This window comes from Microcaecilia unicolor, chromosome 10 (genome assembly GCF_901765095.1).
Source record: "Microcaecilia unicolor chromosome 10, aMicUni1.1, whole genome shotgun sequence".
Classification (NCBI taxonomy): Eukaryota; Metazoa; Chordata; class Amphibia; order Gymnophiona; family Siphonopidae; genus Microcaecilia; species Microcaecilia unicolor.
The window spans coordinates 216,110,089-216,229,750 of NC_044040.1; the positions used below are offsets into that span (position 1 = coordinate 216,110,089).

At 43.4% G+C, this 119,662-nt stretch overlaps 2 protein-coding genes across 3 annotated transcripts; one reads left to right on the top strand and one right to left on the bottom strand.

Annotated features, from left to right (window-relative positions):
* Positions 1-2,648: 2,648 nt before the first annotated feature.
* RUBCN (rubicon autophagy regulator) lies at positions 2,649-87,617 on the bottom strand. Of its 2 annotated transcripts, XM_030216062.1 has the most exons (21): positions 87,471-87,617; positions 69,798-69,951; positions 65,760-65,843; positions 58,801-58,960; positions 50,502-50,608; positions 49,522-49,681; positions 47,932-48,471; positions 44,189-44,284; positions 39,685-39,800; positions 35,080-35,287; positions 34,119-34,220; positions 31,208-31,282; positions 25,780-25,837; positions 25,327-25,459; positions 20,717-20,862; positions 19,232-19,296; positions 16,425-16,663; positions 13,872-13,933; positions 13,603-13,756; positions 5,643-5,733; positions 2,649-3,519 (listed from the first exon to the last, which is right to left on the bottom strand). In XM_030216062.1, the coding sequence occupies exons 1-21, from the start codon at positions 87,611-87,613 to the stop codon at positions 3,356-3,358; spliced, it is 3,057 nt and encodes a 1,018-aa protein (XP_030071922.1). In that variant the 5' UTR covers positions 87,614-87,617; the 3' UTR covers positions 2,649-3,355. The 2 variants fall into 2 exon arrangements, with proteins under 2 accessions (XP_030071922.1, XP_030071923.1); XM_030216063.1 differs by lacking the exon at positions 31,208-31,282.
* Positions 87,618-91,021: 3,404 nt separating this feature from the next.
* On the top strand, positions 91,022-113,046 carry EIF4E2 (eukaryotic translation initiation factor 4E family member 2). The gene is given in 9 exon segments (XM_030216068.1): positions 91,022-91,110; positions 94,612-94,723; positions 96,135-96,269; positions 97,181-97,285; positions 98,126-98,278; positions 99,683-99,692; positions 99,695-99,818; positions 108,469-108,542; positions 112,542-113,046. Coding segments are annotated over 8 exon segments (705 nt in total). The 5' UTR covers positions 91,022-91,090; the 3' UTR covers positions 108,515-108,542; positions 112,542-113,046.
* Positions 113,047-119,662: the final 6,616 nt, after the last annotated feature.

Genomic DNA, 119,662 nt, shown 5'->3' on the forward strand with positions numbered 1-119,662 from the left:
GCCCAGCAGTGATGGCGGAAATCTGTGTCAACATCTTTCCTCACCTCCCTGCCCTATTCTTTTTCCTCAACCTTCTGTGCTGCCTTCCAAACATGTCCTGAATTCCAACCTTTTTGCCTGGATGAGGAAATAGTCCTTCCTCCCTTCTGTATAAAACCACATTCCAACCTTCAAAGCAAGTCCTACATGGTAGAGTGTAAATCAGCTTTTGTCCAATACTTAAAGGATCTTGAGTTGTTTAGGGAAATAGTTCAGCTTTACATCTGCAATCCTAATGGAACCAGTGCACCACTTGCAAAAAGAGCTCTAGTGAACGAACTATTTCTATCTTTGTTATGAATTAGCAATATTACTTTTGAGCTTCAAGCTCGTCTCATCAAATTAGGCCTACTGAGCAACAGTGGCCCTCCTGAAGTTTGGTTACCTGAGGTTGCAGGGTGAGAGACTTAGGAGTAATGTCAGGAAATACTGTTTCACAGAAAGGGTGGTGGATGCCTGGAATGCTCTCCTGCAGGAGGTTGTGAAGACAAAACCGGTGCAGGAACTCAAGAATGCGTGGGATAAACACAGAGAATCACCCTATGGCAAAGGATGGAATCCAATTAAAGCCAAAGGTATTGACCTCATAACTGGACTGAGCTTTGATGGCAGCTTAAGAGGTTGGGAAGTACAACATCAAAACAATACACAACCTAACAAACTTCCGAAAGTTATTAAAAACCAACTTGTTTGAAAAGGCATACCACAATGATCCATCCTAAATACCAGACAACGAAACCCATACCAGAACAGGACAAAACCGAACTCTCGACACTGGATTGCTTAACTGTACTTTGGCACTAATGAACTTTATTGTTATACCATTCTACTTCTCATTCCACATACACTGTCAGCTAGCACATTTGCTTATTTCCGATCTGACGAAGAAGGGCAACCTTCGAAAGCTAATCAAGAAATGTATTAAGTTATGTCCAATAAAAAAAGGTATCATCTTATTTTCTTTTCCATGTTTTATTTTGTTAGATTTCTATTGATAACCTTAAGAGTGGACTAACACGGCTACCACACTCTTCTCATTCCAGAAATGAACTCGCTACACTCGATTACTTAATCTACTCTGTCACTTAAGAACCATTTTGTATTTCTCAATCCGGAAATGGCAATCGCCATTAAGGCATTATGTAAGCCACATTGGGCCTGCAAATAGGTGGGAAAATGTGGGATACAAATGCAACAAATAAATAAACTAATGCCAGGCAGACTTCTATAGTCGGGAGCCCGGAAATGGCAAAAAAAACAACATTAGGCTCAAGGCTAGAGTAGGCGTAGAAGACAACCTCAGTAGTTGGGAAGTAGGACCAGTACTAGGCAGACTTCTACTTATTCTGTAGTACCCAATGCTAGTTCAACCATATGTTGCCCCTTTTCATATTTTTATTTAGACGAATTTAAACCTTTACTTTTCTACAATTTTGCTGAAAGACCCACAGTGTCACAGGTTTGTCATGAACACTGCTACAGAAGGCATCCCAATCCCTAGAGCAGGGATGGACAACTATGGGATTCTTGAGGCCCACAAGCCAGTCAGGTTTTCAAGATATCCACAATGAAGATGCAAGAGATCTATTTATCATACAATGGAAACAGTACATGCCAAATCAATCTCATGCATATTCAACGTGGAAATCTTAAAAAGCTGTGTTGTGGCCCTCGGGGATTGCAGAGGTTGCCCTACCCTGAACCAGGACTCAAAATGGTAAAAGACTCTTCTTATATGCTTTGGGAGATTGTTCCATAAATGTGGTGCTAAAAAATAAACGGCGCTCTGTCGTGCGTCATGAAGTCATGCTAATGAAACGGAAGGAAGAACCAATCCATAATCATTAACAGTGAGTAACACACCCAGCCACTTACAGGGAAGTGGTGGTACAGTAGCACACTTCTTCACCAACTACTTTTTTAGTTCATGGCTCCTGCAACATGGAACAAGCTCCCCTTAGAGATTCGATGTGAGCAATCCCTTCCTAAATTTAAGGTAGCCATTAAAACCTGGCTCTTAGAGCCCAGCAGTGATGGCGGAAATCTGTGTCAACATCTTTCCTCGCCTTCCTGCCCTAATCTTTTTCCCCAACCTTCCCCCCTTTTGTTTGTCCCTTACCCCATTCTCTTTCCTTGTACACATAGCTTTTGTTCCCCTCTTCTATCCTAGCAGAAACTGCAGTTCCTTAATTCTTAATCTGTAAACTGCTTAACCCTGCTCGCCAGTTAAAACAGTAGAAGAATAAAACACAGGAAACAGATACTCCGATCTTTTTCCTCGTATGAAGTCCACATGACACCACATGAAGATATGAGGTAAAAAATACATTTTCATGTAAACAGAAAATAGAGCAAAAAAAACCTATAATTCTTCATCTCCTTTTCAGACACTTGCAATGCAGGCATCAAGCATTTCAGAAACCAGACCCATGAAAAAAATGTGCGTCTTATTTTGGTGTACACCTTTAAACATACGGCAAGATCCCTATGAATGACAGGATAAGGACCATCAGTGCAAGGGACGTGGTACACCAGTCACCGCTGTCACTTGGAAAGCACAGCGATGGAAGGCAGCTAGACAAAATCAGGAAGCAACAACTGCACAGCTGTTTCTAACATCCTGTTAAGATTTAATTTTGCAAACCAGGTTGCTTTTTTATTTGTCCCTTCAACCCAGAACAGAACAAGTTTAAGAAAACAATTTCCATTCCAAATAAAACTATTGGAATACAAATAAATAATTCAGCAGCAAGTATAAATGGGACGTTAGAGGCAGCAACCAATGAAACATCATTTGCTCCGTCAAGTCAACATAATGGAGATCAGCTTCTAGGGTATAATGGTGGATGCATTCCCGGAGGTTAGGAGTTCTCCTGATGGACGCGTCTTACCAGGAAATTTAGTCAGTGCAATAGAACTGGTTAGTAACACAGTCTCTTCATTAAACCCAACATCCCATTTCATAGGAAATGATCATTTGTTTTTACCACAGACCATCACAAAAGACAAGGCACGTGGTAGTAGCTCTGGCTCCGATAAATAATTTCCTTTGTGAAGACTACGCAAATCTTAATTAGTGTCTTAAATGTGAATTTACATGAAATAATTTACAAAAACACTGTTCCCATTCTTAAATGGAGGCCAGATCCTTCAGTGACCATCATCATGTCAGTCTTGATGCATGTCCATCATTCTCAGCGAGCAACTGAGCGAGATGAGACCCTGTCAGTTTCATTCCTCTTCATCCGCTTGACTTCCTTCTCTCATCAGTTCACTGCCATGGCAGAGTTTCACAGAAGAGTCACTTGAATCCTGCTCACCCCACACTCAACACCAATTCTTCAGCCTCTACTTCCTCATGGTCAGAGATGTAGGACTCAATGTTCTCTTTCGTCAGTAACTCTCTACGTGCCCGCAATCGATCACACCTTGGGCAGTGATCGGTTTTAAAGCAGGATCTGTGAAAGCAGGCTTTACATTCTGAAATAGAAATAAGGTGCTAAATTAAAGATTTTTAGACACGAGGATTTAGAATCCAGCATACAAAGTATATTTCGTGCTAAGTTGACACAACGTTTGTGCTCAAATGGGATACCCAGATTTATACACGAGTTTCTCGGTTGTGATTCATCACACACTCAGTTACACACCACTCCTCCAGCATCAACCTTGTGCCCCAAATGACAGACTGCCGAGTCAAGGCAAGGGGGAGGTGGGGGGGGGGGGGGGGGAGGCAACATGGGGAAGTGCTTTCACTAAATCAGGTCTGGGGACAAGTACAAGAAAACCAGTAAGATAAAAAGCATTTTAGGACCATTTTCCCCAGCTTTCTTTACATTATAAACATTGCCTAGGTTCCAGCAAATGGAAGAAGTGCTTTTTAAATCGGGGATAGTTTCTTTGTGCAGTGGTTTTGAAGGCAAACTGTTAGTTTCTTAACGTGTTCTTGTACATACATATGAAGTCCTAGTTTACTAGCTAACGTGACTAATTCTGATCACAAAACAGCACCAGCAAATCACCAGCTACTGGCATCTTTCTTATGCTGTGGCAGACTTCAAACTACAATCAACAAGGTGGGAGTAACCGGGTACTAGAGTACGATAGAAACAGCTTCATCACTGCTTTAAGGATGAAAATCTGATTCTCCATCTGCACTGAACATAAACGTTGCCATACTGGGACAGACCGAAGGTCCATCAAGCCCAGCATCCTGTTTCCAACAGTGGCCAATCCAGGCTACAAGTACCTGGCAAGATCCCAAAACAGTACAATACATTTTATGCTGCTTATCCTAGAAAGAAGCAGTGGATTTTCCCCAAGTCCATTTTAATAATGGCTTATGGACTTTTCTTTTAGGAAGCCATCCAAACCTTTTTTAAACCCCGCTAACTGCTTTTACTACATTCCCTGGCAACAAATTCCAGAGTTTAATTACATGTTGAGTGAAGAAATATTTCCTCCGATTCGTTTTAAATTTACTACTTTGTAGCTTCCTTGCGTACCCCCTAGTCCTAGTATTTTTGGAAAGAGTAACAAGCAATTCACGTCTACCTGTTACACTCATTATTTTATAGATCTCATATCTCCCCTCAGGCATCTTTTCTATAAGCTGAAGAGCCCTAGCCACTTTAGCCTTTCCTCATAGAGACGTCGTTCCATCCCCATAATAATTTTCATCGTCCTTTGCACTTGCTCACTGGTTAAATGCAGAGGAGCAGAAGTCTCGTGGTTCACAAAGTGTGAGTAACATTAGAAGGCTAGAGCTGCTCCTCCCTCTCTGGACTTCCTCTGTGACCTATGCTCAGTAGTGGCAGTCAGCACAGGCACAGAGTAATGGGGTCTACGAATGCACACTGACACACAGGGCCTGTGCCAACTCCTGCTACCTTCATGCTTTAGATAAGCTGGGATGAAAGAAGGGTAAGGATGGAGATCCTATATTTTGGTTTTATCATCATCTGATGTCATTGAATTTTAAGAATTAAATTAGGTCACGTAGGATAAAAGTCTGGGAAGCACTAGGTTCGAGCAAGAGCCTGAACCAGGACAGCCAGAGTTCAAATCCCGCTTCCTCCACTGATGCTTCTGTGACTTTGCACTAGTCACTTCGCCCTCTGTTGTCTCAACTATAACTTAAGCTGTAAGTCCACTTGGACAGGGAAGTAACTTGTGTATCTGAACCATAACTCAGGTCTGTGCACCTGAATTGCAACTCATCTTGAGCTTGGATTAGGAAACAAGTCAGTAATTAAATTACAGATCCAAATTCAAATACACAACTAAGCAGCAGCGACATCCACTATCTGTGGTCTGACTGAATAAATCTGCTGATTTGTTTTTCACTTCCATGTTACTTACATTATCAAAATATGTGTAAGGATTACTACTGTGATAACCCAACATGTCCACTGATGTGCATCGTAGACTTATCTGTTCTGGGATCACAATTACAGCATGTCTTATTGTCCTACTGAGCAGAGAGAAGCAAGCATGGTCCCCAGGACTACCCCCAGAAAATGCAGTATTAAAGAATACAGACATGAGAGCTGGAGCTGAAAGGGTAAGTCTTTAGAAGGCCCTGCCAATTCACAGATTCTCACCTTCGCATCGCCGACATTTGTTCAACTCAAATGGAAAAATAATTTCCTCGTCTTGACAAAACTCACAGATAAAGCCTTTAGCTTGGCAGAGCTGTAAAAAAGAGACAGATACACACACAAAAGATTAACAGGACAGTACAGGCATGCACTTTGATTTCACTCATATCAATCTGATGCTTACCTTAAATGTGGAACGTTTGAAATAAATGGGCATTGTACTTCTCAAACATTCCACACTTCAGACAAATATTTTAAATTCTGCTTATCTGAATGTGTTGTACTCAATAGATCACAGGATATCTTTAAGGTAAGGGAGGAAGTGCTCTGCTGTCATTTTTCATGAGAGCTGCTTTGAAGCTTGGTATACTATATCCTCTCTAGTACCACGTTCATCTCAACAGGGTGTGGGAACAAGCTCCGCTCTCAGTTTTACCATAGACTCAGCTGATTCTATCTAGCTGTTCCAGGGAGGAAGTTCCACCTCCTCACTAGTGATACCAAATGCCAAAGGTTTTTTTTTTACCATGGCACATCTTCTAAGGAACAAGCCAAAGGCATGCGTCTTGGTGCAGTGACAAATGAAATTGGGACTACAGCAGATTAAGTATTAAGATGGGGTTTTTCACTTCTATTTTTAAACTAGTTTTTAGCCTAATATAGTGCTTGGTTTTTGACTTTATTTCTCATTACAACTGTAATCAATAGAAATAAAACATGAAAAAGAAAATATGGTGATACCTTTTTATTGGACATAACTTAGTACATTTCTTGATTAGCTTTCGAAGGTTGCCCTTCTTTCCGATCTGACGAAGAAGGGCAACCTTCGAAAGCTAATCAAGAAATGTACTAAGTTATGTCCAATAAAAAGGTATCACCATATTTTATTTTATTTCTATTGATTACCTTTAAAAGTGGACTAACACGGCTACCACACCTCTCTACTCATTATAACTGGTAATTGGAATCCAGCTACTGTTCGGATTTTTCACTTTTTATTCAACGGTTCGATTTTATGCACCTCATCGTGGTTTGTCTTTTACAAACTTAATTGATTGCACTCAAGTTTTACCTTTCTCAACTGAAGTTTTCTGTAACACTTCTTACCACAAATGCTATAAGCAGTTTAGAGAGTCCTTTTCAGGGTCAAGGGTTCGAGAGTGGTCTTTCTTCAAACCTGTACAATGTCTAATTCCTCCTTTGTTCCCATTTCTTGTTATTATACAAACATCTCATCAGTAGGCAACAGATCCCTTCTGATCAAGGATTGGCTTGGGGAACATCGTCAGTGTCTTTTTTTTTTTTTTTTACAGAAACCTGGCTATTCTCCGAAGAAGATCCTCAAATCAATGAATTTTGCCCTTTAGGCTATAAGGTTGTCTCTTTATCTTGGGATGGTAAGAACGGAGGTGGTATTGCATGTTACTTTGATTCCCGTAATACTCCAGAAATAGAGATTTGTGTGTGCCAACTTAAGGACTGTACCTTATTAGAGACATGTATACTCTGTTCCTGTCCCCCTAATAAGTCGTCCAAGCCCTATCGATTGTTTTCTGAATTTGTTTTTTTAAAACTCTTATTGCTAGTTCTTATAGTTTAATTCTGGGAGATTAATTTGCATTTAGATGATTTGCAATGCACAAATAGGAATTTTTTCACCTCTTTAAATTAATCCATACCTTCCCCCCGTCTCCAGCCCATCAACTTGACTTGATCTCCTTTAGAAATAAAGGACATTTTGCTTCTAATATTAGCCTGTCAGATGTATTATGTGAACAATCATTATGGTCAGATCACTTTCCCTGTTCATTTATAATTAATTGGCAACAGCTTAAACAAATTCCCAATTCACAGCCTCATTACTATATCTCTAGAGGTAAAATTGAATCAAATAAAATAATGTTTGGGATGCTATCATTTTACATTTGTCAGAAAATAGAGATATGTAATTTGTTGTTGACTGGTCTGTAGTCTTACAATTTTGGATGAAATAGCTCCTCTGTCCACAAATCACGCAATTTAGATGGAGTGACAAATTGTTCACCCTAGAAATCTTGAAATTAAAGTGTATGGTGTGAAGCTAAAGCTGAACAATCCAGATTTATATGGCGCAATACAGTTCATAATTACAAAAAGGCCACGAAATTGGCTAAAAGAGTTACTAAACTGGATTGATTGATTTTGATTGTGAATTTGCTTATTCTGCCTTCAGGTTTTCAAAGTTCTGCCTCAGAACAATCCCCTTTAGCCCACCAACTAGCTGCATACCTCCAGAAGAAAAATATGCAAGCTTGGAGCTGGATTTACTGATATTAATTTAGATTTAATTTTTGATACCCCTTCTAGGGAAGGTATTCCTGGTACTCGAATCTGGCATGGTTTCGGTCCTATTCACGGAACTGTTTTCTCTATCCTATTTCAGAAATATGTCTCTTATTGTATGTTAAATATTTGTTCATCTTATCTTATAGAATTGACACCTCCACGTTTCATGCTAAGCTACTCTCTGGGATTGAAATACAACTACATTTTGGCAATTTTTCTGAAAGATTGGGTGAGATAATTGTAACACCAATACTGAAGGACCCAAAACAACCTAAACATTTAGTGTCCCAACTGTAGGCTGGTGGCTCCAACTCCATTTTTTATTAAATTAATGGAAGGCTTGGTGACATTACAGCTGGTTCGATATCTTGACTTATCCTTCCTACCTCTCAATCAGAATTTCATGCTCTTTTAGACCACGTTAGGGCACTTTTGAGTGAAGAGAAAAGCACATTGTTACTCCAATTTGATTTATCTTCAGCCTTCAATTTAGTGGATCACAGTCTTCTTTTACAAAATTTTGAAGGTATGGGAATTATGGGGAATGTCTTCAGCTTTTTTGTCCAGAAGATCGTATAGAGTTAGACTGATGCTGGTTTATCTTCTCAATGGCGCAACATGTGGGGTGTGCCGCAGAGCTCCCCTCTCCCTGTATTGTTCAATGTATTTCTGCAATCTCTGAGTTCACTGTTAGATAGAAATGGTTTTCTTCATTACATTTATGCTGATATCTCTGTTCCGATCCCATTGCAGTTTTTAAAAGTTCAACACTGAATTGATTTACTGGAAAAATGGATGATGCCCATAGGTTAATACTTAATACTGACAAAACAAAATGTTTTTGTTTTAATACTAAACTAGATCGTATTCCTAAGATGATCACTATTAATCAAGCTAAATATAAGTTTTCTCCTGTTAGAATGTTAGCAGTTCAGGTTGACAGTTCTATCTCTATGGAAGTACAGGTTAACATAGAAACATGACGGCAGATAAAGGCCATATGATCCATCCAGTCTGCCCATCCTCTGTAACCCCTAATTCTTCCTAAGCGATCCCACATGCTTATCCCATGCTTTTTTAGAATTCTGGAACAGTCCTCGACTCCACTACCTCCACCAGGAGGCCATTCCACGCCTCCACCACCTCCTAAGCCTATTCCCTCTTATCTTGGTCATATGCCCCCTCATTCCAGAGCTCTCCTTCATTTGAAAAAGGCTCTCTTCCTGTACATAAATGCCCTTGAGATATTTAAATGTTTCTATCATGTCTCCTCTCTCCCTCCTCTCTTCCAGCATATACATGTTGAGTGAGGTTCATAAGCCTGTCCCTATAATTTTTGTGTTCAAGACTGCTTACTGATTTCGTAGCCACCCTCTGGACCGACTCCATCCTGTTTATATCTTTCTGTAGGTGCGGTCTCCAGAACTGCATGCAGTACTCCAAATGGGGCCTCACTAGAGACTTATACAACGGCACTATCACCTCCTTTTTCCTGCTGGTCATGCCTCTCTTTATGCACCCAAGCATCCTGCTGGCTTTGACCATCTCTTTTTCTACCTGTTTGGAAGCTTTAAGGTCATCAGACACAATCACCCCCAAGTTCCGCTCTTCCTTTCCACACTGAAGCACTTCACCCCCTATACTGTACCGTTCCCTCGGAGTCTTGTGACCCAAGTGCATGACCCTGCATTTTTTTAGGATTAAACCTTAGTTGACAAATATCAGTCCATTCCTCCAGCTTCGCTAGGTCTTTCCTCATGTCATTCACACCCTCCAGGGTGTCCACCCTATTGCAGAGTTTAGTATCATCTGCAAAGAGACAAACCTTACCAAACAGCCCTTCCGCAATATCACTCACTAAGACGTTAAAAAGAGCCAGCCCTAGGACCGATCCCTGCGGTACTCCACTGATGACATCCTTTTCTTCAGAGCAAGCTCCATTTACCACTACCCTCTGTCTCCTACCATTCAACCAATTTTTAACCCAATCCGTTACTCTAGGTCCCATACCAAGGGTACTTAATTTTATTATCAGTCACCTGTGCGGAACCGTGTCAAAGGCTTTGCTGAAATCAAAGTATACCACATCAAGCGCCCCTTCCACATCCAACTGTTTGGTCACCCAGTCAAAGAAGACAGTCAGATTCATCTGACACAATCTGCCACTAGTGAAGCCATGCTGCCTCGGGTCCCACATTCCATTTAGTTCAAGAAATCTCACAATCCTCCTCTTTAGAAGCATTTGCATTAGCTTACTCACCACCGAGATCAGACTGACAGGTCTGTAATTCCCAACCTTACTTCCACTCTTGTGCAAAGGAACCACATCCGCCCTTCTCCAATGCACCGGGACCACTCCAGTTTCTAAGGAAGCATTGAAGAGGTCCATCAGTGAAGCCGACAGAACTTCGAGTTCCTTAAGCACCCTTGGGTATATCCCATCTGGCCCCATCGCTCTGTCTACTTTCAGTTTGGCAAGCTCTTCACGAACACAGTCCTCTGTAAACGGGTCTTGGTCTACCATACATCCATCCCCTTTAGCCTTTGTTTTCTGCAGCCCTACCCCTGGTCTTTCATTCGTGAACACAGAGCTATAATAATTGTTAAGCAGTTCAGCTTTATCCTTATCTTCCACATATTTCTCTCCCTCAGCTTTGAGACTCTCAATGCTATTATGGCACTTCCTCTTGTCACTTACATATCTGAAAAAGGTCTTATCACCCAATTTTACCATATTAGCTATCTTTTCCTCCATCTGTTGCTTCGCTTTCCTGACAGCTTTTCCAGCTTCTCTTCGCTTATTTAGGTAGTCTCTCCTGTCTGTATTCTTTCCGAGTCGTCTTATAAAGTGCAAAGGCTAGCCTCCTTACCCTTATCTTTTCAGCTACTACATTCAAGTACTAGAGGGGCCTTCTTTTCCTCGTACCTTTATGTAATTTTCTAACATAAAGGTTAGTTGCCTTTAATATAGCTTCTTTCAGTCTTGTCCATTGCTGTTCTACATCCTTCAGCTGTTCCCATCCTGCTAACTGTTCCTTGAGAAATTCCCCCATCTCGGCAAAGTTAGTTCCTTTGAAATCCAGGACCTTCAATAACAAATGAGCCCTCTCTTCTAATATTGAACCATACCATACGATGATCACTAGATGCCAAATGGTCTGCCACCTTGACGTCATAAACGTACTCTCCATTCGTAAGCACCAGGTCCAGAATAGCTCCATCCTGTGTCGGTTCTGTTAGCCAAGAAAGGCTTCTTTTTAACGAGAAAACTCTACCATTCTGACATTTTTCGAAGTAGACCAGTTTGAGCGCCTAGTGCATGCGCTATTACTGTCATATCTCAACTATTGTAATTCAGTGTATATGGGTTATACAAAGGGGTTATTAAGGAGACTTCAGACTGTGCAAAAAACATGGCTATATGGCTAATTTTTGGACTACCTAAATAAGACAGTGTTTCCTCATTTAATCTCAGACTGCACTGGCTACCAATTGAAGTCAGAGGTTTTTTTTGTTTTTTTTTAAGTTAGCTTGTTTTCTTTTAAAAACATTACACAGTTTGGTTAAGAACATAAGAGTTGCCATACTAGGTCAGACCAATGGTCCATCTAGCCCAGCATCCTGCTTCCAACAGTGGCCAATCCAGGTCACAATTATCTGGCTGGATCCCAAAAAATTAGCAATATTTCATGCTACCAACCCCAGGGAAAAGCAGTAGCTTTCCCCATGTCTACCTTAATAGCAGCTTATAGACTTTTCCTCCAGGAACTTATCCAAACCTTTTTTAAACCCAGATAAATGAACTGCTTTTACCACATCCTCTAGCAATGAGTTCCAGAGCATAACTATTTGTTGAGTGAAAAAATATTTCCTCCTATTTGTTTTTAAAGTATTTCCATGTAAATTCATTGAGTGCCCCCTTGTCTTTGTACTTTTTGAAAGAGTGAAAAAAATCAATTCAGTTTTACCTGTTCAACACCACTCAGGATGTTGTAGACCTAAACCATATCCCCCCTCTGCCGTCTCTTTTCCAAGCCGAAGAGCCCTAAATTCTTTAGCCTTTCCTCATATGGGAGGGGTTCCTAGCTACCTTCTTTCCCATTTTGTTTTGTAGCTTCCTCCAGATCTAGGCGATATGATACTGCTAATTTTTTTTTCTCGCTTTTCCTTCAGTTAAGAGTAAAAGGCAATTATTGCTGTTTGAGAAATCTTTGGCTGTCCAAGTTGCTAGATAGTGGAATGATATTGCTGGAATGTTTTTATTTAGAAAGATCAAAACATTTTTTAAGTTTGGTTTGTAATTTTTAATTGGTTCACGTAATTCCCAGAGAATTGTTCTTGTTTTCTTGGTATCTGTAACCTGCTTAGAACTGAAAGGTGGTAATGGAATACAAGTCAAGATGTTAATGCTAATGTAAAGTTAATGCAATGGTACAATAGGGATGGAAAAGTAACGCGTTGTGAGCAGTGAGTTCAAACCCATCGCCACCTCCAACAGCTGTGTCATTTTATTCCACTGGAGGAGTGGCCTAGTGGCCTAGTGGTTAGGGTGGTGGACTTTGGTCCTGGGGAACTGAGGAAGTGAGTTCGATTCCTGGCACAGGCAGCTCCTTGTGACTCTGGGCAAATCACTTAACCCTCCATTGCTCCATGTAAGCCGCATTGAGCCTGCCATGAGTGGGAAAGTGCGGGGTACAAAAAAAAAAAAATTAAATAAAAATATATAACAAAAACACTTCCTTATTTATTCTCTCCCTCACTCCTTTTGCAAGACCACAGACAGAATCTGATACACGTACGCCCTGAGCATCACCATTGTGCAATGATGAGACTGCTTCTCTGTTCTAGGAGCCATGAAGGCTGCCTCCATAATATTCCCAGCCCTGGTGGGTCTGGAAGGCAGAGGTTAGACCTAGAAATCAAGACCAGGCTGCCCCCAGCTGCTAAGCCACCAGGGCTAGCCCAAATATTGTAAATTTTAAACTACATACACAGGTAACCCACAGTTTAAAATACTCATTGAAACAAGACCTGTGTATTCCCCCTTTGGATCAGTTTTCAGTCTACTAACCAAAACCCAGTTTTACACCCTGATAATGGGTTTGTTACCTGTTATTTTCTGCATACCTTACACGTCTTAACCAAGAGACCGATAATCAAGAATTTTACAGGGAAAAATGTGTTTTGATTACTGCCCTCTACTCAATTCAGGCAATAGTACTTGCACTGTGAACAGTGCACACAACACACAAAATAAATACAATTAAGGGAGGGGAAATGTGCACAATTAGAACATTTTCTAATTACCCTTTGTGCTCTTCCAGCACAATGTACGTGCACACCAGTAGAATTCAACGGAAACCTGCAAGAGAAGCTTCCTTTTCAGAGAGTTTCAAAATTGCTCTCTGAACATCTAATAAACGAGCATTTTATCTAATAAACTGAAGGAAGCAAGCCAGAGAGGCTGAGAGCAACTTCACAGGCCTCATTTAGCAAAGACAAACATTTGTCAGCACAACACTGACAGGGTTAATGTACAAACCCCAGTTCAGTCCTAAGGGTCAGAATAATAATTAAATATATTCTAGCGTTCGTTTCTTTTAAAGAAAGTTGCAGATATTAAAATAAAATGACGCACCACACATTTTTCAACATGCAGGACTCCTGCTTTTAAGAGCTCCTTAAAACAGGGACTCAGGTCTCCTCTTTTGACATCACTAAGGTCGTTTAATGAATAGAGATGAAGGTCTTCTGTTAAATGGCCTGGGATCGTGTCAAACACATCCAAAAGTCTGAAAAAGAAATGTAAAAAATTAAATGCATACTCCAGAGGAAGAGAATCAGTAAGCACAGGGCACCAGCCAAATGCATTAGGAGATTAACTTTAGAGAGAACGGCAATTCTTACTCTTTAGCCAGCCTGCAGGTCTTAAACATGTTCTTCATATCCACCAGCTGAATTCTGAGGACCTGTGGAAAGAAGTTATTCCCATCAGTGTCATTCAAAGGCATCATCCAGTAAATGAGTGCTAGAGGAGTGGCCTAGCGGTTAGAGCACCGGTCTTGCAATCCAGAGGTGGCTGGTTCAAATCCCACTGCTGCTGCTCCTTGTGATCTCGGGCAAGTCACTTAACCCTCCATTGCCTCAGCTACAAACTTAGATTGTGAGCCCTCCTGGGACAGAGAAATATCCAGTGTACCTAAATGTAACTCACCTTGAGCTGCTACTGAAAAAGGTGTGAGCAAAATCTAAATAAAGATTCTAGAATTCTAAATAATAACAAGATTCCATACAGAAGTTCAAAGTGTAGCAACATTCCATGTAGAACCCCAAAGAGTAACAAGATTCCTTGGGGTGAAGGAGTGGCCTAGCGGTTAGACCACCAGTCTTGACATCCAGAGGTGGCCGGTTCAAATCCCACTGCTGCTCCTTGTGATCTTGGGCAAGTCACTTAACCCTCCATTGCCTCAGGTACAAGCTTAGATTGTGAGCCCTCCTGGGACAGATAAATATCCAGTGTACTTTGAGCTACTACTCAAAAAGGTGTGAGCAAAATCTAAATAAATACAAGCCATCAGAAACAAATTACGTGCTTGTTCCCTTTGAACAGAAATGCTTTCTTGGGTGTTGAAGTCAAACTTAGGTTATCCGTTAGACTTACAAGGAAGAACCACTATTATGGCCCAATGTCCAAAATGTTTGCCCACTTGATACAGGATGCTCAATCCTCTTGAATATTAGGTTCAAATGTTCTGGATCCTGAGTAGTTATCCGGACGTCTGCCTGGACCCCTGTCATACAAGTAGAGGCGTGGGAGCGGATCTATGGATTGGATTTTATATACTGCCTCATACCAAACTGGTAAAGTGGTTTACAATAGCAAAAAAACAAATACAATTCCAAATATAAAATGTAATACAGCAATCCCAATTATAAACTAAAACAGCAAATAAAATATTTAGTGTAATACAACAACAAAATTTAGTTAAAGCAGTGTTGAAAAAGGCAGGTATTAAAAAAAAAAAAAATTACAAGACACTAAAATAAGTAATACTACTACAAAGCTCATAAGGTATAGAGTTCCAAATGAAGGTCCAACGTAAGAAAGCTCTGTTTCTTGTGGTACATCAGGCAGATACCCAGTGTTTTGGGAAGCAGTCTCTCTCTCATGTATTTTATGCTTCCTGTTATGCAGGGCCTTAAACTTTGGCTTAATAGTTATGTTATATTTTCAGTATCTTAATAAAATAATGTATCTTATTTATATATGGATTGGATCAATGCATATAATATGAAGAAAACAATGAGGGCCCATCACGTTCAGAAGATGCTTTTTGGTTGAGCTAAGCAAGCACTAACTGAAGCTTCTCTAGTTCAGGCTTTTAGAAGATAGGCTCTTTGGAAAGTTTCACCCCACTGGGGTTAGACTGAGCACTGTTTTTCCGTCTAACACATACTCTATGATTTTGAATATTAACCTGTGGTGCTTTTAGCTTTGCTGTTTTAGGATTTTTTTCTATGAATTGTATTATATTTATATATTTCTGAATTAAAGTTCACACTAACTGGAGAATGGATATTCTATATCTACTCAGTTCTGTGCTCATTATCCTACTGATAAGGATTCACACAGTCTATGGCTTAAAGGACTATGCCATAACCATGTCTACTAAGAAATGCAATATGCATCTTACACAAATCAGAATAATTTAACAGGTATAACCATTGATGGAACCATGGCCTGAAGACTTGGCCTTGTGCAAAACAGCTAACACACTGATGAGGTTAGCAGTTCTCTCAAGTCTGCCCATTTCTTCCTGACTATTGTACTGCTACAGATCGTTCTCAGACTGTGGTGTTCTCTCGCTGGCTACTAAGATCCTGGTGTCTGCCCCACACATTCTTGAATTCTGTCACTGGTTTGGTTCATTCCACATCTGTAAAGGTTTGTTTCAGTTGGCCAACACTCTTGGTAAAAATAAAAAAATAAAAAAAAATCATATTTCCTCACACTGCACTCAAGACTTCTTTCCTTTATGTTATATTATTTATTCTTGATATAACGATATTACTGCAAGAAATGAAAAGGAACTAAAATATTTGATAGGAAAGAGATGTTTTTCCTTCTCTTTGTGTGTTGGCAAGACTAAGTCTTAATGGAAACCCCAACTCCTATTCCGTGTAGGCCAAGCAAAATAAATGAGTCAAGAGATTTTAGAAATGGTAAAAGATTCTTCTTATACTCTTTCGGAAACTATTTCATAGATGTGGTGCTAAAAAATAAAAGGTGCTCAGACGTGTGACATCAACTTGTCCAAATGAAACAAGGAAGAACCAATCGATAATCATTAAGAGAGCATAGAGTCCATGGGGAAACATACTCCTTTCATGGAGTAAAGTAATCTTTACAGAAAGCATCCCATAGCCCAAACCACCCAATGGCAACGGCCAGGGTCTTACCCGCACTTGGTCCAACGCCTTCACCTTTCGATAGAGTGCGCCGTTGATATCCTGAACATTAAAGAGGGGATCATTCCAGATCTTGGTCAGCAGGTCCTTGGAAAAGTTACTGACGTAATACTTGCTGAAATCCCACTTGTGCAGGATTCTACCAGGAATGATCATCTGAGCGTTCTCATGGCAACACTGGCAGAAGTACTTCCCCAGGTACTCACAGTACCGCATGCGCTTGATGTAATCTGACAAAGAGAACACACAGCAGCGGACAAGTTCCATTTTAGAGAAAAATGGGTATGCTCTTGTCTGTAAAACACAAATCTTTGTAATTACGTAAACTACATTAATTCATTCTAGCACAGGACCAAAAAGACTTGTAACTGATTTTATTCCACACTGCCACTCCTCTCCCTTGCACAGTCATATCAACCAACTGAAGATACCAAGGTTGGCCATGTAGACCCGAGATCATCATCTTCACCAGCCGAGACCCAAACCCGACTGCCACCAATCTATGGGGTCAGCTGTCAAATACTCCTACACCGGGAACTGATTAGGGAACCACTAGCGTGTGCAAGTATTATGCTGTAAGGACATATTAGTGGCAAATTAACCCCATGCACAAGTAAAATAAATCCTTTTCTTCAAGTTACATGTACTGCATATCTGAATAAAAATATTTGAGATTCAAAAATTGTGTATCATGCAGAATGGGAGCTAATCTTGAGATTCTCTGAACTGCAAAGGCTTTTCCCAGGGAAATCCGAAAGGAAGCTTTAAAAGGGATAAGCACTGGAAGTGACATAGGAAAGTAATATTTGTGAAATTTTTAGAAACTCTTCCAGGATTAGCATGCCATTTCTAGAATGACCAAACTTCCCTGAAATGTATTATTCCTCACCTGTACGAGGCTTAGTTTGAATGGAATTATTTACTTATGTTCTATTACTGGAGAAGACTAAATTTTTGTTGATTGGTAAGAACGCCAAAGTTGATGATATACACTTTGGAAATACTTATTAAAATTTTAGGCACTGACTGTAGGTTAACTATGGAGAAACAGATTAATCACTTAACAAAAGGATGTTTCTGGGATATGTGGAAATTAAGAAGAATTAGAAAATATCTCAATCAGAAGCAGTTCAAATTAGTTGTTCAGTCACTTGTTTTGAGTAAGATTATAAAAGTTTATCTGGAGGTGACAAATAGCTTTCTGAAGCAAATGCAAACAATACAAAATAATGCGATCCATTTGCTCATAATTACTCTATTTGTCCCTTCATTGGGTTCCTGTAGAAGCCCACATTATGTTTAAACTTGGCAGTTTGATTTTTAAGATACTCTATGGATTTATCCCTGGATATATGTTGACATTGATACGTAGGCTTTCCATGTATGAAGACTCGCCTCAAACATCATTTTAATCGATTAGCATTCCCTAGCCCTAAGGGCGTACAATATTGGAAATTATTTAAAACTGTATCTTCTTATCAAGCAGCAACTCTTTGGTCGTCATTTCCAGGTTATATTAGATCTTTATTCAGTTTTGATCTCTTTAAAAAGGCAATTAAAACCTATTTCAGAAGTATGTTTTGGGTGCTGTTAATAATAAATGTGTTGATGCATGATCTACTACTCTTTTTGTAATCCGTTCTGAACTAAATCTAGTAATAGCGGAACGTAAGAACTGTAACTGGCAGCATTGGGAACAAGAATTGAACCTTACTGTTCTCCCAGAGGACTGAGATGTTAGAACAATCTTTAGCAAAGTTAGCCACGGCATCTTATGTTAAAGAGAATAATGTCAAAATACTGTATTGTTGGTTTTTGACTCCAGATCGACTTTGGCTCCCACAGCACGATTCAGCTTGCTGGAGGCGATGTGGTCACCGGGGCACCCTGGGTGATACATGGCGGACGTGCCCCAAAGCGCATTCATTCTGGAAGTCCATTCAATTTCAGATTAATTGGCATAGTGGTCTGCAGATCCCCCCTGGGACCTTCCTGTTCACTAAAGAAATTCCTGGACTCCGCAAAATGCCATTTGTCAGGCATTTTCTCCATGCGGCTAGGCTGACTCTTGCTGCTTATTGGAAGGACTCTGGCATTCCCTCTCTCAATCTATGGAGGGTGAAACTTCAGATTATTTATACTAGGAGAGACTTACTGCCATTGTTTGGAAGTCCGTAATCCACATCCCACTAGCAGGAGGTTTGGGGTACCCTAAAAGACGAGGACTTTTTGTGTACGTTGGATTTGACTCCTATCCCTTCTCAGTGTTAATGCAGATTGCTATCTTTTCAGGCACTTCCTCTCCCCCTTCTTGTTTTGTTTGGGATTTTATTTGGTTATTGGTTCTAATACTTATAAAGATGGAAGTACTGTTTTGCTGTGCCTATCCTGAAATCATGGATTGGCTTTCTCACATAAGCACCGCCATACTGGGAAAAGACCAAGGGTCCATCAAGCCCAGCATCCTGTACTTTTTTGATGGTTCTTACTTTTTTAAGCTCTATTTAATAAAGACTTTGTTACAAAAAGAACTGTAACTGTTGGTTTAAATACAACACACCCCTGCAGAGTGTGAGAGCACAGCGAAAGCTGCCTTGCTATTGCTCAAGACACAGATATTCAGAATGTAAGGTTAACATTGCTGCATAGTAAATTCAATCTGCTCAAATGACCCCCTCCACCTCCAAGTAGTCGACTGCATCACTCACAAGGTACTGAGTTATCGTACAGAACACAGTAATTTGTCTAATTTCCCAAAAAGCGGTTGCACAAGTACTGAAATATGGATAGAGCCTCACCAGGGTCTGTCCTTATACCACAGCCCGCGCATCGATAATTCTGCTTGGCTACAGCCACCTTCCTTCTGCAAAACAAGGAAAGAGGGTGGCTTAGGGGGAAAGGTATTCAAGAGAAGCTTGGAAATCAGAAATAAAACACTGGACAAGAGAGAAGTTTTAAATACGGGGGAATCAATCAAGGCCTGGATCACCAGTGGTTAAACAGAACAATTTGCTAAGCAAAAGCAGCTTCAGTATCAAACGCACAGTAACTGGGATTGAGAAGCAATTTTGATTTAACAATAGTTGCAGGACAGCACCCACTACAAAAAGTAATCATCCCCCGAACAGGAAACTTCAGAACTACTGGCTTGGGGACTAAAGCTGCAGCCTTTACACGATTCCTCAAGTTTACTTGAGATCATATCTGAAAAAGATTTGACAATTCTCATCATAAACTCCTAACACAGCTTCGGCATAGTGCAGCGAAGGCCGTGATGTTGTGGATCCAAAAGAAATGGCCCAACAGTAACATCTTTGAAAGGACAGTCGTGCTGATCGGAAGAGGTGCCAGGCTGAGTCACACCAGAGTGCCACTGAACCCTGTCCGGTCCATCCAATCTGCCCAGGTTCCATTTTTTCATGATTAAACACCAACGTACTTGCATCTCTTTCTCTTTGTCAATTTTGGGGCACAGTCTGCCCAGCTCCAGTCCTACTCCCCAACTATTAGAGTTGCTGTCAAAGCCCAGACAGTGGCCAATACATGTTGGCTGTAATTACCCAGTACATCTTAACGAGGGAAGGAGCGGTGATGAACTGCCCCATCCCATCCCATGCGTAACGGGGAAAATTACACACTTTCATCACATCTTACAAAGCAATCATTAGTTCACCTTATACCTCTAAAAAGCAGAGATGGGCAACCTGTGGCCTGCCATTGATTTTTATGCCCCCCCCCCCCTCCACCCAAGATCATGGAAAGTATACACAGAAAATCGAATTAACCAGATTTTTATACTGCACACATATTTTCAGAATACCCATTCCAGCAGTGTGTTTCTATCAGGTACTTTATCTCAGAGGTCTACAGAGCTCTCTGCATTTCCAGTTCTGATATTATGTAATGTTGCAGCCTGCTAGGGTTAATATCGACATTCATACGGCCCTCTGTGTATAAAGGTTGCCCAGCCCTGCTCTAAAGGATTAACAGCCATCTTTGCACCACAGGGATCCAAACACATACATGCTGCCTTCACAGAAATGGTACGAGACCTCCCTGCATAAAATCCAAGAAAACATTTGCTCTGATTTTTTTTAATACTATAAAAATGCCCTATCGAATCATCACAATAGATGAAAATTTGACCTAAAAAAACGTCTGCAGGTTTGAGTCTACATCCCGATTCCCTTCAACCCTGAGTAAAGAGACTAGATACATGCCCCCCCCCCCCCCCCCGCTCCCAACCCCAATATATTTGGAATTGACTGCAGTACACTACGTACGTTGGGGCTTTGTGGGTGTTGAAAATGATCTGAGGCCTCGGAGGTGCCCATTCCAAATTGCCTCGGACGCGGATCCGGAGCTTGTAGATATCAGCGTGTTCGCCATCATCAGGAGAAATCGGAAGGGAGTTTGGAATCGGCAGCAGCTATGACAGGGAGAGAGGACAAACGTACATTAGAATGAGAAGATGGCAAGCTTAGAGACTCCTAAAAGTCCTCCGTGTTTGCCAACCCACCATTGTAAATGCCAGCCCATCAGAAGTACTTTTTCACTGACAGGTGCAAGACAACTCCAAAAAAAGCAAGGGAAGTCTCTGCTATCAGAGGTAGTGTCTTGTGTCAGATTTACAAGGCACAGACTAGCCGTGTAATATACTTTCAAAAGCCTGACTCAGTTTCACCATCCACCACTCACTGTGTGATCCCCAGGCAGTCTCTGAACTTCCCTTAGGCTTGGAATATCCCAGGGGAACTGCAACTACATGAATGATCTTCAATAGTGTTGTATGAATGGTGTATTAAAATTCCCATATAGGAGCAGAGCAACCAGCTACCCTGACTCAATCAGTTAAGGTCATTACGGAGCTCATGAGCTCTCTGTTAGCATCACAAGCTGCACACAAAAATGCCATTTTTTTTAATCACATCAGATATAAGCCAGTTCCTTTCTGCAGCTGCCGAGAGCCACTGATGCAGTGTAAAGGAATATAGTGAGCCGTCGTTTCTCAGAGAAATTCCAAAGTTCATTTCACAGCAGGAAAAGCATGCAAATATCCAACAGTGCAAAACGCTACTGGAAGCTCCAGACAATTCAAGTGGGCTTTCTTCAGTATTTTCCCCAACGTTAGTAATCCATGGGCTGTAAAGCAGCACAGCAATCAGAAAAAGCTCATACACAGGGTAGCTTAGAAACATGACAGCAGATAAGGGCCAAATGGCACATCCAGTTTGCCCATCCTCGGTAACCACTAACTCCTCCTTTTCCTAAGGGATCCCACGTGCCTATTCCCATTCTGACACAGTCCTCGTCTCCAAGACCTCCACCACCCTTTCTCTGAAAGAATATTTTCTTAGATCCCTCCTAAGCCTATTTCCTCTTAACTTCATGGTATGGCCCTCTCATTCACGAGTTTTCCTTCACCTCCTGTTCATTAATGTAAGTTTTTAGAGCCTGAAGAGAACCCAGTATTTCTCTGAAAACACAAAAGGCCTTTAGAGGTGTCTAACCTTGAATTCTTGAGCCGGCAGCCCATTCAGAACCTGCTGTGTGTAATTTATAGGAGAGAAGGAGACAGACTAAGGTACCATGGATACATTCTGACCGCTTCTTCCCACAACCCACTCCAAACTGATGGCACCTGGTGTAGCGATATAGTTTACGGATGGGATCCGGGGACTAATTTGCCTATTTGCAAATGAATTGTGAAAGATAAAAACTGGATTTCCCTTTCCTCTGAAGTCTTCTCTCTAGGGCAAGGTTGATTTTCATTCATAGGACAATGTGCATGAATGGGATATTCAAACCTTGATGTAAAGCTGCCAGGTTTCCTGAACACTAATATTTCATGAGAAGAAAAGGATGCAGTCTACAGTGCAGTAAAACATTTTAACTCTTTCTGATGCCATTTAATGTCAGTGTAAACAAATGTCATTAAGTTGAAGGCAATCTAGTGGAAAGAATTCCCTGCATGTGATAAGATATTTTGCAACAGTGCTGCTGGTGTGGATGGCCACATGAGCAGGCCTGGATTTGAGCATAGGCAAGATTGGCACCAGGGCAGCTGCCCAACTTTGAAGGCAGCCCGATTCTGTATGATCCTGGGAAGAACCTCCCTCTTCCTATCGCTCTCTGGTTCTGCCTATGGCCGCCAACATTTTAAATCCGGCCCTGCACACGAACAGACCTCATTGCATCAGAGCTGTGGGTGTGATCCAGTGTAGCGTGGTTTGTTAATTACTAAATTACTGTCCTCATCAGCAGATGTGTGTGTGTGAGTGCTGTTCAGGACAAGGCTAACAGCTCCATGCTCCCTATTCCATGGGGATTAGTAGCAGGACAGGGCAAGCTCTGGCTTTCCACTCATGCAGGTTTAGGGCACACTCCACTTACAACATACCAACTTAAGCTTTTTGGAAAGTTTCTTTCTCTTAAGGCGCCGGGTAAACTTAAAGAGCTTTTTAAAAGGCAGCCGTGCTCCCTGAAAACCAACAAGAAATAAAGGTTTTCCGCAAGAACTCTCAGTATCATTCTGCTCCTGGCAAGCTGGAAGGATCAGAGGTACAGGAAGCACCAAACCACTCAGCAGTGAAACCAGAACAAGGCCCAGTAAAGGAGCAAATCTTCAGCGGCTGTGCCTCCACAATTTTGAAACAGCACGCCTTTTAACTAAGGTTTTCATTTCCTACAATTTCTGGAAAGGTTAAATTTCTCCTGGAAAGAAAACTGCACGCAAAAGCACCTTTTGTCCCTTAATAGCGTAGCACAGAGGTGTGGCCAGTGTTGAGGGATGCATTAACCAGTAGAAAACAAAGGAAGGAATGATGTCTCTGTACAGGTTGGTCTGAGGTATCCAAGTTCTGGAAGCCGTATCTCCAAAAGAGAAAAAAAAAAAAACAGACAGAACGGAGACGAGCCAGAGAAAGGCAACCAGAATGGTGCAGGCCTGCACTAAAGCCCCTTTAAGACGTAACTTAAGGGCCTAAATATACACAGTAACAGGAGATGAGAAGAGATGGGGAATATGACGGAGACATTTAAATAATGCACAAAATATTAAAAATGCATAAGAAATGTGTCTTTTTCCAAACCAAAGAGGGTGGTGGATGGTTGGCATGCGTATCTGGATGGAAACTAAAAACAGTAAGACTTCAAGAAAGCGTGTCCTTGCGATACGTGTTCTACCCAGACAATTCAACACGGAATGGTGGGGTTATCAGAATGACAGTATGGTAATTATAAATACTTGAAGTCCTGGCAGAAGTGCAATGGTCCTGTAGCTGGGTCAGCCTGGCACGCTATGCATGCTTCATGACAATAGGGGCGGTGGAACAGCTGGCACGGGGACCAAGGAGGCCTGATGTTCAGGTGGCGGCCACATTAAAAACTGCTGAGATGCAGGGCCGTGCCTAGGGTCTCTGGCGCCCCCCTGCAGACTATCAGTTGGCGCCCCCCCCTGCAGACTATCAGAAATGACGTCAGAAGAAGGCGGAACACAGCGAAGGGAAGGCTAGCGACGTCGGGAGCACCGCCTCCTTCACTGACGCTGAGCTGCCGGAACCGCTACGGAGGTACATTTAAAAAGGAAAAAAAAAAGGGATGTTGGGGGGAGGGCGCCCCCCTGCCATGCTTACCTCGCTTACCGTGTTGGCACGGTCCTGCTGAGATGATTAAACAGTGGTTAGGCATGAGGAGGGGGGCTGGGACTGATCTAAACAGAGACTCTTTAAGCTCAAATACCCAAGAGGGAGGACAACAAAGGAAAAACATGACAAAAATGGTTCTGGATGAGGGATTTTCTGACATGTTTTGTGTACAATGCTGTTAAAAATATGTCATGATTGTCTTTATTTAGGTTGTATGAATGTGTGTGTGTGGTCTTGGGTGAGTGGCCTTTCTTATTTCTGGATTTGTTTTTAACTATTGTAAACCGCTGCGTTCTTGGATAAAGTTAAGTGGTACATTACAAATTGGTGGTCACTCTCTGGGACATATCCTTGAACGTGGACAGACTGAACAGCCAATTCAGCCTTTTCTGCTATAAGAATCGGACTAAAGTTCCGCAGCACTTTTGTTTCCACAGAGTTTTCTGTGCCAATTTTTTTCCCCTTCCAGAAGTTGTAAGACATTGAAACCTTGGCAAAAGATGTTGAAATCTGTTCCAGCACATAGGCAGGCTTACCGGACCCTTAATTCCGGTCAGCGTCCTTTATACGATACTGCCATTGAGGGGATAGACCCCATAAACTTGAAATACAAATCTTTATCACCACACCATTGCCAATTCACAGTGATAGTTAACCAGATAGGACAGGCTCCTACACAGTTAACCAGCACTACCTAGGTCCCAGTGGAACATAAGCAGATAGTGCTTCAGAATATCCCGTCTGACCGTCTTGTTTATGTGCCAGGGTAGAATCGGGGTGGCGTCCCGCTGGCTGAACACTGTGAACTTTGTAAAAAAGAAATAAATTTAAATTTGTTCTGTACTGTAACTTGGCATTATAAAAAAAGTTAAGCCACATTTTCTATGTAACACTAACTGCTATCTCCTAATCTACTATCTACTAACAACGACACACTGTAAGCCACATTGAGCCTGCAAAGAGGTGGGAAAATGTGGGATACAAATGCAATAAATAAATAAAGTGAGATCGCAGGACGCAACGGCATCCACACTCCACAACAAACTTAAAGTCTGCTCAACTATGAAATACGTTCCAAGTCTCCTCTAATACCTGCATGTCAACGGAGAGGCCTTTACAGTTTCCAAGGGAAAGAGGTTCCATCAAGTTGAAATGTAACCTCTTGGCACTGAAGTCACTATGGTCCTGCACAGCAGCAACCCCCCTGGAGCCTGAGCAAGACACATGCACTTTAAGGTAACGGTTACCTTCTGAGGAGCATCGTGTTCCGGCACCAACCACTCCAGCTCCGAGGCAGCCGGCAGCTGCATCCCCTCAAACTGCTTCAGGAGCCCCATGGCAACTGCCTCCGCAGAATTAGAATGCAGGAAGGAATGAGAGCTGCACAAAAGAAAGCAAGGAACACCTTTAAAGGCTAGAACGGACATGGTTGGCTTAGCTTGTACACAGCGATGGATTCTGAGTCTCCGCCCCCACAATATGCATGGATTCCAAGATACCTCCCTCCTTTCACCTATATATAATCTGACAAGCATCCCTCCCCCCCTGACTTTGTTACACCTAAATAGAACCTAAACCCCTCTTCCTGCCTCCATACGTTAATGTAGATGAACGCCAATGAACCTTCCCTCCCATATGGATTTTGGGAAACACAGGCAATCCTCCCAAATACACAAAACCCCTCCTTGAGTTCTCCGTACATTGATGAAGTGGTGGTTGACCTGCTGCTCAATGTTCCACCTCTCTTGATGTCTGCATCTATGAAATAAAAAAGAAAAATGAGAGAGGAGAAAAAAAATCATCTTTCTTTACACGATACCAAGTAGAGATGTCCAAGAAGTGGTTATAAATAATTATACTTTGCACACATGGTCCACTTGAAGAGCAAAAGATGGGCACTCTCTCTAGAGTGTGACTTCTATGATGTGAACAGCCTGCAGGGACAAGCCACACAATGAAAATCCTACAGTTATGCCAATGCAGACTGACAGATCTACACCACCCTCAGACCTGGTGGAAGATTTCTGGCATTGAGCCCCCACGGTAGACATCAGCGAACAGCTCTGCATGCTGCAGAGTAGCTGATCAGCTCTTTAGCCTACATGTTAATGTGTTGTGTGAAGTCTACTGCAGGAGCGCAAAAAAAAAAAAACACAACTTTGCATATGGTGGCCATTTACATGCAAGTAAACTGCTTGTTATGGGTGCACTGTAGTCCGCAGTAGCTTTCTGCACCAGCTCCATTGAGTCCTGCCAGGTCAGGTCAACCAAGTTGGTTATGTCCCCCAGCCAGCAGATAGAGCCACAGAAAACAAGTCAGAGCAGACTTCACTCCCCTTATAGGAGGCTGGTGCTGTCTTCAGCTCCTCAGTAAATTATAGTAATGCTAAGGCTACTGAAGACAACTGTGTTTTGAGTTTCCAGTTCAGCCCCAAAGCCAAACCTGATCCACAGCTTATAGTCACTAACCCAGGAATGAGAATTCCACACATCAAGAGAACAATTACTTTCAGTGTGGACTGCAACATACTCATGGTTAGCTTTCTGAATTCGTCAGACTACATAAGAACCAAAGTATTGCCATACTGGGACAGATCAAAGGTTCAGCAAGCCCAGCATCCTGTTTCCAACAGTGGCCTAACCAGGTCACAAGTACCTGGGCGAAACCCAAAGAGTAGCAACATTCCATGTAGAACCCCAGAGAGTAGCAAGATTCCATTCAGAATCCCAAGCACATAAGTACATACGTGTTGCCATACTGGGACAGACCAAAGGCCCATCAACCAGCATCCTGTTTCCAACAGTGGCCAATCCAGGTCACAAGTACCTGGTAGAAAACAAAAAAGAGTAGCAACATTCCATGCAGAACCCCAAAGTGTAGCAACATTCCATAATTGTAAACAAGATTCCATGCAGAATTTCAAAGTGTAGCAACATTCCATAATTGTAAACAAGATTCCATGCAGAATTTCAAAGTGTAGCAACATTCCATAATTGTAAACAAGATTCCATGCAGAATTTCAAAGTGTAGCAAGATTCCATAATTCTAAACAAAATTCCATGCAGAATTTCACAGTGTAGCAACATTCCATAATTGTAAACAAGATTCCATGCAGAATTTCAAAGTGTAGCAACATTCCATAATTCTAAACAAAATTCCATGCAGAATTTCACAGTGTAGCAACATTCCATGTAGAACCCCAAAGAGTAGCAAGATTCCATTCAGAATCCCAAGCACATAAGTACATACGTGTTGCCATACTGGGACAGACCGAAGGTCCATCAAGCCCAGCATCCTGTTTCCAACAGTGGCCAATCCAGGTCACAAGTACCTGGCAAGATCCCTCAGCTACATAACAAAAAAAAAGATCTGAAAACACACTAAACATTAGTTTAGTGCAGATGCCCCCACTTATGTGTATCTCATGGGTCACCTTCACTGTAAGCCTTCTGGGGCAGAGACTTCAGTATGCATTGGTTTATGTGGGTACCCTGGAGAAGTTGTTCCCTTGGTATATCAACTGTCTGCTTTAATAGCACTTCACTATTGCCCACAGTGGTTAATGATCTGTATAATTGTCAATGTTATCAATATTTATCATCGCTCTTTATTCTGTATAATATTTATGCTAATTGAGCCTGAGAAATAAATAGTTTAATCTAGCCAATAATCAGTTTTGCAAACTATGGGCCCTGTTTACTAAGCCACATTATAGGCACATTAGCGTCTTAACACGCGCCTACAATTATCATGTCCCCTAACTCAATGCAACCGGCGTCCTCGGGCTGTGCGGGGTTCCGTCGACACGCACACTTGACTGGCACAGCCCTGAGCCATGTGTGTGTAGTTCTTCTCTGGGTTTGTTCAGAGAGATGGTGGTTGCAGGCTCCTTGATTGCTTTGCTTCCATGCACCTGTGTCTGCTCTCTCTCTGCCTGGCTTCCCTTGCTTCTCTCCTATTGGTCTTCCGATTCCTCCTCCCCCTGCTCTTGTCCTATAGCTGTGCTCCTTCTCCCTGCTGATGTCAGACACCAGCACTTTATCAGCTGAGCTCTTACTGGACTCCATGCTTCGGCTTCTACTTTGGTAGGTGTTACTTGCTCAGTAGTTTGCTTCTTCTCTACTTTGTCCCTCGTTGCTGACTTTGCCTGTATCTGGATTACTCTCTTGACCTGCTGCCTGCCTGCTGACTTTGCCTGTACCTAGATTACTCTTGACCTGCTGCCTGCGCCTGGATTGCTCTCTTGACCTGCTGCCTGCCTACTGACTTTGCCTGTGCCTGGATTGCTCTCTTGACCTGCTGCCTGCCTATTGACTACCTGTGCCTGGATTACTCTCTTGCCTGCTTACGGACTTTGCCTGTACCTGGATTACTCTCTTGACCTGCTGCCTGCCTGGCCAATACGTTCACCACCTCGCTTCCATCTCCGTCTCGTAAGTCCTGCAGGCCGCACGCACCTAGGGGCTCAACCTCTGGGGAACGGCAGTCAGCGCAGGTGAAACCCGGGGTTGTCCGACCACCAAGCAGAACCTGGTCCGAGTACCGAGCTGAGCAGAGCTCTACTTGGTACAAGAATTCACAAGTCTGACAACAATAGCCCTGCGCTAATTGTAGGTGTGTTGAAAAAACTAACGCGTCTTAGTAAACAGGGCCCTAATCCTGAAGTACTGCCCTCCACTGCATGTCAAACTCTTATGTATATTCATCGCAGACATCCTGAAAAAGCAACTGGTTTGAGACATGCTGTCCGAGAAGACTTAAGATTGAATTGATTATTCAAGAGCGATTAATAAAGATGCATAAATTTGACTTTGTGCTATGGTAATGCAGACTAGCAAAGTGGTTTCCACAGGAATTAAAATCTTGTTCAACATGTGCTAATTGCCAAACGCACACATTTTTTTTTAACGACTTTTCTTTTTAGGTTCTTGCAGGCATTGTTACTGCATGAAACCTGCAAAAAAAAAAAAAAAAAGCCTTAAAACAAATGCGTGAATTTTGCAGTTGGCACATCTTAGTAAAAATACACCGGTAGAGCGTGCCCACACATATAGCACACAGGGGGTGCGCACGCTTTGTAAAAACACATATGATGTGCATGTTATACGCATGAAAATATGGTAGTTAGGGGGGAAAAAAAAGTGATGTCTGCGCTATCCGGATCAAACTATGAAGACAGGATAAATAGGGGGGCAAATTCCAGGTTCTAAGTACATCCCTCCTCATACCTTTCCAATATACTCTCCCATACTAAACAATACGCTAATCCCATAACACACCCCTCTCCCCTACCATTCTCCTTCCTTACCCTTCTTACCTACCCACATCTAAACGAACATCTGTTTATTCACTTTATTACAGCTGTATCCATTCTATGTTACTTTGTAAACCTATTGTACCATGTAAACCACATTGAACCCGCTAATGAGTGGGAAAGTGCAGGGTATAAGCGTTACAAATAAATAAATAAATAAATAAATAAATAATGTACCCTGTAATTCTGTCTCTACACTCACTCTGTAATACATTATAGAAGTTATACAACCTGATTATTTTTAACCCTTCAAACAAACTGTTGAGCACTTTAAACCAAAGTGTGATCAACAATATAGCCCAAAATCCAGACTCACACAGTGCCTATCCAGAAGGACCCCTGAAGAAATTACTAGGGATGGGACGGCAGAAATTTTTGCTTCATGTCACATGTCTTGCTTACAAGAATTTTCCATTTGTTTTATTTTTACATTTGTACCCCTCGCTTTCCCACTCATGGCAGGCTCAATGCGGCTTACATGGGGCAATGGAGGGTTAAGTGACTTGCCCAGAGTCACAAGGAGCTGCCTGTGCCTGAAGTGGGAATCGAACTCGGTTCCCCAGGACCAAAGTCCACCACCCTAACCACTAGGCCACTCCTCCACTCATAATTGCGTGCACTATGTGGAAAGAGGGCGAACAAAACATGAAATGTCATGGGGTTTTTTTTCTACTCATTTTCGTTTGAGAATATGAAACAACTTAGGATAAGTCATTGACAATTCTTATGTTTTTGAAAATAACAGCCCATCCCTAGTAATTATTCTCCTTGAGAATTTTAAGATACAGCTGCAGCAGAACTGGAAGCGGGCCACTGCTGGCAAGCTGAATTTAGAGTGATTTCCGACATCAAATGACAGTGCGAACAGATTCTCAGGAACATAGTGAATAATGCCAAAAGCTTCCCCAATTTACACAATGTGTAGGATTTCAGTTTTTATTTTATTTTTCATTTCAACAACAACATTTTCAAGGAGACCCTCTTGATTTAAAATTGCAAGTATCTGAGGTCCTGCAGGAAAAAAGGAATACTGCTTACCTAAGAGCGAATACAGCAGAGTTTTATCTCCTGTTAGATTAGAGCGAGCCCACAGGATTTGAAATACCACCTTTTCTGTGCTACAATCAAAGCACTTTACATATACTTAATAACGGTACTTTTCCGTTCCAGCCAGACACTGCTTCTAGATCATCACCATCAGCCACGATGAGAGGGGGAATTTCCAGCACTTTTCCAGTCTTATTCTGTTAGTATTCTCAGAGAGATTTCATGCAAAAGCCAGAACTTTGAATCTATGTGGATTTATGCACTAAGGATATTATAGCGAAATTTAGCATATGAACATTATTCATCACCCATGAAAGGACAGTTATAGACAACAGAATAAAATAAAGTGTTCACAATCTCAGGATATGGAAGACAGCTGTCTACCCCAAACCTGATACCTGTTTATCAATTCCTAAAGAAATGGATCTGCAGGAACCCAGACCAAGAAAAGCCAAGCAGACAGGAAAGTGTGAGCACACACACAGGTGTACGGCATGATCCGAGAATGACAGGGAGCTATGAAAGTCTAATGCAAAACCAGTCTGGAAGCAGCTTATCTGGGGTTGAATGTCCCCCCTCATTGCAAATAATGAACCTAAAGACAATGTTTTGCTCAGATTTCTATTTTGACTCAATCTTTGAAGTCCAATCTTGCAATCTAAAATGTACGCTCCCTGTGGTGCTCAGATACACCCTAATAAAAATTTCACACACCACACACACTCGTATATATGAAGCACCCCTGCTATGCAAGCTGGTACACTACCTGAAAATAAGGAAGCCATTGATAACGACAGTCCGTTCTTTGACATTTGAACCAGGTTAGATCCATCATAACCATCTGTGTGATACAGCGACAAAATGTTTCATGCAACCGCTCGGCTACCAGTGTTTCAATATTAAAGGCAAAAAAAAAAAAAAAAGCACAGTTCTGTAGCCAAACTAGCTCCTTAAATTTTTATATAGGGGACAGAACAGACATTGTACTTGGGCCAATAAAGTAGTTTTGGGACATCCCAGTTTAAGTGGTTCCACATTGCCAACTCTTGCATTGCAGTTCCAGTAAGAAACATGGTGCCCAACTTCCTTTGCTCTGTGTTAAGATTATCTGAGCAATTTCCAAATTCTCAGCTCACAATAAGTTACAGCCACAAATCGAGACATTTCCATTCATCAGATGATACCGACAGTCTAGCTAAACCTAGAGGCCATTTGATGCAAGACAGGAGAGGGCAGGTTCTGTGCAATGGATGTTAACAGAAATACAGTGTGTTCTAGTAGACTGCCTCCCATAGCAAGAAATTCATTTCATACATTGAATCTAACTCATAAAAAACCCAGTGTCCAGTGACTTCCCCTAAGCAGCTGTAAAGTATTAATCCATAAGTAAAAGCGGCTGATCGCTTGGATGGATTCCTTCTTTTCAGTAAAATGTGAAACCATGGTTTGGCCTTATCCAGCACATGAAATGACTTCATTGGTGAGGGCTTGCTGGCCAAAAAAGGTTTCAATCAGCTCCTTAGTACAAGATCTCAAGACCAAGGTGTTACAAAAAAAAAAAAAAACACACCAAAAACATTTAGGACACAGTTTCCAAACTACCCACATTAGGACAAACTTTATGGGAGCTGGACCAGATTTCAAAGTTTCCCTTGAAATTTTATGCAGATAAAAAAAGTACCTGTGAAACATACATGTACATTTAAAAATACAACTTATGTACATTATTTTCCTGCCCTGACACAAGCATTCTAGCAGAAATCCTCTCTAAAAGCATCTAACCTTCAGAAACTCCATATGTCAATTGCTATTTATCCACGAAAACATAAGAACATAAGTATTGACAGACTGAAGGTCCATCAAGCCCAGCATTATGTTTCAAACAGTGGCCAATCCAAGCTACAAGTACTTGGCAAGATTCCCAAACAGTACAATACATTTTGTGCTGCTTATCTTAGAAATAAACAATTGTGCCTGTGCTCTGTCGAGCATCAAAATATAACAAAATATTTAAACACACATGAATACAAGTGTATTGCTTCTTCAGCTTATTGAGAGTGGAGTAGTCTCATATGTAACACACGATAAAGATTATTTGATTTTTCACCCAATGACTGGGTGTATTATCTGTGTGTATTGTCTAATCATTGACTGAACCTCCACCACCCTTTGCTAATCTTATATATGAAGATATATTTCTGTTTATCAATATGCTATCATCTAATTTTATGCAGCACTTAGCTTGAACAAGTTGGTGCTCTTAAAACCCCGACAGGTCCCCGTTTCGTGGCTACTTTTTCAAGGGGGAGTCACCAGTTCTAAAACCAAAAACAAGATGCAGCACAAAGTTACTTACAAAATTGTTCTAAAAGGCGTATTAGTTGTATAATTACTTGTATTCTAAATAAAAATGCTGGTAGCTTACCAAGTAACTGTCTCAAGTGCAACTGCAGCATTACTCTGTCTCTGGTTGTATGGTTTATAATAAACACGTACACTGGTTTTTGAATATTCCCATATCAGTTCTAGAGTTATCAATAGGCACTAAGTTTAACAATTTTTTTCAATGTTTTTCAATTTTCTCCATTTCCTAATATATAGAAAAATCTTTTGATATGTTAAAACTTTTGCCACAAACAAATGGTCAATTAAGGAGTGTTCGCTCGAGACATACAAGATGAATATCAACAGTGGCAGTTTTCTATACTAGTCTCAGACAGGGCTTTTATTTAGTTAGAAGACTGTGTTAAGGACTTTTATTTTGAAGCTAGCTTCATAACCAGCTGGCACGGCTGAGCACTAACAAAAAGACGCGGTGGCCATTTTTGAGAGAGACAGAGTAATGCTGCAGTTGCACTTGAGACAGTTACTTGGTAAGCTAACAGCAATTTTATTTAGAATACAAGTAATTATACAACTAATAAGCCTTTTAGAACAATTTTGTAAGTAACTTTGTGCTGCATCTTGTTTTTGGTTTTAGAACTGGTGACTCCCCCTTGAAAAAGTAGCCACGAAACGGGGACCTGTCGGGGTTTTAAGAGCACCAACTTGTTCAAGCTAAGTGCTGCATAAAATTAGATGATAGCATATTGATAAACAGAAATATATCTTCATATATAAGATTAGCAAAGGGTGGTGGAGGTTCAGTCAATGATTAGACAATACACACAGATAATACACCCAGTCATTGGGTGAAAAATCAAATAATCTTTATCGTGTGTTACATATGAGACTACTCCACTCTCAATAAGCTGAAGAAGCAATACACTTGTATTCATGTGTGTTTAAATATTTTGTTATATCTTAGAAATAAGCAGTGGATTTTCCCCAAGTTCATTTTAATAATGGCTTATGGATTTTTTTTTTTTTTAAGGAAGCTATCCAAACCTTTTATAAACTCCACTAAGCTAACTGCTTTTACTACATTCTCTAGTAAAGAATTCCAGAGTTTAATTAAAATGACTTTGAAAATTGCCTCTTTAAGGGCAGGTAGTATTTTAACCTTAGTTTGATGGTTTCCCTTAAAAGACAGAATCCATTATCTTCCAGATCAAAATCTTGTAAATAAGGTTATTATGCCTGATCTGGAGACATCTCTCAGATTACAGAAAGGAGAGGTTAAATCCATGTGACAGAAATGTCTGACTCCATTTTGTCCACACAGGTGGGGTTCTCACCTCTTATCTCGTACTCATCCACCTCATCCACTGACCCTGAATCAGACAGTCTCATGGAATCACGGGAGCTGAACTGAGACCCACTCTCTGTGGCTGTGAAGCCTGAAAAGAAGTTCAGGAGAAGAAAACAGATCAAGAAAGAAAAAAGCAATTTTAGGCACCATTACCATCCATGTAAGACCTCTCTTCAGCTTTTAAAATGGAGAAACCAGACAGTAACTTATCCTTTGCTGATTTTCTAAGATTACACGTGGCTCTATGATCGTCCACTGAATGCATGAAAGATTACAACGAAGACTCACCCAATAAATGTCTAGTTTGGGGGGGGGGGGGAATGAGGGGAGGGTCTTCCATATGGGTCTCATCATCACATTCCAAATGAACACATATGGAGTGTGCAAATCATGTACAGCATTTAAAAAAAAACAAAAAAAAAGCACATTGTATCATCTGAAACCTTCATTTCCAAACCCTCCCTTAACAGGATAAAGGGTTCCATGCTAAAAAAAAAAAAAAAAGGAATGATTTTATTGTTTTTTTTTTTTAAAGCAAAGACAGAGCAAACTTTATAATATTAAGAAATCTATTTCTATAGCATTCCTGACTTTTCTGAACACGTACATCCACCTCCATGGTGGAGAACCTCAGTGTCAAAGGACACTCTTGAGCCCCACCTTGGGCAGAAAAATAGACCTAGCACAGATTTACAGATCCGTTTAGAAAGCTAGTGGACAGTGTACAAGATCCATCACTAATTTCAGATAGGTAAATGGCTAAGAACACGACGGAGACATGAATTTGTGAGATATTTGTCAGTGACTGGATTAGACGCTGTACTCTTAGCACAGCCATCATCGAGACTGTGACCTGAACTCATGCCCTTATAATAAAGAGAGAGGCTGGATCAGGTCACGAAAGATTTTCCAGAAACATACAACAACTGATTTCGGAGAGATCTTACTTTCAGATTCCGGGTCTCCGTAGATGGGAAGGTTGCGCTTAGTCTGGATTTCCTTTCGCCGCATTCTAATCTTTTGCTTCAGCTCTTGGATTTCTTTGTCACTGTCGTCATCTTCATCATCCTCCCGAAGTTGTCGACTTATCATATTACACTTCATCAACTCGATGGCTGCAATCAGCGACTCCGAAATGCTGAAGTGTGCATTCTCCTAGACACAGTAAGAAATAGATCAGTCAGTAAAACAGTTCTGTAACATCTATATCAGTTTTCTTGTGTGCATTTTTTTTTTATTCCCACGAGTGGCCGACTTAAAGATTCAGGAGCAGCAGGGTCACGACTCACTGGTCTGCTCACAGTGTAAATGCAGTGACAGAAAAGCCACAAGCCCTTTCAGGAACACAGGCACTGGCTAAATAATTAGCTCTGAATTGAGAGCAGCTCTCAAGTCACTTCACTGGCTTCCTATCCGTTTCAGCATACAGTTCAAACTCCTCTTATTGACCTATAAGTGCATTCACTCTGCAGCTCCTCAGTACTTCTCCACTCTCATCTCTCCCTACATTCCTCCCCGGCAACTCCGTTCACTGGGTAAATCTCTCTTATCTGCACCCTTCTCCTCCACTGCTAACTCCAGACTCTGTCCCTTTTATCTTGCTGCACCATATGCCTGGAATAGACTTCCTGAGCCGGTACGTCAAGCTCCATCTCTGGCCGTCTTCAAATCTAAGCTAAAAGCCCACCTTTTTTATGCTGCTTTTAACTCCTAACCCTTATTCACTTGTTCAGAACCCTTATTTTATCATCCTCACTTTAATATTCCCTTATCGCTTGTTTGTCCTGTTTGTCCTTATCTCTTATTTGTCCTGTTTGTCTGTCCTAATTAGATTGTAAGCTCTGTCGAGCAGGGACTGTCTCTTCATGTTCAAGTGTACAGCGCTGCGTACGTGTAGTAGCGCTTTAGAAATGGTAAGTAGTAGTAGTAAAAGTTCTACCTACTCACAGTCTAGAGAACAGGGTTTTATTTCAAATTCTGCAACTCAGACCGCCAGGCTTCACCATGAAAAAAAAATACACACACAGCTAAAGCTTAGGAAAGTGAATCAGGGCATGAACAGGAGCGGTCAAGTTCATCGGTCACCTATGTGCAGTACTGTCAGACCCTGCCAGATGCCCGCAGAGGCAGTTTACAATAGAAATTAGTGCAACCTTCTTATAGATGTGTATTGGCAAAGTCAATCATTAAGACCTACTGAAGAAAGTCAACATGACAAAAGACAAAAAAGAAGGCAGAAGGACCATCTAGTGGTTCGGATTTCAGGCCTGTACCTTGACCTTGTTGACAAAAGTGACATCAGGTTACCTATTCCCTCTCAGAGGATCTTTAATTCTAAAGTGGAGTGGAGGAGTGGCCTAGTGGTTAGGGTGGTGGACTTTGGTCCTGGGGAACTGAGGAACTGAGTTCGATTCCCGGCACAGGCAGCTCCTTGTGACTCTGGGCAAGTCACTTAACCCTCCATTGCCCCATGTAAGCCGCATTGAGCCTGCCATGAGTAGGAAAGCGCAGGGTACAAATGTAACAAAAATAAAATAGATACTATTGGAGATTCTACATGGAATGTTGCTACTATTGGAGATTCTACGTGGAATGTTGCTACTATTGGAGATTGGTGATCTGCAAGGGCCGACTTCTACATGGAATGTTGCTAGTGGAATAGCATGTAGAATCTCAAATAGTAGCAACAGTGGAGGACTGGACTTTGGTCCTGGGGAACTGAGTTCGATTCCCACTTCAGGCACAGGCAGCTGCTTGTGACTCTGGGCAAGTCACTTAACCCTCCATTGCCCCATGTAAGCCGCATTGAGCCTGCCATGAGTGGGAAAGCGCGGGGGTACAAATGTAACAAAAATAAATAAAATAAAATAAATATGGACTATTATTATTGGTTAATTCTAGTTTGGATCAGGGCATTCTTCTTATAAAAACAAAAATCAGACTTACAACAAAGCCTAACATCAATCAGATCTTTAAACCAAGCACAGTATCCTTACTCCTTCCCCTGGCTGTAAGCCTGCATAAACGTTTTTTTTTAAGTTCCTTTTTAAACTCTTTACAATCTGTGACATTCCCGAGCTTTAAAGGTACCCTATTCCAATTTACTGGACCAGCAATATAAAATATCTTACATCTGTACTTATCAAGTATCTTGGAAACATGTGTTAGTGTGACCTATACTCAGCCTCTTCTGATTTGACTCTTCCATCAAACTATAGACCAATGTCTAATCTTTACTTTCTGGCAAAAAAGTTACAGAATAGGTGATTTGGGCACAGCTTTTGAATTTTGTTGGTTCTGTTCACGCTTTCCACTCAAGGCAAATCCGGTTTTTATTTAGCACTGAAACAATTTTGACTGCTTTGCTCAATGAGCTTCACGAGACATTAGATAGTGGAGATTTTGTATTGGTAGTTTTAGTAGATTTGGCGTCTTTCGTGTTAGTAGACTATGGCTTACTTTGTACTAGATTAAAAACAGCACCTGTCAGACCTAAAGAATGTAATTTGTTTAAATTATTTCTTTCCAATTGAAAGCACAATCTAAGATTTATGACTTGGAACGTGGCGTGCTTCAGGGCTCTGCTGTATCCCCTATTTTATTCAACACTAGTAAAAGAAGCCCGTTTCAGAGCAAATGAAATTGGCGCTAGCAAGGTTTTCGTCGCAAACACCCCCTCCCTCCCTGGCCAATCCCTTCGTTGTTCTGGCATTGCTCCGCCCCCAACGTCATGACGTTAGACGCGAGGGCGGGGCCCGGAGCGATTTCCCACCCCCCGCCTCCCTCCCTGCCAACCCCTTCGTTGTTCTGTCATTGCTCCGCCCTCGAGGGCAGGGCCCAGAGCGACTCCCCCCCCCCGCCTCCCTCCCTGCCAACCCCTTCGTTGTTCTGCCATTGCTCCGCCCTCGAGGGCGGGGCCTGGAGCGATTTTGGTGGCTTCACCACCACGAACCTTCAAACCTTTTTGAAGGAAGTCAGAGCTTGGCTTCACTGATGTCAGTGTCCTCAGAACGTTGAGGTTGAGTTTTATTATAGTAGATATTTGTGTGTCCATTATTGACTTTGGTACAAACCTATGGGTTTGGGGTTCGTTATTACACAGATGACCTGCTGCTGGTTGCCACAATTTCATCAGTGACTTTTGATCTTACAGCACTTCAACTAAGAGGTGACTGCATCTAAACATTTTTGAAGTCTAACTGTTTGGTACTTAATATAAATAAAACACATGCATGTTGCATTTGTGGGGAATCAAACTCCACTAACAGTTGCTCCATCTCTTTTGGGAAAATGCATTAAGCTAGCTGGTACGTTTAAATTCTTGGGAATATTAATTGATCAACATCTTTGTTTTAAAGAGCAGATTTCAGGTGTTGTGAAAAAAGTTATAATACCTTACGGTAACTGAATGCAGTTAGACATCTGTCTGATGAGGATGGTCTTCACACACTGATGAATGCTTTTTTAGACTACGGAAATGTAGTGTATGCCAGTCTGCCAACATCAAGATTGAAGCACTTGCGAATGTTACAAAAAACTCTGCTATTCGTTTATTGGGTTGTGCAAAAAGTTTCGATCATGTTTACAACTGGCAAATTTTAAGAAATTTAAGGTTTACTAAAAACTTTTTTTTAAACAAGCTTTTAATCTTGAGATGTAGAGAGAAAGATTACGATATTTTTCTTTCCGAATGTGTTATGTAAATTACTTGCGATTGGATGACTGGATTAGGTCTTTCCATCGACACTGACGTTATGGCGTTCCCTTCTTTAATATGATTTGTTTTTAGTTTTATTGTAAACCGACAAGTTCTGTCAAAAGTCAAATGCGGAACATTGATTCAGGAGTTTGAGCGACATTGTTTTGTACATTTGTGTCTGTGGTAGACGCCTTGATCTTATGGTCTATGTTTTACATTCTGTTTTGAATTGGTTAGGTCTGTCCTATCGATTATGGAGTTTTTCTAATCTTTAGTTTATATTGTTTTTATATTCTGTAAACTGCAAAGATCACAGTTTATCAGGCAGTATAGCAAATTTTATTAAACAACTTAGTCTGGCCAACTGCTTCTTGTCACAATGCCATAGATTTGACTTGCTCTCTGGTTTCACTTCATTTGTCTCAGGCTAGTCTGAATTCTGCTACTGATTTGGCCTCTATACCACTGCGAGGTCATTCCAAGCATACACTACCCTTCCTGTAAAAATAATTTCTGAATGTTATTTCTGAGCCTAATCACACCATGGCCTCTTGTTCTACAACCTCCCCGTTTCACTGAAAAATGTTTCTTGCATAAAGGGCTGCAAAATTCCTCCCTTCATGAGCTGCTGGGACACCAAAACAGGGTACAAAGTAGAACCATGTAAAACCTTGATTCAAAACTGGAAAGCATCACCAGTCACTGCAACCGGCCACCCCACTCCCATCGGTATTCTCTGCTGATAACAAACAGAGCAGCGAAACACATCCAAGCTGTGTACTGCCAATTCACAATAACTGAGAAAATATGAGTTAGAAAGATGAAACAACAAGCCCCTAACTTCCTGCTGTACCTTTTCCAAGTCTGCACAGCTTCCAAAGTCCTGCTCAGATAAGTAACTTATTAAGGACTGTCCCTTGGAAGGTCTTCGGAACATCCCCTCTCCTGAAGTCAGATACTGAGGGCCTTCTGCAAGAGAAGAGTAAACATTACATATCAGCCAAGAATCCCAGACAAAGTGGTAAGAGGATGATTACAAAAAAAAAAAAAAAAAAGCCTCATTTGTACAGGATGCCCAGGTTAGGATGTGCTTATTTTCTTGTGTATTTTATAAAGGCTCACTAAACACCAGATAAGAATACGGCCAACTGCATAATTATTTGCCAAACTATAAAGCAGAGCATTGATTCTCAAAAATTACCAGTGCCTAAGTGCCGGATTTCAGAAGACTGCAATTACAAGAGGAGCAGATTAAGGCGCAGAGTGAAACTGCTATTCTTGAGGTAGTGTTAATTCAGTAATGTCTCAAGTACAAGGACTCCCTCCCCACAATCACTAATGCAAGACATCAACTCCAAACAAGAAGGTAACTGGCAGTCAAAGTCCTCAGAGCAGTTGTAAAATACCAATGGGGAACTTTTTTTTTTTTTTTAATATACATGTATTCCCATTGTAAACTGGGAACACAATTCTTTTTTTTTTTTAATCACCCAAATCATGAAGATACCCATCTAGCTGTCTAATAGCAGCACTGTAAAATTGGTTATTCACTTATTTATGGAATTTACATATGCAAATGTCATTATTCACGTGTACATGTTGCACAACCAATCTAAATTGGCCCCCAAAATATCAAAACAGACCAGTCTATCACGGAATAAGAAACTCTCTGGCTGGAGACACAGTAGGTCTGGCAATGTGCCAGTCATTTTTACATGGAATCAGGAACACTCTGGTTGGACAAGCACTAGATCTGCCTATACAGCTCGACCAAATTTCAGTTTTGGTTCCGAAATTGGCCCGATGAGGCCACTAGATCACCAGGGCTTCTAAAGGTAGGCCTGGGGAAGCCAACGGGTGGGTGGAAGGGTGGTCTGCTTTCTGTCGGGGGAGGGGACCCATTTTCTATTGAGGGGCAGCCAATGGTTTTGGTTGAAAACACAGCAGCTAATTTCAAAAACCTCACCTTTCGGCTGTTCTCTATCTGGCTACCAGTCATTTTTACATGGAAGCAGTAACTCTCTGGTTGGACTTGGTCTACCTATGTGTCAGTCATGTTTTCAAAGAATCAGAAATCTCTGATTGGACATGAGGTAGGTTTGGCTACATTCTGTCACTTTTACATTGAATTATTTTATTTTGTTACATTTGTACCCCGCACTTTCCCACTCATGGCAGGCTCAATGCGGCTTACATGGGGCAATGGAGGGCTAAGTGACTTGCCCAGAGTCACAAGGAGCTGCCTGTGCCTGAAGTGGGAATCCAACTCAGTTCCTCAGTTCCCCAGGACCAAAGTCCACCACCCTAACCACTAGGCCACTCTCTGGTTGGATATTAGTATTTCTGTCTATGTGCCAGTCATTTTTACACGGAATCATGAACTTTCTGTTGGGACATGCAGTAGGTGTAGCTACATTCTACTACTTAACATTTCTAAAGCGCTACTAGGGTTACGCAGCGCTGTACAATTTAACATAGAAGGATAGTCCCTGCTCAAAGAGCTTACAATCTAAAGGACAAATGTACAGTCAGTCAAGTAGGGGCAGTCAAATTGGGGCAGTCTAGATTTCCTGAAAGGATAAAGGTTAGGTGCCGAAAGCAACATTGAAGAGGTGGGCTTTGAACAAGGATTTGAAGATTCTACTCATTTTTACATAGAATCAGTAACTCTGGTTGGACATGCAGTAGGGCAGTGATGGGCAACCTTTTGAGCTTGGTGTGTCAAAATTCGCCAAAAAACCGAGCATAACTCGGGTGGTGTGTCACTTCGAGAAAAAAAAAAACCATTATTTTGCGATATTTATAGTTTAAATAACAAAAATGTATAATTGTAATATATAACTGTATTTAATAAACCAAAAACTAATTATTTAACTTACCTGCTTAGTGACTTCTTTGTTCATCTGTCAGTCGGTTTCTTTTGTTGGTCTTGATATTATTTAACTTGTGTGGGGTGCCGTGAACTAAGATAAGTGAGGGGGAGGGGGAATTAATCTGCCTATTAGTGACTTTTTTGTTGCTGAATTTCATTGGCTAAATCTTCAATTGATATTTCTACTGAGTGGTAACTCAGATATTCTCTTAATAATTGCATCTTTATTCTGCATATCGTGAAATAGAACTGGTGCACATCTTAGGAGAGTTTCTTTAATAAATTCTCCCTCACTGAGTGCTTTTCCATGCTGAGCTATGGAGTGAGCAATGCTCAAACTTGCAGATGTTAAATTTGTAGAACCTTTTACAAATGTAATGATGGAATTAGATTGGCTCTTATAAAAGTGTAGCTGCCTGGAAATGTATTCCTTCCTTTCATCCTCACTTTTTTTCAAGAGCTGGGAATGATTAGTTTCAAAATGTCTATTTATATTCCACGTTCTGCTTACTACCGTTTCAGTACATAGAACGCAAAATGATCTGCCATTTTTTTCTATAATGCCATACATCTCGGTCCATGTCTCTTGAAAGGGTCGGCTACTGCTACTACCACTTCCTTTACTTAACCTTGGTTTTTTATTTTTTGGGTTCTCCATCAGGGGGGCAGTGACAGAAGATAGAATTATAGATAGCCTGTTAGCCCTGCAGGCAATTAGGGGTTAACTAGCCTAACTGACCACCTTATGTAAATTAAGATGGCTGCCGCTATTTCTAATGGCGGGAAACGGCACCCATAGCACATGCCCTCGCCTCTCCCAGCCTCCCCCTCACCTATCTCAGTAATGACGGTCAATTAGAAATCCACGACACCCCAGAACAGTAGATTGGATGATGGTTGCTGTGGTTATGTGGTAATGGCGATCACAGGGCCCCCAGAGATGCGTCCCCCACGGCATTCCGCTGCTCTCTGCTCCGCCGGCCGGAAGTGAGGTCAAAGATCCCCTAACGGCCGTGCAGGAGGCGGGGCAGAGGGAGCAGCAGGGAGGGAACGAGCGGAGGACTCGGAGGGAGCCAATAGAAGCGCACATGGCACCCCCCCCAGCGGGTAAACATGCACCGGGGGGGGGGGGGGGGTGATTTCACCGGGGGGGGGGGGGGGGGGGGGGGAGGTCGCGCGATCCACCCCAGGTGTCAGCAAGGAACGCCGCTGCTTCTCTGTATGAGGCCACTTGCGGCCGCGTGTCATAGGTTCACCATCAGGGCAGTAGGGTCTTAGCTATGTTTGTCATTTTGTTTGCTACCTTTTCCCAATGACATCTTACAGAATGTATTTTAGTATATGAGGTGTGCACTAACCCCAGTGTATAGCATACATTTAATGGAACCTTCACAAGTTAAAGAAGCAGGTACCAGCACTCAGGGGATGCCTGCCTGGAGTTACCAAAGCAACAGGTTTTCTCCATACTTTTCAGTCACCTAACTAGATTTTTTTTTTTTTAATGTTATTTCTAAATAATAATCTTAACAATGGAATCCATAACTGTACATCTACTACGTATCTTAATATCCCAAAAGGTGTGGCGGAGCAGAAGCTTAGGAGGCCAGAAAAACAGATTGTGAACCAGGGGAGCCAGGGTTCAAATTCCACTTCTCTCACTGACAGTTTGTGACCTTGAATATGTCATTTCACTTTCCATTGCCTCAACTGCAACAGACTGAAAACAACTGGGCAGAGGAATAACTCAGGTATCTAAATATGAAACTCACGCTGAGCTCAGATGCGGAAAAAAAAGATCAGTAATTCATTCTAAATCCACTAAATTTAAAATCCAAATTGTCTGCCATTATTATATACAAACAAATACTAGTAGTAATGAAATGACTATAAAAAATAATTTAACTTGTTTCAGCTGGAATCTAATCTACAGCTGGCAAACCTCAGCTACTTACAAGAACACAACTTCCTGAAAGACAACAGGGATGGGAGTGGGGGTGGGGGGCTCTTACCTAGTATGTCCACAAGCTCAGCCTGCTTCATTTCACAGAACCCCCACTGACCCTTGATTCAGGTTCCCCTCCTTACTTCTTGCCTGGAAGCACTGCCCTTCAGCGACAGATGAAGAGCAATCCAGGAAGCTCAGGGCGTGGTTCAAGTGCAGCCACCCAGGTCCCTCCCCTGTCATCAAGGCTAACTGAAGGGCTCAGACTGGGCCCAATGCTGGGTTCTAGTCCTCAAGTGGATCAGGCAGATGGAAGTAGAAAGGTGCAGTTAAAATGACGTGGTATGCAGAGATATGAAACTGAGAAAATTGAGTGGGTTCAAGAGAGCTGTGGTAAGACTGGGTGAGCATTCTGGAAATACGCCTGAATGCTTTGCTTTCCCTGAACAGAGTGCTTTTGTGTTCTCTGCAAGAGGGATTTTATCTGCTCATCTCTAGGTGAAACAGTTTCAATGCCGACAGCACACACCCTACTCCACTCACCTTGTTCCATATACAGGGAACTCTGAGGGTGGACTCCGCTGCTCTGAGAGGTGCAGGAGATATGGTCCTTCAGCTTCAAAGTGTCACTGCAGGACTCTTAAGATATACACAGGAAGAGAGACACCAGTAACATTATGAAATCACTCAAAAGAGCATAAAATGCCATCTCCTCTTCACAAGGAGGTATACTGAATGCAGAAACAATGACATTAAAGATAAGAGACCATAAAATGAAGTGATTTCTTGGAGAGTGAGAGAAAGATCACAATGCATGTACCAAAATCATCTCTTTTGCTGAACATAAAGGGTCCGTATCTATTGATGCAGACAGAATAAGTGGTTGCTGAAGTATAAAATCATGCAACAGGGGAGGAATGAGTAAAAACACTGGTGTCTATTCAAAACCGATTATTTGTCATGCTGAACAGGGGCTTTTATTCGGGGTTTCTTCTGAATTGTCTCAGGATCTTGAAGTAGGAAGCAAGGGCCATTGCCAAGTACCTCAGAGCAGTCATGGGCACTCCCAGACTATCGCTATCTATACCTAGGGCCAATCAGAGGAAGCCACTTGAGATTACCGACCCGCCTCTGCCTCCCTCATCCACAAACAGTACTTTTACAATAATCCCCTTCTGTCTTGCCTTTATCTCCTGGGAGCTGGACATGGGAAATGAATTCTTGTGAGACTGGACAGCTGGAAGAGGTCAGGCCTTGGTCAATACATTACTGCTTATGGGGGCACTTTTCAAATGAGACCCTCCCTCCCAACATGATAGAGAGGCCTGGGCTGGAAGCGGGCTCAAGGTAGGACCACAAAAGAAACATCTCCAGCCAGCACGCTTGGTCCTTCAAAGTATGTGGGGCAAAGAATTCCTGCACTGTAGAGGCCACAGCATTGCAAAATTACCCTCCAAATTTTGGAAAATTCTCCTCTATTAGTCTTCTTTGAGGAAGGGAGACAGAAAGGGTGGCAAATGTATAAAAGTGTCTCTCCAGTGCAGGAAACGGAGGCAAAAACGGCATCCAAACTTCAGACTGCAACAGGTGAGCAGAGAGAGTCTGTGGCAACAGGAAGGGGGGAAATGGGAAGATTAAATGAGCCTTGCCGTCTTTATCTGCCATCACAAGTCTGTGCCTTGCATGGAAAAGCAAGTTTACCAGATCAAGAAAAAAAAAAGACAGGTACCTTAGCTAACAGAAATCTTCAGGAGATGGGCAAAAGAAATGTGGACACTGCTCCTTAAGTTACTAGGTATGGTTCTTTGCATCTCAGCTAACAGAGCTCATCTGACACCAGTGCTTTAAAAACAGGTCTGATCTTCATGGAATAATTCAACAGAATGAGGAGAGCATGCAGAGTTAGTACTGGCTTCCAAACCTGCCACAGGTTCTTCTAATATAATGGAGATATCCCTGAGACCTCCTGTGAGGAGCAGCCAGTGTGAGAGAAGAGGAAAGCAAACAGGTTAGAGACACTCAAGATTAACGGTCCCCACGTAACCGAAGACCCTTTTGTTCTCAAAGGTTGCCTTGACATGGAGACACATGTAATGCTAACAACCTGATAATTACCACTTCAGCACCCAGTCTTTGGAAGTCCAAAGATGAGTTTTCAGGAAAATAACCTTGTGCATTATCAGACAAGTGTCTCTGAATACCTCAAATTTTGGCAAATATCAAAACTCTTCATGTATCAGATAAAATTCCCACTATTCAGATGTACTGAGAGAAGAATTAGCCAAATTTGCAAGTTATAAGAACTGTTCCCTTGCAGGACAGATTAAACAAAATCTACAGTTAAGCCCCTGTTCATGCCACATGTCTAGGAAATGACAAGAATCTCCCATCTACCATCATTCAGGTATCCAACACAAGTGCCCATAGGTACAAACTTTTTAAAACAAAAGATGATGCTAAACACCATAAATTGTCTTTCCCTGAATGCAGTGGAGTTAGGTACTTGAGTAAAACCACCCAAGTGGCAACTGTAAAGGGAACTAAAGAGACATCAGTTCTAAAGCTCCTACTGCCTCTCCATCTCCTGACTTGAGGACACAGTGGAAAAGTACAAAAGTATCCCTGACTGACCCTGTACCCAAACCTGCTGCTATCAACGACATCATGGAAGAAGCTTCGGCTGAAACTTACCCACGGGTTTGTTGGACATTGCTAATGCATCCCCATGCCATAGCAAAGTATAGGCATTTGTCCAGCAAAGTCTGGGTAGATTCCTAAGGCGTCCTCACAATGAGACCTCTATGACATACAACCTCACTGCAGGCCCTCTATTACAGAGATGTGAAAAAGTATTTATCCCCTCCCAATTTCCCCTCTTACTGAATTTGTCTCGCACTGAATAGTTTCTGATATTTTAAACAAAATGTAATATTAGACAAAGGGGAACTGAGCAAACACATAACCCAGACTTTAAAATCCAGCAAACCATCCATGTGAAAAAGTAACTGCCCCTAAACTTAACTGGTTGCACCACCTTTAGCGGCAATAATTGCAACTAAACCCCTCCTATAACGAGATCAAATCTTTTATATTGCTGTTGAGGAATCTTAGCCCACTCTCCTTTGCAGATCTGCTTTAATTCCGACATTTGCAGATTTTTGTGATGAACTCGGGTCCTGCCACAGCATCTGTATTGGGTTCAAGTCTGGAATTTGACTAGGCCAATCCAAAATTTTAAAGAATTTTGCTTCTCCTCAATAACGGCACCGTTTCCAGGTCTTGAGGCAGAAAAGCATCTCCACCCCATCTCACGACCACCACCACGTCTGATTCTCAATAGGATGTTCTTACTGTTGAATGCTGTGTTGGCTTTACACCAGGGACTATGTTGACCAGAGATTTCCTTCTTTAACGTATCTGTCCGTAGAACATTATCCCAAAAGGCTTGGGGGAAACACCCAGGTGTGTTTTTGCAAGTGTGAGATGAGTACGGAGTTTACTCGTAGGACAGCAGTGGTTTCCGCCTTGCTACTCTCCCATAAATCCCAGTCTCTATTATGGAGTCATGAACACTGACCCTAGCTGAGGCTAGAGAGGATGCAGTCCTTTTTGGCTGTTCTTCCCAAATGAGTTGTCGCTGCACCCTTGGAGTAACTTTGGCAGGTCACTCTCTGGGAAGATTCACCAATGTTCCAAGTCTTCTCCATCTGCAGATAATGAGCTTTAGTAATGGCTCTGTAACCCTTTCCAGACTAATACATTTCAACTACCTTTTTCTCATCTCTTCTAGAATTTCTTTTGAGCCATCATGTAGTGTCCTTGTAAAAAGTTTCAGGTGATTACTTCACTCTCACGGTAAGATTCAATATATAGTGAGTGAGTTTAGATTCTACTGTGCTGGCTACAATCAAGCCAGGCTATGTTCAATCAGCTGAATCTAATCATCAATTAAATGTGGTCAACTGGCTGACTGAGTAACTGGGGGGGGGGGGGGGGGGGGGGTTACTTTTTCACATAGGTTCTAGGGGTGTTGGATAACTATTTAAGGAATAAAGTTATAATTTAAGGTCTAGCTTATCTGTTTATTCGGGTTCCCTTTGTCTAATGTTACACTTTGTTTAAAGATCAGAAACCATTCAGTATGGCATTATGCAAAATATAGGAAATCAGGGAGGGGGGAGGGACTTTATCACATCACTGTATATTCCTGGATTACATTAGACAGTAACCAGCATTTCTTATGCAGAGGAGGACTATTATGTTTAACATTGGCAGGCTTTCCTTACCGTGACCTTTCCCAGAGGCTACGCTAGTGTCGGAGTGCGAGCGGGTATGACTCTTCCTTGTGCCTCCTTGACTGGTGGAAGTTTGCCCCTCTGAGAAGCTGGATCTGCGCAACAAGCTTAGCAGCGATGAGCTCCTGCCAGCAGACGTGCTGTGGCCCAGGGAATCTGGTTTCTGTGAACTGCTGGAAGAAAACAAGTCGGAGGCACTGCTTTTACTGCTGCCGCTGCTCTGGCTGGAAGTTCGCCTCCGATGGCGCAGGTTCCCGATTGCCAAGTATTCTGGACCATCATCGGCCTCGCTCTGCGTGTCGTCCTGGCTACCAGCCCAGGGGTCTTCACTCTGGCTGGTCAAAGTGCTCACGCTCATTTCACTGAGTGGGGAAAAGGGATCTTTAGGAGAGTGAGTGCTAAATGCTGGGACAGCAGAACTGTCTGCGGCCAATCTGTCCTCACTCACTGAAACGCAGACTTTGTACACTGTGTTTTCCTGAGGATGGATGCTGCCCGTGGTCTTGGGCACCTCAAGTGCTGTTCTCCAATCTGTAGGGCAAAAAGGTGAGAAATATTTTTTTACAAATCATATTCCCCACACCAAAGGGCTAGCTATACACAAGCAGAACCACTTAAAGATCATTTGAAAAAAAAAAAAAGGGGGGGGGGGTCACATTAGCCCTCTACGACACATTAGTTACCAACAATCAAAGGCAAAAAAAAAAAAGCGGAGTTGCTAGGCGGGGACACGGGGGCCTGGCCCCCCCCCCCCCCAATTTGCTCTGGGCCCCTGGTTGGCTGGCAGGGGTCCCCAACTCCCACCAGCTGAAGACTTCGTCCAGCGCTGGTCTGCGGCGGCGCTGCAGCCCTCTCTTCCCGTCAGGCATGCTCAGTTTCACTAAAAGGAGTGTGCCCGACGTGAGGGAAAGAGACAGCAGGGCAGGCAATGCGGTGGCACTGGAGACCAGCGCTGGATGAAGTCTTCAGCTGGCGAGGGTTGGGGACACCCGCCATCCAAAATGTACAACAGCAGGGGTGGGGGGTGGTGACTAAAATGTGCCACCCCCCACCTCGAGGTCTGGCTTCGCCCCTGCAGCAGACAGAAGAGAAATGCAGCCACACTAGATGGCAACATATTCCAACAGATCCACCAAGCTAGATCTCTCCCCCAAGATAAAAAGAAGCCTATTAGCTTTCCCTGAGCATCAGCAGGCAAGTCCCACTCTAGCCTAATGACCCTATTCCCTAGCAGTTCATTTTAAAATACAGTCATCAATAAAAAGGCTGGCAGGGAAAAAGGCCAGGAAAGTATGGTGGGTTTCCGTTGTCCATTGAGAGCATCACATATAAGCAACTCTGCTTTCTCCACAGACCAGCAGGGAAAAATACATATCGTGTATGAGTATATAAGGTGGTAAGCAGAAGAGAATTTGAGTTCAAGAGTCCTAGGAGCTCTCTCTCTCCAGTATCTAGCGGATATCACTTTTATACATTTGTCTCATTCCAGTGTCTTCGCGCTACATGCAAATCTGTGAACTGCTTTACTACTCCCGAACACTAAGAAGTAAGTGAAGACCTTGGTGGCTGATGCCTCCTTACCTGTGCCAGGGCCAGAGCTCGACTGCTGCTGCAGGCTGCTGAAGGATCCAGAGAACCTGTGCTGGGAGTACTCCAGAGGAGGGAGGCCGAGGGATCCAGGGAGAGCCGTCAAACTCTGACTTTTCATCATTGATGAAAAAGTCTCACTCTTCCTGGCAAACTAAGAACACAGCATTAACAAAAGAATGTAAAAAATAATTTGAAGCTAGAAGAAGAATAAATCTTACATGATGTGTATAAAATGGAAAGGGGTGAATTATAAGATCTCTCCTAATGTCAGTATTTTTAACCACTTCGTGATTTGGAATATTTTATCTTAATATTCCACTTAAAAACACAACTTTCGTTTAGTCCCATCAGATCAGTCCAGAACCTGTGGTTTACTCCTACTCACCAGCAGATGGAGACAGAGAAAATATATTTTACCCAATTATGCACCTAGTTCAATACCAAATCAATAACTCAGCAAAAGCATAGAGGTTTATAAACACACCAACTATTTTATTTAGAGAGACATTCTGAGGTAATTTTTATACTGCCCGCCGGACTTGCAGGTCCATTTATACATTATATCTGTGGATCCACAGGGATTATTAGTACGTGTCCTTCCCCAGATTAATTTTAATTATATACTTCACTTTTTTTTTTTAATTTAAATTTCCCATGTAATCCCACTCAACTCGTTTCTAGCCTCCCTTTCAATCCTAATGGTCTGTTTTTCAGGTTATTCACAAGGAATATACATGAAAAATATTTATATACAAATGGAGGGAGTGTACACAAATCACTCATGCACGTCCTGAAAAATCAGAAGTGTTGCAAGATCTCTGAGTATTGTGTTGAGGACCATTGGGGGGGGGGGGGGGGGGGGGGGGGTTGAAGTCCCAGTTTTCAGTGGTCTAGAAGGCTTCTTCCAAAGACAAAATTTCCACAGTTAAAACATAATTTTACAAATAAATGAAGCAAGAATTATTTCTCACCACAGAAGCGTCAATCTGAGCCAGTAGTTTGGGGTTGTTCTGTTCAACGGCCTCCAGGCACTGAAACATGGCCCTGACATGGTCATCGCTGAGCAGGAAGGCAGTATCTAAGAACCAAAGCAGCAGAGCAGCTATTACCTGAAATCTGTCCCTTCCCTATCGGGTAGATAACAGCACAATCTATCCTCCTTCCCTAACAGGACACGTGTCTGCTCAATAACGGCAAAAAAAACCACAAAAGAGGTGGAGGTGCACCGATTCCCTACGTATCACAATCAAAGCAAAAAAGTAGGGGAAGCTGGCTCTTCTAACAACGAAGGAGACATGTAGATGGACTCATAGAAGGTTGCAAGTGACGTGACCACATCACACCATTTTTGCAAAAACTTCATTGGCTACCAGTACAATACAGGTTAAATTTAAAACTCTATGTCTGATCTTCAAGGCCCTGAAAGGAAATGGCCCCGATTATTTGAAGAATAGGATGATCCTCCATACACCGCCAAGGACACTAAGGTCCTCCCAGGGACTTTCACTAACTACACCCTCTCCAAAAGACATTACACGATGTGATACCCGCAAGCGAGCCTTCTCCGGAGTAGCCCCCACACTCTGGAATGCACTGCCTGAAAGGCTCCGCTTAACAAAAGACTACCTCTACTTCAGGAAGCAGGTGAAAGCTTGGCTCGTCAACCAAGCCTTTAATGGAAGAAGTAACTAACTTGTTAATCTCACTCACACAAGGATTGACTCGGGCTGCACATACTGCAGCGGGACATGTTTATCCACTCCTACCCTAGCTGAGATTATATTTAACCATCTCTCTGACCTCACGTGCAACTTTCTTCAAATCAATCACCTTCCTTTCTAATTCTTCCTAATCTATATGTTACAACTTTGCCTTACCCTTCACTACCAATTATAATGTTCTAGTACATATTGTGTTGTCATTGCAAGTAGTATACCATGCCATACTTTGTATTGTTGTTTGAATATTTTTACTGCTCTAATTGTCTATCATGTTTGATCTATTCTTACTGTACACCACCTTGAGTGAATTCCTTCAAAAAAGGCGGTAAATAAATCCTAATAAATAAATAAATGCTTTATTTCATTAACAACAAATTCGACTCGACACAGCAGCCAGTGTGGCGGTGTTCTGATACTTCACAGAGACCTCCACTGGTAGTCCATGAAGGTTTTGTTTTTGCTGGCATTCAGTGTTAAGTCTGATACCCCGTTTATGTACAAATTTCTTATCTACAATTCTTAACTGCTTTGACAATATAACTAACATCATAAGACTCCTGAAGCAGGCGCCGAAACACGGCTGCTGTGTCGAGTCGAATTTGATGTTAATGAAACAAAGCTTTTAATCCATCTACATGTCTCCTTTGTTGATTGAGAAGAGCCAGCTTCCCCTACTCCTCCTTTTTTGGCTCTGTTCAGTAGTGGTAACCATGAGAGTTAATGCCCTGAGTAGAAACATGAAAGTGTCTTTCTGTAATCGATTACCGTGTTAAAACTGGACCTTCAGGTGATATTCATGTGACTGCTTATTTATGGACCAAACCTACTTAGTTTATTGGTTTTTTTAAAAATCATTTATTTAAACACTAACACGGAATGCACTCATCTGCAGAAATGGAAACCAAGATGGCTTAGATTCTCTAATGTTGATTTCTGCTCAACGAAGTCCCAGCTTGGTGATCTGCGCATGATCGTCTATACGCACACCGAGGTGTGAGCAGACACATCCCAACAGTCTCAATATTTACACAGTGACAGGGAAAATACCCAACCCCTGATGTCACTAAAAACTTGTAGGCTGAAGTTTGTAACTAAATTTATGTAAACCAACATGCCAAAGGTCATTACTGGAGTTGCAAGGGTTCAGTTAAAAGAAAAGAGGCAGGTTATAAAATATGTAGATTTCTGCTAGGATTGCACAACACACTGTGGCACATCACAGCCAACAGCAAACCTACACTTCAACAGCCCCTGTATGGAAGGGAGTCCCAAGCATCTTGCAACAGCTACACCTGGTAGCCAGACTCAGACGCAGGGAGGGAGCAGTAATCTGTAGCAACCAACCGAGCCTAAGATTATAAAATGGGATCCGGGATATTACAGACTGGTAAGCCCGACTTCAGTGCCAGGGAAAAAAAGAGGAAACTATTATAAAGAATAAAATTACGGAACACACAGACAAACATGGTTTAATGGGACAGAGTCAGCGTAGGTTCAGCCAGTTGATGTAGTGTATCTAGATTTTCAGTAGATCTGACGAAGAAGGGCAGGACGTCAGACTCACAGAAACAGAAGCCTGCGCAGCCTTCTACATGGAATGTTGCTAGTGGAATAGCAACATTCCATGTAAAATCTCCAATAGTAGCAACATTCCATGTAGAATCTCCAATGGTATCTATTTTACTGTCATAGTAATGCTTGAATGTTTTCACTTATATACACTGTCAGCTAGCACATTTGCTTATTTCCGATCTGAGGAAGAAGGGCAACCTTGGAAAGCTAATCAAGAAATGTATTAAGTTATGTCCAATAAAAAAGGTATCTTATTTTCTTTTCCATGTTTTGTTTTGTTTGATTTCTATTGATAACCTCTAGATTTTCAGAAAGATTTTGACAAAGTTCCTCATGAGAGACTCCTGAGAAAATTAAAGAGTCATGGGATAGGAGGCAATGTCCTTCTGTGGGTTTGGAATTGGTTATTAGAAAGAAAACAGAGGGTAGGGATAAATGGCCATTTTTCTCAATGGAGGAGGGTGAATAGCGGAGTGCAAAAGGGAACAGTACTGGGACTGGTGCTATTTAACAAATTTATAAAGGAAATTGTAATGAGTGAGGTAATTAAAATTTGCAGATGACACAAAACTATTCAAAGTTCTCAAAACACACGTGGATTGTGAAAAATTGCCAAGACCTTAGCAAACCAGAAGACTGGTCATCTAAATGGCAGATGAATGTGGACAAACGCAAAGTGAGGCACATTGGGAACAATAATCCGAATCATAGTTCCCTGATGCTAGGGTCTGCCTTAGGAGTCAGCACTCAAGAAAAAGATCTAGGTGTCACTGTCAACAATTCATTGAAATCTTCCGTTCAGTGTGCTGCGGTGGCCAAGAAAAAACAAACAGAATGCTAGGAATTATTAGGGAAGGGATATAAAATAAGACCAAGAATATTATAATGCCTCTGTATCGCTCCATGGTGCAACCTCATCTTAGAGATACTGTGCTCAGTTCTGGTATTGTGACTTTTGGGTGCAGTGTTCACAGATTTCTCCAGGATTGATTCAACCATCTTTTTACATCACATCTTTTTCAAGACAGCGTGTTTTTCAACCACATAAGCTTAAACACTCTGGGCTAGATGCATCAAAGTCGTCGGTAATTCACGTTCCCTACCGATTTCATAGCGAATCAATAGGGAACGGGAATTCGCTAAGGAAAGGGAATGCAAATGAGCTACTCGTTGCAGCTCATTTGCATTCTCTATTCCTTCGGTACCTGAGTCGGAGAATCGGGACGTCCCTTTTGATTATGCTCCTCTTCCATGTCTCTTCAGCCAGTCAAAGCGCGTCTAGCTTGCAGGTGCCAGCTAAACGCACTCTGATTGGCTGAAGAGACCTGGAAGAGGAGCATAAAAGAACTTTTTTAGTTCTAGCGCAAATAATTTGGGGTAGTCTTTTTTTTTTTTCCTTTTCTGTCGGGTCAACCATGCTGCCGTCATGAGAGCAGGAGAGAGGATCAGAGAGTCCGGAGGAGCGCGGGGGGGGGGGGGGGGTGGGGGGGATCTGCCCGCGACAGCAGCAAAAAAGGGATGCAAAAGTGAGGGCAGGCGGTAGGGATGGAGATCCGCTGTGAGCAAAACAGCGAAAAAACAAATAAAAGACCAAGCGCAGGGAGAGTACGTCCATAAAGGACGCCCCTCACGTGCGCTCGCTGCTTTTTTTTTTTTTTTTTTTAACCTTTTTTGGTGCCTTTTTCTTTCCGATTCCCTCACAGGAGCCCTAACGAGAGGTGCAGACCTCCCGTTAGGGTTCCCACGGTAAGGGAATCGGAAAAACGGTAGTGCAGCTCATTATAATAGCCTTTAGACAATTTGCTTTCTGTTTTCGTTGCCTGCTACCGTGACTGGAAAAATGCCCTTGGTGCATGCCCCCCACGGTAAACTACTTGCGTTTTAAACTGGCTGGAACCAGTTTAAAACGCAAGTTGTGGGCTCGTTAGGTTTTGTGCATCTGGCTCTCTGACAAACTGTACCAAGACCCCTGAAGCAGGCACTTAACTGAAACATGGTATTTTCATTTTCCTGTTTTTTTTTTTTTAGAAGAGCTGCTGGCTACACTACTCATCCTGTGAGAGAGTTCAATTCTGGTCGCCATATCTCAAAAAAATATATATATAGCGGAATTAGAAAAGGTTCAAAGAAGATCCACCAAAATAATAATAAAGGGGATGGAATTCCTCCCATATGAGGAAAAGCTAAATGGATTGGGGGGGGTGGGTTCAGTAAATCCAGACTGCCTCAATTTGACTGTTCACTTGTCTACTAGATTGTGAGCTCTTTGAGCAGGGACTGCCCCTCTATGTAAATTGTACAGCGCTGCGTAACCCTAGTAGCACTTTAGAAATGTTAAATAGTAGTAGATATGATTGAGGTCTATAAAATCTTGTGTGTAGAATGGGCAGAAGTGAATCAATTTTAACACTTTCAAAAAGTACAAAGACCAGGGGACACAATGAAATACTTTGTTTTTTTAAAAACAAATAGGAGGAAATATTTTTTCATTCAAAGAATAGTTAAGCTTTGGAACTCACTGCTGGAGGATGTGGTAACCGTGGTTAGTGATATCTGGGTTTAAAAAAAAAAAAGTGAATGTTATATGCCCTCCTACACAACAGGCTGGAATCTGAACATAGAGGTAGCAATTGCGTATTAATTTAATATTCTTGTTAAATCTTTCCTATCTTGGAACCAATTTCTTTTCTTTTGTGTGGACAGAAAAAATGCTCTCATTGTTTCCTTATATGTTGAATGAAATGTTTTTCTGTTTATGGAACCAAATGTGAATTGCATGGTCACATTGTATTGTGTATCACTGAAAATATCAAAATTAAAAAAAAAAAAAAAAAAGGTTTGGACAAGTTCCTGGAGGAAAAGTCCATAGTCTTAAGATGCACACACTGTTTGCCCTGTGATTGGTAGTATGGAATATTGCTACTATTTGGGTTTCTGCCAAGTACTTGTGACCTGGCTTGGACACTGCTGGAAGCAGGATACTGGGCTAGATGGACCATTAGTCTGACCCAGTATGGCTACTCTTATGTTCCTGGTTAGGCCTTTTAGTTCTCCTGATTGGAGAACGTGTGTTTTCTGGACTACGCAGGTCTTTGTGCTGTTTTGTAGCTCTGCTCCCAACACTATAATTTTCTCTTGGCCTGGAAATGGAACCACACCCAGCAGCAGCTCAAGGCCCCACTGCAGTGGATTTGTCCCAGGCCCTGCATCCATAACGTTCGGCCCTGCTCATGCAGGTTAAAAGGAACAGGACTAAGATTAAAGATACAGAAGATTAAAAGTATCTATAATGCCACAAACGATTCTTTGATACTTTCAATGTGTGATTTCAGAATAGGTAGTTAACCCTGAACCAGTGAAATGCAGTATAATAGGGAACTGTAACACAGGACGACGCACTTTCATTATGGGGATAATTTTATAAGAAGCTGCCAGGTAACAACATGCACAAATGCTGGTCTTTTAGTCATACGTGATCCCTTAATAATACCGACTAGCATGAATTTACACAAAAGTTTCATGGCGTTTACTTTCACTGAGGGCATGCAGGACACCGGGTCCACACTTGAATGCGGAGATTATATTGTTCTTTCATTTATACATACACTTCCGGAATGTAAGCACCAACATTTACAAGAACCCTCGAGCTGCTCTAAGTACCAGGGTCCTACACATTCACATGTTCTTTCATGTCTACACAAGAATTTATGAAGGCAAGCAAAACAGGCGTGTGAAAGTGTGTGTTAACTAGATATGACTTTAAAAATTACCCTCCAGGGCGTCAATTCTATAACGTGCGGGGGGGGGGGGGGGGGGGGAGGTCAGTCAATTCTATAACGTGGCTAAAGGTTAAGTGCCCAAAATCTAGCAGCTAAGCAAGTCTTCTATAACAGCAAATTTGTGTACCTAATGCGTTATACAATACAAGGGTAAGTCAGCAAATCACCACTTCCTGCCTGCTCTACGGCAGCTGTAAAGCTGGATGCCTGATAATAGTCGCTAAAGCTCACACTTAGTCGGGCGCTCGTACCCCCTTCGAGTTAGACACTTAACTGCCATTTCACTCCAATATTATAATTGTGAACCGTTATGATGGCAAGTACCCTTTAGCGGTATATCAGGAATAAAGAACCTTGAACCAAAGTGCAGTACAGTACTTTAGTTAAGAGAATACAAATATAATAATTGATATAGGACACATACCAGGCATGGCGGTTTAAATTCAATATCTGTTTAAGAATAAGTTAGCATGCAAATAAGTTCTTAAAAACTTTTGTGAAAAGCTAAGAGTCTGTCTCTTTACAAAATACCAGCACAAATTCTGCAGAACGCAAAAGGGACACAGCTGTGCATAAATTAGAGTGTAAATTGCAATTCTAGCCGTACTCCGCTCAAACTCCTCCCCAGCATAAAAGCATGCACGTTCCCAGGGGTGTGCTGGTAAATTTTTAACAACAGGCTCTTTCTCTGGACGTAGCCAGTCTGCAGTTGGAAGGGCCAGGGGGGGAGCAACACTTGCCTCTCTCTCCTCCCTCCCTTCGTGCGGGCACGCTAGGCATACCTTTGCTGGCAGCCAATAAAAGGACTGCCACCACTCCCAACGTCTTGCTCTGAGCAGCATGCTGGAACTTCTCTCACATGCTCGAGAAGTCCCAGCCTGCTGCTCAGAGCTGGAAACAAGGAGCAGGGAGCAGCAGCAGTCTATTTACTTGGCTGGCAGTGCTCAGCATCCCCACCAGCAAAGTAGGGAATTCAGCAGCACATTTTGGGAGCCAGTTGTTAAACTAGCCATGGAGGGCCCTACTTTAACAACCGGCTCCCAAAATTCTCAAAAAATTAACAACCGGCTCTTGCGAGCCTGTGAGAGCCTGCTCCAGCACATCACTGCACGTTCCTGTCATTGTGTGGCCTTGCACATGCAAGAGGCATTTTACACGTGTGAAGATCTCTATAAAAATTACCCTCCTTGTGTACAACAAAACCTGTAAGTAACATTTTTTGCTATCTGCAACGCAAACGCTTCGGGTGTTTTAATTATTCAGTTCAGTCCATTCCACTCTTGCGAAATGTATCCCACATTTTCCCACCTTGTTTTCAGGCTCAATGTGGCTTACATTATGCCTTAATGGCGATCGCCATTTCCAGATGAGAAATACAAAGTTGTATTACATTTAAAGTTCATAAATGTTAGAATAAACTATAAAGTAAATTAGATAAATAGTACATCTCAGGCGTGAGAAATAAGGGGGTAATGCATTAACATTCATTAGTGACAAATTGATTGAAGCAAACAGGTATACAGATGTATACATCATCACTGATCAGGAATTTCAGGCCCTTATCAAAACTAAAAGCAGCAGCTACCTACCTGATCTATTATGTCCTTACTTTTTCAGAACATGCAGCTCTCTCTGACTAGTTTGGTGAGAGAGACTGAAGGGTGTGCTGTTTGATATTAGAACTGGTCACTGTAGACATCTGGTTTATATTCATTCCTCACACTCAACTTGAGCGCTTTTTGGAGTTTTTAAGCATTTTATAAATACTTGTGTCATCTGCAAATTTGATCACTTCACTTGTTTTTTTTGTTCCAAATTTTAAGATCATTTATAAATACGATCAACCCCCCCACCCCTAGTCCCAGTACGGATCCCTGTTGTTCTCCACTATTCACCTTCCTCAAATGAGAGAACTGGCCATTTAATCCTAATCTCCATTTTCTACCTTTTAAATAGTTCCCAATACACAACAGCACATCGTCTCCTATCTCATGACCTTTTCATTTCTTTGGGAGTGTCTCAATGCATAAATCCAAACTGCAGTAATTTGCACCTGCTCTAAATACTGTACATTTGTATCTGGAGTATAACGTATTCCCATAAGCCAGAGACAGGATACTGGCTGGAGAACACACACCACGGGCTAACCAGCTTTCAAATATAAAGCAGGGTCCTTCATTCTGTTCTCCTGTAGTTACCTGTGTAGAACTTCCTGGTGTACTGTCTGTTTCCCAGCAGAGCTCTCAGCTGGGCAGACAGGCAGTGGAACTGCAGGCTGTGCTGTAGCCAGAGCTGGGCTGTGTCCCCAGCATTCACTCCATCGCCTCTCTTCTGTCCATTCTCTTGCGAGGAGATAAACTACAAAAACAGAGAACGTTGCCAGGTCAAGAAGTGGAGTGGTCATGTACTGCGCCTCAGCTACACGCAGGGCCCTGGTTCTGGAATTAGCCCTAGAAGCTTGTTCTGCTATGGATTTACAGCCTGCTTCACTGACACAGACTTCTCAATAATTACTGTGGATTCTTTTGGATTCGTATTAGGTAAATGAGACCTTTATTAGAGGTACTAAAATCTACAATGATTAAGATATATATATACAATGATTAAATCATCTAACTAAAAGAAAGCTATAAGACAGATATATACATATTATACATAAAACATCACTGGTCAGGAATTTCAGGCCCTTATCTCATCAGCTGGGAGGCCACTTGCAGCAAAAGCCCAAAGTCTCCTTATGACCAGGAACAAGTCTTTTCTGCTCAATGCATCCACCCACAGATGAGCCTCAAAGCTCTGTTGCAACAAGTCCCCCCCCCCCCCCCTTTTTATTAAGCTAAAGCTTATTTTCAGAGCCAAGGAAAATTACAGAATGCTTGAGAATAGAATAGGTAAACAAGCCATACTGTGGTAATTTGGTCACATGTTTCCAAGTCCAGGTGGCCAGTCTGAACTTCAAAAACAAGCACCATCCTCCTCTTCACATACCAAATTAATTAGAGCTGTGTCTTATCTTCTGCATTCCAACTTATTTTCACACAAAGTTAAACAATCATTTTTAAACAGAATTACTTTTAATCAACAATACAGACCCGGAGTGCACTTGTTAGTCAAGGCAGATACAGTTGAAAAGCAATCTCTAAAATCCTTTTTATTAGAGCTGTTGTGCAGTTATTTCTCATGACCTGCTGCCAGTAACCATAAAGCTTCAGCACAGGTCTCCTTTTTATTTTCCAAACCCAATGCAGATTGGAAAGGAAACTATACACAAGGGGAAGAGATTCTGGATTCAGCTCTTGTGTTACATTCAGGTATGGTAGTAGTTTCCTGTCTCTAGAGGGCTTACACTACGTTTGTACCAGCGGCAATGGAGAGTTAGGGTTGCAATTCCATAAACTGGCATCAATATTTAGGAGTCCCAGTGTTGTAGGCTGGTTGCCAAGACACGTTAACAGAATATAAGTCCTTAGGCACCAGTTACGCCAATTTTGTCCTAAAGTGCGCGTAACAGAATTCCGTTCATTACGTGCACACCTGAGAGAGATAACCAGGAGCCGCCCACATGTGCACCTCTCAAATTTATGCACCAAGCGATTCTGGCATCTATAAGTGCCTGGTACTTTCACACATAAACACCAATTTGTGCCATTAATCACACACATGACTTATTATTCTATAACTTCTGTGCCCAGCTTACAGAACTGCCCTTTACATGACTTACCCAACATCTACAGAAGCAGCAGTGGGATTTGAACCCACTTTCCTGGTTCTTAGCTTGCTGCTCTAAACATTAGAAGTGTCTGGGGGTAAAAGACAAAGTAAGTCCCTGAAATTTAACAGAGGGGACCCAACGCATTTCTGTAACAGCAGTTACAGCTTCTGCTGCATAGAAACTGCTACTTTCAAGCTGCCTCTCTTTTCTTTATTCTCCTTGTCAGATCAGCCCTCACCCCTACGTCCACTGGTCTGGCAACATGGGTTCAATTTCCACTGCTGCTCCTTGTGATTTTGGGCAAGTCAAATGCACAAGGGGCATTTTTGGATAGGACATCCAAGTCTGAATTTGGACAATTTTTTGTAAAATGTACAAAATCAGAACAGGAAAGGTCATTTTCTACAAAAAAAAAAAGTCTATCTTTTCCTTTTGAAAGCGCTGTTTGCAAAAATGTTTTGTGATTTGGGAGAGGAAGGGGAGGTGATCTCAGAGTCCCTCCAGTGGTCATTTGGGGCACCTCTTGAATGGAATAGAGGAGTAGACTAGTGGTTAGTGCAGCAGACTGGTCCTGGGGAAGTGGGTTCAATTCCCACTGTAGCTATTCGTAATAAAAACAGGTCTAGCTCAAAACGTCTTAAGTTTTAGTCTTGGACATCTTTGTTTTGTTCCATTATTGCTGAGAGACATCCATGTCTTAGGAACACCCAAGTCCCGCCTTGAACATGTCCCTAGCACACCCCCTTGAGATTTGGACGTCCTTCTTACGGACTTCAGAGAAAAAGACGTCCAAAAAGAGGTTTTGATAATACTGATGTGGACGTTTCTGTGAGATAAGACGTCCAAATGCTGACTTGTCACTTTTTGGACATCTCTCTATGGCTTTCTTAGGGGTCCTTTTACTAACACATTTAAAATGCACTAACGAATTAGTGTGCGAAGCACCATGCAGCTCATAGGTATATAACGGAGAGCGCTATGCGTGACACCTGGTGACTGACCTATATAGATTGCTACGTGGACAAACACAGCAATACCCCCTGCCATGGGAGAGTGGCACCCTGTGGTCCTGAGGAACTGAGTTTGATTCCCACTTCAGGCACAGGCAGCTCCTTGTGACTCTGGGCAAGTCACTTAACCCTCCATTGCCCCATGTAAGCCGCATTGAGCCTGCCATGAGTGGGAAAGCGCAGGGTACAAATGTAACAAAAATAAAATAGATACTATTGGAGATTCTACGTGGAATGTTGCTACTATTGGAGATTCTACGTGGAATGTTGCTATTCCACTAGCAACATTCCGTGTAGAAGGCTGCGCAGGCTTCTGTTTCAGAAGCCTGCGCGGCCACATTGGTGATCTGCAATGGCCGACTTCTACATGGAATGTTGCTAGTGGAATAGCAACATTCCATGTAGAATCTCAAATAGTAGCAACAGTGGAGGAGTGGCCTAGTGGTTAGGGTGGTGGACTTTGGTTCTGGGGAACTGAGTTGGATTCCCACTTCAGGCACAGGCAGCTCCTTGTGACTCTGGGCAAGTCACTTAACCCTCCATTGCCCCATGTAAGCCGCACTGAGCCTGGCATGAGTGGGAAAGCGCAGGGTACAAATGTAACAAAAATAAAATAGATACTATTGGAGATTCTACATGGAATGTTGCTACTATTGGAGATTCTACATGGAATGTTGCTACTATTGGAGATTCTACGTGGAATGTTGCTACTATTGGAGATTCTACGTGGAATGTTGCTACTATTGGAGATTCTACATGGAATGTTGCTACTATTGGAGATTCTACATGGAATGTTGCTACTATTGGAGATTCTACGTGGAATGTTGCTACTATTGGAGATTCTACGTGGAATGTTGCTATTCCACTAGCAACATTCCGTGTAGAAGGCTGCGCAGGCTTCTGTTTCAGAAGCCTGCGCGGCCACATTGGTGATCTGCAATGGCCGACTTCTACATGGAATGTTGCTAGTGGAATAGCAACATTCCATGTAGAATCTCAAATAGTCACAACAGTGGAGGAATGGCCTAGTGGTTAGGGTGGTGGACTTTGGTCCTGAGGAACTGAGTTCAATTCCCACTTCAGGCACAGGCAGCTCCTTGTGACTCTGGGCAAGTCACTTAACCCTCCATTGCCCCATGTAAGCCGCATTGAGCCTGCCATGAGTAGGAAAGCTCGGGGTACAAATGTAACAAAAATAAAACAAAAAACTAAACACTATCCTTTGATATCAGTTCACAATCTATTTAACCATTAACTGCCAGTATCACAACTTATTACCACTATCATTTTTATCCAGATGAACAGGACTGCTCCATTCAAAACATCTGCCCTCCAGGTTACACGCTCACAAATGGTTTCGAGAAAATTCTGTGAGCCATGCACTGCAAGTAATGGGCAAGTTTTCAGATTTAACCTAATCCAAAATAAGCGAGAGCCCTTCCAACATTATTTGTGATTTGATGGTGACAAGGTGTGGCAGGAGGAGGAAGATCCAGCAATTCGCTCACTCGAGATCAACAAGACTGAACTGGGCTCCACAGAGCATTAGCACTGCAGTAACCTGTCTGACGGGAGTGAGGGAAATAATGAAAAAAGAAAACTTCAAGTCAAGTATCTACATGCTGGCTGCCCCATCAAGTCAACAGAAAATGAGTTTCTGCTTCCCTGCACCTGGCCACACTGCTAGCCGAGTGCATATCACTGAGCAAGTTCAAGATTCCCCTTCACATCCGTGCATACCACCACGTGGAGTGGAGGAGTGGCCTAGTGGTTAGGGTGGTGGACTTTGGTCCTGGGGAACTGAAGAACTGAGTTCGATTCCCACTTCAGGCACAGGCAGCTCCTTGTGACTCTGGGCAAGTCACTTAACCCTCTATTGCCCCATGTAAGCTGCATTGAGCCTGCCATGAGTGGGAAAGCGCGGGGTACAAATGTAACAAAAATAAAATAGATACTATTGGAGATTCTACATGGAATGTTGCTACTATTGGAGATTCTACATGGAATGTTGCTATTCCACTAGCAACATTCCATGTAGAAGGCTGCGCAGGCTTTTGTTTCTGTGAGTCTGACGTCCTGCACGTACGTGCAGGACGTCAGACTCACAGAAGCAGAAGCCTGCGCGGCCACATTGGTGATCTGCAAGGGCCGACTTCTACATGGAATGTTGCTAGTGGAATAGCAACATTCCATGTAGAATCTCAAATAGTAGCAACAGTGGAGGAGTGGCCTGGTGGTTAGGGTGGTGGACTTTGGTCCTGGGGAACTGAGGAACTGAGTTCGATTCCCACTTCAGGCACAGGCAGCTCCTTGTGACTCTGGGCAAGTCACTTAACCCTCCATTGCCCCATGTAAGCCGCATTGAGCCTGCCATGAGTGGGAAAGCGCAGGGTACAAATGTAACAAAAATAAAATAGATACTATTGGAGATTCTACATGGAATGTTGCTACTATTGGAGATTCTACATGGAATGTTGCTATTCCACTAGCAACATTCCATGTAGAAGGCTGCGCAGGCTTCTTGGACGTCAGACTCACAGAAGCAGAAGCCTGCGCGGCCACATTGGTGATCTGCAAGGGCCGACTTCTACATGGAATGTTGCTAGTGGAATAGCAACATTCCATGTAGAATCTCAAATAGTAGCAACAGTGGAGGAGTGGCCTTGTGGTTAGGGTGGTGGACTTTGGTCCTGAGGAACTGAGTTTAATTCCCACTTCAGGCACAGGCAGCTCCTTGTGACTCTGGGCAAGTCACTTAACCCTCCATTGCCCCATGTAAGCCGCATTGAGCCTGCCATGAGTGGGAAAGCGCAGGGTACAAATGGAACAAAAAGAAAATAGATACTATTGGAGATTCTACATGGAACGTTGCTACTATTGGAGATTCTACGTGGAATGTTGCTATTCCACTAGCAACATTCCATGTAGAAGGCTGCGCAGGCTTCTTGGACGTCAGACTCACAGAAGCAGAAGCCTGCGCGGCCACATTGGTGATCTGCAAGGGCCGACTTCTACATGGAATGTTGCTAGTGGAATAGCAACATTCCATGTAGAATCTCAAATAGTAGCAACAGTGGAGGAGTGGCCTTGTGGTTAGGGTGGTGGACTTTGGTCCTGAGGAACTGAGTTTAATTCCCACTTCAGGCACAGGCAGCTCCTTGTGACTCTGGGCAAGTCACTTAACCCTCCATTGCCCCATGTAAGCCGCATTGAGCCTGCCATGAGTGGGAAAGCGCGGGGTACAAATGTAACAAAAACAAACAAAACACAGGAGGAGAGAAGAAGATCTGCATTTATTACCACTCTCTATCTGGCTATTTTTGAACCCAAGAAATACACTACTTCCTCAAGGGCTTTGGTTTCAATGCTTTGCTAAGAAATTCTGACACCTGCTCTAAATTCAAGTTTTTACACTGGAGATTTCCTGATAAAAAACACAGAAACTGGAAACCACAATCTTCAAAGTGAGTCACTGTTATTTTCAGTTCCCTGAGAGGGCTGATGACAACATCACATTACAGAGAAATCAGATGCCCAGCTCAGAACATTCTTCTGATCCTACTTCAGCAGGCTGCACAAACCAGTCTTATGATGGCACGAAGACAGGTCAACACTAGCCACTAGGCCACACTTCAAATCAAAAGAGCTGATGCTTCTTTTCTACAGCAGCTCAAGCTGAGGAACATATAAGCAAATCATTTATTATTTTTAAACTTTTAGCTGTATTTCATTGAGTAATATGAAGGTCATCCTAAAGACACTGTAACGTGTCTCAAATTCAATGCAAGTGAAAGCAGTGCGTAGCCACAAGTGGGCAAATGGCCCACTTTGAATTCAGGCCCATCCAGCACAGATGTGGCTGGCGGGAGTCCCCAAACCCCATCAACCAAAGACTCCCACCATCTCTCCCTTCTCTCCCCCACGGCGATCAGGAAGGTGGGGTAAGGGGATGTCGTTTTAATTGCATTCCCCCAAGCTCCCCACTACCTTTTAAATCCTCCTCATCTTCACTGGCAGCGAGCAGGGACTCATACCTACTACTTGCACCAGCCCTGAGCCTCCCCCTCTACACAACTTCCTGTTGACAGGACCAGGAAGTTGCATCAGAGGGAAGGCTCAGTGCCGGCATGAACAGTGGGTACGAGTCCTTGCTCATTGCTGGCAAAGTATTTAAAAGGTAGCGAGGGTTTAGGGGAATGCAGCTAAGAGACACCCCCCCCCCCCCCCCCCCCCCGCATCACTGGAGGCGGGAAGATGCCGGGTGGGGGCAGGGTTTTCATGCCCACCAACCTTTGGCTCAGGCCTGCCCAAAACTGGGTTTCTGGCTATGCCCCTGAGAAAGAGTTTAACAGTTCCACTTTTAAATTGTTTAAATTTGTTCCCATGAAGTGAAAGTTTCCCATCAGTTATAGTGATTTCCTTCTCCGACACTCACCTTCTCCATGTGTTGAGAGGCATGTGGACTAATCCAGCGAATATCCTTCACAAAGCGCCAGTAATCCTGCTCCTTGCAGTACACCTGCCCAGAAACAAATCAGCACACTGAAAAAGCTTTTCAGAGAATGATGCAGTAACTCGTTAGGAAATAAAAACACACTAAGTATGTAGCAGGCTGATGCAGTTCTCTGCACCAGGGGCTTCTAAGCTCCCACATGGCCCTCACAAAGCAAAGCTTCTTTAGCAAAAATAAAATTAATATTTACTGGGGTAAGATTCAGCTACACAGAGTGATTTCTTCTATTACCTTAAAGTCTTCCCATGAGGAATCTACCCAGGCTTTGACTACAGCAAAATCCTTTACTATGGTCACTTCAGTCCCACAGACAGGTATCTTATCTCAGAGTCTATCAAATTCTTTCCTTCTAGGCCCGAGGCCAGCAGGCCCACTCAGCACTAAAAATCTCCTCTACCTCATTTGAACATCGTGGGCTAGTCAGACTGCCCTGTTCTGAGCCACTGGAGCCCAGGTATAAACTGCTTGCGACTTCAGAAGGGTAACCAGCACCATACATGAACAACTCAGGGAGTCCATGGAGAAGCTGTACATAGACGGGAGCCGGCTGTGAAAGGATTAATCCCGCGCTCTCGCAGAAACATGCACCACCATGGCCAACCCTTTCTGCTACAATACAAAGCCCTACACCTCACTCACACCACACTAAGGGTTCTTTCAAATATAAATTTAAAGCATTGTTAAGAGGAGCAGCAAGCTAACCAAAACCTCTCATGTTTCTCTGTTTCCCATAACAGAGTGGAGGAGTGGCCTAGTGGTTAGGGTGGTGGACTTTGGTCCTGGGGAACTGAGGAACTGAGTTCGATTCCCACTTCAGGCACAGGCAGCTCCTTGTGACTCTGGGCAAGTCACTTAACCCTCCATTGCCCCATGTAAGCCGCATTGAGCCTGCCGTGAGTGGGAAAGCGCGGGGTACAAATGTAACAAAAATAAAAAATAAATAAAATAACAAGCAGTTTACTATAAAAGCTTACATTGGGAATTGGATGCGTTATTTAAAAAAATCGGTCAATGATCCCCTCTTTCCACATCACACCTTTAGACGCTATTCAAGCTTGAATCTTTAGTGGGATAGCTCTAACCTTGTGGAGCTCACTGCCATCATCCTTAAGATTACAACCTTCCCATCTTACATTTAAATCTGAATTGAAAACCTTTTTATGTCGCGACGCTTATCACAACTGAACAATAGTCCATAAGAGCACAATTCTATTCTGCGATTTCTCTTCCGCTTTTAACTTGCGATTCAAAGCGTATCACAGACCAAAGAGATATCCCAACCGGATAGAATTACATTAAAAGCAATAATCTTAATAAAAATATCCAAGTCATTTTTATAAAACATTAAGAAACGAACAAATACGTTTTTAAGACCTTTTGAAAAGAACTGTAAGGAGTAGTTAAGTGAACTGTTGTAGGTAAACTATTCTGTATTTTTGTGCCTTGGAATGCAAAGAATGTTCCCAGACTTCAACTGCATGTTTTTTTTTGTTTTTTCAAAGAAGGGACATCAAGAGGCAGATGTTTTAGACGCTCTCTATGATTTGGGAATACAAGTTTCCTACCATAACAATTAGCACCATAAACACATTTATAGACCAGACAGGCTATTTTAAATTGAATCTGAGGTTCTAATCTTAGCCAATGTAAGTTATTCAACAGGGGGCGAACGTCACAAAACCTGCCTGATCCAAAGATTAACCTAGCAGCTGTATTCTGCAGAGGTTGGAGTTGTCGCACTTGTTGTATATTTATGCTGCCAATTGTAATTCCCTGTTATTTTGGGATTACTAAGACAGTAAGTCTTTGTAGAGGGTCACTGGGGGGAGTGACAGGGAGGCAGTCCAACCCAAGGGGAGTAGCTTTGGAATAAAACACAGAGAGAAAGTGCACTGAAAGGAAGAGTAACGGGGAAAGTGGCATTAGCTGTTAATAAAGAGTTAGTTGCCCTTTGGAGGGGGGGGGGGGGCTTTTTCTTTTCTTTTTGCTGCTGTGGGTCTTTGGTTGCCTGCAAGCCCGTCAAGTGACCAATGGAAGGAGAAGGGGGGATCCCATTGGCTAAGGACAAGCAGTAACTGTGAAGGAGAGCTCTGGGTGGGCACTGGAGAGACCCAGCCCAGGAGCGTGGGATAGGTGCCAGGGAGTGCCCATCCCATAGCCAGGGTGAGCCAACGCAAAGGTCACCTTGAGTGGAGGTTGGACCAGAAGGGTCTGAACCCGAATCACAGAGAGGAGCGCAGCCTTTGGAACACCATCTTTGGGAATACGCATGGACTGGAGCTGTATAAAGCGTAAATAACCCTGTTTTAAGAGTGCCTTGTAACATATACCCCATTAGGAGAATACAAGAGTTCTACTGGGGAATATCAGAGGAAGATTTAAGGATTGTACTATTTGATGAACATTTCATACAGTTGGATGTTCCTGTGGTTTGAAGTTGAAGAATAAACCGTTTTTGAGTTTTAAGCTGCTAACTGCAGGGTGGTCATTTGGACTAGAAGGTGAACAGCTGTCTCACCACAGGCAGCCTATTTTAACTGCCAGCCTTGTTTCCCCACAGAGATTTGGACCTTAACGTTCGAGTTCCTAGGGGAGAAGAGGGTAATCCCACCTGCCAACGCTTCTTTCCCCAGGTGAAGGCACCGCACGCTGAGTGAGGGTCCGACGGAGTCTGTCCTTTGCGGGGGCTCCAGCCCACTCTGACCCCAAACCCGGAACACCCAAGTTACTGCTCAAAATCCACCAGGGTTTAAGGATACCCTAATAGCTCTCAATTTCCTTAGATGAAAAAATAATTTTCCTTACCAAAGCATAAGATGGTATAATTTTAGATTCTAAACCAAGTACTTTGATCAAGAAGTACCGGAGGAAAGATTTATTATTTCAGAAGAGACCTTCTGCTGGTCACCAAACCATGCTGTTTTCTGCGTATTATGTTTAAGAAAGTTAGATGAAGCCCAATCTTCTGTTTTTATATAATGCCATAATAAAGAAAAAAACTGTTCCCCAAAGAATCTTGAACAGAGCACAAAACAAAAATGTGTTACCCTTTGATGCTGCACCATTCTTCAAAACACTATATTGTCTATTTCCCCAAGAAGGACGAAAAACATTTAAAGAACTGATCTCTCAATATCCATTTCACATCTGTCCTCCTCCCCCTTTGCTCCTCCTGGAGAGTGGGTGGAACGTCAACCCTGAAGCGATCTCACAACCCTATAAATAGCTTGTTAAATTCTCTTCTTCCTCTTTTTCTTTACTTTCTGTCCCTTTCCTATCAATATATTTGTAGTTCTTTCCACACTAACATTTGCATTTGTTCATGCATTGTAAACCACTTAGTTTGCTCATAGACGGCATATCAAGATATAAATAAACATGAAAACTTATACTCACCGTTCCAAAGAGCGAGTTACATTCACCTACAGTCCGTATTTCCCGGGATTACAATACGAGGGCTAGATTTACTGAGGTGCATTTACCACAGGTCAAATTTCATACAACGGGACAGCACTGCTGATCTAGGTTTCTAGGCCTGGCATAAAATGTCAAGGCACCAAATTTTAAGCATCCAGGGATTTTTTTGTGTCCACCAAAGAACTTAAAAAGCTACATTCAGGACCCTCCACTACTGGGATCCACACAGAACACTGCCGATATATCTCAAAAATGTCCCGCAGCAGCATTTTGACCAGATCCCCACCAACGCTGTTAAATATGTCGAAGCCTGTGGTCATTTTATCAGGTGAATAATGCAAAGTATACGGCTCACCTCTGACAAGCAGTTTCCAAGCCCAGCAGACGAGTACAGCTGCTTTAAGAAAATAAAAGTGCAGTTCCCACTGCTACACAATTTAGGCCTCGTGAAATTCACAGGTGGACCTTTAAAGAGGGCGATTCCAGCAGCACCACCTCATCCCAGCAGAGAAGCAGTTTGGCAGATAAACCGCAAAGACCTACCTTATCCTGAATGAGCCCGTGATACAGGATATTGTTCATGTCTCTGCAGAGCCGGTCCAAGCCGCCGTATTTAGACCACACATTGGGGTTATTGGTCGATACCAGGCCCTCGACTGTGGTCTTCAAGTTCCCCAGGAGCTTCCAGTGCTCCTTTCTGTAAAGCATTGAAGGAGGAAATAGATCAGAGACCCTCACACACAAACTATAGGTTCAGATTCCTACCAGAAGTGTACTTAGCATTTTTCCCCACAGGCACAAAAAAAGCACATCTTTACATCCTATGATAAATGTTCTGTGTGCACAAAGAATCATTCAAATAACAAGAAGGTCTTGTATGCATTGCATTTACACACTCAACAGAACGCAGACGTGAGAAAACTTAGGGACAGATATTCTAAATAGGGCTGTAACAAATACTCGTATTTGATTCGGCCCCGAACAATGCCCTGAATACATTATTTTTATTCGGCCAAATAAGTATAATCCAGGGCTCTATTGATCTCCGATTTTATGTTGTTTCTTTTATTATTTATGATAAAGCTCAAAGCCTGTTATTCATACATGGCTGAATAGTAAAATATGCTATTTGGTACAGCTCTAACTGTAAAGCCCCTTCAGTTCTTCAGTTTTTGCAGTTGGTCGATAAGAGGCCAGCCTGCTGTGCTGTTTTAATCCTTCTGAACAGAAACTGGACTGAAGCTCTCTTCAAATGCTGCACTGGCTGGCAAGCCAGTGCATGAGTCAAAATCAGATCAGGTCACTGGAAGAGGTGGGAGCTAGGATAGCAGTGGGAAAAAAACGGTCTCTTCTCTGAAATACAGAGGTAGCTACTTCCTTTTTCCTCTCAGCACTATTCAAAATAAAAAGGGGATTTTATTCTCAACCTTTTGAATCCAGGCTCAGGTCAAAGTACCAGCTGTGTTCTGCTGGGAGTATCATACCACTCGGCACTCCTTTCCCCTTCCCCTCCATGCTTCTGTGTTGCCCCTTTTCAACATTTTTCAGAGAATGGGCTGTGTTGACATTGCTGTGCAGCTTTGTAAAAGGGGGGGGGGGGGGGGATAAGAAACTGAGTATCTTTATTTAGGTTTATGAAAAAATAGAGTAATCAACCATAACATAGAACGATAAACATGACAGTGCGGATAATTAGGCGTTAGGTCTCTAATTTTTGTAAAACAGTTTGATTTCTTAGCAATATAAGATCAAATCTATAAGTGCTACATACTAAATTCCATCAATTATTATAATGAGCATTTGAACGATTTTCCATGAGGTCAGAAGAATGGTGCCGACGTGTGCTGCATGGCTGGACTTGCCTGGCGCAAGTTCACAAGAGATGCACTTACCGCAAAACTCTTCTGAAGCCCTTAAATATAAACTTTTCCATCTTTTTCTTGGAAGGTCTTATATTTAAGCACAGGAAACTGGCACCAGCATATGCTTTCACGTTTGGATTTGCTTGGACTCGTGCACATTTCTTAGTCCCAGCGCTTTTACAGGCTTGCATGGGCTTTCTTCTGCTTCCAAAAGAAATCAAAACCGGCAGATTTTAAAACTGGAAATCAAATAAATCCTCTTTTCAAATCTTCCACCACCAGCTCCGAGTTGGAATCATTTTTCCAGTGATAAATAATGGGGTGTGCACTGTTGGCTCTATCATGGGAGTTCAAAGAATTGGCCTGCAAATTTCACTGACAATAGGGCAGATCTCTGTAAGTCACATTGAGCCTGCAAATAGGTGGGAAAATGTGGGATACAAATGCAATAAATAAATAAAATAAAAATAAATACAGGAGTCTAACTTAGCAACTTTGCTTCTTTTCCTCGCAATACTGGGTGATTAGTAACCAAGACCCGCAGTAAAACCATTATAAAGAACTAATCCAGTGGTTCCCAAACCTGGTCCTGGAGGCACCACAGCCAGCCGGGTTTTCAGGATATCCACAATGAATATTCATGAGATAGATTTTTATGCACTGCCTCCACTGTACGCAGATCTCTCTCATGAATATTCATTGTGGACATCCTGAAAACCTGACTGGCTGGGGGTGCCTCCAGGACCAGGTTTGGGGACCACTGAACTAATCTCTCATATGTATTGCAGGAAAATTATCTTTTTAAAATGTACTTATTTTTCTGCACTTTATATACTGCAAGTGATCCCTGAGATGACTATGCAGTTTACAAATTTCTATTACAGTACACTGCACTGTCCCTAACAGGCTCACAATCTAAGCTTTATATTATACCCGAGGTAATAAAGGGCCGAGTGACTTGCCCAGGTCCACTGCACTAACCATTTTGTCTTCTTTGAAGTAAACTCCAGTAAATTCCCTGGAAAAACATTTACTTGAAAACAAAATATCCCTAATAATCCAAATGCAAGGGCTTCTTGGATTTGCACTGGGTTTTCCTCCCTTTATTGCAGTCTAAGAGCTCCTACCCTGAGAAAAGCATAAGGCCTGCTAATTACATCTAGTAATTGCTAAATTCATCTGAGTAGCAGACAGAATAAAATATTCCTGCTAGCTCAGTCCAATGGCACTTCCTCCTTCATATACTGGGTAAAAAAAAAAAAAAAGCCAGAAAAGATAAGACAGACTGGATGCACCTTATACATTTGCCAGAGCCTCTCCAGATTGCATTGCACCTTCTTTCCACCTGCTTTAAGTGTCTACAATTGGCAGAAACTGAACTAAATCACCAAACAATGTATACATAACATACTAAGGGTTTTGCAAAAGAACTAGTTTTGGAATTTGGCACTGGAATCAAAGAGGGTGTGTGTTATGAAATTATATAACCCTGCTAGTATAATCCACTATTATTCCTGTTGAAAAGCTATGAAATCGCTACCTGCCTTCGTAAGGCTGGGTGGATCCAGTCCTTACATGTCAGCTTCTTAGCTGATCTCAGAATCATCGCCTATCACACCCTGGCAAAATAACGCCATGAAGTTCCTTCCGAAAGTGTTAAAGTGCGAGTGGTTTCTACATAAGTACATAAGTAATGCCACACTGGAAAAAAACCAAGGGTCCATCGAGCCCAGCATCCTGTCCACGACAGCGGCCAAGTACATTAGCTGGCCAGGAAAATGGCCAGTTCTTTCCCAAGGATATGTAATCGCTACATTACAAATAAACTAAAATGAATTTCCAAACAGAGAAAGGAACTGAGAAGTCAAAATATATGCTGAGAAATTTCACTAGCTCGAGTGGCAGGAACAGAGCTTCTACGTTGATTATCTAGATTCTACAAGCACCAAACAGCATTTTATATCTGCAGTACCAGCCTCATCTATCAAGGCTTTTTTTTTTAACTCATTCTAAATTTGTATGTTGTTGAACCACCAGTTTCTTATATATATATATTCTGCTTTCTGGACTAAGGGGTCCTTTTACTAAGACGCACTAACAGATTTAGCATGTGCTACTACGACTGCTACAACTTGACATTTCTAAAGTGCTACTAGGGTTACGCAGCACTGTACAGTCCCTGCTCAAGGAGCTTACAAGCTAAAGGACAAATGTACAGTCAGTCAAATAGGGGTAATCAAATTGGGGCAGTCTACATTTCCTGAATAGGTTAGGTGCCGAAGGCGACATTGAAGAGGTGGGCTTTGAGCAAGGATTTGAAGAGGGGCAGGGAATGTACTAAGGATGAGACACCTGTTATATTCTTATGGCTGTCTTATTTACTAATAACCATTATTAAACCTTAGTAAAAGGACCCCTAAATGCAGCCCTCCGATATCCATACCGGGTTCCAAGGGGGCTCAAGTTTAGTAGTACCACAAATTATTTTAAGCTTTGGCATAAAGGAGACCCAGGTGACACCTCCACGGGAGAACGCTTTCTGGGACAAAAGAGCTGCTTCAATGACCTTATTACTAGGATTCTCAAAGGGAACTTCGACACGATCCAGGAACATAGCACTTTTCATATTATATGACCAGATACTTTGAAACTAACCAGGGATTTCCTAACACATCCAAAGCCATAAAAGTGTACTGCCTGTTAACTTCTGATTACCCATCTCTCACCCAACCTCTCTCTTCTCTCCAGACTAATATTGGAAGGTTTTCATGATTCACTTGAATGTTCTAGGTTATTGCCATATTTAGCTCATTCTGTGCTGGCCTGAGGATGGAGGATTTTGGTTATTTTAATGACCGACTATTGAACCTGATATACAGAATATCACCTCTTGTTTTTGTTTAGTTGGTTTTGGCCATTAATGTTATGTGTATTTGTACTGTGTAATTGTTTCTCTTTTAAATATGTATTAATGTTTTTGTATATGCTACTTTGATATTCCAAGCAAAAAGCTGTTAAACAAATGAACAGTGTAGTCCAATAAAAACAAACAAAACAACCTTTGCTTTGGGTAGGTGGGAAGGCTAACCAACCTCCAGCCAATGGTCCTCAGTTTAGGAGTCTGAATCGAATCATTTTTAGAGGGAAAAATTCATATTCGCCATGTAATCAGAGGAGCGTTTGTTAAATTTTATTTTATTTATTCATACTTGTATCCCACAATTATCCAAAACTGAATTTCAGTTCAATGTGGCTTGCACTTTAACAGTTGTTAGAGATGACATTGATTCAATTTACAAGGTTGTATGATGCTGTGTTTTACAGTGGTTGGCAAGATAACTATTAGTGCATATGGAATAGTCATTGGGTTTCTTGAGAAGATATATCTTAGTTCATTTATTAAATGAAAAGATGCGTTACAGTTAGGGTTGGGTTGTGTATTGTTGTTCCACTACTACTACTATTTAGCATTTCTATAGCGCTACAAGGCGTATGCAGCACTGCACAAACATAGAAGAAAGACAGTCCCTGCTCAAAGAGCTTACAATCTAATAGACAAGAAATAAAGTAAGCAAATCAAATCAATTAATGTGAACGGGAAGGAGGAGAGGAGGGTAGGTGGAGGCGAGTGGTTACGAGTCAAAAGCAATGTTAAAGAGGTGGGCTTTCAGTCTAGATTTAAAGGTGGCCAAGGATGGGGCAAGACGTAGGGGCTCAGGAAGTTTATTCCAGGCGTAGGGTGCAGCGAGACAGAAGGCGCGAAGTCTAGAGTTACAGTTAGAGGTTGTGTTGTGTGTTGTTGTTCCAGAATGATTAGTGCATATTATAGAATTTCCTGAAGAGGTAGGTGTTTAGATCTTTTCTGAACCGGAGGTAGTTTGTGATGCTTCTTATGACTATGGGAACCGAGTTCCACCATTTTGAACCCAGGTAGCTAAATTATGCTTTTTTTTTTTTTTTTGCCAATAAATAACCAGAGTGTAACTAGGAAGGAGAGGATGAAAAAAAACAGATATACCAAAAAGTTAAAAAAAAAAACTCTTATAAGAATACAAAATATTTTTATGATAAAGTGGAGAAATCTCAGGGTTATGACTCACCCAAATGAGACTACACCATAAAGATACGTGCCTCTAGGGGTGGATAAGCTTCTCAATCATAGACTTTCTCCATTTTTTTTATTTGTGAGCAAACACCCACTTGTGCTCATACTGTGCTTTAAAATATCTCAATAAATTTTCTTGTCCGCTCCTTCCTGTGTCGCAGCACCCAATCACCAAACAGTTGTCATGGGGAATCTTTCTCCTCTGTTTGCTTTCAATGTCCCGAATGTTCTAAGGCTGTTTTGTGCTACGTCGCCGTAGTATTAATCAATATCAATACAATACATATAAACTTTATAGGCACTTAGCTTGTACTTCAGTGGTCCATTGGTAAATCGCCTGTTGTTCTCGTCTCATTTCATCTGGTAAGTCTTCACCACCTCACCTCCTTATTAAATGTACTGCAGCAGATTAGACCATTCTTCTCTTTGGACTAGTTTCTGAAGATTATCCATTCAATCATTTTGACTTGATTATTGCAATTCCTTGAATTTCAGTACTTCAAAAACTATTATTTAGGCTGCAATTTTTACAAAACTGCACCAAAAATTCTTTACAAATCTAAGTTCAGGGGGACAATTTTTCCAAGTGGGTTAGTTTTGAGTACACCATGACAGGAATGAACCTCACTCCTAAGTATGGGAAATGGGACTTGATATACTGCCTTTCTGAGGTTTTTGCAACTACATTCAAAGCGGTTTACATATATTCAGGTACTTATTTTGTACCAGGGGCAATGGAGGGTTAAGTGACTTGCCCAGAGTCACAAGGAGCTGCAGTGGGAATCGAACCCAGTTCCCCAGGATCAAAGTCCACTGCACTAATCACTAGGCTAAGGGCTTGTGGAGTATGATCTGAAATTTACTGCTAATGCTTGCTGTAACACTTGCACTGAGCTAAAGAAAGCTTCTTTCTAGAGTTCATAAGATGTAACACATATAGGCAACTGACCCAGGTGCGCTTAGAAATTCTTTTTGGTCAGCCTGTGGCACCCAAACAGTGTGACATCTGATGATGCTTCATCAATTCCCTATATCACCTCATATCAAGTTTAAAATCTTATGCTAGCTTGGTATTTAAGATAACATATGGAAACTGTCCTTATATGACTTTGTTAATGAAAATCAGACATGGCCTGTGTCAAAACATTAAATTCATTCAAATAAGTTTGAACTTCCCTCAGCTTCCTCTATGTCTCTGGTTTCCACTCGAAAGAAACTTTTTACCTCACAGTAGCTGCCAAACTATGGAATTCCAATGCCTGTTACAATCAGGTGTGAGCATGATTACTGGAAATTGATATTTAGTGAAGATCTGGTTAAATTCAACAGGTACTATGAACAGACTGTGTGTATAAATTACTTTTATTTTGTACATCTCTATGTTACGGAGTTGGGCAAATAATCTTCTTATTGGGAAACCTCTACAGCCAAGAGATCAGACAGTATATAAATACCTTGTTTATTATTGGCTTTGGAATGAATGGCTTTTCAGGGGAGGTAGAGGATACAGTGACCGAATTCAAGAAAACACAGAATCAATATAGAGGGTGGCTGGCTTTAAAGACGTTAGTGTGGCTACCATATTAGTCAATTTGGATGAACAAAAATACAAGGTTTATCTGCCATCATTTACAAAATACATATATACATACACACACACACTTACATATAACTGTCAAACAACATACCCTTTTCTGCACACACACTTTCTCAATCTGGTTCTTGTTCAGTAATGGCTTTTTCAAGGCCTAATTATTTTAGGGCCTGGCTTGTCTCTGACAATACAGACGCTACATACATGAAATTAAGCAAAAAGCACTTTAAACAGAGGCTGAGGATCATGCTTCACATACCCTGGCTTAGGAGTGAGGTTCATTACTGTCACAGCACACACAAAACAAATCCAGCTGGAGAACACTGCACCTGAGAGACTGAGGTTATCCGAAACATACTTTGGCAGGGGCCAAAGCTCATAGTATGGGCAAAAATTAAGAACAAAAACAAATGAGGCATTCTGTCCCCCACTGCAGAAAACACGGTAGCAACCAAAAGAAGAGCACACAGTCCGGCCATTTGGAGACATTATCCTGCGACTAAACATTCATTGAATGTACAATCAAACTGCATGCACAAATATATCAAAACAATAGGTCTGACATGGACCAAGAGAGCCATATCTAAAAACAGAGGAAAAATTCAAGAACAAACCAAAACATTTGGCGATGCATATCTCTAGCTATTAGCTTTCTCCTCTACACTTATCATTGCTTAAAGTGAGGATGTGTTCCAGAATACAGCAACAGCATGGCAGTGTCTAAGGTCTTTTACCATTAACTGAAGATCACTGGAAATTAGTATTCTCATGTCCCCAGTGCTCAGCTGAATTCTTTTGCAAATAAATCATTTGCTTGCTTTGTAATAATTGTACTCTTGGAGGAGAAGTATTTTCAAAGCACTTACAGACTTCTAAAATAAACTTATGGAACTTTGTGTCAGTGCTTTGAAAATAAGCCCCATAGGCTATGTATAAACAAGGACAAAGGCAGTCTTAGGACAACCTTATCATTATTATTTGCCTGCACACAGTTCTGCAAACAGTACAAGAGCAGTTTCAGTTTCTATGCCATTAATATCAACATAAAACAAGCTTGCCAGCAATTAAACTTGAAGGAATCTGTCCCTGCCACGCATTTCAACTGACAGAACCAACAGCTCTGTGAGGTGCACCAACCCTTAGAGCCACCATGTACTTTGGTACCCAAACCTTTTCTTGCCCAGGAGAGAGGGCAATGATTTGACAGCAAATGATTTTCTAGGATTTCCAATACTCTTGATGAGAGTGATTGACTAACACACCAATCCATGCAAACATATGAAAGATCACTAAAAACTTTTCTAACAAGGCTTACCATAATAATCAACTATAGGAAGTCCAATACAACACTATTTATTTCTTAGTCTGACTGGTTTCTCCAATATGTTACACTTGTTTTTTCTGTATGTAACCAATTGTTTACTCTTAAAACGGCGCTTGTCATGATGTAATATTGTAAGCCCACATTGAGCCTGCAGATAGGTGGGAAAATGTGGGCTACAAATGCAACAAATAAATTAAATAAATAAATAAATCTTCAGAGAGAGATTTGGCTTCCCAGCAAACTGCACTGGTCAGGATTTCTGTGCGACCACAAGAGTACAAAACAATAATAATGACACAAACTGCTGACACCTGCTTCCTGAACAAGAAGAGCTGCTGATCTTGACTGGAGGGGAGGGTAGGGGAGGTGGGGGTGCACCCAGCGACTGAACGAGTTTGGGGTCTCTTTACAATATAAATATAAACCCACCTTTTCACCACTGCTTTTGATTCCTAGCCACTACTCATTTGCCTCCCCCCACCCCTTGTTCCTTCTCACCCAGTACCTCCCTCGCCCTTAATTGTCTTATCTGTCTGTATTATTTTTAGATTGTAAGCTCTACTGAGCAGGGACTGTCTCTCTGTATCAGGTGTTCAGCGCTATACAAATGCTAATAATAATAATAAAGGGGAATGTTACATCCGTCTCTGGCAAAGGGTAATTCTGTTGCTAATGGGGATGTTGTGCCCGGGGTGAAGGATTTCAAACCAGCTGATTTGTTGTTATTATTGGGGTTTCATATTTCTAAGGCCGGGGCTCTGGGGGGGGGGGGGGGGGGGGGGAGTGCTCCCAGCGACTGAACGAGTTTGGGGTCTCTTTACAATATAAATATAAACCCACCTTTTCACCACTGCTTTTGATTCCTAGCCACTACTCATTTGCCTCCCCCCACCCCTTGTTCCTTCTCACCCAGTACCTCCCTCGCCCTTAATTGTCTTATCTGTCTGTATTATTTTTAGATTGTAAGCTCTACTGAGCAGGGACTGTCTCTCTGTATCAGGTGTTCAGCGCTATACAAATGCTAATAATAATAATAAAGGGGGAATGTTACATCCGTCTCTGGCAAAGGGTAATTCTGTTGCTAATGGGGATGTTGTGCCCGGGGTGAAGGATTTCAAACCAGCTGATTTGTTGTTATTATTGGGGTTTCATATTTCTAAGGCCGGGGCTCTGGGGGGGGGGGGGGGGGGGGGGGAGTGCTCCCAGCGACTGAACGAGTTTGGGGTCTCTTTACAATATAAATATAAACCCACCTTTTCACCACTGCTTTTGATTCCTAGCCACTACTCATTTGCCTCCCCCCCACCCCTTGTTCCTTCTCACCCAGTACCTCCCTCGCCCTTAATAGTCTTATCTGTCTATATTATTTTTAGATTGTAAGCTCTACTGAGCAGGGACTGTCTCTCTGTATCAGGTGTTCAGCGCTATACAAATGCTAATAATAATAAAGGGGGAATGTTACATCCGTCTCTGGCAAAGGGTAATTCTGTTGCTAATGGGAATGTTGTGCCCGGAGTGACGGATTTCAAACCAGCTGATTTGTTGTTATTATTGGGGTTTCATATTTCTAAGGCCGGGGCTCTGGGGGGGGGGGGGGGGGGGGGGAGTGCTCCCAGCGACTGAACGAGTTTGGGGTCTCTTTACAATATAAATATAAACCCACCTTTTCACCACTGCTTTTGATTCCTAGCCACTACTCATTTGCCTCCCCCCACCCCTTGTTCCTTCTCACCCAGTACCTCCCTCGCCCTTAATTGTCTTATCTGTCTGTATTATTTTTAGATTGTAAGCTCTACTGAGCAGGGACTGTCTCTCTGTATCAGGTGTTCAGCGCTATACAAATGCTAATAATAATAAAGGGGGAATGGGGATGTTGTGCCCGGGGTGAAGGATTTCAAACCAGCTGATTTGTTGTTATTGGGGTTTCATATTTCTAAGGCCGGGGCTCTGGGGGGGGGGGGGGGGGGAGTGCTCCCAGCGACTGAATGGGTTTGGGGTCTCTTTACAATATATAAATATAAACCCACCTTTTCACCACTGCTTTTGATTCCTAGCCACTACTCATTTGCCTCCCCCCACCCCTTGTTCCTTCTCACCCAGTACCTCCCTCGCCCTTAATTGTCTTATCTGTCTGTATTATTTTTAGATTGTAAGCTCTACTGAGCAGGGACTGTCTCTCTGTATCAGGTGTTCAGCGCTATACAAATGCTAATAATAATAATAAAGGGGGAATGTTACATCCGTCTCTGGCAAAGGGTAATTCTGTTGCTAATGGGGATGTTGTGCCCGGGGTGAAGGATTTCAAACCAGCTGATTTGTTGTTATTATTGGGGTTTCATATTTCTAAGGCCGGGGCTCTGGGGGGGGGGGGGGGAGTGCTCCCAGCGACTGAACGAGTTTGGGGTCTCTTTACAATATAAATATAAACCCACCTTTTCACCACTGCTTTTGATTCCTAGCCACTACTCATTTGCCTCCCTCCCCCCCTTGTTCCTTCTCACCCAGTACCTCCCTCGCCCTTAATAGTCTTATCTGTCTATATTATTTTTAGATTGTAAGCTCTACTGAGCAGGGACTGTCTCTCTGTATCAGGTGTTCAGCGCTATACAAATGCTAATAATAATAATAAAGGGGGAGTGGGAATGTTACATCCGTCTCTGGCAAAGGGTAATTCTGTTGCTAATGGGGATGTTGTGCCCGGAGTGACGGATTTCAAACCCGCTGATTTGTTGTTATTATTGGGGTTTCATATTTCTAAGGCCGGGGCTCTGGGGGGGGGGGCGAGTGCTCCCAGCGACTGAACGAGTTTGGGGTCTCTTTACAATATAAATATAAACCCACCTTTTCACCACTGCTTTTGATTCCTAGCCACTACTCATTTGCCTCCCCCCACCCCTTGTTCCTTCTCACCCAGTACCTCCCTCGCCCTTAATTGTCTTATCTGTCTATATTATTTTTAGATTGTAAGCTCTACTGAGCAGGGACTGTCTCTCTGTATCAGGTGTTCAGCGCTATACAAATGCTAATAATAATAATAAAGGGGGAGTGGGAATGTTACATCCGTCTCTGGCAAAGGGTAATTCTGTTGCTAATGGGGATGTTGTGCCCGGGGTGACGGATTTCAAACCTGTTGATTTGTTGTTATTATTGGGGTTTCATATTTCTAAGGGCGGGGCTCTGGGGGGGGGGGGGGGGAGTGCTCCCAGCGACTGAACGAGTTTGGGGTCTCTTTACAATATAAATATAAACCCACCTTTTCACCACTTCTTTTGATTCCTAGCCACTACTTATTTGCCTCCCCCACCCCTTGTTCCTTCTCACCCAGTACCTCCCTCGCCCTTAATAGTCTTATCTGTCTATATTATTTTTAGATTGTAAGCTCTACTGAGCAGGGACTGTCTCTCTGTATCAGGTGTTCAGCGCTATACAAATGCTAATAATAATAATAAAGGGGGAGTGGGAATGTTACATCCGTCTCTGGCAAAGGGTAATTCTGTTGCTAATGGGGATGTTGTGCCCGGGGTGACGGATTTCAAACCCGTTGATTTGTTATTATTGGGGTTTCATATTTCTAAGGCCGGGGCTCTGGGGGGGGGGGGGGGAGTGCTCCCAGCGACTGAACGAGTTTGGGGTCTCTTTACAATATATAAATATAAACCCACCTTTTCACCACTGCTTTTGATTCCTAGCCACTACTCATTTGCCTCCCCCCACCCCTTGTTCCTTCTCACCCAGTACCTCCCTCGCCCTTAATTGTCTTATCTGTCTGTATTATTTTTAGATTGTAAGCTCTACTGAGCAGGGACTGTCTCTCTGTATCAGGTGTTCAGCGCTATACAAATGCTAATAATAATAATAAAGGGGGAATGTTACATCCGTCTCTGGCAAAGGGTAATTCTGTTGCTAATGGGGATGTTGTGCCCGGGGTGAAGGATTTCAAACCAGCTGATTTGTTGTTATTATTGGGGTTTCATATTTCTAAGGCCGGGGCTCTGGGGGGGGGGGGGGGAGTGCTCCCAGCGACTGAACGAGTTTGGGGTCTCTTTACAATATAAATATAAACCCACCTTTTCACCACTGCTTTTGATTCCTAGCCACTACTCATTTGCCTCCCCCCACCCCTTGTTCCTTCTCACCCAGTACCTCCCTCGCCCTTAATTGTCTTATCTGTCTGTATTATTTTTAGATTGTAAGCTCTACTGAGCAGGGACTGTCTCTCTGTATCAGGTGTTCAGCGCTATACAAATGCTAATAATAATAATAAAGGGGGAATGTTACATCCGTCTCTGGCAAAGGGTAATTCTGTTGCTAATGGGGATGTTGTGCCCGGGGTGAAGGATTTCAAACCAGCTGATTTGTTGTTATTATTGGGGTTTCATATTTCTAAGGCCGGGGCTCTGGGGGGGGGGGGGGGGGGAGTGCTCCCAGCGACTGAACGAGTTTGGGGTCTCTTTACAATATAAATATAAACCCACCTTTTCACCACTGCTTTTGATTCCTAGCCACTACTCATTTGCCTCCCCCCCACCCCTTGTTCCTTCTCACCCAGTACCTCCCTCGCCCTTAATAGTCTTATCTGTCTATATTATTTTTAGATTGTAAGCTCTACTGAGCAGGGACTGTCTCTCTGTATCAGGTGTTCAGCGCTATACAAATGCTAATAATAATAAAGGGGGAATGGGGATGTTGTGCCCGGGGTGAAGGATTTCAAACAAGCTGATTTGTTGTTATTGGGGTTTCATATTTCTAAGGCCGGGGCTCTGGGGGGGGGGGGGGGGGGGGGAGTGCTCCCAGCGACTGAATGGGTTTGGGGTCTCTTTACAATATATAAATATAAACCCACCTTTTCACCACTGCTTTTGATTCCTAGCCACTACTCATTTGCCTCCCTCCCCCCCTTGTTCCTTCTCACCCAGTACCTCCCTCGCCCTTAATAGTCTTATCTGTCTATATTATTTTTAGATTGTAAGCTCTACTGAGCAGGGACTGTCTCTCTGTATCAGGTGTTCAGCGCTATACAAATGCTAATAATAATAATAAAGGGGGAGTGGGAATGTTACATCCGTCTCTGGCAAAGGGTAATTCTGTTGCTAATGGGGATGTTGTGCCCGGAGTGACGGATTTCAAACCCGCTGATTTGTTGTTATTATTGGGGTTTCATATTTCTAAGGCCGGGGCTCTGGGGGGGGGGGGGCGAGTGCTCCCAGCGACTGAACGAGTTTGGGGTCTCTTTACAATATAAATATAAACCCACCTTTTCACCACTGCTTTTGATTCCTAGCCACTACTCATTTGCCTCCCCCCACCCCTTGTTCCTTCTCACCCAGTACCTCCCTCGCCCTTAATTGTCTTATCTGTCTATATTATTTTTAGATTGTAAGCTCTACTGAGCAGGGACAGTCTCTCTGTATCAGGTGTTCAGCGCTATACAAATGCTAATAATAATAATAAAGGGGGAGTGGGAATGTTACATCCGTCTCTGGCAAAGGGTAATTCTGTTGCTAATGGGGATGTTGTGCCCGGGGTGACGGATTTCAAACCTGTTGATTTGTTGTTATTATTGGGGTTTCATATTTCTAAGGGCGGGGCTCTGGGGGGGGGGGGGGGAGTGCTCCCAGCGACTGAACGAGTTTGGGGTCTCTTTACAATATAAATATAAACCCACCTTTTCACCACTTCTTTTGATTCCTAGCCACTACTTATTTGCCTCCCCCCACCCCTTGTTCCTTCTCACCCAGTACCTCCCTCGCCCTTAATAGTCTTATCTGTCTATATTATTTTTAGATTGTAAGCTCTACTGAGCAGGGACTGTCTCTCTGTATCAGGTGTTCAGCGCTATACAAATGCTAATAATAATAATAAAGGGGGAGTGGGAATGTTACATCCGTCTCTGGCAAAGGGTAATTCTGTTGCTAATGGGGATGTTGTGCCCGGGGTGACGGATTTCAAACCCGTTGATTTGTTATTATTGGGGTTTCATATTTCTAAGGCCGGGGCTCTGGGGGGGGGGGGGAGTGCTCCCAGCGACTGAACGAGTTTGGGGTCTCTTTACAATATATAAATATAAACCCACCTTTTCACCACTGCTTTGATTCCTAGCCACTACTCATTTGCCTCCCCCCACCCCTTGTTCCTTCTCACCCAGTACCCTCCCTCGCCCTTAATTGTCTTATCTGTCTGTATTATTTTTAGATTGTAAGCTCTACTGAGCAGGGACTGTCTCTCTGTATCAGGTGTTCAGCGCTATACAAATGCTAATAATAATAATAAAGGGGGAATGTTACATCCGTCTCTGGCAAAGGGTAATTCTGTTGCTAATGGGGATGTTGTGCCCGGGGTGAAGGATTTCAAACCAGCTGATTTGTTGTTATTATTGGGGTTTCATATTTCTAAGGCCGGGGCTCTGGGGGGGGGGGGGGGAGTGCTCCCAGCGACTGAACGAGTTTGGGGTCTCTTTACAATATAAATATAAACCCACCTTTTCACCACTGCTTTTGATTCCTAGCCACTACTCATTTGCCTCCCCCCACCCCTTGTTCCTTCTCACCCAGTACCTCCCTCGCCCTTAATTGTCTTATCTGTCTGTATTATTTTTAGATTGTAAGCTCTACTGAGCAGGGACTGTCTCTCTGTATCAGGTGTTCAGCGCTATACAAATGCTAATAATAATAATAAAGGGGGAATGTTACATCCGTCTCTGGCAAAGGGTAATTCTGTTGCTAATGGGGATGTTGTGCCCGGGGTGAAGGATTTCAAACCAGCTGATTTGTTGTTATTATTGGGGTTTCATATTTCTAAGGCCGGGGCTCTGGGGGGGGGGGGGGGGGAGTGCTCCCAGCGACTGAACGAGTTTGGGGTCTCTTTACAATATAAATATAAACCCACCTTTTCACCACTGCTTTTGATTCCTAGCCACTACTCATTTGCCTCCCCCCCACCCCTTGTTCCTTCTCACCCAGTACCTCCCTCGCCCTTAATAGTCTTATCTGTCTATATTATTTTTAGATTGTAAGCTCTACTGAGCAGGGACTGTCTCTCTGTATCAGGTGTTCAGCGCTATACAAATGCTAATAATAATAATAAAGGGGGAGTGGGAATGTTACATCCGTCTCTGGCAAAGGGTAATTCTGTTGCTAATGGGGATGTTGTGCCCGGGGTGACGGATTTCAAACCCGTTGATTTGTTATTATTGGGGTTTCATATTTCTAAGGCCGGGGCTCTGGGGGGGGGGGGGGGGGGAGTGCTCCCAGCGACTGAACGAGTTTGGGGTCTCTTTACAATATAAATATAAACCCACCTTTTCACCACTTCTTTTGATTCCTAGCCACTACTTATTTGCCTCCCCCCACCCCTTGTTCCTTCTCACCCAGTACCTCCCTCGCCCTTAATAGTCTTATCTGTCTATATTATTTTTAGATTGTAAGCTCTACTGAGCAGGGACTGTCTCTCTGTATCAGGTGTTCAGCGCTATACAAATGCTAATAATAATAATAAAGGGGGAGTGGGAATGTTACATCCGTCTCTGGCAAAGGGTAATTCTGTTGCTAATGGGGATGTTGTGCCCGGGGTGACGGATTTCAAACCCGTTGATTTGTTATTATTGGGGTTTCATATTTCTAAGGCCGGGGCTCTGGGGGGGGGGGGGGGGGAGTGCTCCCAGCGACTGAACGAGTTTGGGGTCTCTTTACAATATATAAATATAAACCCACCTTTTCACCACTGCTTTTGATTCCTAGCCACTACTCATTTGCCTCCCCCCACCCCTTGTTCCTTCTCACCCAGTACCTCCCTCGCCCTTAATTGTCTTATCTGTCTGTATTATTTTTAGATTGTAAGCTCTACTGAGCAGGGACTGTCTCTCTGTATCAGGTGTTCAGCGCTATACAAATGCTAATAATAATAATAAAGGGGGAATGTTACATCCGTCTCTGGCAAAGGGTAATTCTGTTGCTAATGGGGATGTTGTGCCCGGGGTGAAGGATTTCAAACCAGCTGATTTGTTGTTATTATTGGGGTTTCATATTTCTAAGGCCGGGGCTCTGGGGGGGGGGGGGGGGGAGTGCTCCCAGCGACTGAACGAGTTTGGGGTCTCTTTACAATATAAATATAAACCCACCTTTTCACCACTGCTTTTGATTCCTAGCCACTACTCATTTGCCTCCCCCCACCCCTTGTTCCTTCTCACCCAGTACCTCCCTCGCCCTTAATTGTCTTATCTGTCTGTATTATTTTTAGATTGTAAGCTCTACTGAGCAGGGACTGTCTCTCTGTATCAGGTGTTCAGCGCTATACAAATGCTAATAATAATAATAAAGGGGGAATGTTACATCCGTCTCTGGCAAAGGGTAATTCTGTTGCTAATGGGGATGTTGTGCCCGGGGTGAAGGATTTCAAACCAGCTGATTTGTTGTTATTATTGGGGTTTCATATTTCTAAGGCCGGGGCTCTGGGGGGGGGGGGGGGGGGGAGTGCTCCCAGCGACTGAACGAGTTTGGGGTCTCTTTACAATATAAATATAAACCCACCTTTTCACCACTGCTTTTGATTCCTAGCCACTACTCATTTGCCTCCCCCCCACCCCTTGTTCCTTCTCACCCAGTACCTCCCTCGCCCTTAATTGTCTTATCTGTCTGTATTATTTTTAGATTGTAAGCTCTACTGAGCAGGGACTGTCTCTCTGTATCAGGTGTTCAGCGCTATACAAATGCTAATAATAATAATAAAGGGGGAATGTTACATCCGTCTCTGGCAAAGGGTAATTCTGTTGCTAATGGGAATGTTGTGCCCGGAGTGACGGATTTCAAACCAGCTGATTTGTTGTTATTATTGGGGTTTCATATTTCTAAGGCCGGGGCTCTGGGGGGGGGGGGGGAGTGCTCCCAGCGACTGAACGAGTTTGGGGTCTCTTTACAATATAAATATAAACCCACCTTTTCACCACTGCTTTTGATTCCTAGCCACTACTCATTTGCCTCCCCCCCACCCCTTGTTCCTTCTCACCCAGTACCTCCCTCGCCCTTAATAGTCTTATCTGTCTATATTATTTTTAGATTGTAAGCTCTACTGAGCAGGGACTGTCTCTCTGTATCAGGTGTTCAGCGCTATACAAATGCTAATAATAATAAAGGGGGAATGGGGATGTTGTGCCCGGGGTGAAGGATTTCAAACAAGCTGATTTGTTGTTATTATTGGGGTTTCATATTTCTAAGGCCGGGGCTCTGGGGGGGGGGCGGAGGTTTGGGTTCAGGTAGCAATGGAGGAGGGGCAGCTTCGTTCTCTCCCTCCCACCAGCCCCGGGGGTCCCTGGACGGAGGCCAAACGCTAGACTCACGCGTCGAACTTGCTGTTCATCCTCCTTCGCCTTCTTCCTCCTCTGACGCTCTCTGATTCGGCCGCTTCTTCTTCTGAAGCTGAACTAGTCTGGCGAACGGCAACTTCCGGGACAGCGGCGGAACTCGAGCTGCGCCGCCACATTTCCGGCCGGTCCTTCGGCGGCGCCATCTTGGGTGAGTCCCGCTGAAGGAGGTTTAATAGGCAGGAGATGAAGTGACGTCACAACGCTGAAACCAATTAGGTCAGTTTGAGTTTTCCCGTCTCCGCGCAGCCGTCATCCCCGTATACTCAAAACAAAGCAAGCAAACCTACGTTAAATGTGGGATATGAATGTCATCAATAAATAGATGGAAACTCTGAATGTTAAGCACCTGAGTCTGTCTGTTTTTAGTGGCCCATTACCAGAGGAAAAAGAATCTCTGCACGAATATAACACATGCTAGGGTGTCCCTGTAAGCAGCCCCTCCAACTGACCGCTGATTAATTTTTTAAGTTCAAATGTATTTATTAAGTTTTCAAAAAATACACAAATAAAAGAAACACACTCCTAACCAGGATGTCATAAAAGTTCTATACAATGCAATACCCTTAAATATAGAATGCCATTACCTTGAATTCACCACCAAACCCTCCCCTCCTCTTCATCCCATAACCCACTCCCTCAACCAACCAACCCAGGCCTCCTTCTCCTCTTTTCCTGATATCACCGAAGAGGAAACCGCCCATCTCCTCTCCTCCTCGAAATGCACCACCTGTTCCTCAGACCCCATCCCCACCAACTTACTTATCACCATCTCTCCTACTATCACCCCCCCACCCCCATCTGTCATATCCTCAACCTCTCTCTCTCCACCGCAACTGTCCCGGACACCTTCAAGCATGCCGTAGTCACACCCCTCCTCAAAAAAACATCACTTGACCCTACCTGTCCCTCCAAGTACCGCCCCATTTCCCTCCTACCTTTCCTCTCCAAGATACTTGAACGCGCCATCCACAGCCATTGCCTCGATTTTCTCTCCTCTCATGCCATTCTCGATCTGCTTCAATCCGGCTTTAGCCCCCTGCACTCGACAGAAACGGCACTATCTAAAGTCTGCAATGACCTACTCCTCGCCAAATCCAAAGGTCACTACTCCATCCTCATCCTCCTCGACCTATCCGCTGCCTTTGACACTGTCAATCATAACTTACTTCTTGACACTCTGTCCTCCTTTGGATTCCAGGGCTCTGTCCTCTCCTGGTTCTCCTCTTATCTCTCCCATTGTACCTTCAGATTACACTCTCATGGTTCGTCCTCCTCCCCTATCCCGCTCTCTGTCGGAGTCCCCCAGGGATCTGTCCTTGGACCCCTCCTTTTTTCAATCTACACCTCTTCCCTGGGCTCCCTGATTTCATCTCATGGCTTCCACTACCATCTCTATGCCGACAACACCCAGCTTTATCTCTCCACACCAGACATCACTGCGGAAACCCAGGCCAAAGTATCAGCCTGCTTATCCAACATTGCTGCATGGATGTCCAATCGCCACCTGAAACTGAACATGGCCAAGACAGAACTTCTTGTCTTCCCACCCAAACCCACTTCTCCTCTCCCTCCACTCTCTATTTCAGTTGATAACACCCTCATTGTCCCCGTCTCATCTGCCCGCAACCTCGGTGTCATCTTCAACTCCTCCCTCTCCTTCTCTGCACATATCCAGCAGATAGCCAAGACCTGTCGCTTCTTCCTCTATAACATTAGCAAAATTCGCCCTTTCCTCACTGAGCACACCACCCGAACTCTCATCCACTCTCTCATTACCTCTCGCCTTGACTACTGCAACCTACTCCTCACTGGCTTCCCACTTAGCCATCTATCCCCCCTTCAGTCCATTCAGAACTCGGCTGCAAGTCTTATCTTCCACCTGGACCGATATACTTATATCACCCCTACTACTACTACTACTACTACTACTACTATTTAGCATTTCTATAGCGCTACAAGGCATACGCAGCGCTGCACAAACATAGAAGAAAGACAGTCCCTGCTCAAAGAGCTTACAATCTCCTCAAGTCACTTCACTGGCTTCCGATCAAGTACCACATACAGTTCAAGCTTCTCCTACTAACCTACAAATGCACTCGATCTGCAGCCCCTCCTTACCTCTCTACCCTCATCTCCCCTTACATTCCTACCCATAACCTCCGCTCTCAAGACAAATCCCTCCTTTCAGTACCCTTCTCCACCACCGCTAACTCCAGGCTCCGCCCTTTCTGCCTCGCCTCACCTCATGCGTGGAACAAACTCCCTGAGCCCATACGCCAAGCCCCCTCCCTGCCCATCTTCAAATCTCTGCTCAAAGCCCACCTCTTCAATGTCGCCTTCGGCACCTAACCACCACATCTATACTCAGAAATCTAGACTACACCAACTTGACATTTTGTCCTTTAGATTGTAAGCTCAAATGAGCAGGGACCGTCCTTCTTTGTTAAATTATACAGCGCTGCATAACCCTAGTAGCGCTCTAGAAATGTTAAGTAGTAGTAGTAGTGAAGAACAAAACAGACAGGTTTACTTATCAAAGAGTTAATTCACAATTGAAGTTTGACAAAATTTGGCTACTTGTTCCCATGTTTTAGGAAATACCGGTAAAGAATTGGTACGTTCAGCTAGTATTTTTTCATATTTAAAAGTCATACATACAGTAGCCCACCAAAAGCAAAAAGAAACAGTTTATGATTTTTCCATTTTTTATAATAGTAGAGATTGCTACCGCTAATAGTGCATCAAAATAATTTATAGTTACACTTAACTCCTGCTTGTTCCAACCCTGCAAAATGAAAAACTATAACATGGAATGAAAGAGGGAGATTCAAATGAAAGATAGCACAAATTCTGTCCCAAACTGATGACCAGAAATCCTGAAGATCCAGGCAAGAAAAACACATATGCTGTAATGTACCTATATCTCCATTACAAAACCAGCACGAATGTGAAGATGCAGAATCCACCTTATGTTGTTTGGGGTCCATAATGCTTTATGTGAAAGTAAGAAAAGAGATTGCAATATAGCGGCAGAAGCAACAGGTTTCATAGATTTCATCCAAAATCATTTCCATAACTTATCAGACATGGCACGATTAGTGTCACTTGTCCGCTGATTAAGATTTACAACAAAGTACTACTCTACCTATGAAAAGTTATCCCATTTTTATGCTTCCTCTGTATACATCCGTATGCTGCACAAAGCTGGCGTGCTTGAAAATATAAGTGAGATTAAATACAAATGCTGCCAACAACAATAAAGACCGACAACGTGGATGCAGCAGCTCATAGGTCTGGCTTGCTTTGTTTTGAGTATACGGGGATGACGGCTGCGCGGGGAATGGAAAAGTCAGACTGACCTAATCGGTTTCGGCGTTTTGACGTCACTTCATCGCTTGTCTATTAAACCTCCTTAGTAGTGAACCCAGCTGCAGCCGTAGGACTCACCCAAGATGGCGCCGCTGAAGGGCCGGCCGGAAATGTGGCGGCGCAGCTTGAGTTCCGCCGCTGCTGCCCCGGAAGAAGTGGCCGTTCGCCAGAGTTCAGCTTCAGAAGCGGCCGAGAGGAGCGTCAGAGGAGGAAGGAGAGGGAGGATGAACAACAAATTTGACGCGTGAGTCTAGCGTTGCCCCACCCCCCCCCCAGTCCACGGACCCTCCCCACCCCGGGGGGGGGGGGGGGAGAGGATGGAGCTTCCTCTCTCTCCCCCCCCATTTGCTGCTTGTGCCCAAACCTTCTCCGCCCGTCCTGATCCCCCACAGTAGACGTCCCCACCCCCCCACCCCAGTCCACGGACCCTCCCCACCCCGGGGGGGGGGGAGAGGATGGAGCTTCCTCTCTCTCCCCCCCATTTGCTGCTTGTGCCCAAACCTTCTCCGCCCGTCCTGATCCCCCACAGTAGACGTCCCCGCCCCCCCCCCCCCCCCCCCAGTCCACAGACCCTCCCCACCCCGGGGGGGGGGGGAGAGGATGGAGCTTCGTCTCTCTCCCCCCCCCCATTTGCTGCTTGTGCCCAAACCTTCTCCGCCCGTCCTGATCCCCCACAGTAGACGTCCCCACCCCCCCCACCCCAGTCCACGGACCCTCCCCACCCCGGGGGGGGGGGAGAGGATGGAGCTTCCTCTCTCTCCCCCCCCCCCCATTTGCTGCTTGTGCCCAAACCTTCTCCGCCCGTCCTGATCCCCCACAGTAGACGTCCCCGCCCCCCCCCCCCCCCCCCCAGTCCACGGACCCTCCCCACCCCGGGGGGGGGAGAGGATGGAGCTTCCTCTCTCTCCCCCCATTTGCTGCTTGTGCCCAACCTTCTCCACCCGTCCTGATCCCCCACAGTAGACGTCCCCGCCCCCACCCCCCCACCCCAGTCCACGGACCCTCCCCACCCCGGGGGGGGGAGAGGATGGAGCTTCCTCTCTCTCCCCCCCATTTGCTGCTTGTGCCCAAACCTTCTCCGCCCGTCCTGATCCCCCACAGTAGACGTCCCCGCCCCCACCCCCCCACCCCAGTCCACGGACCCTCCCCCCCCCGGGGGGGGGGGGGGAGAGGATGGAGCTTCCTCTCTCCCCCCCCCCCCATTTGCTGCTTGTGCCCAAACCTTCTCCGCCCGTCCTGATCCCCCACGGTAGACGTCCCCGCCCCCTTCCCCTCCCCCAGCATAAGGGTCAGAGCCCCGGCCCTAGAAATATGAAATCCCCATAATAACAAATCAGCTGGTTATATCCAGTGAAATCCATCAGCACGAGCTCATCCCTATTAGTAATTACCCTTTCCGAGGGATGGATGTAGTATATAATTGTGGACACTTTCAGGCATATTTTCAAAGCACTTAGCCTTCCAAAGTTCCATGAAAATATGCCTATTTGTCCTTTAGATTGTAAGCTCCTTTGAGCAGGGATTGTCCTTCTCTATTAAATTGTACAGCGCTGCGTAACCCTAGTAGCGCTTTAGAAACGTTAAGTAGTAGTAGAGAGACCCAAAAATCGTTCGGTTTGGGGTGAGCAGAAAGTTGTTGGAAACACTGCCCTTACCTCCCCCCCCCCCCCCCCCCCCCCCCACAAAAACAAAAAATCCAGCGCAGGCGAATGAAGAGATGTAGCTCACTCAGGGCCCCTTCTGCCATCCTGCGGCAAAAGGGGACCTGTGCTGGTGTTGGGGGGGGGGGGGGGGTCACACATGCTGAGGCCCCCTTTGACCACAGCGGGTAAAAGGGAAGTCGCTTTTTCCTGCAGGAAATGGCCGTGCGACAAGTAAAGCACTTGCCACGCAGCCATTTCGGGGGAGCCCTTGCCACCACCCATTGAGGTGGTGGTAAGGGCTCCCGCGCTAACCTGGTGGTAACTGGGCAGTGCGTGGCACTGCCCAATTACCACTGGGTATACTGGCGCTAGGGTTGAGAAGTACTGCCGGGCTGCTTTGTTCCTATATGGCTTATTATGGGAACTTTGGGCACTAATGGGTTAAACTGCTTGTCTGCTACAAGTGGGTCCTGGAATACACTGTTGCCAGTCAGGTTTTCAGGATATCCATAATACATATGCATGAGAGAGATTTACATACAAATGAGGCAGTGTATGTAAATCAATCTGATGCATATTCATTGTGGATATCCTGAAAACCTGATTATTAACAGGGTACTTCAGGACCAACTTGGGTAACACTGTACTACATAGGTTAGACTCATGGAGAGACTGCAATTTTGATCAAATTCTTTTAAGTTTTTATGTCGGCCTTTCTCAGGGCACAGACTGTAGAAGTCTGCCCAGCACTGGTTTTGCTTCTCAATTACTGGCGTCGCCACCCAATCTCCGCTAAGATTCCGCAGAACCATTCCTTCTAAACAGGATTCCTTTGTGTTTATCCCACACATGTTTGAATTCCATTACCGTTTTCATCTCCACCACCTCCCGCAGGAGGGCATTCCACGTATCTACCACCCTTTCCGTGAAGAAAATACTTCCTGACATTACTCCTTAGTCTGCCCCCTTTCAACCTCAATTCATGTCCTCTAGTTCTACCATCTTCCCGTCTCCAGAAAAGGTTAATTTGCAGATTAATACCTTTCAAATATTTGAACGTCTGTATCATGCCACCCCTGTTTCTCCTTTCCTCCAAGGTATACATGTTCAGTTCGGCAAGATTCTCCTCGTACAGTTTGTAATACAAATCTCTAACAATTTTTGTAGCTTTTCTTTGCACTGCTTCCAGTCTTTTTACATCTTTTGGAAGGAGAAAATGTTCCTGATGTAGACAGTGATCTCATGTTAGGCTCTGGTAGCCAGTACAATAATATATAAAATAGTATGTTTTGCTGTTATATTTTATAAACCATATATAACCGCAAATCAGCATTCTGCTCATCTAGGTTTCTATTCCAGAAAGTAATATATTTGGCTTTGCCTGACAAATAATCCTGCATATGTGACCGTCTCTGGGAAAAGGTGTCAAAAGTAGCTGATCCAAGATGTTGAGAGTGACAGATTTTTCATAAGCAGTCTGCAAAAGTTACGTCTTTAAACTTCTGTAACTTTTTATTTTCACGCATGAAAAGATGAACTTTGGGCTGTTTGCTCTAAGAGAATTCAATAAAACCTCGTTTTTTATTTCTAGTAACTTTAGTCACCTTCTCCCAGACATAGTCACTTATATCCTTCCAGCATGAGATAAACCGCTGAGGCATTCAATGATTTACACAAGTCAGGGATATATGTAGTTTAGGGACCCTGGTGAGCTTATGATAAACGAATCGCCGCTCTGGCGAGCACCTCACATAGGATAACAGGGTTTTGTCCTGTACTCATGAAAGAGTGCTGACGAAATAAACCTTGAGGCTTCTGCTCAATTTCCAAATATCCTTGTAACTTTTCTAGAAAGTCTGTGAGAGCTGCATGCTGTATTTGATGGATCAGCCAAGTTTTCATTTTTGTAGCAGCACGGACATTGTGATTTCTGCATTTTGCAGCAGTGTTTCTCTCTCTTCTTGTGGGTTCTGTAGTTCTAATCTACCTCGGACTGCTTCATAATTTTATAACTTTGCTTTTTATTCTGCAGAAAAGCTGGGCATGTTCTGAAGAACAAACTGAGGTGTGTCTTTGTTTATGCTCTCTTGTCTCATATATAGTCTGAAGGATGATGACAGTGGGGACCATGAACAGAATGAAGAGAACAGCGCACAGAAAGACAGTACGAAGGAAAAACCAGAGAAGGACAAAAGCCAAGGGTGCAAGAGGAAGGTGAGCCCAGAACACCTCCATCCTACTCGAAGTATAGCAATGTGTTGTGTTCACATCCAAAACAGAAAGTCTCCACACACAGAAAAATGAGTTATCCCAGAGCAGTGTTATCACAGCTTTAACTAGGTGATTAGAGATTGGGCACATACAGCACCCACACACCCTTTTTATCATCTGCATTTTCAATATTACCTTCTTCCTCGAATACTTACCCATCTGCGTGTGAGCAGAAAATCTTCTTCCCTGAGACTACAGCTCAGGATTTCCCTGCTGCCAGTACTGGAGTTATTGGACTAAATCCTGTAACTTGTGTGTTGTTTTGATGTGGTGTGTGCTGAGAAGTGGTATCTCATGTGTCCTTTATGCAAGTCAGAAAGTAAAAGTATCATTGTTACGTAACCTATAATACAAACCCTAAAGTAAATGGGAAGCTGCAGTTAGCATCACCTTTTGAGGTCTATGGTAATGAAAGGGTTTCACACTTTTCTGAAGGTTCCCTGCCAAACTTTTGTCATGTGTTTCACACTGTTGAGATAAACCATCTCCCCTCTGGCAAGTACTTTGAAATTGAGACAGCATGAGAATACAGTTTTTCTGAAGGATGGAAAATTATATTCTTGTCTAAAAGTCACAATCTAACCAAATGGCCAATTTTTGCCTGTCTGAGCACCCCAGAGGCATTTCTTTGCCATCCTGCCTGTCCTTCAGCAATTTCTCAAGAGATAACTGCTCCAGTTCTGTCACGGAGGCGTTATAAAAGGAGCGTGTATACTGTAGTTAAGTGATACGTGCCTCCAAGTGATCCATGGATACATCATTCAGCTGTGGTTCTGAACCATGGCATTTCCTTTCCTCATCCTAGACCAGTGTTTCCCAAGTCCGGTCCTGGAGTACCCCTTTGCCTGTCAGGTTTTCAGGATATGCACAATGAATATGCATGAAAGAGATTTGCATATAAAAGGGGCAGAGTATGCAAATCAAGTTAATGCATATTCATGTCCTCTAGTTCTACTGCATGCAAATTCCTCTCATGAATATTCATTATGGATATCCTGAAAACCTGACTTGGCTGGGGTGCCTCCAGGATCAGGTTTTGGGAAGCACTGCAATATTGTGATTCCATGTATTCTACTTAGATGTTGGTCGCTTTATATTGGACTGACTTAGTACTTTTTCACTTAGCTTTGAATTGACTGGAAAGTAGGCTGAGGACCCCACCTAGCTTTATGAGCAAACCATATAGACTTGTCCAATATCATGGTCTCTCCCCTAAAACTATGCTCAGTAATCAGACATAAAGTGAGTGTGACATGAAGCTCATTTTGCTTGTAGTAGCATATGTTGCATGTAAATTTGGGGCATTTTCTTTCCAATACTTGTTTGACAGTGTCTGAGCTGCTCTTTTTCACAGGCTGTTGTGCCAGGCCCAGCCGAACACCCACTGCAGTATAATTACTCTTTCTGGTACTCCAGAAGAACCCCAGGGAGACCCACTTGCTCCCAAAGCTACGAACAGAACATCAAACAGATTGGTTCATTTGCTTCGGTAAGTACATGTGTGTTCCACTGTTTTTTCCTTAGAACGTCCGCCGCTGCTGCCCCCCCCCCCCCCCCCACCATGACCACCGTGTAGCAAGACCACAAAAATTGGGGGCGGGGGTCCTCAAACCCCACCAGCAGAAGGCCTTCCTCCAGCGCTGTTCTCTGCCGCATCGCCCGGCTGCTGCTTATCCCTTCATGTCACGACATGAGGGGAACAGCGGCCGCAGGGCAGGCAATGCGGCAGAGAACAACTCTGGAGGAAGGCCTTCTGCTAGTGGGGTTTGAGGACCTCCACCAGCTAAACTAGAAGCCCCAAAGCCCTGTGTCTGCTCCTCCCCAGCCTCTAAGGGGGGGGGGGGTGGCCTGGCACCGGAGTTTTCTCTCTCTTGCTCCTGTTAGGACACGATCACCAGGGTCCTGTCAGGAGCAGAAGAGAGACAGACCCTGGCGTCGGGTCCCCCTTAGAGGCCGGGCCCAGGAGAATCTTCCCCCCCCCCCCCCCCTTTTGGAGGCCTTGGATCTATAACAGAACAAGAAATCAGCTCCTGACAGCTTTCTTCACATCTGTGTAAGAATTTATAAGCCCAGCACTAAGCTTCCCTTCACTGTACGCACACATTTCTGAACTGTAGTGATGTAGCAGAAAGTTCACACACTAAGAAATTCTTTTGTTTTATTGTTCTTTGCTGCTAAGGTGATGATAAAGTAGTCAAACTAAAACTAGTGTTTTTTCTGATTATCTTTGAGCCTGTGCACTTCTCATTTTTTCCCCAACAGCTGAAGCTACAGCGCTTTTTCCAGCCACCTACACATTTTGTTTGTATTTTCTCTGCTTTCGAAAGGCAAAACTTTAAATTGCCAGAATGTCTTTTCTTGGTTGTCAGCCACTTATGTCTATTTATCTACATGCCCCAGGTGGAGCAGTTTTGGCGGTTTTACAGTCACATGGTACGTCCCGGGGACCTGACGGGTCACAGCGACTTCCATCTCTTCAAAGAAGGGATCAAGCCCATGTGGGAAGTGAGTAGGCATTTTCAAATCTGTGTGTTTTTCAGCTATATTACAGGGATTGATCTGAAGCATTAGCTGTTATTCTGACCTCGATTCGGAGAGCCAAATCAGATATAGACCATACAGAAGAGATGGAGTAGGAATGACCAAAAAAGGCCGAGGAGACCTGGTTCTGAATAACTCCTTTGCTGCACTGAATAATGATTCTTATTGAGGTCCATGGATGCATATTTTCAAAGCACTTAGCAGTGGCGTTCCTAGGGGGGCTGACACCCGGGGCGGATCGCTGATGCGCCCCGTCCCCTGGGTGCACGCCGCTGAGGGGGGGGGGGGGGTGCCGCGCGCCTGCCAGCTCTTCGTTTTCATGCTCCCTCTGCCCCAGAACAGGAAGTAACCTGTTCCGGGGCAGAGGGAGCATGAAAACGAAGAGCTACAGGCGCGCCCCCCCCCCCCCCCCCCCCCCCGGTACGCCACTGGCACTTAGCCTTCCAAAGTTCGATAGGTTTCTATGGAACTTTGGAAGGCTAAGTGCTTTGAAAATATGCATGTCTCCTTGGCTCTTTTTGTCATTCCTACTTCATCTCTGCTGCAGTTTTAGATTTTATTCACACTTGTAATTTTCTGGGGCTCCAGGTGACCAGATCATCTGTTAATCCCTGGGCAATACTGGATTTAACAGATTTGACTGTAAGATATGGTTTAATGGCAGGTACCATTTCAGGCTGTTAGATGGTGAGCACAATCATTCTTCTGCTACCCTTGCTGCAGGCAAAAGTGTTGCATGTAGATGAATTACTCAGTTGTTCCATCGTCTAGAAATTCAATTTATAACGTCTTTCTTTTTTCCAGGATGATGCAAATAAAAACGGTGGGAAGTGGATTATCCGTCTGCGGAAGGGCCTTGCATCCCGCTGCTGGGAGAACCTCATTCTGGCAATGCTTGGGGAGCAGTTCATGGTGGGAGAGGAGATCTGTGGTGCCGTTGTTTCAGTGCGCTTTCAGGTGAGGAGGAGCCAGCTGTCCTAGGCAGAAAGGTTCTTGTTCTGCAGTCCCAGCCTGGGAACCTGCTTGGGTGGACTCAGACCTTTCCCTGCGAAATGGCGCTTTAACACGGATCTCTCTTCATCTGTCTGTGCTGTATCCATGCTGACATATATGTTCATGGAGCTGTGACGAAAAGCCACTCATCAGCGTTCCGTGCTGTGTTCATGCTTGACTTGCATTGGTGTTAGTGCCTGAATAGGACTCTTGAGTGTCAGCCCAGGAGTGCCTGATTGGTTAAATTTTTTATTCTAGCATGCATGACTAAAAAGGAGAAACTTCTTCTAATAGTTATGGTAACCCAGAATCCATTGGTGGTGTTGGTTTAAGGCTTGCTGGCCCCCAAGAGTACAAAATCAATACAAGGATCCTGATTGGTGGGAGAGGAAGATATCCTGAAAAACACATCACACTGCTCCACACTATTAGGTATATCCCGCAAATAGCTGTTATAAACCAAAAGCAGGAACAACGATGAGATCCACTCGCAAAACAGTTCTACTTTGAACTCGGAAGCAGGGATGGGCTTTTCGGTAACCCCTCTGACACCCCCACAGGTCTGTTTTGGCTCCTGGAGGCACTCTCGTGCCTCCTTGTCAGCTTCCCTGTCCTGGGGTTCTCGAGTGGACACCTCCTCATCTTCCTTCTCTGAAAAACACTTGTAACAGAATGTGCACTGTCAAATTATCACAAAACCTTTTTAGTACACTGATTTAGTGTCCTGGACTCTCTATAAAAATTCAAAATGGTCTCTCCAAAATAGCATGTTTGAAGGCCAAAAACCCTGGGAAAAATACATTATCTCTTCAAAGATAAAAATCCCTTCAAATTCTAAAATAAAGCTAACCAAAGTGCTGAAAATTCTCCTTACTGTGTGGATTGGGGTGCACCGGAGTTGGTCCCTTACATCACTGTCGGGATGTTAAGTGGCACCTACCCTCTAGGTCCCACTGACCACCTGAGATGTACCACAAAAATCACTCTTGCAGCTGGAATCCTTCAGACAGAGCGTTTTGGGGAGTTTTTTACCAGAAGAAAACCATGTCTAGCATTTCTGCTCAAGTATCACTAGAGTGCTAAAATGCCCTTTATTTCCATGTACACATGTGTATTCCTGTCTGTTCTCTCTCATCTAGATGTCTTTCACACCCTTATAAATTTATTTATAAAACTCAGTTGATCTTCACACCCTCCTCATGTTCTCCAGATTAAAAATCCTTTCCTCCACACTCTTTTGTTTTGTGTGTGGGTTGTTTTTTTTTTTTCCCATTTAGTATGTAGTCATTGTTTTTCCACACTTGTCTTTTGGGGTACCTGGGAAGGACAATAGACATCTGAAAATAGCAGATGCACTTGATTTTGTAGGAAGACATCATCTCATATGGAACAAAACCGCGAGCGATCAGGCAACGACAGCCAGGATACGGGACACTTTGCGTCGAGTGCTGAACCTGCCTCCCAACACCATCATGGAATACAAAACGCACACTGACAGCATCAAGTACGTATCGGGGGGATGGGAAGAGAATCGGGGCTGCACTGTACCATGTGACTCCATGCATGCTGGGAACAGACACACACTTCTCACTCCTTAGGATAAAACTGTCACCTTCACCACCTTGGTTTCTTCTTTCAGTTCAATAACGTGCCTTTCTCCACAAGCCTTTTATAATGGTGCAATATGTACAACAAGTACACATTAATTGAAATAATAGTTCAAAGCATTCATCATAGAAAAGTCATTGACATAGTGCTCCAGAAGGAAAGAATCATCTTCATTAAGATTGTTGTTGAGCCGGTCTGGCCAAATGTCTGCACAAATGAACATCGTACTTAATTCTAATCTCTAGACCTAGTAGAAAGGTGCACATGCTCACACGACTGCTGACCACATACCTTTACGTTTTGTAAACCTGGTGTTCAATATTGAAACAAGATGATGGGTTGAAGAAGCGCAATCTATTCCCCTGTCTATCTTCCAAGCATTTACCGTGATGCAGGTCTTCCCGAACCTTGATCCAGATCTAATTTAAAACAATCGGTAGATCCGATAGAGCTGACCTTACCAATTGGTGGGTTGAGGGAGCTGTGGTCACTGTACTTTAGCTAGTCTCAAGGGAGGGTGTTGCCTTCAGTTCTTCAGTTGGCTTCTTGGATTTTGATTTGATATTCCTCACCTTTTCAAACTCAAGCTGAAGGTGAGTTACAGTTCAGATAGTTAGTTCCTGACCCAGAGGATCCAGTGGAACATAAAACACTTAACCCAAAGTCATGGGTAGTAATAGTGATAGGAGTGGTCTATGTACTTTTTTACTTCCCTGATTGTCAACTAGCTGCTGTATCCACCAGGTTGAAAACCACAACAATTAAATCAATGGTCTAGTGTGTGAAATAAGCCTAAAATTAATCTTCTAGTTATCGAACTTTATTGAATAAAGATTTTGTTCAGGACAGTCTGTGCCTACAGAGCAAGAACCGTAGAATCTGTGCCAGCCATGTGGACATAACTTAAAATGAAAGCTCTTGAAAGATCTTTAGCCATAAGGACATCTTCTGGAGTTTCTGCCAGTGAATTTGAGTCATTTTTATTGGTTGGGGGGGGGGTGAGTGGGTTTTCTCCTTGTGATTGTATCGCTGGGATTCATATTGTATTTGGTCATACCGAAGTTGGCGATCGCCTCTCCGGTACTATGTAAGCTACATTGAGCCTGCAAATAGGTGGGGAAATGTGGGATACAAATGTAACAAATAAATAAAATAAATAGTTGCCAGCTGCATTCCTCAGCTCTTCTTCCCTCCCCCCCCCCCCCCCCCCCCCCCCACCAAGTAGCTCCTGGATTCTTGTACTCCATAATGTAGTAAGAGATGGCTCGTCTGCTTCTCAAAACAAACATTGGTCACCATAGAGCTGGAGCAGACATTGAAACTATTTTGCTTTTAATTCTGTAAAAATAAGTAGAGGAATTAGTTGAACATAACAGCTTTATCTTTGAAATGTTCTGGCATGATAACTGAGAAGTTAACCCATTGTATGCTGCTGCTAATTAGTCTGGAATAGAGAGTTGCACGGGGACAGAAATCTTACCCATCCCCGCCCGTCCCTGCTGGAATCTAACCCATCCCCGCAAGAATTTAACCCATCCCCACCCATCCCCGTAAGAATTTAACCCATCCCAACCCGTCCCCGCAAGAATTTAACCCATCCCCACCCATCCCCGTAAGAATTTAATAGTACAAAAAAGAAAGTTCCAGTCAGCTCCCTCAGTCTCTCTCTGGATTTGAGCCACAGCACTGTAGGCAAGGAAGGAACGGAAGTTGGAACTTGGAACACTCTGGTGCGCACATGTAAGATTTGTCTCTGATTCACTGGCAGTGTGTGCTGAGAGGTCGCCACATGCACACGCCAGTAGGTCAGGTGACAACTGATTCTCGTGCCTGTGTCAGAGCTGAGGTCTGTGCACCAGCCTGGGAGCAAAGAGGATTAATAGTAACATAGTAAGTGACAGCAAATAGACCTGAACTGTCCATCCACTCTGCCCAATAGTCACACTCATGATCAATTCATCATTAAATCAACGAGTGTGATATTATATACTTGATTATGGTCTTTCTTTCGTGTTTCTGGAACAAAGACCACAGGAGTCTATCTGGCCCCATCCTTATGTTCCAACTGCTGGAGTTGCCATCAAAGCCCACTCCAGCCTATTCATGTTCTCATTTGTGGGACACAGACCGTAAAAGTCTGTCCAGCACTGTCCTCATGTTCCAGCCACTGAAGTTGCTGTCTAAGCCCTTTCCAGCCCATCCTACACCAGATTGCCATGTATGAGACACAGACCATATATGTCTGCCAGGTATCAGCTCTAATTCATCACAGCCAGAGTCGCCATCTAAGTGTCATTTGACATATCCGCACACATGCAGCCATTTAAGGTTAGCATGCCTTTTTGAATTCTGTCATCATTTGTGACTCTACCACCTCCTTAATGGAAGACTTTCCACATTTATGCTGTTAAAGCAAGGAAGAAGAGGAGGAGGAGGAGGAGACAGCACTCAAATAAATTGGTATTCGGTAGATGAGAGGCTGGTGCAGGTGCAGCTTACACTTCCATGGAAAGCCCACAGAACTGGTTCCATCCCCGCGGGAATCCCGCAGAAACTGCCTCCGTCCCCACGGGAACCCCGCAGAACTGCTTCCATCCCCACGGGAACCCCGCAGGAACTGCCTCCGTCCCCACGGGAACCCCGCAGAACTGCCTCCATCCCCGCGGGAACCCCGCAGGAACTGCCTCCGTCCCCACGGGAACCCCGCAGAACTGGTTCCATCCCCACGGGAACCCCGCAGGAACTGCCTCCGTCCCCACGGGAACCCCGCAGAACTGCTTCCATCCCCACGGGAACCCCGCAGGAACTGCCTCCGTCCCCACGGGAACCCCGCAGAAACTGCCTCCGTCCCCACGGGAACCCCGCAGAACTGCTTCCATCCCCACGGGAACCCCGCAGAACTGCTTCCGTCCCCACGGGAACCCTGCAGGAACTGCCTCCGTCCCCACGGGAACCCCGCAGAAACTGCCTCCGTCCCCACGGGAACCCCGCAGAACTGCTTCCATCCCCACGGGAACCCCGCAGGAACTGCCTCCGTCCCCGCGGGATTCCCACGGGGACGGAAGCCGTGCAGCTCTCTAGTCTGGAAGGCCTCCGGGATCTCTTTGCAGATGGAGCCTAATTTAACCCTCAAATGTTCAACTTGTTTCAGTTTTTTAAACATATTACAGTTTTATGTGGAGAATGTTTTGCAGTTTAAGTGGGCTTATTATTGAGTGTTGAATGTTGCAGCAGGTTCTGTTATTTTTCATGTGTTTTGGTAAAGAGGGCTTTTGTTTTGTTTTTTGCATCCTTTGAAATGTGTCTTGTTTACTTGCTGCCTGAAATTTTGTTATCCTGTGTACATCGATCTATACCCTGTCATGCCACCACCACCTCATTACTGAGCAATGGGTAAAAGTGCCCTTGTAATTCCACATTCAGTGGAGGAATTTGCAAAGCACTGAGCTAAACACAGAATCCTTAAATAGCAAGAAGATGGAAGCCAAGCCTAGGAATCATACTCAGAGCAACGTTAAATCATTTTCTCTTCAAAGAAGACATCCGAGGAGGGGGGACCTGCACAGAGTGGCAGTTAGAACCATTTTCCTGGACAGACTGTGCGTCCCACATTGGTCTTTAGCTGCAGTCATTTACTGTATTACATCTGAGTAACAAGCCCACACATTCTCATCTACATCTTGGTAATGTGCCCATACGAGCCCGTCTGTGATGAGCCTGGTAACATGAGTTCCTTCTGCAGACAGTGTAGCAACAGAAGACGTAAATATGAAGGACTGCAAAAATGGCTTCTGGCGGCGGTGAAACGAGCGGGGCAGGGGGGGTTATATTGCAAGGATATAACTTAGAAAGATTGACTCTTGTGGATATGTTACTGGTATATAGATTACAGAACCATATTGAGCTTTAGTTGTGTTCTGTGTGACTTGCCCCCTGCCAATTTGAGTCCTAGTTAGTGGCGTGATCCTAAAGATTGTTGGTAACCACCAGATCAGTCCAGGGCAACTCCTTCAGGGAGCTTCATTGTGGACAAAAGTACACTGAGCCATTAGAATCGATAGCAAATGCTGCACATGCTCTGTTGCTTAAAAATAAAATAGTTTCTCACTCTATCAAAATAAAACCAATAAAAGATATCCCCAATTGTGAGAGAGGAGGACACAGATCAGGGCCAGCAATCCCATGAAAGGAGTGCCCCCGGAGAATCTAGACTGGATAGTGGTGATAATCGACACAGGTTTGGCCGATTGGGAAGCCTCTTATCAGGGCCAAGTGGCGAAGGGTTAATGGTCATCTGCTCAGGCCAACGGATCAATCAACTGGTTGGAGACAAGGATCGATCACAGAGCATTGGACATCTTTCAAGAGTTGATTTGGAACAAGGCAATCAGGGTTCTGTCCAACAATGCCATAACAGTAGCCTTCCTGAACGGTCATGGGGAAGTGATGAGTTGTTCAGTGGTCCGGGAGGAAGCTGTGACATTTCAGCGGATGGAGATCCGATGGGGAAGTGATGAGTTGTTCAGTGGTCCGGGAGGAAGCTGTGACATTTCAGCGGATGGAGATCCGATGGGGAAGTGATGAGTTGTTCAGTGGTCCGGGAGGAAACTGTGACATTTCAGCGGATGGAGATCCGTCTTGCAGCATTGTCAGCGGCTCACATAATGGGCATAGACAACGCACAGGAGGATGTCCTCAGCAGGCATGCTCTATAGACCCATGGCAATGTACAAGAAGGCCTTCTCTGTCAAAGTCTATTGGGGTTTTCCTTTTCTGGATCTGGTGGTGAGGTAGCAGAATTTGAAGGGTCTGTGTGTGTTCAGTCAGCACAAAGTTGTGGGTCAGCTTGAGTGGACACACTTCTACAGCAGTGGTTGATGGAGGGAATTCTCTTTCCCCCATGGCCCTTGATAGGTCACGGATTGTAGTAAATCTCAGCCTAGGGATCCTGGAGGGGCCATCATTGGCCGAAGGCATCCATGGTATGTGAAAAAGGGGCTCAAGTCTCCACAAGTTAAGGGACTCCTATCCCAAGGTCCCATACTGATGGAATATCTATTTTGCTTCTGGATAAGCCCCAAGGCGTATGTGCACGAGCCTGGAGGGCTTCTTGAAGCCTGGAGTGCAGAGCAGTCTCTTTCTCCATTTCAAGCTTCGCTGTCACAGATTTTGGCTTTTCCTTCAGGAAGGTTACAAAGACCAAGCCATCAGTTCTCTGAAGGTCAAGGTGGCAGCCTTGTTATGTTTTCTTGGTGGATTGGAGGATGTGTCGTCAGCTTCACACCCTGCCATATGTGATATACCTTTGACCTCCAGTGCATCTGATTGTCCTGTCCTGGAATCTCAATTTGGTCCTCTGCATATTAGGGGTTCTCACTTTGAGCCTATTTGGAGGGTGTCTCTTAAGGACCATATATTCAAGGACATTTCTGTTGGTCATTTGTTCAGCCAGTAGAATTTTGGAGACCCAGACCTTATCTTGTCATGAGCCTTTTATACATTTCACAGAGGGGGGAGTTTCCATCCAGACTGTTTCCACTTTCCTCTTGAAGGTCATCTTGGCCTACCATGTGAATCAGATGCTCATGCCTCCCTCTTTCTGTAGGGAGGATTTTGGTGAAGACTTTTGCATTCTCTGTACATTGGAAGTGTGTCAAGCCCTCCTTCGGTATCTGGAGGTGACTGAGCTCAACGATCAGAACATACATTTATTTTATTTTATTTATTTTTTTACATTTATTACCTTCTTTAATCTCAAAGCAGGTTATAAAAACATGTTCATAAAAATGTCACAAAACACCAGATTATAATCCAAAAAAGCAATATTTGTATGCTGCAAGAAGGGCTGTAGGACAGTCCAAGTGCTAAATCTCCATAAAAAGATTATGCCCTAGCAAGCAACAATTTAAGAAACTTTCAAACACTTATTTTGTACAGGTATTTATGGAGATTTAGAAACCAGGTAACCAGGTAAATTATTTCACAATTCTGCATCTGCGGTAGAGAAGGATTGTTTTTGTGTATCGGAGAAATGGCAAGTCGTAACATAATTGCTTCACCATTTCTGAACGGAGCTCGATTTGGTCGATACATGGTCAAACTGTCATTAAAATATTGAGGCATTGTACTGTACACTCTCTGGATTAATACCATCATCTCTCTATATAAAAGCCAACACCAACGTTCTATGAAGCCTCCAGCCGGAAGTGTGAAGGGGGCAAGATATCCAGTTTCCCTATGAGTGCCTGCCCCGCCCTCTCTGTAACACAGTCAGTGAAGGAAAACAGCAGAGCATGAAATCAAATCGCTGGCTCTGTAACAGTGAAGGACTCAGAGGGGGGAGGGGAGAGAGGCCAGAGGGCAGGGACACACACACTGCCACATGCACACAGAAGAAAACATTGCTAGCCCCCGTTTCATTTGCATCAGAAACGGGGCTTTTTTACTAGTTTTAAATAATATCCAAAATTTTATTGGTAACCAGTGAAGGCTTAAGATACTAAACATACTGCCGCATTTTGAATAACTTGCAGAGCCTGTACCCAGGCTCCTGACAGTCCAAGGTATAGAGAATGCAATAACCCAACCTAGATATTAGAAGGCTTTGCAAGACTGTTCGAAAATCACACAATGGAATCGGACCTTTCGGTTTATCGAGAGTACGAAGTTGATGAAACTGTTGAAATAACGTAATCTACTTGATTCTGAATCTAGCATTATTCCAAAATTCCGAAGAGTAACTTATAATTTTCATTTCCGTGCCTCAATATTTTAGTTTATACTTTACTTTTCGGAGGACTGAAGAAAGTTGAGGCCGCTACAAAATCCACTACAGTGACGTGTATCAGAGAGACTGAGGGAATGAGCACATTCAGGGACCTGGCAGCTTCTGAGTAGAGGTATATACAGTTTAATTTGTATAAATCTATAGGACAGTGGCATGGACAAAAGTATTGCAACCCATCCATTCTAGACTCTTCTGGTAGACAGAATGGTGGAATGTGGTCTAAGCCTGATAACTTCCTTTCTTTACTCCTACCTGGTTGTGACATGTTCCGGGACGTTCTGTTCTCATTTGCAGTGTTGGTTGTTTCTTGTCATTTCACCAGTTATGTAATCGACAATTAGAGAGCTTGGGGACAGGGATGGCTGGCTGTCTCTTTAGCCCCTTCAACCAAAATGGTGTTTCTGCCAAAGACAACCCTGAGGAAACCAAAGCCACTGTTGACCCATGAGTCTCTTTCTCTCCTTGACGGACTAAGGACATTTTGCCTGTTTAGAGAATTTGAAATAGTTTTTGAAAGGGAATGGGATTTGATATATCGCCTTTCTGTGGTTAGTATCAAAGCGGTTTACATATTATATACAGGTCCTTATTTTGTACCTGGGGCAGTGGAGGGTTAGATGACTTGCCCAGAGTCACAAGGAGCTGCAGTGGGAATCGAACCCAGTTCCTCCAGGTTCTCAGGTCACTGCACTAACCGTTAGGCGGCTACTCTGGATTTCAGTCACCTGTATAGCTGTGTGGTTTTTGCTTTTTGTTAAAAGTAGTAAAATGTATTTGATTATGCTTTGAGGTCAAACATAACTGAAATCCAGTAGCCATATTGAGAGGGGTTATTGCATAAACTTTCCTTCAGCCTCAATGACAAGATTGCATATTCTACAATAAACTGAGATTTCTTAATTTAGGGTCTGATTCACTAGGGATTTTTATTTCCACACAGACACTCTGAAAGAGGAGAATCTTTAGTTAGTTACTACTCCGACCACCAGGGAAGACTGGGGGGTTTTGGATTCTGGTTTTTTTTTTCCAGTGGTAGTTTAAGGCAAGTTACATCCAAGTACAGTAAATATTTTCCTATCTCCAGAGACATTAAAGCCTAAATTTGAACCTGAGGCAGTGGAGGGTGAAGTGACCTACCCAAGATAATAAGGAGCTCTAGATTTTGAACCAGGATTCTCTGGTTCTCAGCCTGCTGCTCTAACCATTAGGCTACTCTGTTGTTTTCTCCACTTGGTGGGAACAGCTTATCGGCACAAATCAGTTTCCACTTATTTGTTTCTAAACACACACACACCTCACAGAAGACTCCGGGTCACGCAGCTGGTAACTAGTAATTCTACCTCACATTAGACAAGTTGTAGCCATGTTTGAACTGTGGAGCAGCAGGGAATGAGGAGGCAGGTAGCAGCTGTTGATAGGGGCGAGAAATAGGTTCATAGGCCTCGTTTAGCTTTGGGCGGTGCAGCATCTGATAATACTTGGAAGACATTTCCCAATAACTGAGAGATCCCAACCAGTAGTCTAAATGTATAAACTGTAGGTAACCATATCTTTGACCTATCCCTGCAGCGTCCAGTGCAGCCTGCTGCTCCCAACTTACAGATACCACTCAAGATGTAAAAACATAACCCCTCTCTCTAGGCTTACATTATTTCTCACATGACGGAGACATGGATCTAAAGTTTTGGGTTTTTTTTCTTATTTTCCTTTTGTTTTGTCTTGTCTTTTTTTTTTTTTCTCTTGTCTCTGGCTTGCCCAGGGCCTGGGAGGAATTTCACGGCCTGGTGACCAACAGTGGCCGCTGACTGCATTCTCCCCATCTCTGTGCCAGCGGTAGGGCCTCATCTTTCTTCTACATATGGTGTATGCTGTACCTCTCAGCCACTCTCTTCCCCAGCCTTCATCTCCCAGCAGATTGTCTTTCTTTCCAGGCAAACATTGGCTTTGTTTCGTTCATGACCCATAAAAGTAAAATGACAAATATCGTTGGTTTTGTCTACATTAATAAAAATCAAAGTCTGAAATCTGAAGAAAGTTAATTTAGTTTGGAGGAGGCTTTATCTGATGGACTTGATTTGGAGTTGTTGGTTTTTTTTAATCCTAATAAGTCATCTATCCCTCTTTCTTCTAAATTCGTTTTTTGGCAAAATTCCCCCCATTTCTTACTGAGAGTCCACATTTGCTCTTTGGTTGGCTGAGAGACACACATACCGTCTGCTTGCTGCTTAGAATGTGTCGCTGCTGGTGTTTGAGGAAAACACTTATGGGGACTGACTGGACTGCACCAAGAGGGGTCTTAACTCAGAATTCATAGCCACTCGCTAAGCATTTCATATCAAACTGGGCTTTCTACATCTGCAATGTGTGTGTCTGAGGCGGCCTGTGCTTTGCCAACATTTAGAAAATGTTTATAAACCACTCGGCAGCGACCACAAGGTCACGGAAGGGAAACCGAGTGGCCTGTGGTCGCAGCAGAGTGGCTTGTGCTGTAGGATCTGTTCCTGCCCAGGGTTTCTGCCAGTCCTTTCTGTAAATTTTTAATCTGCCCCCAAGAACCTAGTTGAACACAAGATCTTTGGCTTTAACTGGCATTTCTGGTCATCTTATATTTATAAATCAAGGAACATAATTAACAATAAATAATTGATATGAGTAGTTATCTTCTGCTAAATTCTGTGTACACCAAAAGTTACACAGTTCTTTCACCGTCTAGACACAGGCTAGTTACTCTGAATGTGACCGTCTCTGGGAACAGGTGGCTGACGTCACCAGAAACAAACAAAAAAAAAAAAGAGGTTTTATTGAACTACTAGTAAAAAAGGCCCGTTTCTGACACAAATGAAACGGGCGCTAGCAAGGTTTTCCTCGGAGTGTGTATGTTTGAGAAGAGTGTGTGAGAGAGAGAGAGAGAGTGTGTGTGTGTGTGTGTGTAAGAGAGTAGTGAGTCTGGGTGTGAGTGTGTCTGTGAGAGAGAGAGAGAGAGTGTGTGTGAGAATGAGAGTGTGTGCAAGTGCGTATGTGAGACAGTGTGAGAGAGAGAGAATGTGTTTCACACAGATACAATGTGTGCGAGAGAGAGAGTGTGTGTGTGTGAGAGACACAGACTCTCTGTGAGACTGAGCATATGAGACCAAGAGAGTGTGTGAGTGACTCTGAGGCATATTTTCAAAGCACTTAGCCTTCCAAAGTTCCATAGAAACCTATGGAACTTTGGAAGGCTAAGTGCTTTGAAAATATGCCTCTGTGTGACACATAGAGAGTGAATGTGATAGTGTGAAACATAGAGTGTGTGAGAGACAGTGTGTGTGAGAGAGAGAGAGAGTGTGTGTGTGAGACAGAGATACCTCCCCCTCCTGTCTGGTGTCAGGCCCCCCTCCCTCCCTCTCTCTGGTGTCAGCCCCCCCCCCCTCTCTCTCTGGTGTCTGAGCGTTACTGTGCAGGACCCTGAACTCTGGCTGTGCTTCAAGGAACTGACCAATCCTATTTAATAGAATGCACCTCCAACATTCTGAAGCCGAGAAACCTCGTGTGGTTGGTCACTTCTGCTTGTGACGAACCCGGAAGTACGTGATGTCAATTCAGGAGATGGATACAGAGAGCAGGAATGCTTCAGAACGTTGGAGGTGCCTTTTATTATATAGGATATTAGAGCAAACAGTTTATAGTACAACAGTCCAGACCCCGTCCTTTTATGGGAAAAAAACAAAAAAGTTAAAGTTTGAATGTAACTTTTGCAGACTGCTTATGGACCCATGACATGAAAAATCGGCCGTTCTCGACATTTTGGATCTGCTACTTTAATCATCTTTTCCCCTGGCATGGTCACAAATTGTCCCCTGGGCTAATAATAATTTTTTTTAATTCATCACCCTATGGTGTAGCAAGTAACAGAAAATGCAAATGCAGAAACAGGACTGGAGGAGGCTGGATGGGAGAAGGGAGCAGATGTGTAATGCTGATGTCAGGGAATCCGGTGCTGTTACAATGGCAGGATTGGGGGGGGGGGGGTCTTGATTTCCTTTATTAAAAGTTGATCTTGGTGTCCTAATGTCGCGTTGTCCACCATCTTCTTAATGCATTGTATTAATTTAAGCTCTTGCTGTGTTTCTTTGCTTTAACTGTTATTTGCTCACAAACCAACAAGTCCTGCTGGTTGGCAGGAAATAACACAGTGTTATTGCAGCGTTTGCACACACCAGTAACCTGACTGTGTTCAAAAGGTTTGGACAAGGTTTCTGAAGAAGAGATCCAGAAACAGTGATTACCCAGATAGACTTGGTGTCCCCACGTCCTATTTCTGAGACTTTCCTAGTAGGATCTCCTGGATTTTTCTAAGTGGCCTGGACTGTCTCAGCCTGACTCCTCTTTAGTGCAAAGGAATAGTGGCTGTTTTTCCGTTTTTCAGCATCACCAGGGGCACGTTTGATGAGCTGCAGAGACTTCTACTGCAGTCTGCTCTTGGGTTGTCAGCTTGTGGTGCTTTAGAAATGGATTTTTGGCTGTTTTCGAAGATTGTCTTGGCTTTCTGCTTGTGAAAACAGAGAAGAAAATATCATACATATCTCTGCTGCCCGTTTCCCCATAGTTTCTGCATATTTTCTCACCAGCTTTTCTCGGGGAAATAAGTATCAACAATATTTACAATGTTTGTGCCAGTTTACCATTATTTCTGAGGGCCAACGTCATGTTTATTCTTTAAAATAGAAATGATATAATGCCAGGTCCCTTTAAATTATCAGGAATCTTAGGTTTAGGGGAAAATTAAGCCCTAATCATTACCATGACTGACCGTTTTGAAAATGATGATTATTTTTGTAACATTACTGAGCATTCACAGCACTGTACATTAATAAGTATTTACATAAAATTGGTCCTGCCCCGAAGAGGATAACTGGGACAGTGACATAAAATGCCTTCCCCAGTACTCGGCCCACTAGGCCTCTTCTCCCTCCCTCCCATGATGCAGCTTCACAGTGATTTGCTCTGGTGAGGGGTTCGGGGGGAAGAATGGCCTAGCATTATAGTGATAGACTGTGGGGCAGGGAAATGACCCCCACTCCATTCCAGGTCAGCGTTATAGCAAGTGAGTCAGGGGAAACGGACCCTATGAATAAGATTTATGGTCACTTGTTGAGAAAATGAGGCACTGTACCCAGTGCTGGATTTAAATTTTAGATCCTCAAAAGCAACAGGGAGAGGTTTGAGGAAAGGTATCGTTTCCTCAGCCCCCTCCCCCCCCCCCCCCCCCCCAATTCATGATGTGTTTGCACTTTTATCTTCTAGTGCTTGGAGCCTGACAGCCCTTCACTTCCTCCTTTATGGGTTCCCCTTTATCGTATAAAATCACCTGCAGGAAGTGTCAGCCCTATAGATTTGAGGTTGCTCATGTTGCCGGCAGAGGAGAATAAAAGGCATAGGGTCTGTCACATACATGAGATTTGAGTGCTGCTCTGCTCAAGTCTTTCAGTGGCTGGGGCACGAACAGGAGGTTAACTCCCAAAGTGGGAGAGTGCCCACCCTTGGCAGGTCTGGGAGGAAGGGGGATATATTGCATACCCAGGAATAGATGTCAGGGACTGCTGGATGGACAGGAGTTACCAGGCAATGACAAATTTAGCTATTGCTTGCTCTCGAGTACTGTAGAGTAGAAATAGCTGTCGCAGTTCAGGCTGTGTTTTTGCATCTGGTAGAGTTAGTTTCACAGTTCTCTAGCTGTGCTTGCCATTATACTTCCCTATGGTCAAGAAAAGACCAGCGCTGATTAACTTATGTATTTGTCCAGCTATGTCTATCTCTCCCCCACACCTCTCCTTTTTTTAATTTTTGTTCCAGGGATAATTCAAGCTTTCGAAATACAAAGATGACCTTATGAAACTGATGCTGCTTGCAATAAGTGTTTCTTCTCTTTCTGTTCTGCGTTTGTCTGGTTTGAAACTGATAAGCTATGTCCCCCTCCCACCTGCATGTGGACTGGAGGGAAGTGCAGCCCTTGGTACACTAATCCCCCCCACCAGGAGGAGGCATCCTGCATCACTGACAGAGGAGGATCCTGGGAAGCCTTTCGTGTTGGCACTCTTTTTGTTTTCAAGAGAAGAGGATCGAAGGTGACGTTTTGTTCATCAGTCAGCAAGCAGCTTTCCCGGAGGATCCGCCGCCTTCAGCACTTTCTGGTTACTGCGCACAATATCGTGGATGAGTGTATACACCAGGCTCTGGTACTAAGACATATCAGTGTTAATAAGCAGTTTTGTATATGGGAGAGTTTTTTTTTTGTTTGAGAGCCCTGACACGTGTTCGTGCTCATTTATCTCTGCCATTAAATTATTAGGTCCCTTTGTTTCTTCCTGTTGTGTTTTATTTCCTTAAAGTTTGTTGTTTTTTTTCCTAATCCTTCCTTGCTGTTTAGGATTCTCTTATAATCGTGCAAGTCTTGACTGGTTCTATCTACACTCCACTCATAGGATCCAACTTTTCAAAATTATTGGGGGTGCTAAGCCCAGTGAAAATAACCCTTCCTTGGACACATACAAGGAATTTTCTCAATATTGGGGGTGCTCAAGCACCCACATCACCCACAGAGTTGGCTCCTATGCACTCCAGTAAATTTGAATCTAAAAAGAAAAAAGCCTTCTTGCAGTTGGCACCTAAGTAAGCCGTCTTAAAAAAAAACAAACAACCCTACTGCTGATGTAACCCCTTCAGCCCTATAGTCCCTTTACAGTGTGTCCTAACCCGGAACCCTGCACAGCTGGACTTGGTTCTCATAACACTGGCACAGGGGCTGTTGCTACATTTAACAGTATAGCCATAACACCAGCAAAGGAGAAGATGGTATTGGTATGTATTGAAATGTTCCCATGATCTCACCCTTTCTGAATGCTTTGTACTGAATATAAAAATTTTATATCCCTCCTGTTATGCATCATTGTATAAGTAATCCGTGGGAAGCTGTACTAAAATCCTTCTGTGCTTACATGATGTTTCCTTACGGCATCCTTTTGGGGGGTGGGAGGGGTGGTGGTATCCCCAAGCTCTAGGCTCACTTTTTGTCCTCTCCTGTGATCTGGAGAAGGGAATGCTGCAGACCAGACACTTTCTTGCCTTGTGGAACGATCCCCTGACCCAGTGCCCACTCTTTGCTCCTAGGATCTAGGTATGGGATTCATGGGTTGTGAGCTGAAGACTATGCTTCTGTGGACTAGTGAAAACATAGCTACCCCCCTCCCCCACTCACTTCACCCTCCTGAGTCTGGGGAGGGAGTGTCTGTCTCTGCCTTTTCTGCTACCAGGATCCAGGCAGGGGATCCCAAATGCACTGTGACCATGTGGTAGAAGGGGCTTCCCACACCATACATCACCTGTTTTTATAGCACTTGCTCTGACAGCACCACCTAGAAACTTTTTCCACCATTTTCTTTAAAAATATAATTTTCACCATCCACACAAACAGGTATCCAGATGTTCCCCTGTCTGTGCCTTATTCTCCTCCCCTCCCCCAGTACTCTGAAGAAGAGACTTAACTGCTGGTTAAGTGCCAGTGAGAATTTTCACATTTGTGATTCATTTGGACAAACGGCGCATCTCCTCGGTCTGTTAAAACAGGATGGCACTGTTCATGTTTGTCTGAATGTAGACGCGTTTGTATTTACGTGCAGGTTACTGTGAATACCGTTGTGTATTAAATGTCAGAGCCAAGGTTCAGTACGGTCTATTGAGGCCTATGAAGACCCTTCATACACTTTGCTATAACAGTTGTAAATTTCTTCCCAAATCTGTAATGGTTATAAAGTCTTTGTTTAATAGAAAGGTACTATTACGTGATGCTAAAGAGCCACTTCAATGTTGGTGAAATGCACAATATGTGTGGGGTTGGTTTCTTCTAAATAATTTCTATGAAGCATCCCACCCTCTGTCGTGCATATGCATGGTACATTTATGTAAATGTGCAAATACACAGCCAGAAAAGCAAACTGAACTAACCTATAAATGTATTCACTCTGCTGCTCCCCAGTATCTCTCCACACTCGTCCTTCCCTACACCCCTTCCCGTGCACTCCGCTCCATGGATAAATCCTTCTTATCTGTTCCCTTCTCCACTACTGCCAACTCCAGACTTCGCGCCTTCTGTCTCGCTGCACCCTACGCCTGGAATAAACTTCCTGATCCCATCCTTGGCCACCTTTAAATCTAGACTGAAAGCCCACCTCTTTAACATTGCTTTTGACTCGTAACCACTTGTAACCACTCGCCTCCACCTACCCTCCTCTCTTCCTTCCCGTTCACATTAATTGATTTGATTTGCTTACTTTATTTATTTTTTGTCTATTAGATTGTAAGCTCTTTGAGCAGGGACTGTCTTTCTTCTATGTTTGTGCAGCGCTGCGTATGCCTTGTAGCGCTATAGAAATGCTAAATAGTAGTAGTAGTAGTCTCGTAACCAGAGCTAATATTGTGATGTCATAATGCCTCAGGCCACCAATAAGAGCCAACCTCATCAGTGATGTCACAATGGCTTGATTGTCCTATACTTGGCTCACTTTTATTACATAGCTCTTTGAGCAGGGACCGTCTTTCTTCTATGTTTGTGCAGCGCTGCGTACGCCTTGTAGCGCTATAGAAATGCTAAATAGTAGTAGTAGTAGTAGTAGTCTCTTGTAACCAGAGCTAATATTGTGATGTCATAATGCCTCAGGCCACCAATAAGAGCCAACCTCATCAGTGATGTCACAATGGCTTGATTGTCCTATACTTGGCTCACTTTTATTACATAGCTCTTTGAGCAGGGACCGTCTTTCTTCTATGTTTGTGCAGCGCTGCGTACGCCTTGTAGCGCTATAGAAATGCTAAATAGTAGTAGTAGTAGTAGTAGTCTCTTGTAACCAGAGCTAATATTGTGATGTCATAATGCCTCAGTCCACCAATAAGGGCCAACCTCATCAGTGATGTCACAATGGCTTGATTGTCCTATACTTGCCTCACTTTTATTACATAGCTCTTTGAGCAGGGACCGTCTTTCTTCTATGTTTGTGCAGCGCTGCGTACGCCTTGTAGCGCTATAGAAATGCTAAATAGTAGTAGTAGTAGTAGTAGTCTCTTGTAACCAGAGCTAATATTGTGATGTCATAATGCCTCAGTCCACCAATAAGGGCCAACCTCATCAGTGATGTCACAATGGCTTGATTGTCCTATACTTGGCTCACTTTTATTACATAGCTCTTTGAGCAGGGACTGTCTTTCTTCTGTGTTTGTGCAGCGCTGCGTATGCCTTGTAGCGCTATAGAAATGATAAATAGTAGTAGTAGTCATAGGCAGTGGAATAAGGTGTGGGTCACCCCAAAAGTGTTTTGTGTAATAGCAGCAGCAAGTGGAGAGCTTGGGGGTGAGGTGCGGCTAGAGATTAGATTGTTTAGCTGGTGTCCAGTGACCTTGTCCTTATTAATGGTTTGCCAGCACTAATAGTTGCATTTTCCCAAAAGACACTAACGGGAGCCCTTTAGCCCCCAAGAATGCTACAAACCCTTTCTCTCTTAGTTAAGTTCTGCTTTTAATGCTGTAAAGCAAGATGGGGTCATTTTCTGAAACTGCCTAAGTTAAGTGAGTAGGAAGGCACCGTTTTATGGTACCATTTTGTAAGCCCATGGACGTCTGTGTGTCTATAAAATACTAACATAAATCCATCAGCAGCATTGCCTAGATTGAAAGTACAAGCATATTTATTAACCACCTTTATGAAGAGATTCACTCAAGGTGGTGTACAGTAGGTATAGTTTAACATCAAACTTACAATTTCCTTAGCGTCCCTCCGGACCGGACCAGGATTGGACTGATGGCTTGTGCTCGCCTTCCAGCAGGTGGAGACTGTGGTCCGGTCCGGAGGGACTAAAGGAAAGCAAATTAGCAGGTAAGATCTAATTTCTTCTTTGTTAACAGCATTACAATAGTAAAATGAACAATTATAGACTTAGGGGCTCATTTTCAAAGCACTTAGACTTACAAAGTTCCATAGGTTACGATGTGCTTTGAAAATACGCCTTTAATAGACACAGTGACAGATGAAAACTTGGAAGCAGCAAATTGAAACCTAATAATAGGACTGCCACGAAGCAGGATCAAAAATATACACATTTAACAGCAGTAAAATTCAAATAACAGAAATATAATGCGATGTAAGCATAATAGTGATGGAATATCTAATAAGCACCCATTAGAACATTCAAATAACATTGCTATGATACTATACAGTTCACCATTTAGCTGAGGGGCCAAGTGCAGATATATAGATGGGGACAAGATGGGCGGTACGGAGTCAGTTGGGATAATTAGATGGTTACCTAAACTAAAGGTAAGTTCTTTCTACAATTTAAACAAGATATAAGGAACTGATCTAGGTTACAGTGAGGCATATTTTCAAAGCACTTAGCTTTCCAAAGTTCCATAGAAACCTATAGAACTTTGGAAGGCTAAGTGCTTTGAAAATATGCCTCAGTGTGTGTAGCAAGCTAGTCCAGGTGGAGAATGAGTGTATAGTCAGTCACCCTTATGTGTTAAATGCCTGGGAGAAGAGCCAGGCTTTCACCTGTTTCCTGAAGTAGAGGTAGTCTCTAGTTACACATAGCCCCTCTGGGAGTAAATGCCAGAGAGTGGGGGCTACTCCTGAGAAGGCTTGCTGGCGGGTATCACATCGTACTAGGACCTAGGATAGTTCATTCACGGTCTGACATCACTGGACAATGCTTATGGCCTTCTCAAGAACAAGCAGGGTTGCCAGGTAGAAATTTTTTTTCCAGCCCAATCCAGGCCAGAAACCAGCCCAAAACCCGCCCAAACACAAACCCCGCCCCTGACACCCCCACCCCCGCGTCACCGGCCCCGCCCCCGCCGTCACCGGCCCCGCCTCCCACGTCATCGGCCCCGCCTCCCACGTCATCGGCCCCACCTCCCACGTCATCGGCCCCGCCCAAAACGTCACTAACCCCGCCCCCCGCGGCCGAAAAAAATCAAAAAGCCGCCCGGAAGCCCTAAAAACCGCCCAAAAAACCGCAACCCGCCGCGAGCAAAAATTTCCCGCGGCGGGTCGCGGAAAACCGCCCAATTGGGCGGTAAAACCGCCCACCTGGCAACACTGAGAACAAGTGTAAACGGTAGCATGTACTTAAAATGTGTACATTGTGACTCCGCCCCTGTACTCCCAAACTCCATCCCATGCATGTGTCTGCTTGCACTGGGCATACTTTCAGGCAAAATAAGTCTATAAAAGCCCATTTGCATGTCTAAAACAGAGTTTAAGCTTACAAATTGAGTAAAGTTATTCTCAATTGGTTAATGTTACGGGAGGGGGGGGGGTCTAATGGACAGTTGCTCTAAAATGAGTCAGTTGGTCTAAACAAAAGAGCAGATGGGATACTGATGCAAGAAATGGGTGTCATTTTGAAAGAAAAAAAAACTACAGCACGATCCAGGCCTCATTTTAAAGTAAACAATGAGAAAATGCCACATGCTTTAATCTGATCACGGCATTAACCCTATGTTGCACTGCCCACAATCTGCATTTTTAGAACATCGACAAACGTTTATGCTTTTTAATTTTCTCATATTAACTTTCTTCACTCATATACATAAGCTTATAAAATTAAAGCTTCCATAAAGTTCACGTGCTAATATTTATTTTCTGCAAATCAAAAGTGCAGATTGTGGGCAGTGCAACATAGGGTTAATGCCGTGATCAGATTAAAGCATGTGGCATTTTGTCATTGTTTACTTTAAAAAAGTGATCTGCCACATGGCAACCATATGACCTCATCGTGATTGTTTAATTTTTAGACCAATTGTGCATTATACAAATTAACATTTAGACAAATTCTCTCTTTGGACGACTTGCTCTTTAGATGAATTGTTTCCTAGGCCAATTGACCATTAGATGAATGATCGTTAGCTGAATTGTACTAAATTGGAGAGGGTGTTGTAACATGAAAAAATATAAAGCCTGGACTGGATTTTCAGTTGAAAAATTAAGCACCAACTTAGGGGCTACAGTCTCCACTACACAGGCGGCCACAACTTTTAATATGATGGGAAGAAAGGGGCTGCATGGAAAGACCCTGATGCAAAGAAAAGGGACCCTACTCAGAAGAGTCCAGCTCATGCAGGCTAACGAAGAAATGTGCTGTGATAGAGAGGGTCAGGGGGAAAGGAAAATGATCTGAGAATAAACAGGACAGGGCCAATGTTACCAAGGGGAGCAGAGCCTGACCACTATTCAAGGCTGAATTTGTAGAGAATTGTAAAGCAAAAGGAATGGAAGAGCCAGTGCTGGACCCTGTGAGGTGGGAAAATGCATTCTCAAATTCCTTGCACATCTTTGTTCATCTAGGTAAATTGCTCCAACAGCTGCCGAAGTGAAGGTCTCCTCACCGCAGGCCATTTTCAGCTTATGCTCAGCTCATTTCGAAAAACATGAAGTTCTGCAGAGTATCAGAAGAGAATCTAATCAGAATCCAGGGCGCAGTCTCATGTGTCTTACATGTCCAAGAGTGAACTTAGCTGCACCCTTATGTCTACTCCTAACATAAGAAGAAATATATTACTCAAAAATATTGTTCTACAACCTTTGCTATTCTGTCCCTAAATCAAACAAGCATCTCACAAGCAGAGAGCCATTCCAGTATCTCATACAACAGTGCCCAGCGCTGAGAGAATACTCCAGCAGCCCTGTATTTTAAAGCACTGATTGGACTGCATGCCAATATGTTCAGCCTTCTGTGTGCAAGTTCTGCAGTTTTAATGTACCTGCACCTGTTGATCTTAGCAGTAAGGGACACGTGAAGCCTGATTCTGAAACTTGAATTTCCCAGATTTTGGCCATTCCTAATGAAACACATACACGTATAGACAGTCCCAACTATCAAAAGCTGTATTTGTATGTAAAGACGTGAGCTGTGGAAAGCAATGTGGTA

Coding starts and splice junctions, on each gene's coding strand:
- RUBCN (XM_030216062.1), bottom strand. CDS start 87,613: ATGTGGCGGCGCAGCTCGAGTTCCGCCGCTGTCCCGGAAGTTGCCGTT. Junction 35,288..39,684: donor GCTGTGCAGACTTGGAAAAG/GTACAGCAGGAA, acceptor TACTGTGTCTAG/GAGAATGCACACTTCAGCAT. Junction 31,283..34,118: donor GGATGAGTACGAGATAAGAG/GTGAGAACCCCA, acceptor TGTATCACACAG/ATGGTTATGATGGATCTAAC.